This window comes from Myotis myotis, unplaced genomic scaffold (genome assembly GCF_014108235.1).
Source record: "Myotis myotis isolate mMyoMyo1 unplaced genomic scaffold, mMyoMyo1.p scaffold_m19_p_1, whole genome shotgun sequence".
In the NCBI taxonomy this organism is placed as follows: domain Eukaryota; kingdom Metazoa; phylum Chordata; class Mammalia; order Chiroptera; family Vespertilionidae; genus Myotis; species Myotis myotis.
The window spans coordinates 175910396-176032291 of NW_023416313.1; the positions used below are offsets into that span (position 1 = coordinate 175910396).

The 121896-nt window shown below is 44.2% G+C and overlaps 1 protein-coding gene across 6 annotated transcripts; it reads right to left on the bottom strand.

The window, feature by feature from the left end:
- Positions 1-57916: 57916 nt before the first annotated feature.
- ANXA2 (annexin A2) lies at positions 57917-103248 on the bottom strand. Of its 6 annotated transcripts, none has more exons than XM_036303400.1 (14): positions 103171-103248; positions 98988-99040; positions 89358-89416; positions 85596-85695; positions 72295-72389; positions 68974-69087; positions 65869-65959; positions 64921-65000; positions 63520-63579; positions 61850-61943; positions 61217-61312; positions 60628-60686; positions 59390-59512; positions 57917-58281 (listed from the first exon to the last, which is right to left on the bottom strand). In XM_036303400.1, the coding sequence occupies exons 3-14, from the start codon at positions 89403-89405 to the stop codon at positions 58222-58224; spliced, it is 1020 nt and encodes a 339-aa protein (XP_036159293.1). In that variant the 5' UTR covers positions 89406-89416; positions 98988-99040; positions 103171-103248; the 3' UTR covers positions 57917-58221. The 6 variants fall into 6 exon arrangements, with proteins under 6 accessions (XP_036159293.1, XP_036159324.1, XP_036159303.1 ...); XM_036303431.1 differs by lacking the exon at positions 103171-103248 and adding an exon at positions 101614-101715; XM_036303410.1 differs by lacking the exon at positions 103171-103248 and adding an exon at positions 99728-99787.
- Positions 103249-121896: the final 18648 nt, after the last annotated feature.

The window sequence follows — 121896 nt, forward strand, 5'->3', positions numbered from 1 at the left end:
CTAGTTCCTCAAACCTTCCTCCTCTCTGTAACGATTACGTGGGCTGACACCTGTAAGGCTCTCACAGAGTATAGGAAGTGATCATCATCATTAACTCCTTGTCTAAATTACAAGATCCTTAAAGACTGGGATGTATCTCACTCACATTTTAATGCCCCTACAGTGCCCTGCACATGGGATGTGTGTATGGTGGTAAACTTTTAACAGCCAGCTCCCCAGGCATGCAGAAAACTGATTTGTAGTGATTGTCAGTTTCCATGGTGTAAATATTCCCACCATGGCAAAGTTCAAGCCACCAAGATGACGTCACTGAAAGCAATGTTGGGAGAGATGCACATAATCAGTTCTTGGTGTAAAAGCCGCTTCAGCCCATCACTGGATGCACTCAGTACATAACCATGGAATTGCAAATGGGGCCAAACCTTAGGTCATTTCACACCATGGCCAGAGGACAACCATGTGCCTGAGCACTATGAGTAGCAGCATCCATTTGGTAAAATCTCCTGCACTGTCAGTAAAATGATCCTATCAGGTTTTTCTACCAGCTAACACTTTTACCTCCTCATCTTTCAGATTTCACTATTACTAAGGAATTCTAAGTATAGTTTCAGCAGAAAACTTTGCCATGACAAGCTACATATGAACTGTATGTACTAGTAAAAAAAAAAAACATTGAGTCATGGTATTTATTGTTACCAGTCAAAGTTATACTGTGAGTTAATAAGCCAGTAACACTAAGTAACTTGTAAGTGAAATGAATATGAATCACTCATAAGGAGAAACCACAAAGCATCAGAACACTTATCGGATTCTCAATTAATATAATCAGTTATCTCGAAGGTGTCTTCCTTTTATACAGGGTTTGGCCTTGCTGGCCTCGACTGGTCCAGCAGCTACTCCCTCTCAATCTTTCCTGCTTTAGGCCCCTCCCAAGGCAAGTCGCCTCAGCCACTTGGGGCTCCTGAGGGAGCAGGTCAGCCTGGGGTTCTGTCCCCTTCCCTCTGTCTCACTGAGCTCTTTCTAGCCCTTTCCGATGGTGTTCAGAAACAGAACTACCCCCCTAACTGCTTTCCAGCTTAGTAACATTAGTCTCTAAACCAACTGAAATCTTTGTTTTATTTTCCTTTTCTTTCAAAATCAGCCTCAGCTTAAGTTGCTTTCATCTGAGACAGCAGTTCTCAACCTGTTGGTCACCAACCTGTTGGTCGTGACCCCTTTGGGGGTTGAATGACCCTTTCACAGGGGTCACCTAAGACCATCGGAAAACACATATATAATTACATATTGTTTTTGTGATTAATCACTATGCTTTAATTATGTTCAATTTGTAACAATGAAAATACATCCTGCATATCAGATATTTACATTACGATTCATAACAGTAGCAAAATTACAGTTATGAAGTAGCAATGAAAATAATTTTATGGTTGGGGGTCACCACAACATGAGGAACTGTATTAAAGGGTCGCGGTATTAGGAAGATTGAGAGCCACTGATCTAAGAGGAGGCACTATAATTTTTTTCCTCATATCAGTTTGAAGCTGCTTGGTCTTTCCTGATCTCTCTCTCTCAGCCTCCACTCACTCAATCTGAGTGTGGGCATGTAAGTCTCCTTAATCCGATTGCCTCCTTTAGTATGAGCAATACTTACAACAAAAAGCTTCTCTCTCTTAATGCCCCATCAAGTAAATTCTTTCCTCCCTATACGAAAAGTCTAGGTACTCTGGGAAGAAACAGTTGTGCTCTGCCTACAGGCCAGGCATTTCTCATCGTTCTACTTATGACCTTTGGACACCTCTGGGAGAATGTCTTCCTTCTTAGTCCCATAATTCTCTTTTCCTTAAAGGAGCCATAGATTTTCTAGGTCTGATCAAAAGACAACCAAGATTGCAAAACATAAACTCACCGTTTAACCAAATACAATAAAATATTCATGTAACTGGGGTTCTGATCAGAGGCATTCCAAAAGGACTATATATTTTATTTCAGTGGGTTTACTGTTCACACCAGGTGACATTCATCAGTCTATCAGTCTACAGAGGATTAAATCTCATCAAGAAAGCTCTTGCTTTGCTGGGCAGAAATAAGTCCATTGTTTAATATATGTGGGACAAATGAAGTTTTCTCCCTCTAGTTAATTCCTGCCTATCATAACATATACCATGCAGAAGCTTTAAAAATAGCATCTTCTAGCCCTAGCCCATGTTGCTCAGTGGATTGAGTGTTAGCCTTCACACAAAAGGGTCATGGGTTCAATTCCCTGTTGAGGGCACATACCTGGGTTGCAGGTTCCATCCCCATTCCCAGAGTGGTGTGTATGTGGGAAACAACCAATCTATGCAAGACACATCTCTCTCTCTCTCTCTCTCTCTCTCTCTCTCTCTCTCTCTCTCTCTCTCTCTCTCTTTCCCCCCCCCCTTTCCCTCCCTCCCACTTCTCTGAAAATCAATGGAAAAAATATCCTGGCGTGAAAATCAACAACAACAAAAATAGAGTCCTCTTTTTAGCAGTCATTAAAAGCTTTTTTAAAATTGACAAATTCTGGAGTCTGCACCCAAGTAGGAGGAATAATGGAACAAACTTATGAAAAGGGCTTGACATGGAGAATTCAGGCTTTAAGGAACCCTGCAATTTGAAAGGCCCTGTTTAAGAAAATACAACCATCACAATACAAAATCACATACCAAAGAAAATATTTATTTAACAAGGATCTGTAGAAGTCAGGATTCCTGAAATCTAAGTTTCATAAGTTTGCTAGTGCTTCACCTCCCACCTAGAACATTTTCCTAAGAGCAGGCCCCTATGGGTGCTTTTTACATTCCATAGGGAAGAAGTCTACTTAATCATCTACCAGCCTTCTGAGAAAGGTACTATTTCCAGCGTCAGCGTATAATTGAGGAGACTAAGGGCAAGAAAGGTTGACCAACTTGCCCAAGGTCACATTGCCATGGAGGACAGAGCCAGGACTCAACTCCAGCACCCTGTGGTTGGCCAGTTCATAAGACAGCTCACCAAGACCAAAAGGATATTTACATGTCTTCCACCATTTCTCAACATTAATTTATTTTTGATCCATCCTAAATTTCCTAAGAAAAAGAAGCACAAAAGTAAGTGTTTATTTTAGAGTGAACACAAATTTGGACCTTGAAGTTGCATAGCAGACACTCCATCATTAGGACTTAAGTTTTCATCCCCAATTGCTCCAATTCAATCCTCCCAAACAAAATGAGCTCCTTCATCAGTCATGGCCACACAAGTTTCAAGTGGATGAACATTACAGCTGCTGGTTGTGGGGTTCTCCAAATCGCTAAGTTCAGATCATTTCGAATGTCAAACTGGCACTTAACAGGCAACAGCTGAGAATCTGACTTGATTTTATTTTGGAGTAAAATCCTCTTCACGCTAAGGTTTTATTCTATAATTCCTCACATTACCTACAAGTGTCATCAAATAGAAAATAAAGATATTTTTCACATCCTTAAGTAATTCAGAAACGTTGAGGATGATCCTGTTAATGTGGGAGGCTCAGGAATAAAGTTGTCCACTTTCAGTGGGGCATTAACTTCCTTAGGACCAGAGGTAATTTAACAAATGGACCCTAAGAGGCGGAAAGAGTCAATGTACCTAACGTACTCACCACCAAATGTCATTTAAAACTGCATTTAAAGCTACAAAGAACAGTCAGCTCAAGACTGGTCACCACGACATTCCTATTTTCAAAGCAACCTAATAACAACTTATTCGTTGAACAATTAAGATCCATTTGTTAAAAGTCAGTAATTGGGGAAAAAGAAACCTAGGGAGAAAAGCATCATCTTCCTAAGTTAGACTTAGAACATTTATCCAGATGAATTAAGTGCCCGATGGCCTTAGCTACTTCTTTTCTGTAACACACTTTGCCAGCTTTAGTCTAGAGATGTGCTCCATGGAACAGTGTGGGACACCAAGGAGACATTTGAAGGGACCGAGGAGGAAGGAACCCCAAGTCAGCCTCATGTAAGTTTGTTTGAACTGACTAGGCCCCAAATTCAATAGAATCTGTCACATCACTCTCCAAGGAACTGAAGTTAGTATGGAGTGCATACATTTTGAGCCTCATAAAAAGGTTTTGCTCCCCCCCCCCCCCAGAATCCAAAAGACCTCATTGGAGATCACTTAAAATCTCTGAGTATTACTGATTTTTTCCCTTCAAACATTTATTGAACACCTAGCATGTGCCAGGCACTGAGGTAGGAGTTCTAGGTAGACTGTCTCTAATCTATAATTGTCATGTTCATCCTTTTGACTCCAAGGTCGAATACAGTCCCTGGCAATATATAGTAGAGGTGGCTCAAAAACGGAAGTTATTGTTATCACCATCGTCACTCTTATTACTGGTACAAAGGACACAGGTGGCATAGAGGTCAACATTTTTCAGGGATGTGCTCCTATAATGCTCATGGAATCCATAAGTACTGTTCCTTATGGATTGTAAGCTGTCACCCACCAAAATGACAGGTTAAAGGGCAGCAGGGCACAGTAGATGACTTCATTAGGGCTTTCTCACTGTTCTCCACACAAATGACAAAAGCATTGTTACCGTGAGGCTAAAATGAGTTAACCTGTTAACAGAAAAATTCTTGTGTTCCTCATTGTAAATCTGCGGTGTGAATTTTTAAGAAAGGCCTGCATACTTCACACTAACTGCCTCTAAGTTAAATTACAAAAGGAGATTTAATTAAGAACATGATGGTTTCAACCATGACACCTCTGAATGGCTCCTTGAAGCCACACTCTGCTTTAGGCAATTTATATTCAACTCACTTAAATTTCATCACCTCCTCCTATGGTATTATTGGCTTCATGTCCCACTTTGCAGATGAAGAAACTAAGTCTGCATCTACCAGGAGGCCAGGGAAGACTAGGGAGACTTCTGCCAAGCCCAACAAGAAGTCCTCCATCAAGTAAGGCAGAGAGCTAGGGGAAGCCCTAAGAGGGGCAGCTGGAGGGAGGGAGGTGGTAGGGAATTGGCTGAGCTACAAATTTTAGGGCTCTTTAGCCTAAAAAGATGGGGAAAAGAGGGAGGGGTGACCAAAGGCTATGAAATCATGAACAAATCCAGCATAAACCTGGGTTTGTTCACAAAAATGACAGATGAGAGAAGGGAACTGTGAAGATAAGTATAAAGAGCTAATGTGTTAAATGCAATCACCTAAAAAAAAAACCATGAAAGAGAAAGAGATGAAGACCAAAGTCAAGCTTTAGAAGGACCCAGGGAAGGCACATGTTGACTAGACACATTTTTTTGTTGTTGAGAGTATTACAGATGTCGCTCCTTCTTTTTCTCCCTCTTGCCTCCCTCTACCCCCCACCCCTGACCTGGTACCAAACCCATCGAAGGCCTTCACCACCCAAATGTCTGTGTTTATGAGCAATGTATTTATGCACATAAGTTCTTTTGTTAATTTCTTCCTACCCCCCTCTTCCCTCTGAGATTTGTCAGTCTGTTCCATGTTTCCATGCCTCTGGTTCTATTTTATTCATCGGTTTATTGTGATCATTAGAACCCACATATAAGTGAGATCATGTGATATTTGTCTCTCAGACTGGGTTATTTCACTTAACATAATCATCTCCAGGTCCCTCTATGCTATCTCAAAGGGTAGTAGATCCTTTTTAACAGCTGCATAGTGTTCTATTGTGTAAATGTACCGGGTTTTTAATCCATTCATCTACTGATGGACACTTGGGCTATTTCTAGATCTTAGCTATCTATAATAATAAAAGCATAATATACTAATTAGATTGGAAGTCCTTCCAGATGACCTTCCGGATGAAGCCCTGGTGAGGGCTGAGTCTGAGGTGGCTGCCTCTGCGGCAGGGGCCAAGTCCCTTGCACAAATTTCATGCATCAGGCCTCTAGTTATAAATAATGCTTCTATGAACATAAGGGTGCATATATTATTTCTGATTGGTGTTTCAGGATTCTTAGGATATATTCCTAGAAGTGGGATCACTGGGTCGAAATGTAGTTCCATTTTTAATAGTTCCACTGTTTTCCATAGTGGCTACACCAGCCTGCATTCCCACCAGCAGTGTACTAGGGTTCTTTTTTCTCCACATCCTCGCCAGCACTTGTTGTTTGTTGACTTATGGACGGTAGCCATTCTGGCAGGTATGAGGTAGACACATTTTTACTGATTCCCTATTAGGTTTCTAGCTCTTTCAATATGATGTCATTTGATCCTAATCCAAAGCCCTTCCAGAGAGGGTGTTGAGTTTTTTCATAACTGCTCTAAATGCTTGGCCATTTAAATGCAGTACTTGTGACCGTATCCCACCAGAATAGCCAGGTTATTTTCAAGTGTTCATGATGTCTCCAAATTCATGCTCATGGTCAATTAATCCATTATGTTTACCTGTTTCTCTGTCCCCATTTCACTCTAATTGAATTTGGAATAACTCTGCCACTTTGAACAATTGTGCTCACCCAGACTCTTCTTCTTTCTAGTGAACCCTCCTCATCAATCTCCTCATCTGTTATGAACCAAATGTTTGTGTCCCAAAATTCCTATGTTGAAACTGCATGATGGTCTTAGCAGGCGGGGCCATTTGGGGGTAATCAGGATTGAATGAGGTCATGAGGGTGACTACTGCCCTGATAAGAATCAGGACAGTGATTGCCTCCCTTCTCTGCTCTCTGCCATTTGAAGATACAATGAAAAGTGGGCCTTCTGCAACCCGGAACAGGGCCTCACCAGAACCCAACCATGCTGGCACCTTGGTCTTGGACTTCCAGCCTCCAGAACTGTGAAAAAAAAATTGTTGTTTATAAGCCACCCAGCCTACAGTCTGTTCGTTATTGTAGCCCATGCTGAGACATCATCCTACAGAAATACAGGATTAGCCCTGCAAAAACAAACAAACAAAACCTCAAGCCACAAAACAAAGAAACAATTTCTGTGAGTCCAATAGCAAAGTGCAATGTAGATGGAGCCAAAAGAGGTCTTTGAGAGCTAGAATAATAAATAATGAGCTGCAGGTATTTAATAAGATGGTATTTAGCAATGATAAACATGTGTTTCCTTTAAAAAATGTCAATGTATAGGTTTATCCTGTTAAATCAGAGAAGCTTAGAAATTTGGTCTCAATTGATCCAATATGAATCACCCATGTAATGCAGCTGCCAGGAAAGACAACGTGACTTGGGCCTCATTAACAGCTGCTACACACTGTCCGAATCAGAACCTACTCCTACACGAATATTACTTCAAGTGACTACAGTTGTAAAGAAACTCAATCCCTGCCATGTGAGGAATGATTCAAGTTAATGGAAATATTTATCTTAAAATATTGGGAGGGGGGTTAGGGGTCAAGAAGAGACAATAGTTATTTTCAATTATGCAAAGGGCTCCCATGTGGAAGAATGAATTGATGCGTGTTATACAACTCTAAGGAGCAGAACAAGAACCAATAACAATAAGAATAAAAACAGTTACTGTGTTTGTTCTCTGTGCCAGACACTAAGCTAAGTATATTCTATTCATTACCCCATTTAAGTCACAATAATCTAGATATAAGTGAGGGGTAGTTACCAAGAAATAGATTTAAAGCCAACACACAGAAGAACATCCTAACAATTAAAGTCACCCAGAGGTGTCATAGGCCACATTGGAAGGTGTCGAGTGTCCTGTCCCTGGATCTCACCAATTGTGTGCTGGAACACCCTCTGTGAGAAGATGCTGAGAGAATTCAAGTATCAGATGGGTAGCTGAGTGAGAACCTACTTTAAGTCCCTTCTTGGGATCGCTAGAATAAAAAAGATATAAAAAAGGAAGGGCTTTTGAGCAGATGCTTTTGAATGAATACAACAGAAGGAGAAATTAAAATGTATTTCAAGGAAAATGAGATGGCATTAATAGGCAGATTTACTAGCAGAACACATTCTCTTCTATGGGATGATTTCTTTCAGGCCCCTTATAATGACAGTGGTGAGACGGCCAATGAGCCCTGTGACACATGCATTCTCCCAGTTTGGTGGGGAAGCTTCAGGTGAGGGGCTGACTTTTCTGGATCCTTTCAAGACTTGACAGCTCCAAGAGTCTAGAATCCAGCAGAAGAGAAGCCTCCAAACCTGGATGGTTTCTATTCACTTCGAGCTGCTATTCCTTTCTTAGCTGTAATGACTAAAAATGTGTGCACGTCAAAATGGCCTTGGTTACTTTACCAGGAGAGAGGCTCGTGGACTCTTAAAGGACTTGGATGGTCCAGAAACCTGCCAGCAGCAAAGAAAACTTTGGGAAACTCTTAAAAAGAATAGTGGGAGCACTCTGGAGATTTCAGATAAGACACATGATGCATTCAATTTTAGAAAACCATTTCCAATGCCCATCCTTGTGCTTCTTCCTACTTTCTGTGTGCTCTTTGGCCTAAAGCAGTGGTCGGCAAACTGCGGCTCAGCAAACCGTGGCTTGCGAGCCACATGCGGCTCTTTGGCCCCTTGAGTGTGGCTCTTCCACAAAATACCGGCTCTTCCACAAAATACCGACTTCTGCACACGGGCCACGAAGTTTCAATCGCATTGTACGCGCACGCCTTCACGTGGTATTTTGTGGAAGAGCCACACTCAAGGGGCCAAAGAGCCGCATGTAGCTCGTGAGCCACGGTATGCTGACCACAGGAGCCCTAAAGTAACAATTCGATATAATCTCTAAGAAGTGTTTCCAACAAGAAATGGGGAAAGAAGAAACATGAGGAAGTGGAGTGGAAGATGTAGGGAAAAGAGGAAGAAGGGAGAAGAGGAAAGAAAAATATATTCACAGATGCAAAGGGTGTGGGTTGTGCCCCCTTAAAGAAAATTAGGGGCTACTAGTATGATTATACATAGTAATAGGAATGTGGCAGCCAGTTCCACATACAGGAAGAAGCCCGGAAGACAAGTGGAGGACACAAATGTCAACAGTCACCAAACAGTGCTTCCTGGCTTGGACCTCAGACACAGTAGAAAGAGGAAGAGGAGTTAATATCAAAAGGCCTCTGAGACCAAATTTGTTCCAACTACTACTCCCGCACATCAGCTATCACCTCTTCCCCAGGAAACCAGCTGTCCTGGCCGGTAGCTTGGTCCTAGGAGGACAGCACACCCGTCTACTAAGCGATGTTTCCAGAAGGAACTCTTGTTCTTGAGCAGCAAGCGACGTGTGGAAATTCAACACAGGCAAGAATCCTTTCAAAGCGATTTTCCTGAGTTCCCTCACATAAAGCAGGTTTCCCCCTCCACTTAAACCACAACAATTTGTTTTACTTTGATAGGTCCTCCTAAATAATGGCTTCATCATTAAACATCTGGCTTCTTCCTAGCAGATTAGGCCTCCAATGAGGAAAGTGTGTTTATAATTCTAATTTGAAACACAGCACATTAATATGCTGATTCTCATAATGTTTGCCTTAACCTGTTTGGAGAAATTATGACTACAAATATCTTGTACACAACACCTCTAACTACCAGCTTGTACAAACAACATAAGAGCCGAGCGCCTCATCCAGACGATTGGAACCACTTCAGAGGCGATCATGATTAGTGCTTTGGCTGGAAGCCATATTTTACACATCAACTCAGCATCTGTCTGCGAGCTGCTGTCCCAGCCGAACAGACCCACCTCCACTGTTACTAATAAGCACATTGTCGCGAGCCAGATGGTCTGACGGGAAGCGCTCTGCCTCTTCCCGAGCTAGGCACACTGGAGGGAGGGAGCCCACACAGGCCCCAAGTCAGAGTTCCTCGGGCTCCAGGTTCCGGCAATGCTGTGTGCAAACAGGCACCACTAAAGAAGAATGTAAATGAGGGCACTATTCATTATTTAGGGCTGGCACGTCGCCATCCCCTCCTCCTCCTCTAGGCGAGGCCTGCTGTAGGAACAGGGAAAGCATCTGATGAGAGCAGGGCAACCCTGGAGGCGTGGATCCATGGCAAAGCAGATTCTTCCCTTCTGCTGAGGCTCCTGCAGGCTCAGCACTTCTTGGCCCACAGAACAGCTGAGCTTTTCACTTCCTTCCGAACAAAGCACTGGAGTTCTTCCTCTGTTTATACCAAGGGTTCTGATACACAATCTACAACCCCCCCCCCCCCCAAAAGCAGCCTTGCTGCTCTATTCTCAGGCATAGCCAAGGTCCTTTGCCTCAGGCCAAGTTCAAGGAAAGAGGCAGAAGAGGGGGGGTGGGAGAGAGGGGAATGATCAGTTTAGTAGGGCAGAGACTTACAAGCAAGTTCTAGACCACAGTGGCCAGAAGTTGCATCAAGAGAATGTCTCCTTTCTTTGGGGAGGGTGTCTGTAGATCTTATACTGTGATACTGAAATATTTCACAGCATAACATCTACAGAGTCTACATCATCTTTTGCTGACTGATTCTAAGTGACATGAGAGCATGGGCTGCACATTATACTTATTCGGAATTTCTCCAAATTGCCAACCTAACACAGTGTCCAAAAGGTCATTATTAAACTTGGTTTTTAACTCTTTAAGTAAACTTTTTTATTTCATATGAAATGAATAGCTTGGCACTGAATTGAATCAACTTTATCTCATCAAAACCAGCAGACACTAAGCATTCTTGTTGCAGAGGTTGACCCAGAGCGTCTCTGCCCATTGCCAAAACATTAGATTCCTTTTCAAACCCATCTGAGAGTCTTTTCCTGTCAATGACATAATCCCAATTGTTAAAAATGAAAAGTTAAACAGGGACTAATGAACATGACTGTATGCTCTCCGTTTTGAATCTGAAAAACTTTTCTTGCCTAATGATAAAAAATGTGCTGACTCTGGTATTAGCCTGGACCCATTGGCTGTAAGTGACAGACCTCCAGCCCTAAATAGTTGGACCAAAAAGATGTGTGTGTGTGGGGGGGGGGGGGGGGCAGATTTGTTGGCTTCTGCATTCAAACTATGTAAAAGGCAGGGATGGAGTTAGACGCAAGGTCAGCTGGATCCAGGGACTCAAAGGCCTTCCTTCTCTCCTCCCCCGAATTGTTGCTCTTCTCCCACCTCTCTCCCTCCTTCGGTTTCAGTGAACATGGCCAGTGATTCGTCAGGTTGATAGCATGTACCCCTCACATGATGTGATAAGCACGCTTTCATCCCTATGCTATTCGTCCCCCAAATCCATACCCCAGTCTAATCATGGGGAAACATCAGACAAACCCACACTGAGGGACATTCTTCAAAATACCTAACCCTAACCCTAACAGCACTCTTCAAAAGGGCAGGGGTCGTGAAGAACAAGGACAGCCTGAGAAACTACCACAGGTTGGAAGGGCTATGACGACTATATGCATTTGGCATCCTGGATTGGAGCCGAGAAAGAAACAGGACATTAGCTGAAAAATTGGTGACGTCAGAAAAAAAGTCTGTAATTTAGTTGCTGGTACTGCCCTAACATTATTTCCTTAGTTTTGACAAGTGGACCACGGTTATATGAGATGCTGTTAACATCCCCAGAAACTGAGTGAATGGTATACAGAACTCCCTGTGCTATGCCTGCAGTTCTTCTGTAAGTCTAAAATTATTTTAAAATAAAAAGATTCTTTTTAAAAGAATCAATTTATTAAATAAGGCTTGTATAAAAGAAGAGGTCCCAGAAATATTGCTTTATGGAGAGATATTTTTAGGAACGTGATTAAATTAATGCTTTATTCAAATATATGAGCTGCATTATAACAGGGCTGAGCAGTGTTTTTCTCCCCAGAAAGCCCATCTATGTCTTTCTCTGTAAAGTTGTGGTCTTTCATACCCATTCTAGAAGCATTAATCTCTCCTGTCAAAGATCTCTATATTCCAAGCCCCAGAAGATGCATTGAAGAAAGACCCACATTCCAAAGCATGTTAGTTCCCAAGCCCTAGCCCCTCAGCAATCTGTGATAAGACTATTCGTTTGAAAGCATAGTTCGGACCCATTTTCCTCTGAAGGTTCTGTCTACTACAGTCATTATAGCCACTGGGTCTCCTAAGAATCCTCTTTAAAGTGCTAGCAGACACAAATGGGCAGTGACAAAATAGTCACAGGGATGCAAAGTATAATATAGGAAATATACACAAGTAATCCTATATAATAAAGAGATGATATGCAAATTGACCATCATGACCTCACACAAGATGGCCACCCCCATGTGGTCACAAGACGGCTGCCACAAGATGGCCAGCAGGGCAGGGCAGTTGGGGGCAATCAGGCGAGCAGGGGAGCAGTTAGGCATCAATCAGGCTGGCAGGGGAGTGGTTAGGGGATGATCAGGCTGGCAGGCAGAAGCAGTTAGGGGCAATCAGGCAGGCAGGCAGGCAGGCAGGCGAGCGAGCAGTTGGGAGCCAGCAGTCCCAGATTGTGAGAGGGATGTCCGAGGGGCCCCAGATTGGAGAGGGTGCAGGCTGGGCTGAGGGACACCCCCCCCCCCAGTGCACAAATTTCATGCACTGGGACTCTAGTATTATAATAACTACGTATGTTGCCAGATGGTACTAGACTTATCGCAGGGGATCACCTCATAAGTTATATAAATGTCTAACCATTAGGCTCTACTCCTGAAACTAATATAATATTGAATGTCAACTGTGATTTAAAAATAACAAAAATTTAAAAAATATTTAAATAATAAGGTGGTATAAGACACTATAACTGCCTCATTTCTACTTCATTATTATTAAAATACACCATTCTGTCCTAAGCCAGCAGGTCCCCTCTGTTGGCTGATTTTCAGGGGGAAAGCTACTTGCTTTGGCTTTATTTCCCAGAGCTATTCTCAGACAAGGGCTGTGATTGAACACCTACCTACTTTATTGTTCTACTTTCACTCAGTCCATATGTATTGAGACTGTGGTTGGCCATTCATTGTCCTAGGTACTATGGATACCAAGATAAAAAAGATACAGTCCCTGATAAAACTACTTTGGCAAATGTTTAGTAATACCTGGTAAAGGTGAACCAATGCATATATAGTTTACCCAGATGCCCTGTTCCAGTTATATCTAGCCTACTGCCAGTCTTGCACATGTGCCAGAAACATGGGCAATAATATTATAGAAGCCTTGTACATAATTGCAAAATCTAGAAACAAGTCATCATCAATCGCTTCAGTAAATAAAATACAGTGGTATTCATGAAATGGAATTTATACAACCATGAAAAAAATGAATGAACCATGACAACACATATCAACAGAATAAATCTCATAACCATAAAGTGGGAGAAAGCAGCAAGGCATAAATGGATCCAACAGAACAATTCCAATTATGTGAAGTTCAAAAACAGACCCAATTAGACAATGTATTGCCTAGGGATACATACTTAGGTGGCATTTTTAAAACTATAAGTGAATGCATTGATAATTAACATTCTACAGTTCATAAAAATGTTTAAAATGGGTTTAAAATGTTCTATGATGACAAAATTTTTTTTAAATATTAGAATAATAATGGTGTGATCAGCTTCTTATCTCTACAGCATCTGTTAAAAACGAGGTGTACTGGGTGCCACCTGTACCCTGACATTTTTATATGAAGTCAAAAAGAGAGAGGAATCAAGTCTGCCTGAAAATCAAGGAAGACTTGAAAGAGAAAGTGACTCTTAAGCTGAGAATAGTCATTTAGACAGAGCACGGTAAAAGAAGCATGGGTAAAGCACTCACAAAAAGGCTCAGAAGGTTAAAGAAGTATACCGCATTTGGGGAAATTAAGTGATGAGTTCCAGTTGCTTTTGAGAGGCCAGCAGATGGAACTAGAGAGGAAGGCAAGAGAAGATTAGTAAAAATATGTTATTCCTTCTAAAAGTAGGAGTTTGGTCTCCATTCTGAGAAGCAATGAGTTCGGAGCAGGAGTGCCAGTCCAGGACAAGACTCGGGGTGGGGATTGGGGGGGGGGGGCAGGGGTGCCAGACAGGAAACCACAGCCAGCATGTGAGAGATGTGATAGCTTAAATGATGTCAGGGAAGGTGGGGATGAGGAAGGGAGGGAGTCTAGAGAAACTGGAGGTTCAATCACTATTTAATGAGTCATTGGGTGTTGAGATGAGGAAGAGGGAGCATCTTGGATGATCCTCAAAAATCTGGTTTGGATCAGGAATTCAGAAGGAAGGTAAGGAATTTGGAGGGAGAAGCAGAGTTACTGGTATAACGGGAGGAAAGGAAAAGAAGAGAGATGAGTCCAAGTTAGCATCTGATGACTCAGCCTTGAGGTTGCATTGAAGCAGCCAGCTGATGCTTGTCGGCCTAACCCAGAGTGGAGAGAAGGAACGTTAAAGGAGAAAGCATCGGCTGGTTTACCTCTTTCTGTACAACAAGGAAAGGGACAGAATCCCATAGCAGTGGAGAAGTTCCTAGATTGTCTCTAGTTTTAGTCCACGTTATCCTTGCTCACCTGGCTCAACCAGAGTGGGGCAGCAAATCCTAGCGGAGATGGCACAAGTCTCATCGATACCAAAAGAGAAGTGGGGTTCTCACTGGGTATCAGCAAAGGGGGATTTTCCATGAAGTTGTCATAGACCAAATTTTGGTCTTGATTTCACACATCTTTAATAATGCAAAAATCTAGAGAACTCCTTTGGCACTTGGAGTGAGTAAATCATTCAGTTAAGCTTAGTAATTGCAATGTAGCTATTGTGCATTCGCTCAACCCCATCTTCCCCCAAAATTGCTCTGTGAAAATCTAAAGCATCGCATCCCTATTACAAAGACTTTGAATAGTTGTCTAGGCCCATGGGTTGTGTTTTAGTGGGAGGATGGACAGAGCAGAAGGAGGGCTGAACTGGAGGCTATGGTACAGGACAGCCAACAGAGAAGCAAGCATATGCTGAAAGTCAAGAAAGCTCGAAGTACAAAGCCTCCATTTCCCCCATTACCAGACAACGCAGCTGGAATTAGTCTATCTTTGATGTCATATTTGATGTTTATGCTAACATTATAGCTGCATAAACATACTTGTGGGTGTAGAAAAACATATTGAGATATTGGTAAATAAACATTTACATTCATTCTAATTACTGATAGGAAAAACTGAGGATGAGAAGCAATCATGAGCACACCGAAATACAACCACAGAATCATTTCATCCAAAACACACTGCACAAAGATCGGGAGGCTTGCGGGGAGAGAGATTCTAATGGTGAAGTTCAGGAGTGCTCACACCCTTGCTTACACACATTCATTTCCTCACATTGTCAGAACACACGGCCACCTACAGGGGTAATTTTTTTAATGGTATTCTCCATCACCCACCAAAAAAGTCAGCTTCAAAACTTGTACTGCTTCTGCCAATTGTGGCAACATGTTTCCCTGCATGGTGTTTTGGTTTTGGTTTGAAATCTTGGATGGACTGTAGTGCAGATGCACCATGGGAAAAGGCAACATGCCAGCAGTCCCCTCTCAGGGGGAGGGAAGGGATGAAACAATCACTGGTGAACAAACCAAGTAAATTTGACCCACTGCCTAGTTGTGTCTAGGGCCAGACTTCAACACAGTAATGCTATTAGCAAAGCACTCGGTACAAATGTATAAATTGTGCCCTTTAATCATCACAGCAAACCTCTGTTACTGCATTAGTCCTCCTTTACAGACCAGGAACTGAGCTCAAGGATGTTTATGTCAAAAATTTGGCCAATACCTGTGGGTATTTATCTAAAAAAACAAAAACACTAATTCGAAAAGATATATGCACCCCCATGTTTATTGCAGCATTGTTTTCAATAGCCAAGACATAGAAACAGTCTAAAAGTCCATAGATGAATGGATAGAGAAACTGTGAGATATATATATAATATTGCTCAGCAATAAAAAAGACTGCAATCTTGTCATTTGTGACAACATGGATAGGCATTGATTGTGCTAAGTGAAATAAGTCAGAGAACATAAATCTCATGTAATCTCACTTATATGTGAAATCTAAAAAAAAGAGCTCATATATACAGAAACTAGATGGGTGGTTGCCCAGTGGGCATAGGGGGTGTGAAATGGGTGAGGTCATGGGATATAAGGTATGGCATGATAACAATAGTTAATATTGTGTTATCTATAATAATAAAAGTGTAACATGCTAATAAGACCAGACATCCTTCCGGACGACCTTCTGGACAAAGCCGGGGCTGCAAGGGAAGCCCGGGTCCCAGTGCCAGAGGAAAGCCGGTGCCAGCAGCTGGGGGAAGGAAGGCCTACTCTTTCATGAATTTCGTGTATCAGGCCTCTAGTCTATTTAAAAGTTGCTAAGAGAGTAAATCTTAAAAGTTCTCATCCCAAGAAAAAAGAATTTTATAAACTAAGTATAGTGACAGATGTTAACTAGCCTTATTATGGTGATCATCTTGCAATATAGGCAATCATCAAATTGTACATGTGAAACTAATATAATGCTATGTATCAATTATACCTCAAATTAAAAACAAACTTAGCCAAGATGACAGCAAATAGGAGGTAGAAGCAGGACTCAAACCTGGAGACCCCGTCCATGGACACCGGCCCTAATCACCATGCCTGCCTGGCTTGATACCCTGGGAGGTGGAGTTTCTCACCCATAGGAGAGTGAGCATCAGGCACACACAGAGAAATCAAGAGAGCTGAGGCAGAGGAGCATTCCAGTGTACTGAGGAATAAATGTTTTTATTCAGTCTAAACATTGGGTAGCACTGCAGAAAAGCATTGGGAGCTGGGGATTAACTCAGAGGAAGTATTCCCAGCCAACACTAGTAAAACTTAAGGAGCCAGACTCTCTCGGGAATAGGGTATATTTGAGGAGCTACTTGTTCTCAGAAATAAACAGCACACAGGGACAGAAATAGATCAGGAGTCAACTAGATTAACTGGATCAATTCTAAAGCTTCACAGCTTAAAAAAATATTGACCAACAGAATCAACAAACTTCCCAAAACTTGCTTTATTCAGTAGTGGGTAGTCGAAAGAACTTCCAAGTAGGATTTAGAAAACTGGGTTCAGATTCCTATTCAATGTCACTGGCTGTGTGTCTCCAAGTAAATAGCTAAATCTCTCTGAGAGGCAAATGTGATTACTGGAAAATAACTTTAAAAAAAAAAAGCACTGGATTTCAGAGAATTGGTCCAAACCACTGTGACCGAGTCACAGCTGAGCCGTGTGCACGAGGGATCATAATGCCCTCACAGAGCTGCTGTAAATGCAGCAACAGGTGCAGAGACATCAGGATAATTATAAAGGCTGCATAAAATGATAGCACTTGTCTCCACCCCCAAAAAGAGGGAGTCAACCAGAGGGTCCTTCAAAATTCTTTCTTGGACAATATTTACTCAATGGTCCCTTGGTGAAAGAAGCTATGAAATTGCTTGCTTCCCCCTGGCCAGTGGTGTTCAGTGGTTAGAGAGTTGGCCTGAGCACCAAAAGGTCTCAGGTTGGCTTCCCAGTCAAAGGCACGTACATGGATTGCAGGTTCCATCCATCGCCAGGTCTGGGAGCGTGTGGGAGGCAACCAATGGATATGTCTCTCTCACATTCATGTTTCTCCCTCTCCCCCTGTCTCCCTCCCTTTCACTCTCTTTAAAAATCAATGGAAAAAAATATCCTTGGGTAAGGATTCACAAAGGAAATGAAAGAAAGAAGGAAATTGCTTACTTCTGTTGTGCACAGACCTACCTCTGAGATATTGTGGGTCCCATTCCAGACCACTGCAATACAGTGCGTATCGGTGCAATAAAGTGAGTTGTGATCCTTTGCTGGTTAAAAAAAGTCTCGCCTTCAATTTGTAAAAAAAAAACACACCAAACAAACAAAAAAAAAACAACAAAAAAAAAAAAAACAAAAAAAAACCCACAACATCTGTGGAGCCCTGTTGTCACTGTCTTTGAATTCTTAAGTTTTGAAACGAGGAGTCCAAACTTCCATTTTGTACTGAGTCCTGCCAATTAGGTAGCAGGCCGGGTGCATGTGCTGGACTTAACAGCCAGGAGGCAGCAATAAAACAGGCCAGCAGCCTCCAGAAGGTCTGAGCAAGTATATTACTTTGGAAACAAATCTTACAAAACAAACAGGACACTTAAGGAAAGATACTAACTTACCTGTTTTCTGTCTCAGCCCAACCCTAGATTTCGGGCTCTAAAGATTAAAGCGATTACCTATCCTCAGATGAAAGTCCTGGCTTGCTTACCTGTGACGTACACACATCCCCATAGACTCACCTCCGTTTCTGAGATGAGATGTCTTCCTGGACTCCTACAGCTCCTGGAGGCACGTCCACGCCACCAGCCATGGACAAGCAAGCGCCTAAAGCTGTGGTTCTCAACGTGTGGACCCCACGCAGCCGCAGCCGCAGCCGCAGCCGCAGCCGCAGCAGCAGCACCTGGGAACTTGTTAGAGAGGCCAATTCTCAAGCCTCATCCCAGACCTGGTGAATCAGAAACTCTGGGCAGCACCCAGCAATCAGGGCCTTCACAAGCCCTTCAGGTGATTCTGATGCTTGGGCTAACGTCTGAGGACCACTGGCCTCGATAATCAACTTTAATTATTTTGAAATTTGTTTGATGTCTTCTCTTTTTTTTCTTTGTTTTGTTGGGGAGGTGTTGGGGGACTTAGCTGGGTTGACCTTCCCAGCACCCTCCCCACACCACAATCCCAAAGATCAAGTCTTTTTGTGTGTTTCCCGAAAAATTCAATTTAACTCACACATTGTTTTTGCCTATTCGTTCAAGACACAATGCAGCGCGGGGTCCCTTGTGAACAAACATCCCATTTGCACATGTCAAGTATCTGATTCACTGAGACTTATCCCAACTGCTTAATGTCTGCAACAGAAGCCCCCCTGATATTCTCGATCTAAACAGCTGAGTTAATGCCCTGGGACAAAGGGGGCCCGGTGTTTGGTGCGCTCCCATGGGCTCGACAGCCAAGAGAGGAGCTTGTTGAATGCACTGCACATAAAAGAGAAGAGATAGGAGGCAGAGACTGGTCTTTATGACCCTCCGACTATTCTGTCAGTTAGTTAAAGCATAAATCCACCCCCCGCCCTAACAAAATACTATTTTACTTCCCTTTGCTCCATATTTTATCTTTTATAGCCAATAAAACATAAAAACCTTACAAAGGTTATGTTCTCATCCATTTTTGCACTAAATGACAATAAATTAAGTGGAGGGTGCTGCAGCAACAATACAGACATCAGCTTGAAACTTTTTTGAAAGACAATCCTGCCCTCCTGTCATCCAAGTGAGAGAGCTGCTGGTCCAACACTTGTCCCTTAAAATTAAAGCCCAATGCTAATGCCACTGCTGTTCTGTTTCATTGAGATTGAGTCTAGCTTTTTCTTTTGTTTCTTAAAAAGCTGCTCTAGGGGCCAACAAATGACAAAGAATATGAAAACTGAAATATTTGTCAGATACGAAAAAGAAAAGCTATCCTTTGTCAAATCACTTCCAAGTTCAGTATCTTCCAGTTTTTGTTGTAACGGTCTCCCAGAACTCGATGACACTAAATATTTACCAGATGTATAAACTCAAAATTTATGCTTCATTTGCATAAAAGTCATTCAACCAAGATCTGTCAAAGTTCCGTTACATGGATTAGGATTAAGCACTCAGAACAATGTCTGGCCCACAGCAAGAGTTCAGCTAGTGTTTGTTACTCTTATCCATCATTATTGTTGTTACGTTATGTTATGTGCTATAATATCCTATTTTGTGCTAAGTATAGACAATGTCAAGCAAACAGAGATGACTCTCCTGCTCTCATGAAGCTCACAGGATAGTGAAATAGACAGATATCAATCAAATAATCACACAAATAAATGTAAGTTACAAACCGTTACAATTTAGATATAACCCAAAGGTGTAGGGGGACTAAGAAAGCTCAGAGTAGTTATGACTTAGAAACTTCTTGGGTATATAATGTGGACCAAATTATAACCCTTCCCCAGATGTCTTTCAAGATCCTTCTGTATTACTATGCAAATTCCAAATGTAAAGCAGCCAAAAATATTAATAAAAAAAACTAGAGGCCTGGTGCACAGATTCGTGCACCAGTGGGTCCCTTGGCCTGGTCTGCGGGATTGGGCTGAAACCAGCTCTCCGACATCCCCTGAGGGGTCCCAGATTGTGAGAGGATGCAGGCCAGGCCGAGGGACCCCACAGGTGCATGATTGGGGCTGGGGAGTGATGCAGGAGGTTGGCCATCCGGAGAGGGACTGCAGGAGGGCTCCAGGATGTGTCCAGCCCATCTGACTCAATCCTGATCAACCTGACCCTAGCAGCAAGCTAACCTACCAGTCAGAGCATCTGGCCCCTGGTGGTCAGTGCACATCAAAGCGACTGGTCGACTAGTCGACTGTCTGCCCCCTGGTGGTTAGTGCACATCATAGCGAGCGGTTGAGCAGCCTTAGCGTATCATTAGCATATTACGCTTTGATAGGTAGAACGGCTGACCGGATGACTGGACACTTAGCATATTAGGCTTTTGTTATATAGGTTATATTCCATTACCATATCACTAAACATTAGAAACATCTCCCCAATTCTATAGATTAGATCTTACCATGTTTTATGCTATTAACATTTCCAAATACAGAAACTGGAATATCCGAGAAACAAGCCTACATTCAGATACATTCAATGAATCTTCCATGAACTTTCTCAGAACTTTATAAAGTAAAATTAATTCATAATTAAATTATAGGCCAAATTAAAGCTAAGGCTTACCTTTAAGTAAAATATGCAAACACCTTTCTTGAACCTTATGACTATTTCTAAATCATATGAATTCCTTTATTAGAAATAGCTTTTATTCCCTTAACTTCCTTTTTATTTTTAAGCTATAAAACAGGTTTTCTGGTGACTTCACTTAGAGCCAAAAGCAAGGGGGGAAAAAAATAGTGACCACAAAATATGGAGGCTCATTTTTAAACAGAATCTATTTAACAAGGAGAACTGGAGAAATTTAGAAAGGCCCTGGAATGTCTCCAGGGGCAGTGCTGGTGCAGTATGCCAGAATTGGGGGGTTCCAGACCATCAGATCACCCCCAACATCTTTATAGCATGGCAGGAGGGCCAGGGCTCTGGGTCAAGGGCCCCCAAGTGGTTTCCTGCTCTACCTCTTGGTTTCTGAACTTGGGGCAAGTAGCTTAACTTTCTTTAGTTTAAGTTTCCTGCTCTTAACATGGGTACCTCTCTCAGAAGGAAGCAGTGAGCCTTAGGTGAGAGCAGGCTTGCAAATGCTTCTTACCATAATGCCAAAACAGAGGGAGCACTGGTCAGCAATAGTTCAAGCATCTCAGCTCTGTCTCCTATGGGGATAAGATCCAAAGTTACAACCACAACAAACAAACAGACTGGGACCCAGAAACCCAGTTTCCACTGCCCATGAACTTCCACTTGCGTCCTCACCTAGGATTCCCCTAGACCCACTGGGGAGCAGTGGGCCCCACAGGAGCAGAGGGTGGCTAGCTCCTGGTAAGCACATTTCCTTCTCTCTCTCTCTCTCTCTCTCTCTCTCTCTCAGCTCACTGGAATTGGCTGCTGTTGCATATAGGTAATGTGCTTGGTGAGATAACTATTGAGGGCCACGTGTGACTAGACCTATTGGTTTAGCTGCCATCTCTAGTCTGGTGATAAATTGTTCTGTGAGGTGGGGGCCAGGGCTGAACATGTCACAAAGTCAGACCATAGAGAAGGAAATCCAGCCCTAGCCGGTTTGGCTCAGAGGATAGAGCCTTGGCCTGTGGACTGAAGGGTCCGGGTTCGATTCCAGTCAAGGGCACATGCCTGGGTTGCGGGCTTGATCCCCAGTGGGGGGCATGCAGGAGGCAGCCAATCAATGATTCTTTGTCATCATTGATGTTTCTCTCTCTCTCTCTCCTTCTTGCTTCCTCTCTGAAATCAATATACACTGAGTGGACAGATTATTATGACCACCCCATCAGTACTTCTTTGACACTTCCAAAAATACTGAATATTGAAAACTTCCTAAGCAAATACTCTCAAGGTTTTATTATTATTACTAGAGGCCTGGTGCACAAATATCTGTGCACTGGTGGGGGAGGGGGGTGGGGGGGGGTGTCCCTCAGCCCCACTTGTGCCCTCTCACAGTCTTGGACCCCTCGAGAGATAACCACCTACTGGCTTAGGCCCGCTCCCTGGGTGGCAGATGGCAGGCCCGATCCGGGGGTTGGGGCACCACCCCGGGTTGCGCACACGGCAGGGCCGATCCGGGGGTTGGGGCGCTGCCCCAGGTGGGTCACACAGGGAATGCCCAGACGGCGGCCAGGCAGGCCAGAGGATCGCTACTGCCCCGCCCAGCCGCCCTGGGTCCGGTCGCATACAGCACGACCGGGCGGGCCGGCCAATCACTGCTGCCCTACCCAGCCGCCCCGGTTCGGGTCACACAGGGGATGCCCAGATGGAGGCCAGGCAGGCTGGCCAATCGCTGCTGCACCACCTGACCATCCTGGGTTGGGTTGCACATGTACGCCCACTGCCCCAGGTCACAGATAGCAGGCCTGGAATGGCGGCAGGGCAGGTGGGATGGCGCTGTCCCACCCCACCGCCCCGAGTTGCAAATAGCAGACCCAGATGGTGGCGGGGCAGGCAGGATGGCACTGTCCCGCCCTGCCTGCAGTATGCAAATTAGCCGCCATCTTTGTTGGCGGTTAATTTGCATGTTGTGCTGATTAGCCGATGGGGGGGCGTAGCGAAGGTACGGTCAATTACCATGTTTGTCTATTATTAGATAGGATTATTTGAATAATTAATTCACTTCATTGTAATAATGGGGTGGCCATAATAATCTGTCTGGTCATAATAATCTGGCCACTCAGTGTATATGCATACATATATACATATATCTATCTATCTATATCTATCTATAATTAAAAATGAAAAGGGCCCTAACCGGTTTGGCTCAGTGGATAGAGCGTCGGCCTGCAGACTGAAGGGTCCCAGGTTTGATTCCAGTCAAGGGCATGTACCTTATCTGTGGGCACATCCCCAGTGTGGGGTATGCAGGAGGCAGCTGATCGATGTTTCTCGCTCATCGATGTTTCTAACTCTCTATCCCTCTCCCTTCCTCTCTGTAAAAAATCAATAAAAATATATTTAAAAAAATAAAATAAAATAAAATAAAAATGAAAAGGAAGTTAAGGGAATAAAAACTATTTCTAATAAAGCAATTCATATGATTTAGAAATAGTCATATATATGCAAACATATATTGAATAGAAAAGTTGAATATCATGCAGTTGGTAAGTGAAAAAGTTATACACAAGATATTCAAGATGTAAAGAAAAAAATGCTCTTCCAAAATAATAGCTATGTTATCGTATTTAATTAGGTAATTAACACACTTCGGTTGTAAAAAAAGAATCCTAAAATGAAGATAAGCAATAAGCAAACTATAATCCTACTGTCTGAAATTACTACTGCTAACACTTAGCTGCATGGCCTTCTGGATTTTAAAATATGTTTCTAGCCTGGCCAGTGTGGCTCAGTGGTTGAGTGTTGACCCAGGAACCAGGAGGCCATGGTTCCTTTCCCATCAGGGCACATGTCCAGTTTGGGGCTCACTCAATCCCCAGTAGGGGGCATGCAGGAGGCAGCTGATCTATGATGTTTCCTCTCTTATCCCTCTATCCCTCTTCCTTCCTCTCTTTTTAAAAGCAAAAAAAAGTATTTAAAAATAAAATATGTTTCTATTTCTAAACAAGATAAGAGGTCATTTTATACAAAGCGTGGTAACCTGAATTTTTCACTCCTCAACAAACATATATAAACATTAGAGGCCTGGTGCACAAAATTCATGCACAGGTGGGGGGGTGTCCCTCAGCCCAGCCTGCACCTTTTCCAATCAGGGACCTAAACGGGCAGTCGGACATCCCTCTCACAATCCAGGACGCTGGCTCCCAACCGCTCGCTTGCCTGCCTGCCTGATTGACCCTAACCCAGTGGTTCTCAACTTCTGGCCCTTTAAATACAATTCCTCATGTTGTGACCCAACCATAAAATTATTTTCTTTGCTACTTCATAACTGTAATGTAATCATAATGTAAATATCTGATATGCAGGATGGTCTTAGGTGACCCCTGTGAAAGGATCGTTCGACCGCCAAAGGGGTCACGACCCACAGGTTGAGAACTGCTGTCCTAACCGCTTCTGCCTGCCAGCCTGATCACCCCCTAACCACTCCCCTGTCAGCCTGATTGACACCTAACTGACCTCTCTGCAGGCCTGGTGGCCCCTACTGTCCTCCCCTGCAGCCCTGGTCACCCCCCAACTGCCCTCCCCTACTGGGCCGGTCACCCCTAACTGTCCTCCCTTGCCAGCCTAGTCACCCCTAACTGCCCTCCTCTGCTGGCCTGGTCACCCCCAAGTGCTCTCCCCTGCTGGCCTGGTCGCCCCTAACTGCCCTCCCCTGTCAGCCTGATTGCTCCTAACTTCCCTCCCCTGCAGGCCTGGGTCCCCCCAACTGCCCTCCCCTGCTGGCCTGATCGTCCACAACTGCCCTCCCGTGCAGGCCATCTTGTGGTGGCCATCTTGTGTCCACATGGGGGCGGCCACCTTGTGTGTTGGCATGATGGTCAATTTGCATATTACTCTTTTATTGGATAGGCTATTTCTGGAGTACTAAGTGCTCCTCTAATTTATCACTTTAAGTGATTGCATAGTATCTATCCCATTATAGGTCCCATAATTCCTTTACCTTCTACTGTTGGATATAAACACTGTTCCTTTTTTTTTTTTTTTTTTTTTTTGGTTATCAAAAACATGATGACATTCTTATTCATATGTCTTTTCAATTGTTTTTCCAGAATAACTTTCTAGGAAGTGGAATTGTTGGGTCAAGGGGTATGTACATTTTTAAGACTAATACCTATTACCAAATTGCCCTCTAGAAAGGCTGTACCATTACATACCACCATTTCCCCACATCTTCACCCTCACTGTGTAGTAGCACTCTTTTTACTCTTTGCATTTAGTATTTTCAAATGTGAATGTACCCACCTTAGCTAGAAATGTGGGTTACAGCAACATCTTTTTTAGAAGTAGCTATGACACCTGCTGAAATTAGGCAGCTTTGAGTGGCCTAGTCATTCTCGTTTGGGTTCGGGACATCAGTGCTTCTCAAATTTATACATGGTTGTTGTTTTTCAGTAAATACCTGCACGGCTTTCCACCCAAGGTTGGGAGCCCACGGATGCAAAGGGCAGGCGTTAGGCATGGATCTGGGCCATTTTATAAAGGGACTGGAGAGCCCATGGACTTTGGTATCTGCAGGGGTCCTGGAGCCAGTCCCTCATGGATACCAAGGGTAAAGTTTTGGGTGCGTCAAAAGTTATATGCAGATCTTTTACTGTGGGAATCGGGATCAGCACCCCTAGCCCCTTACATGATTCAACTAGGCGCCTTCTAAATTCCCTCTCACTAGCACAGTTTTGAATATTGTCTTCCCTTCACCCCACAGGAGGGCACTCGGAAGTGAGGCTAACCCAGAAGCTGATGGTCAGGCAGCTGGTGACAGCTGCATCCCCACAAGAAAGCACCCTGAAGGGGGACACTGCTCCTGGTAATGCCAGGCCATCTTTTCTCTTCCCAAAAGGAACAGATTTACCAAGACCCTAAGGCTAATTCACCCATTAAAGGAACAAAGAGTGGGATAAGGGGAGGAGACTGACAGAAATGTTGCATCTGTAAATACCTGACCCAGAGCCTGCGGAAGGAAGCCAGCTCTCGGGGCAGGAGTCCCCACGTCCTGGACAGTATTTCCCTGGTAATGGCTACTTGCTACTGTTCTGTTTTCCCCTCTGGATTTTCTGCAACATGGAAAGGGGGCAGGCACAGAACATGATGCTTCGTGCCTGAGCTGACTGAAGTGGGTGTTGAAAATGAAGCAGCACCGACAGACATTTCCTTATTGATGGAAATAATGTGACAGCGGCCGCTCCTGTTCCGTAGGAACATGACACATGGCTATCCGCCCTGACAGAAGACGGACTTTAACGCTCCCAGGTCACAGTGTCTACCAAGACCACGGATGATTGATTCAGTTCCCTGTGGGTGAAAGACTGGGCCCTCGGTGGCAGAGGACACGATAGGTAAACTTTGTTGAATAAGAGGATAAATGAATAAACTCTTCCCTGATTTTTAAAAAGAAATAAAGAAAGACTGGACTAGAATGACTTGTAACTGCTCCCCTCCCCGCCGCCCCCCCCGGCAAAAAAAACACACAACAAAACCCAAAAAAAACCGTTTTTCTCCTGCTTCTTTCCATGTACTAGTAGAGTTTAATTTGTCCAAAAATTCTTGTACTCACTCTAATTTCCTGTAGCTTCCTGTAAACAAGTATTTTTTTACTCTTAAGTGGACTTTTTTTTTTTTTTAAATACCAAACTCCTTTGCTTTTCTCTGTTTCCAACAAATTCAGGAAGCTTTGGTTTCTTAAATGAGGCCTGAGATAGGTATATTGAGCAACTCCAATCAAGGACATCGGCCCACCTGCCAAATCTAATATCTAGTCCACATAAAAATTTTAAAAAAGCAGCTGGCATCTTCCACGTTTAACGTGTATGCTGCTGGGGGTTCCCCGGAGCCCCTGGCTTCTGGCTGTTCGCCGTCTCTCGCTCTCCCGTTTCGAGGTGCATTTCTCAGAGGAGCTGCTGCCCGAATTCCTCCTGCAGCTTGTCAGCCCGACCCAAGCAATAGACCCACAAGAAAACAAATCCCACCTACTGGGTCCTGTTTGATCTGAAACCCACACCATCCAAGATCACAGCTACATAAAGCTGGCTCCGCCGTTTTCTTGGGAAAATAAATTAGACAAGCACGCAGAAAAAAGAGAAAGTGGACATGCAAGAGCTAACATGTTCGAGAGCCTTCAGTGTGGTCAGCAAGCTAAGCAAAGGGCCATGGTTTCTTTGGCTTCTTCTCCTTTCTTCTTCAGTCTTTTACTCCCTGTTCTCCATTCACCCTGCAGCAAGACAAACGTTTTTCTCTGGATGAATACTGGTAAGGTGTTACTTTTCAATCAGGGATGGCTTTAGTTCATTGATATGTTGGGGTTTGGTTTCCCAGAAATTATAAGGTACACTAGAGATGGCAAACGCAAGGCCTGGGAGTCGCCTTGCTACAACCCATCAGCTGTGATGATATCGAGATTTATATACGGATTGTCAGGAGCCTGCATGTCGCATTTCATTTTTCCTGCTCCCTCCCTTAGAGAGGCTCCAGCAGGGACGGCGGCGTTATTATTCAAGCTTCCTGGACTCACTCCAAATGCAGATTGCAACTACAATTCAAAGGGAAACTTATACCAGGTGCTAGGAAAGAGACCTTCCAGAGAACATTTTTTAATAAAAATTAACCTTTTCAGAGTTTAATTCCATTCTCTATACCCATAAATAGACCAGCTTTCAGGAACTAAAAACTAATCCTACAGTAATAACACAAAGCTCAGTTTCTCATTCCCTGTGATCATTAATATTGCTTTAAAAATCACGAGAAATCTCTTCGACTTCTTAAGCTTTGTAATTCATTTCTGTACACCGATTCAAGAAACCTCATTAATTCAGGTGGCCTTTTTGCAGTACATCTGAGGCACCCAAATATTTGGAATTTTTACCTTAGGTCAGAGGTTAAGAAAAAATTAACTTCTCATTTTCAGAAAGGACTTAAGACTGTGGGGGAAAAAAATGCTTTTGACAGTAACCTGTGTATGTCATCTAATGTGCAAATAAAACAGGCTAACAGAATGGAAGAAGTAAAAATTACAAGGAAAGAAGAGAAAGGCTTTCTATACATGGTGCTGGTATTAAAGAAAAAAAATCTTGTCACTTCCTTAACATTTTTTCCCCTATAACCTAGTTTCAATATTCCAATCAAATGTCTGATGAAAGAACTTTGATTTGGGGGAGGAAAAAACCCCTTAGAACACTGATGGGCACGCGCTGGTGCGATTATTTTACTGGACTCGACTCCCCGCGCTCGGCTCTCCGCGGACCGAGCTGCCTGGCTTTCCACGGGGCTGGATGCACAATTATCCTCAAACAAGGGGACCTTCCAAGGCTGCTCAATAGGTATTTTCCGTTCTTCATTAGAACTCGTAAATGTATAACCTGCACATAAACAAGTCACTCTACCTAATTAAATGGAATCTCTTCGTCTCTATTAAAAATTTAGAAGTGCTGCCCGAGTATAAACATGCCATCGGAGCGGGGGAGGGAGACTCTGCCAACATCCGTGAGTGACCAGCCCCATCTCCTTTCGGCAAAGCCATGCTAATCATAGTGCACGTGCACATAAATTTTTCTAATTACTTTGTTATCAGTAAGGATTGTTTAAACGTAAAGGATGTTCATTGCTGGCAATGATGCCCTCAGGTGTTATCTGTGTGCGAGGGAAACGCAGCCTAGACTCTAATTTCCTTCAGAGGCCCCGCACGGCCTCCCCCCACTTTCTCTTTCCAATGCCCGCATCCCCGGGGAGGTAACACGGCGCTTTCTCTGAGAGTTCTATCCAGATTGGAGAGTGGGTTGGTTTGGGTGGGTGGTTGTTTTTAATCACATATTTAGACTTAAAAATCCTTACAAGCATAATCCATACAAGCTCTAGTTTGGAAATGGACACATTCCTAAAATGTTTTGATTTTGTCTTCTTTATTTGGTTTTTAAATATATATATATATATATATATATATATATATATATATATATATATATATATATATATATATTTTTTAATCCTCACCCGAGGATATTTTTCCAGTGATTTTTAGGGAGAGTGGAAGAGGGAGGGAAAGACAGGGAGAAACACTGATATGCGAGAAACACATGGATTGATTGCCTCCTGCGTAAACCCAACCAGGGCCCAGGCCAGGAAGGAGCTGCAACTAGGCATGTGCCCTTGACCAGCATCAAACCCAAGATCCTTCAGTCCGCAGGCCAATGCTCTATGCACTGAGCCAAACCAGCGAGGGCTATTTGGCCTTTTGTTAAAGAAAGTAAAGGTTTGTAAATTCTTCCCCTTTTTGGAAGTTGATGTAGGAATGATGTAGAACCATTATAATGGGTTCTTTCCCCAGCTAATCAAAGTAGTTTAACTTGTACTCAGGATTCACTTCCAAGGATACCAACATTCTTTTTAAGAATCTCGTTTCATGATGTTTAAAACAATATTTGTGACATTGAGCTTTATATCGTAAGACCAGCCAGAAATAGTAGCATGTAAATGTTTGAGAAGGATGTAGATTTATTTTTTTGAGCTGTGAGGTGTTTTGTTAGAGCGCCCTCCTGTGGTCATTTGTCATCAACACAATTTCTGTTCCACATTTTTTCTAAAAGGAACATTTGACAATCCTCAATAGCATAACTTTGGCAAAGCTAAGCTGCAATTCGTGGTCGAACTTTCTAGTACCTTCTTGAACTTTTGCTCCTCTCCTCTTCTCCAGGAAAACCTTAAATTGCATTCACTCAAGCAAACAGGAATGTATGAGAGTTCTTAAATGAGCGAGAGCTCTTAAAATATGTACTACACTAAAACACAGATGCAAAGTAGTGTTCCGTAGTGATTGGGGAACATAGAGAGTCTCCTTCGTGCAATAACACCCATCCTCGAAGGCCCTTCAGCTGCCCTTGGGAGGAAGCGCTTCTCTCCCCCGCATCAGCACCGCTGTCGGACAGCGACAGCCTGAGTCTGGTGTAGCAGCCGCAGGCTGGGAGGGTCGTGTCACCCATCACTGCCTGGGCGGTCTCAAAATGCTGATGCTGCCTGCACCCGTCGGCAAGGAGAACAAACATGCCCACTGGAGCAAGGGCCCAGCTGCTTCCGTCCAGTGGGAGTGATTCTTTTCTCTGGTACCCCCCTCCCATAGGGCGACAGGAATTCAAAGCGGGGATACAAATATTGAAGGGAGTAAGTACAGTGATGCATTTCTATAATTTGTTAACGATTAAATATAAACTATTTATATGGCTTCAGAATGCTCTACCTAGAAGCTTCACTGAAACTAAGAATCTCTGCCCTAGCCAGTTTGCCTCCGTGATTAAAGCGCCGGCCCACTCTAACCACCAAGGGGTTGCAGACTCGATGCCCAGCCCTGGTCCGGGCACATCCAGGAGGCAACCAATGGATGTGTCTCTCTCACATCGATGTTTCTCTCTCGTCATCTCTCCCCCTCCCTTCCACTCTGTCTAAAAATCAATGGGGACAATCTTGGAGACGGAAGATGGCGGCGGTATAGGCAGACGCGTCCCAGGTCGTGTCCCGGAGCAAATGGAGTGAGCAGCTGAAACTAGTAACATCCACCCCGAATTGGCGAAATTGCTCAGCTGGTGAGACGGTTTGCAGCCGGGAAGAGCAGAACTCCCCTGGAAAGGTAAAAAAAAAAACCAGGGATTTGGGCAGGAAAGTTTGCCAGACCTCTGAGCCCAGAGAGTCGTAGGGAGACCGCGTGGCAGACAGCCGCGTCCCCTGGGACAGGCACAGCCCCTGACGGGGGAAAGGAGAACCGCAGGATTCCTGGCGCCGCCGGGGGAGATGAGAGCTGGGTTCTGTGATCACGGAGGACTGAGCCTAAAGGCAGCAGCCTGAAGAGCTGACCAGACCATGCAGTCCGGGTAAGAGAAGAAGCTTACAGAAACCAAGCCTTCCCCGTTTCCTCGGCCGGCATTTGTTTGTTTGTTTTCACTGAATCCTGTTCATGGAACATTTCGGATACAGACACTCACCTGTGCTGAAGAGAGGAAGAGGGTGCGGAGGAGTGGAATCTGGGGAGAGACTGAGGAGAGAAGGGGGGCCGGGAGAGGTGGCAGCGAATTGAGTGCTGAGACACCCCTGAGCCCAGGACTGGGGCAGCCATTCTCTCCGGAGAGTGAGACTCCTCCCCCCAGCCCCCAGGCAAGGAGCACAGCCACACCCAGATTCCACCCTGTAGGAGATCAAGGATTAAAATAACCTGATCAGCCCCTGGGAGTTAACAGGGTCTGGCCTATAGAGGGATTTTCAATCCCAGCAACAACACAGCACTGGTAACTATTACGCAGCCAGCTCTGGGCAGTGAACTTCCACTGGACAGAGAGGCCCTATAGCCTCAGAGGCCAACCCCAGAGCACTGCCACCCAGAGGCTGACCCACAAACTGACTCTTTGCTAAACACAAAATAAGGCAGTCTGGGAAACAAATGCGGCTTGCTTTAAAATAAGGACTGTGGTTTACAACACAGAGGAACAGTGTATCGCAGGGAAACTCAACACTCTCCTGAATACCTGGCAGGTCTAAGGCGAGCCACACTGAAGAATAGAAGAACCGAAGGACCTTCACTACTGCAATATTTTTTTTTCTTTTTTCACCTTTTAACTAAGAAACCAATTTTTTTTCTTTTTTTTTCTTTTTTTTTCTTTTCTTCTTCTTTTTTTCTTCTTTTTTCCACCACCTGATTTTACCCTTTTAATTACTACCTTCTTATTTTTAACCAGTATTATTACTGCTACCATTTTACCATTTTTTTTTAAAGTGCCATTTTATTTTCTCTTTATTTTATTTTGGGATTAGTGTTCCCCATTCTATTTTCATCGTTATATTATTGGTTGTTTCTAGTTTGCATTCATCTCCAGGGAGCTGTTGCTGGAATTTGTTGGGATTAATGGCTGTTCTATAGGAGTATTCTCCTCATATAAAAAAGTCTCTTCCCCTCTTCCACTTCATTCTCTCTTTTCGCTCTTTTTTTTCTTTTCTTTTCTTTTCTCGCTTTTATTTTCCCCCCTCCTTTTTCCCAATTTCATTTTTGCACTCCTTTTTTTGGTCCCTACTTTTCTTTTCTTTTTTCTCTTTTCTCTTTTTCTCTTCCTTCTTCCTTATCCCCTAATTCTCTTAATTCAGGTGGTCACCTTTATTTGGGGTTATTAATATCGTGAATATATTTGTGTATAGTGCCTGGTACGTGGTGCCTTGTTGTGTTGTATTTTGTGCCTTTAAATCAACGCAGCAGATGCAAGCAACAGCAACCTCCTGAGCACCACACCCTCTGCTGAGGAACAGCAGCTGTACGTGAAACCTCGCCCCACCAGCCAGAAGAGCCACCACAGCTGTGAGCAGCACCCACCAGAGGAGCTGCTGCCAACTGAAGAGCAGCTGCTACCGCAACCGCCCGAAGAGCAACCACAGACCAAGGAGTCACTGCCACCAAGGGAGCAGCCACTGAATGACTCAACGTCTAGATATGTCAGTGAGATCAAACCTGGGTAGACAAAGAAACCCCCAAAGGAAAGAGAAGGAGGACTCTCCAGAAAAGCAGCTAAGTAATACAGAGGCATGCAACATGACAGAAAAAGAATTCAGAATAAGGGTCCTAGAGTGCATAAACCGGATGGAGGAAAAAATCGACAACCTCTGCAAGAAGCAAGACGAAACAGATGAAAAAATCGATAACATATGGAAGAAGCTAGAAGAAACAGATGAAAAAATCAACAACTTAAGTAAGACCCAAGAAGAAATGAAGAGTGATATAGCTGCAATGAAAAACTCCATTGAAAGTATCAACAGTAGACTAGGTGAAGCGGACGACCGAATTAGTGAATTAGAAGACAAGGAAGCAAAACACACCCAAAACGTACTGCAATTGGAGAAAAAAATGAAAAGACAGGAGGAGAGCCTAAGGGAGCTTTGGGACAACATGAAACGAAACAACATACGAATAATAGGGGTACCAGAACAACAGAAGGATGAACAAGGATTAGAAAACCTATTAGAAGAAATAATATCAGAAAACTTCCCTGAGGTGGGGAAGAAAAAAGTCACACAAGCCCAGAGAGTCCCAAACAAGGTGAACCCGAAAAGACCCACACCAAGACACATCATAATTACCATGGCAAATGTTCAGGACAAAGAGAGAATCTTACAGGCTGCAAGAGAGAGACGGAAAGTTACATACAAGGGATCTCCCATTAGATTGTCAAATGATTTCTCAACAGAAACACATCAGGCCAGAAAAGAATGGACGGAAATTTACAAAGTGATGCAAAGCAAAGGACTGAATCCAAGAATACTCTATCCAGCAAGGCTATCATTCAAACTTGAAGGGGAAATAAGAAGCTTCACAGACAAAAAAAGGCTAAGGGAGTTTATCACCACCAAACCAGCAATGCAAGGAATGCTAAAGGGACTGGTATAAAAATAAGAAATAAAAAGCTCAGAAAGAAAACAGCCACACAAAAACAGAAATGGCTACAAACAAGTACCTTTCAATAATAACTTTAAACGTAAACGGACTAAATGCTCCAAACAAAAGACATCGAGTGGCTGAATGGATAAAAAAACATGACCCATACATCTGCTGTCTACAAGAAACCCACCTCATTAGAAGGGACTCACACAGACTGAAAGTGAAAGGATGGAAAAATATCTTTCAGGCAAATGGAAAGGAAAAGAAAGCTGGGGTAGCAATACTTATATCGGACAAAATAGACCTCAAAGTGAAGGCCATAACAAGAGATAAGGAAGGCCACTTCATAATACTAAAGGGATCAATACAACAAGAAGATATAACCCTGGTAAACATATATGCACCCAATGCAGGAGCACCCAAATTCATAAAAAAACTCCTGGAAGATATCAAAGGAGAGATCGACAACAATACAATCATAGTAGGGGACTTTAATACACCACTGACAGCACTGGATAAGTCCGCTAGACAAACAATCAGCAAAGATACAGCAATCCTAAATGACTCACTAGATCAGATGGACTTAATAGACATCTTCAGAACACTTCACCCGAAAGCCAGGGAATATACATTCTACTCAAATGCTCATAAGACATATTCAAAAATAGACCATATATTGGGTCACAAGCAAAGTATCCCCAAATTCAAGAAAATTGAAATCATAAAAAGCGTCTTCGCAGACCACGATGGCATAATATTAGAAATAAACTACAATAAAAACAACCCAAAATACTCAAACACCTGGAAGCTGAATAGCATGCTATTAAATATTGATTGGGTTACCAATGAAATCAAAGAAGAAATTCGAAATATCCTGGAAACTAATGACAATGAAAACACAACAATCCAAAACCTATGGGACACAATGAAAGCAGTCCTGAGAGGGAAGTTTATAGCTCTACAGGCCTATCTCAACAAACAAGAAAAAATGGTAGTAAATCATCTAACTCTACAACTCAAAGAATTAGAAAGAGAGCAACAAGAAAACCCCAGAGTGAGCAGAAGGAAGGAGATAATAAAGATTAGAGCAGAAATAAATGACATAGAGACCAAAAAAACAATACAGAAAATCAATGAAACCAAGAGCTGGTTCTTTGAAAGGATAAACAAGATTGACAAACCTCTAGCCAGACTCACCAAGAAGCAAAGAGAGAGGACCCAAATAAACAAAATCAGAAACGATAGAGGCGAAATAACAACAGACCCCACAGAAATACAAATGATTGTTAAAAAATACTATGGACAGCTCTACTCCAACAAACTAGACAACCTGGAGGAAATGGACAAATTCCTAGAAAAATACAACATTCCAAAACTCAATCAGGAAGAATCTAAAAATCTCAACAGGCCAATAACTATGGAAGAAATTGAAGCAGTCATCAAAAAGCTTCCAGCAAACAAAAGCCCAGGACCAGACGGCTTCACAGGGGAGTTTTACCAAACATTCAAGGAAGAACTAAAACCTATCCTCCTCAGACTACTACAAAAAATTCAAGAGGAAGGAACACTTCCAAGCTCATTCTATGAAGCCAGCATCACCCTAATACCAAAACCAGGTAAAGACAACACAATGAAAGAGAATTACAGGCCAATATCCCTCATGAACATAGATGCCAAAATCCTCAACAAAATCTTAGCAAATCGGATCCAGCAGTACATCAGAAAGATCATACACCATGACCAAGTAGGATTTATCCCAGGGATGCAAGGATGGTACAATATCCGCAAATCAATAAACGTGATACATCACATAAACAAATTGAAAGAAAAAAACCACATGGTCATATCAATTGATGCAGAAAAAGCATTTGACAAAATTCAACACCCATTTTTGATAAAAGCTCTCAGCAAGGTGGGAGTAGAAGGATCATACCTCAACATAATAAAAGCCATATATGACAGGCCCACAGCCAACATCATACTCAATGGACAAAAACTAACACCATTTCCCCTAAGAACAGGAACAAGACAGGGATGCCCCCTCTCACCACTCCTGTTCAACATAGTACTGGAATTGTTAGCCATTGCAATTCGGCAAGAAGAAGGAATAAAAGGCATCCAAATTGGAAAAGAGGAAGTAAAACTGTCCTTATTTGCAGACGACATGATATTATACATACAAAACCCTAGAGACTCCATCAAAAAGCTACTGGACTTAATACATGAATTTGGCAATGTAGCAGGATACAAAATTAACCCCAAGAAATCCGAGGCATTTCTATACACCAATAGTGAACTTTCAGAAAGAGAGATTATAAAAACAATCCCGTTTACCATCGCACCAAAAAAATTAAGCTACCTAGGAATAAACTTAACTAAAGAGGTAAAAGACCTCTACTCAGAAAACTACAGGACGTTGAAAAAAGATATAGAGGAAGACATAAACAGATGGAAGAACATACCGTGTTCATGGATTGGTAGAATCAACATCATTAAAATGTCCATACTACCCAAAGCAATCTATAAATTCAACGTACTTCCCATTAAAATACCAACGGCATACTTCAGAGATCTAGAACGAACTCTCCAAAAATTCATCTGGAATAAAAAAAGACCCCGAATAGCTGCAGCAATCCTGAAAAAGACCAAAGTAGGTGGGATCTCAATACCAGATATCAAGTTGTATTACAAAGCCACTGTTCTCAAAACTGCCTGGTACTGGCACAAGAATAGGCATATAGATCAATGGAATAGAATAGAGAGCCCAGAAATCGGCCCGAACCAATATGCTCAATTAATATTTAACAAAGGAGGCAAGAACATACAATGGAGCCAAGATAGTCTCTTCAATAAATGGTGTTGGGAAAATTGGACAGATATATGCAATAAAATGAAACTAGACCACCAACTTACACCATACACAAAAATAAACTCAAAATGGATAAAGGACTTAAATGTACGACAGGAAACCATAAAAATTCTAGAAGAATCCAAAGGCAACAAAATCTCAGACATATGCCGAAGCAATTTCTTCACTGATACAGCTCCTAGGGCACTTGAAACTAAAGAGAAAATGAACAAATGGGACTACATCAAAATAAAAAGCCTCTGCACAGCAAAAGAAACCATCAACAAAACAACGAGAAAACCCACTGTGTGGGAAAACATATTTGCCAATGTCATATCTGATAAGGGCCTAATCTCCAAAATTTATAGGGAACTCATACAACTTAACAAAAGGAAGATAAACAATCCAATCAAAAAATGGGCAAAGGACCTAAATAGACACCTTTCAAAAGAGGACATTCAGAAAGCCAAGAGACATATGAAAACATGCTCAAAGTCACTAATCATCTGAGAGATGCAAATCAAAACAACAATGAGGTACCATCTCACACCTGTCAGACTGGCTATCATCAACAAATCAACAAACGACAAGTGCTGAGAGGATGTGGAGAAAAAGGAACACTTGTGCACTGCTGGTGGGAATGCAGACTGGTGCAGCCACTATGGAAGACAGTATGGAGTTTCCTTAAAAAACTGAAAATGGAACTCCCATTTGACCCTGTGATCCCACTTCTAGGAATATATCCCAAGAAACCAGAAACACCAATCAGAAAGGATATATGCACCCCTATGTTCATAGCAGCACAATTCACCATAGCTAAGATCTGGAAACAGCCTAAGTGCCCATCAGTAGATGAATGGATTAGAAAACTGTGGTACATCTACACGATGGAATACTATGCTGCTCTAAAAAGGAAGGAACTCTTACCATTTGCAACGTCATGGATGGAACTGGAGAGCATTATGCTAAGTGAAATAAGCCAGTCAATGAAGGAAAAATACCACATGATCTCACTCATTCATGGATAATAGAGACCATTATAAACTTTTGAACAATAATAGATACAGAGGCAGAGCTGCCTCAAACAGATTGTCAAACTGCAGCAGGAAGGCCGGGGAGGGTTGGGGGGCAGGAGGTAGGGGGGTAAGAGATCAACTAAAGGACTTGTATGCATGCATATAAGCATAACCAGTGGACATAAGACATTGGGGGATAGGGGAGGCTAGGGGATTGTCTAGGGCGGGGGGATAAAATGGACACATATGTAATACCCTTTGTAATACTTTAAGCAATAAAATAAATAAATAAATAAATAAATAAATAAATAAATAAATAAATCAATCACCAAAAAAAACCAAAAACAAAAAAATAAAAAATAAAAAATAAAAATCAATGGGGAAAATGTCCTCAAGTGAGGATTAACAACAACAACAACAAAGAATCTTTGTGATAAATCCTGCCTTTGGCCGGAAAACCTGAGTTAAAAAGGATTGAGAAATGAGGCTTTCTGCTTGATAAACAAATTTCAGGTCTTGAAGGGACCTTGGAAATTATACATTTCAAACCTGTCGTTTTACAGGCAAACAAACAAAAACAACGGAGTGGGGGGGGTTGCCCAAGGTCTCATGGTAAAAAACAAAAAACAAAAAAAACAAAAAAAACATTTAAAAAAAAAAAACAACAGCAACAACAGCAAACGTGGGCAGAGAAGGGAGTCTCTCAGCCATAACCAGCATGACCTCCTGGGCTCCATCTTGTCAAACTGCTCCCTGGCATCCAGCCCCCATCCTGGCCCTAGTCTCCAATCTCTCTCTACAGCCCCCGAACGGCTATTCAAACTTTTCTGCTACAGATTCTTGCCTCACAATGGTAAATACATGACAACTCTATTCTTTAAGTCACTAGCAACAACTGAAAACCACAACCAAACTCGATATACGCTAAATAGAAAACAACCTCCCTGGAAATTTCTGGAATTCCTATTACACATAAGCTCGTGTATTGTATGGCTTCTAAGCCAAAGTTCTTATGCAAAATGGAATTAGAGGACATAAGGGAACTGATATCTGCCTTTTTTAAAACTTATAAATGCCGATATTGGTACCCTCCATGACTGACTTTAAATGTTATTAGGAAGTTCCTTTTAGTCATTTATGAATATAATAGCCCATAGGCTGATCACTGAGGTAAAAGAACTAAAGCGAGGCCTGTGACCCGTTGCGTTCAGCTGATACATATGGATGTGTACATAGCAGAAAGATTCTCGGGGTTTGATGGACTTGCACCAGGATCTGATGTGGTTGTGACAGAAATAGAGATGCCCACAAGATGGCACTATTCTTTTTTTAATTTAATTTTTTTTTGTTTAGGAATGCATTTTTTTTCCTTTTTATTTCCTATTTTTACTTTTTATTGTTATTGGGGTGACATTGGTTAATGAAATTATATAGGTTTCAGGTGCACAATTCTACAATACATCATCTGTGTATTGTGTTGTCTGTTTATCACCCAAAGTCAAGTTTCCTTCCATCACCATTTATCTCCCCACAAAATACCCTCTTCTACTACCCCTATCCCTTTTCCTCAGGTGATCACCATACTGTTGTCTGTGTCTATGAGTTTTTTTATGTTTGTTTGTTTTTTCTTAATCCCTTCATCTTTTTCACTCAGCCCCATAACCTCCTCCCCTCTGACAGCTGTCAGACTGTTCTCTATGAGTCTGTTTCTACTGTTTATTAGTTTATTCTGTTCATTACATTCTACATATGAATGAAATCATATAGTAATTGTCTTTCTCCGACTGGCTTATTTCACTTAGCATAATGCTCTCTGGGTCCATCCATGCTGTCCCAAAGGGTAAGATTTCTTTCTTTTTTATGGCTGAGTAGCATTTTATGGTGTAAATGTACCATGGTTATTTATGCATTCATCTACCGATGGATACTTGGGCACTTCCAAATCTTCCTATTGTAGATAACACTGCAATGTACATAGAGTGCATGTATTCTTTCAAATCAGTGTTTTGGGGGATAAATTCCAAGAAGTGGAATCACTGGGTTATAAAGCAGTTCCATTTTTAATTTTTTGAAGTAACTCCATACTGCTTCCCACAGTGGCTGCACCAATCTGCATTCCCACCAGCAGTGCACAAGGGTTCCCTGTTCTCCATGTCTTCACCAACACTTGTTTGCTGAGTTATTGATGATAGCCATTCTGACAGATGTGAGGTGCTATCTCCTGGTGGCTTTAATTTGCATTTCTCTGAAGATTAGTGACATTGAGCATTTTTTCATATTTCTATTAGACATAGGTATGTCCTCTTTGAGAAGTGTCTATGCGGGTCCTTTGCCCATTTTTAAATTGTGTTTTTTATGTTGAGTTTTATAAGTCTTTATAAATTTTGGATATTAACACCTTATCAGATGTATCAGCAAATATATTCTCCCATTCAGTTGTCTTTTCATTTTGTTTATGGTTTCCTTTGCTGTGCAAAACATTTTTAGTTTATTTTTTGTTTGTTTGTTTGTTTCCCTTGCCCAAGGAGCTATATCAGAAAAAAAATATTGCTGTGAGAAATGTCTGAGATTTTACTGTCTATGTTTTCTCCTAGGAGTTTTATGGTTTCAAGCCTATCATTTAACTCTTTAATCCACTTTGAATTTATTCTTTTGTATGGTGTAAAAGGTAGTCTAGTTTCATTTTTTTGCATGTATCTGTCCTGTTTTCCCAACACCATGTACTGAATAGACTATCTTTACCCCATTGTATGTTCTTTCCTTCTTTGTTAAATATTACTTGACCATAAGGTATGGGTTTATTTATGGGCTCTCTATTCTGTTCCATTTATCTATATGTCTATTTCTATGCCAGTACCATACTGTTTTGGTTACTGTGACCTTGTAGTATAGTTTGATTTCAAGTAGTGTGATTTCTCCAACTTTGTTCTTCTCTCAAGATTACTGAGGCTATTTGGGATCTTTTGTGCTTCCATTTAAATTTCTGGAATATTTGTTCTAGTTCTGTAAAATACTCCATTGCTATCTTAATATGAATTGCATTGAGTCTATAGATTGCTTTGGGTAGTATGGACATTTTAATGATGTTAATTCTTCCTATACATGAACATGGTATATTCTTCCACTTATTTGTATCTTCTTCAATTTCTTTCTTCGGTGTCTTATAATTTTGTGAGTACAGGTCTTTTACATCATTGGTTAAATTTATTCCTAGGTGTTTTATTTTTTGATGCAACTGTAAGTGGGATTGTTGTCTTACTTTCCCTTTCTGATAGTTCATTATTGGTGCATAAAAATGCAACTGATTTCTGGATATTTATTTTGTATCCTGCTACTTTACTGAATTCATTTATCAGTTCTAGTAGGTTTTTTTGGTGGAATCTTCAGAGTTCTCTACATACAGTATCATGTCATCAGCAAATAATGGCAGTTTTACTTCTTCCTTTACAATTTGGATGCCTTTTATTTCTTCATGTTGTCCAATTGCTATGGCTAGGACTTCCAGTACTATGTTGAATAAGAGTGGTAAAAGCAGACATCCCTGTCTTATTTGCAATCTTAAGGGAAATAAATGCCTGTAGATTTTGCCAACCGAGTATAATATATGGCCTTTATTCCATTGAGGTATGTTCCCTGTAGTCCTACTTTGTTGAGAGTTTTTATCATAAACAGGTGCTGGATTTTATCAAATGCTTTTTCTGCATCTGTTGCTGTGGTCATGTGGTTTTTATCCTTCATTTTGTTTATGTGATGTATCACGTTTATTGGTTTGTGAATATTGTACCAACTTTGCATCCCTGGAATAAATCACACTTGGTCATGGTGTATGAGCTTTTTTAATATATTGGTGGATTTGGTTTGCTAATATTTTGTTGAGGATTCACATCTATGTTCATCAAGGATATTGGCCTATAATTTTCTTTCTTTGTATTTTCTTTACCTGGATTTGGAATTAGAATAATTCCGACCTCATAAAATGAGTTTGGGAGTCTTTCCTCCTCTTGAATTTTTTGGAATAGTATGAGAAGGATATATGTTATTTCATCTCTGAATGCTTGGTAAAACTCACCTGTGAAGCCAGCTCGCTAGCAGTTCTGTTTGTTGGCAGTTTTTAATTACTGCTTCAGTTTTACTAGCTGTAACCTGTCCAAATTCTATGATTCTTCCTGATTCAGTTTTGGAAGATTGGATGTTTCTAGGAACTTCACCCATTTGTCCAGATTGTCCAATTTGTTGGCATATAGTTATTTATAATATTTTTAAATAATCCTTTCTATTCCTTTGTTGTCAGTTGTTACTTCTCTTTCATTCCCGATTATAGTTATTTGGGTCCTCTCTCTCTCTCTCTCTCTCTCTCTCTCTCTCTCTCTCTCTTTGTTTGTTTGTTTGTTTTTCTTGATGAGTCTGGTTAAAGGTTTCTTGATTTTGTTAATCTTTTCAAAAAACCAGCTATTGGTTTCATTAATCTTTTTTAATTTTTAAAATTTTTTTATTGTTTAAAGTATTACAGATAGTAGCACATGTCTCCTTTTTTTGCCCCCCTCCCTTGACCTTTTTTTACTCTATTTTGTTTATTTCTGCACTGGTCTTTATTATTTTCTTTTTTCTATTTACTTTGGGCTTTGTTTGTTACTATGCTTTAATTTTAATTCATTGCAAGCAAACAAACCAACAAAAACAGTAGTGATTTTCACACAGTCCAGAATAAATGGAGTTGTGAAATATATAGCTGATTTAATATACTGTCATGTTTAATGTTGTAACATATGCCACAGTAATGAAAATTTGCCCCCTACCACCCCAAGGACTAGGCATATAACATGGAGAGCTCCTGCCTGACTCTCCCAGGCCTTGGGAGAAAGTGTGTGTGTGTGTGTGTGTGTGTGTGTGTGTGTGTGTGTGTGTACACTGCATGATTCTATGCTTTTCCTAAAAGGTGAATTCTGTCTAAAACATTTGCTCCTTAGTTTCTCTCCTGTCTTAAGAGTTTTCTATCTTCAAGGCCAAAGTCGACACTCTCTAACCAATGCCCCTTCCTCCATAAATTCCCTCCTGAAGGGACTTTACTGTCTTTGTCTTTTGTGGGTGTATGCGAGCACGCACACACACGCGCGCACACACGCACACACACGCGCGCACACACACACACACAGCAGTTCCTCTCCTGTGCTATAGACAAAACAAAATCTTTGTACTTCTCTTTAGTCAGCAGCTGATAACATCTGGTTACGCAGAAAGATGGGTAAAAACAATACATGGAGTTTATAAGAAGACCTCAGTGACTGGGGCCAGAGTTCTCAAAGCTTGCTTCCATAGCACTCCTGTTCCACAAACTGAACAGAAATATTGGGCTAATGAAAAAAATAAATGCTGACTTTTCAACATATGGTGCTGGAGCAATTGAATGTCCATATGTGGAAAAGATGAACCTAGACATAGACATTACACCTTAAACAAAACTTAGCTCGGAATGGATGGTAATCCTAAATGTAAAATGGAAAACAATAAAAAATTTCTTGAAGAAAACAGAAAATCTGTATGACCTTGGTTTTGTTGATGAGCTTTAAAATACAACACCAATAGCATCGTCTGTGAAAGAAAAAGTAAGTTGGTAAGTTGGACTTCATTAAAGTTAAAATATTTGCTCTGTGAAAGACACTGTTAAGAGAATGAAAAGACAAGGCACAGACTAAAAGAAAATACAGGATGGGGCAAAATTAGGTTTATAGTTGTTTGTATGAAAAATATTACAATAATTAATAAGTAATAATACAAAAATAAACTCTGCGTTTTGTCTTCTCACAACTGTAAACCTATGTTTACCCCACCCTGTATTTGCAGAACACAAATCTGATAAAGGGCTTACATATAAAATATGAGAGAACCCTTTAGTGGAGTGATCATGTTATAAGGTATATAAATCTCTAGTTGCTATGTTGTACATATTTTATGTCGATTGTAATTGAAAAATAAATTTATAATAAAGAACATACACAAAAAAGAACTATTAAAAGTCAACAATAAAAACACACAAACAGAATGCAAAGGGAGCAAAAGATCTGAACAGACAACTCAACAAATAAGATATACAGATGGCAAATAAGTATATGAAAAGCTGCTCAACATCATTTGTCATTAGAGAACTACAAATGAAAACAACAATGAGATACCAGTATACAACTGTTAGAATGACTATATCCAGAAAAACGACACCACCAAATGCTGGCATGGATGCAGAGTAGTGGGAGCATTCATTCATTGCTAATGGGAATGCAAAATGGTACAGCCACTTTGAAAGACAGTTTGGCAGTTTCTTACAAAACTAAACAGTCTTACCATATGACTCAGCAATTGTATTCCTCCGTATTTATCCAAATGAGCTGCAACTTATGTCCCCACAAAAATCTGCAGAGACTTGTATAACAGTTTTATTCGTAGTTGCCAAAACTAGGAGCAGCCAGCATGTCCTTTAATGGTGAATGGATAAACAAACTGGTTCATCCAGACAATGGAATACTACCCAGTGATAAAAAGAAACAAGCTATCAAGCCAGTGAAAGACATGGGTGAATCTTAAATGCATATTGTTAAATGAAAGATGCCATTCTGCAAAAGCTGCCTATTGTGTGGTTCCAATTATTAACATTCTGGAAAGGCAAAACTGTAAAGCTAACAAACAAATCAGTGGTTGCCAGTAGTTAGGGGGATGGGGTTGAATAGATGAAGTGCAATGGATTTGGGGATGGAGAAACTATTCTGTATGATACTGTAAATTATATATATCACACATGTCAGAATGGCTATCATCAATAAATATACATATATGTGTGTATAATATATATATTATATATTATAATATATAATATATAACATATATTATATATATTATAATCCTATCTAATAAAAGAGAAAGATGGTAATTGGCGTACGACCGCTATCCTTCCCATTGGCTAATCAGGGAGATATGCAAATTAACTGCCAGCCAAGATGGCTGCCGGCAGCCAGGCAGCTGATGCGAACAGGGAGGCTTGCTTGCTTCAGTGACGGAGGACTCCAATGTTCCCCGCCTGACTTGCTGGCCTCTCAGCTGCAACTCTAAGCAACTATGTTGCAAATATAGAAGCTAAAAAAAACCCCAGAAACCTGCTGTACTCAGCCTGGCTTCAGCCAGCCAGACCGCAACATTGTATCAAATACAGACAGTAAACAAAGGCCAGAAACCTGTTTTCAGCAGCCGAGGCCTCAGAGCTAAAGCTGGCCCAGAATAAAAAAAAAGAAAAAGAAAAAAAGGAGCAGTTGGGAGCTTCAGTCACCCGTCAGCCTGAAAACGGCCCTCAGCCCCTCAGCCACACTGGCCAGGCACCCCAGTGGGGACTCTCACACTGATCCAGGACACCCTTCAGGGCAAACCAGCCAGCCCCCACACGTGCACCAGGCCTCTTCTATATAGCAAAAGGGTAATATGCTTCCTGGCACCGGGATCAGCGTGACAGGGGGCAGCGCCCTAACCCCCTGATCGGCCCTGCTCTGTTCGTGACAGGGGAAGGCACCCCAACCCCCTGATCCACCCTGCTCTGTGCGTGACAGGGGGTGGCGCCGCAACTTCCCTATCGACCCTGCCTTGAGTGTGACAGGGGGCGGTGCCCCAACCTCCCAATCGGCCCTACCCTGAGCATGACTAGGGGTGGCATCGCAACCTCCAGATCTGCCCTGCTCTGTGCATGACAGGGGGTGGCGCCCCAACTCCCCAATCGGCCCTGCTCTGAGCCCGACCAGGGGCTGCGCCTAGGGATTGGGCCTGCCCTCTGCCACCCGGGAGCAGGCCTAAGCCAGCAGGGCGTTATCTCCCAAGGGGTCCCAGACTGCGGGAGGGCACAGGCTGGGCTGAGGGACCCCCTCTCCCCACCAAGTGCACAAATTTTTGTGCACCGGGCCTCTAGTATATATTATAATATATATTAATATATATTATAATATATGTATTATATATATATATATATGGAAAGGGGATCCCAGGATGGCATACAAAATATGACAACCCAACTGTATTACAAATAGTATATGGAAGGCAGTAGGTGAAAATGGTGCTGATCTAAGCATCACTGCAAATGAATAGAATCTCTCACACCAAAGGGAACATGAACTGCTTGTAGTGTTGAACTCGAGTTGATAAGGTTGCTTCCTTGGGGATACAGGTTAGCACGGGTATTGCTATACATGTGTACTGGAATTGAGCAAGTAAGCAATGGGTGGCAAATGGCAGGACCCAGGTTTCTCACTGTTGGAGTGGGAATTCACAGATAAACAGGGGAGGAGGCTAGAGTGATCCAATAATGGATAGAGTTGGAGATCTCAGTATGAACTCATGTTTAACCTAATATAGACATAGTTGGTTACATAGGGACAATTTTATAGATATGTGTACACACACAGGTTAGCACACACATACATATGTCCCTGTTCATCCAGCTGACAGGACCTAGAAGCAATGACATCCCAGCAGCAAGGAGCAGATTTTTAATGCTGTCCTCCAGGGAAAGGAATTAAGGCTTCTTGGAGAAATGTCAGGTTCAAAGACTGGGACAGGAGATATACAAGATGAACTTGGAGCATCTTGTAGCACCAGGAAGTATGGATGTACTAAAAATATATACATATAAGTTGATGCATCAAAGGGACACAGGATCCAACTGAAAGAGCTCCCAGTGGCTGGGACAAATTGTGTAACAAAATAAAATGGTGCAGGCATAAACACAGACATGTAGATCAATGAGACAGAATAGAGAGCCCAGAAATAAACTCACTGCTTTACAGTCAACATTTGACAAAGGAGGCAGAAACATACAATGGGCTAAAGATAGCCTATTCAATAGATGGTGTTGGGAAAATTGGACAGTTACATGCAAAAAAGAAAGAAAGAAATTAGACCATCTTTTTACACTGCACACAAGAATAAACTCAAAATGGTGTGAATGTTAGACTCAAAACCATAAAAATCCTAGAAGAAAACATAGGCAGTAAAATCTCAGTATTTTTTCTGATATATCTCTTTGGGCAAGAAAAACAAAATAAAAAAAAATAAACTAATGGGACTAGATCAAACTAAAAAGTTTTTGCACAGCAGAGGAAACTATCAACAAAGTGAAAAGACAACCCGCTGAATGGGAGAACATATTTGCCTATACATCTGATATGGGGTTAATATCCAAAATTTATAAAGAGCTCATAAAAGGCAACATAAAAAAAACAATCCAATTTATAAATGGACAAAAGACCTGAATAGACACTTCTCCAGAGGACATACAGATGGCCAATAGACATTAGAAAAGATTCTCAACATCACTAATCATCAGAGAAATGCAAATTGAAATCACAATGAGTTATCACCTCACACATGTCAGAATGCTATCATCAATAAATCAACAGATAACAAATGCTGGTGAGGGTGTGGAGAAAAGGGAGCCCTTGTACACTGTTGGTGGGAATGCAGATTGGTGCAGCCACTATGGAGTTACCTCAAAAAATTACAAATGGAACTGCCTTATGACCCAGTGATTCCACTTCTGGGAATATATTGCCAGAAACACTGATTTGAAAGGATATTTGCACCCCTATGTTCATTGCACTGTTATTTATAATTGCCAAGATTTGGAAGCAGCCCAAGTATCCATCAGTAGATGAGTGGATAAAAAAGCCATGGTAGAAAGCCCACTGCATGGGAGAACATATTTGCCAATGTTATCACTGATAAGGGTTTAATCTCCAACTTTTACAGGGAACGCATACAACTTAACAAAAGAAAGATAAACAACACAATCAAAAAATGGGCAATGGACCTAAATATATACTTTTCAAAAGAGGACATAAGAAAGGCCAAGAGACATATGAAAACATGCTCAAAGTCACTAATCATCCAAGAGATGCGAATCAAAATGACAATGCGGTGCCATCTCACACCTGTCAGAATGGCTATCATCAACAAATCAACAAATGACAAGTGCTGGCGAGGATGCAGAGAAAAAGGAACCCTCGTGCTCTGCTGGTGGGAATGCAGACTGGCGCAGCCACTATGGAAGGCAGTATGGAGTTTCCTCAAAAAGTTAAAAATGGAACTCCCATTTGACCCAGTGATCCCTCTTCTAGGAATATATCCCAAGAAACCAGAAACACCAATCAGAAAGGATATATGCATCCAGCACCATTCATACCAGCACAATTCACCATAGCTAAGATTTGGAAACAGCCTAAGTGTCCATCAGCAGATGAATGGATTAGAAAACTGTGGTGCATCTACACAATGGAATGCTATGCTGCTGTAAAAAAGAAGAAATTTTTACCACTTGCAACAGCATGGATGAAACTGGAAGCATTATGCTAAGTGAAATAAGCCAGTCAATGAAAGAAACATACCACATGATCTCACTCATTTATGGATAATAAAGACCATTATAAACTGATGAGCAAAAATAGATACAGAGGCAGAGCAGCATCAAACAGATTGTCAAACTACAGTGAGAAGGCTGGGGAGGGTTGATGGGTGAGGGGGTAAGAGATCAACCAAAGGACTTGTATGCATGCATATAAGCATAACCAATGGACACAAGACACTGGCGGGTAGGAGAGGCCGGGGAAAGGCCAAGGGGGGGGGGAAAAAGGAGACATATGTACTACTCTTTGTAATATTTTAAGCAATAAAACAAACAAAAAAAGGGGGACAACTGGGTGTGGGGAATATAGGAACTCTCTGTACCAAATTCACAATGATTTTGTAAATCTAAAAACTATTATAAAATTAAACTAAACTGTTTAAGGGATGTTGATAGTCTTTTACCAGTTCACATACACACAATTGGTGGACACATTTTTCTTCCATTTTTTTAAATTAAAATTCTGATGCTAAACCAGTAGAGTGAGCTGATTATCAACAAAGGTGTTGGAGTAAGAGATATGGGTTCTTCCCCTTACTAGCTGTGTGACTTTGGGAAGGTGCTTAACCTGGCTGAGCCTCAGTTCTCTCATCAGTCAAATGGGCTCATGATACCTACTTCCTAGGTATGCCTTCATAGGTAATACTTCATAGGAATTAAACATCATAATGTATGTCAGGCATTTAACACAGTGCCCATACTAGCTAGAATGTTATTTGATAGTTAGTACGGACTGATTGACAAAGCAAATGTCCTGGTAGTAAATAGATTTAAGAAGAAAAACTCAGAATCTATAGAATCTCTACCTTGAGTCCTTTATTGTAGATGAGAGAATGATAAAGTCTTAATCTTAACACATCAAGCACCAACATCAATTCCAGAAAAATATTCACACAGATATTTACTCCAGATTCAACCAATACATTATAACTAACAGAAAGCCTTTCTAGTTGGAGAAATTTGGGGTTTCTTCTCTAATCTGCTCAATCTGACTCCTGGGCTCAGCCCATACAAATGAGACTTTAGTCCCTGGCTCTGGGTGCACCCTGGAAAAGGTGCCCTCTCTCCCTTCTCCCCACCCTACCCCTGTGCTTCTTTCTCTCTGCCTTTTTTTTTTTTTTTTTTTTTTGCTCTTTCACTGACCCCTTCCCCAAACCCTGCATGCCTCTCCTTTATTATGCATGGAGTGGGCATTCTCTGCTAATCTCTGCTCTGTCTTCAACTCCTAAAAATGGAGAAGATGGAGAAGACTAAAAGACCGCCAAACCTTATGCCCAGAATAGGTTAACTCCCACCAGCAAACCCCCTTATGTTACTAGAGGCCCGGTGCACAAAATTTGTGCATTCAGGGGGGCCCCTCAGCCCTGCCTGCACCCTCTCACAGTCCGAGACCCCTCAGGGGATGTCTGACTGCTGTGGAGGTGGGAGAGGGTCCTGCCACCGTGGCTGTGCTCGCCAGCTGTGAGCTGGGCTTCTGGCTGAGCAGCGCTCCCCCTGTGGAGCGCACTGACCACCACGAGGCAGCTCCTGTGTTGAGCGTCTGCCCCCTGGTGGTCAGTATGCATTATAGTGACCAGTCATTCTGTTCGGTCGATTTGCATAATAGCCTTTTATTATATAGGATTAGGCTAACAGGGGAGTCTCACCCACTCAGCAAGGGCCAGTCTCCAGGAAAGGAGGTGAGGAGAGGTGCTAAAATGATCAGCACTATACATGTCATTTCCTAGACATATTTTTTGCATATGTTTTTGAGGCATGGAGGCTGTACTTGTTTGATTATAAAATTTGCCATCAATAAAACTGCTCCTGGCTTATACAGTAAATATAAAATGGATGATTATTCTGAGATGTCTCTTGCAGGGACTTGGCTATAGGACCAAGGTTGAGAAGCACTGCCTACTAGTAAGTCTCACCATGTTGGTTTAACATATCCAAAAGGTTTCCTGGCCTTTCCCATATTTTCTGATCCTGTGGGACCAAAACTCCTCTGAATCTAGGCAGCTTGGTATTTCCTACAGTTTTTACTACCATCATTTCATTGCAGTAATTGTCACACAGTTCCAGGAAGTGAGCCATTAACTCTTCTCCCTAAAGTAACTGGTCTCTGTTAGGTCATCAAATTAAACAATTGGCCTGGCTGGATGGCTCAGTTGGTTGGAGCATCGTCCCATATACCAAAAGGTCATGGGTTCAATTCCCAGCCAGGGCACATACCTAGGTTTCAGGTTTGATCCCTGATCCCTGGACTCGTGCAGAAGGCAACTGATCAATGTTTTTCTCTCACATCTCTCTCTCTCTCTCTCTCTCTCTCTCTCTCTCTCTCTCTCTCTCTTCCTCTCTCTCCCTCTCCCTCTAAAAATCAATAAAAACACATCCTCAATTGAGGATTAACAAAATGTAAACAATTTTCAAGAACAGGAGGGAATGCCATCCATCATGAAACATTATTTCCTATCCATAATAAAAATATCCTGTTTCACAGCCAAGAAGATGAATGACATCAGCTGTGAAATAAAATCAAGGACACCCACACTAAGAACCAAACCCTGTATGTTTCCCTCATGGGCCTACAAAGTCAGGTCCTGTGAGCCACTGACAGACAGGAAGGAGTGGGAGGCACCTCCCAGGTTATTGAGAACTAAGCCGAGAGAACCAAGGAGGCCAATTCCCAAATGGAAGCAGGCCATAGAACAAGCTACATGGGGCTCTTGAGACTACTGTCCACTACCCTCTGCAAATACCACACAGTGGGAACGGTGTCTCCTTGGTCCCTGAGGGCCAGCTTTCTAATGCTACTATACAATATTACATACTTACATATTATCTATCAGATTACATATGGAATATATTTATTTGATGTATCAAATGTTGCCACTATACACAGGACTGTGTTAGAGACATTACATGAATTATCTCTTTTAATCCTCACAACAATGTTATCCTATATAATAAAAGGCTAATATGCAAATCGACCAAATGGTGGAACGACCGGTCGCTATGATGCGTACTGACCACCAGGGGGCAGACGCTCAATGCAGGAGCTTCCCCTTGGTTGTAAGTGGGCTCCCCCAGGGGGACTGGGGCAGGGGGACTGGGGCCTAAGCCCTCAGTTAGACATTCCCCAATAGCTCCCTGACTAGGAGAGGGCACAGGCTGGGCTGAGGGACTCCCCCCCCCCCCCCCCAATGCACAAATCTCATGCACCAGGCCTCTAATAAGGTAAATAATCTTATTCCCAGGGCACACTGACTGGGGAGACTCCAGGCAAAAAATTCAACCTAAGTGGAACTTGCAGGCTCACAGTGGGGTTCAAGGGAAACACACCAGTGCTGGGGTGAGCCCATCATCCTCACTGTCCCATGGCCCTCTCACCTTGCAGCAGCACAGCTGGACCCCCACACAGGCAAACCCCTGGGCACCCTCAAATCTGTATTCTTTATTTGGGGGAGAATGGGGTATGACTGAGTGAGGTCACTCCTCTCTGAGCACTCCTGATACCGGCGCCAGAGTTCCATTAGAAAAGACATCAGAAGTACTGGCATAGGAGGGACCCATCTGACCTGGCTCCTCCTGACCCACGTGATCTTACCCTCAGTTTCCAGTTATGCTGCGCGTTTTTGTTAGCCTCACACCCCACTCAAACCTTCTGGCCCAGCTGCAGGGGCAACGAGCGTGCGGGGCGAGAAAGGGGGCTGGGTGTGCGGGCTCCACTGCGTCCTCCCTGGCCTTCAGGGTGGCGGCTGGGCTCCCTGAGGAGGGTGCGGAGGAGGCGCCAGCATCCCGCTTAGGTCACCGCCTGCCTGCCCCCCATCGGCCTCCTCAAACCAGGATATGAGCCCCTGCACTCGGAATCTCCTGAGCACTGCATGCCTGTAAGCCCCACTTCCCCGAAGAAGACAAACCCAGAGACCCCGCATCAGCCGGAGCGGGAAACCAGTGCTGCGCCTCAGCCAAGGCCCGCCTAACAGCTTAGCAGGAGGGTGGCGGAGCTGGAACCCTCCTTCCGGTCCTCCCCCCTCCCCCTCCGCCCCCCTCCCCCCAGAAGTGCCAAGCATGCGCGTCCAGGTGCGAGGTCCTACCACCTGCTCAGCTCGGCCCTGCCCACCTGCTCAGCTCGGCCCTGCTGGATGCTCCGGCGGCCCTCGGAGGCCTGCACCAGCCTCCTGCACCACACACGGGTCCCGGGAAGAAGCCGCACAGCTGACATGCGCTCCCACTTTAAAGAAGCAACGCATGTCACTGCCTGTGGCAGGAAACAGGAGGCAAGGTCCTGGTCTACTGCGAGCCGGGATCTCCCGCTTGCCAGCCGACCAGCTGCATGAAGACCGAGCAGTTCTGAGGGAGGCCTTGCCGCGGAGGAGCTGTGTGATCTCGCCGGGCTGTGGCTTCCCGGTCGGCCCCTGCAGTGTGAATTTCAGATCCTGCCTCCCACGCCCACCCCTGGGCTCCCTCCTGCCAGGAGGAGGCAGCCAGCTCTGCCTTCCCAGCCCCTCTCAGACACTGAACCCTGGTGCACAGGGTTCCTGCTGCACATTCCCGACCTGGGCGCTGGCACCGGTGCCCACCCACCCCAAGGTCTCAGAGCTCAGCAGGCAGAGCTCGCTGCTTCCCAGAGCAGTACAGAGCCCATCAGCGCCCAGGAGCAGTGGGAGACACGCTGGTTAAATATTCCATGCTCAGGCCAGCGTCAGTCTGAAACCAGGGCCAGGCCAGGCCAGGCCTGAATTTCCATGCAGGGATTTGGGGGCCTCAGCCAAGGGGAGAAACAAAGGATCCAGAGTTTAGGAATAAGACTGATGTATCTGTATACGTTGCTCTGTATCTGTTCATTTTAGAAGCCAGATGTTAACTCCAAGGAAACCTCGTATTAAAACAGAGCTAGCAGTTATCCCACTGGAGAGCTGGAAAGTTCTGATTCTGCCTCTTCCGTTTTGTCTATGTTCTGAAATCATTTTCTGTTTGTTATTTCTTTGTGTTGCCCGCAACTTGGAATACAATATCAGGAGGGCATCCTTCATTTTCCTCCTCTTGTTTTATGACTCTAAACCAGGGGTGGGCAAACTTTTTGACTCGAGGGCCACAATGGATTCTTAAACTGGACCGGAGGGCTGGAACAAAAGCCTGGGTGGAGTGTTTGTGTGAACTAATATAAATTCAAAGTAAACATCATTACATAAAAGGGTACGGTCTTTTTCTTTTTTTTTAGTTTTATTCATTTCAAACGGGCCGGATCCGGCCCGCGGGCCGTAGTTTGCCCACGGCTGCTCTAAACTGTTTTCCCTCCTGATACACAAAGTTTCGCTAACTTAGACTTCTTCAAAGCAGCGTTAGATCTAAAGCTCTGAGGTGTTCTGGAATACTTATTATTATGATGTATCTGGGATAGATCTTATATATCATAAAATGTCAAAAAGTAAAATAAATCAGTAGGCAAACATAAAAATATTTCCTCCTAGCAATTCATGGTGGGACGGGGGCTGTTCTGGTGATGGGGAAAGAAGTGGTATAGAATCAGGTCAGGGTTGGGAATTAGGTTTTAACATTGGCAACGCCTCATTCCCCATTCGCCACGCCCAGTCACCACGTTGTTCCCAGAGGCAGGTGACGCTGCTGTGGGCAGTTTTTTATCCCCTGCAAGCGCCCAGAGTCTCCCATCAAAGGACACTCAGGCACTTGTGGAGGCGGGGCACTGGCCCCATCACCTGGGCACTGCACACTCAGTCCCTGGAAACCCAGCTGTCCCACGGATAGGTGACCTGCTTCTACAGAGCCCTCCTTTTTGGCGCATGCATGCAGGAGGCCTTCTTCTTCTTGGACCAGACTTTGAAAAATCAAAAGCCACTTACCTCTTCTGTGGGCAGAGGAAGCCTGGCTTTCACCGCCTACCGTTCGGCCTGTCCTCTTGACGAGGGGGAGGGAAACCGCCTCTCGCTCCAAGGAAACAAGAGCTAATTCTCAATAAGGTCAACCTGCCAACGTGCTAACCGCGATTGGTTTTGGTTGGCGTTCCAGATGATTCAGATTTTCTTCTTTATACTTTACTGCATTTTTCTACCAATGATTATTATTCCTCTTGCACTTCAGAAAAAAATGCGACAAATAAAAATCTTGCTTTAAGTATTGCCTGTCCCAGAAACCTTCCAGATGCTTCACCTGGGTGAGAATCACCTACTCTGCACCCTGAAGCGCCTCACCTGTGCCTTCCTCAGTCTCAGCCCTTATCTTTCTTCAGTGTTGCCTTGTTCTTTGAATCCCCAGTAGTTCAGGGGCCAGCAGAGTAGGCCTGTCCACTCATAAATTAGTACATCAGTGAATGAATAAGAGAATGACTGAGGTGCTATATTACCTGCTCAACTCCAGATTTTAAAATTTTTCCTAGTCATACATGAGTTCATATCTCTTAGGACAAAGGTCATCCATTAAGACCAAGGTGCTTCCTCAAAGCTCAAGAATCCACAGTTAAATTTGAAATCTGGTACCATTCTTGACATAGAAACCTAAACCTTACTTGAAACATTTCTCTACTCCTGATTCAGTTAATTAACCTTTAGAAATGATAGTCTTGGGCTACAATGGATTATAGCTGGGGAAGTCGTGATTTGTTCTCACCTAGTGTTTAAAAATAGCAGCCCTAGACAGTTTGGCTCAGTGGATAGAGCATCAGCCTGCGGACTAAAGGGTCCCAGGTTCGACTCCAGCCAAGGGAACATGCCCAAGTTACAGGCTCAACTCCCAACCCCCCCTCAACTCCCCCGAGTAGGGGGCATGCAGGAGGCAGCCAATCAATGATTCTCTCTCATCATAGATGTTTCTATCTCCCTTACTCTCTGAAATCAATTAAAAAATATATTTAAAAAAATAACAGGCACTCCCACAGCCAGGTTCCATTGACATATGTCTTTTCTGGTTCATTGCCTAATAGAAATCTGATGGTTCAGCTATACAGAACAGCAAAGGGGAGGATGTGGGTAGGCTGGTGATGATCTTAAAAACTTAGCTCATTTCTTTATGGTGATTTCAGGGGTCCAAGAAAGACCTCTTGTGCCCCAACCATTCTCCATTTCCTCAGTCCCAATTTTGCTCAGAGCTCACCTAGCTTTCAGACCAAACACAGGCTATTTAAAGTTTGGAATTGCTGGGTTTGGATTTCCGTAAGGCCTGAATAAAGTGGCTTCTGATTCACTCTCCCCTTACCCTCCTCTGTGGAGAACAAGACTGAGCAGCCTGATTAGGGACGCAGAGCTGGGAACAGCACAAATTCAAAAGAGGACTTGCAAAGGGGGAAAGTGTGCTTTTCTGTTTTCGAAAACCTGCTGACATAGGGAATGCTTCTGTTTTTCTGCAGAAATGCTGCCTTCCATGGACAAAATTCAGCCACAATCAAGCTAATTGAATGCACAAATGTAATATTTTTTTTCCAGGGCACCTCCAATTTAATGCTTGATGAAATTGTGTCTTTCGCATATATTTACAAAAGCTTTTCTTCATCCAGAAATGTCTGTTAAAATTGCTTATAGATGCTGAGATAGCAAATCACTCTTCTAATGTAATGAGATAAGTCATCTCTATAAACTTTGCTTGCTCAAATGTACTCGCATAAAAGAAATCAGGCTACAGGCTTTCTTCAATAAATAGAATGAACAACTAAAACTTGATGGCTATAGCATGTTCTGCCTCATTGCTATGAGATGTTTAAAATTGCTCCCTCTCTCTCCCGTAGCAGAGTTTTCATTTTGGTAGCTGATGGAAAAAGGAGGTCAAATAAACGGATGTGGATAAGAAGCCAAAGCCGTTTGTCAAAACGTGGGGAGAGGCCTGGAGTCATTTAAACACTAAAAATTGATTTAAAAGATTTCTGTCCTCAAATCATTTTTCTTGCTAAATGTAGCCACTTTGTGAACCTGGCTTTCCCTGCCTTAGCTATCTTTACTAATAGCTTATACCACAGGAGCTCCCATTACTGGGTAGACTCCTACGCATAGTCATTTGTACACAGCCCCAAAAAATGGGCCCAAAGATCATGGAAAAGATGAGGCCTTGTGAGGTTTATCCATCTGTTCCCAAGTAAGACTTGTCTTCCAGCTTCAATCTAGAAGCCTACTCTGTGACAAAATGTCTAACAGGCCATCTCACACACGCACAGGGTCACCATACAGGCCCTCATGCATGGCTGCTCAGGTTGTGCACGGTCCAACTCCAGGGGAGACACCATTCCCAGAGACTACAGTGTGGAGGGGACCATTTGGAATTAGTGCAAGGTGACAGCCCTGCCCAGCACCACCACACAGATGGCAGGGGGCGGGGGTGGTGGTGGTGGGGGGGGGGTGTCCTCTTGTTTAGTCATGGTTCAGTAAACTTTCATGGCTCTACTGCATGCATTGAATACCTACTTCCTCAAAGAGTAAAATCAGTTTATTAGTGGACAAAATGTGTGTCCCGTTCCTTTCCTTTCCGAAGTAAAATTGTTTGGGAGAATACTCCAACCTCCAGATGGTTCTCCAAGAAAAGGTTTGGACAGCTTGACTGAGGAATCCTGGCTGGAATCCAGGAGAGTATGAGACCAAATTGCACGTGCACTTTCTGTCAGTTTTGGAAAACACCAAACAACCATTGCTCTGCAGGCGCGGTGGGGGCAGGGGGAGGGGGGGGACAGCAGGCAACATTAGGAACGGTTCTCCAGGAGCCTCTCTTAGGCCAGCCTGCCTTTTGGACTTTGCCTCATGCCTGCTGGAGGGTCCACATCGGCCAGACCAGAGGCCGGGCTGTGCTGGGCCGGCAGGAGCAGAAGCCTGCCCTCATGCTGGCTGCATAGCCCTGCCTTCTCCTCCACCACCTTTCCTCTGCCGCCTGAAGCACACTGCATGGTGGGAGGAAACAAAGCCTGGATCCTCCCTGATCTGAAACACTGCTCAGCCTCTGCCCAGCCCTAGCAAAGCGGAGTTCAATTCAACCATTCGGGTTAAACAAAGGTCTTGCTTTTTATGCAGTTCCTTGAACTCTGCCCCACGCACATGGAAAAGTACATTTTGGGATTTGAGGCACCGATTCTAAAATGTATAGGAGGGTACATTAGAAAAAAAATATCCTATTTTTGCATCATCTGCTTTTTAAAGACTTAGACACTATGGGCCACTAGGGGCTCAGGAGCCATGCTCCACCTGAGTTCCTATCTAGAGTTTGCCAAAGGATCAAAAGAGCAAATCAATCAGCCCACTTATGTTTGGTCAACACGGTATCGCTTTAATTGAATTTGAATGTTTGAAGTGGGGCAGGCATCTTCCATTTCTCCAGACTTCCTAGTTCTGTCCAACCAGCACATTTCACACATTTATTTGTATCACCTGCCCAGCCCTTGCCCTAGAATTTATTGGAATTTGCCAAGAAAGGTACAGGCGAACTGCTCAGGGTCTACTCTAGAGTCACTGATTCTCACCCAGGATCAGCCAGGTGTTAAGAATTAGTGGTTGATACAGCACCCTCTAATGAGGAGAAAATGCAGTGTAAGGGTGTGGGGCAGGCAACTCAACCAAACCCCCCTGCCTCCCCATAATCCCTGCACCCTCACCCAGCCGTACACCCTGCTCAGGGGAAGTACCTGTATAAGCAAGCTGTCTGCAGTACCTGTATAAGCACTGTCCTAGGCTGGCAAGCCTATGAACACCACCTTTACATAATGAACATAGATACGTAAGTAATACACACATGCTTGTTGTGCAGTCTATCCATGAAAGGACAATAAACCATGTGGCTAGGGAAGGCCCCTGACTGGTAGGAGAGCGTGGGAGACATAATTTTCACTGTATATAATCTTTGTGTCTTGAAATGCATACCAGTTGTATGACCTGCCTTTTCTCCATTATTAGAACACTAAGACTCTGTGCAGGGAGCTCCCTCTCAGCTATAAAACTTCACCGTACACTTCATGGCACAACTCAAATGTTTCCTTCCCCTCTGGGTCACCTTTCTTCCTAGCCAAAAGCAATCACGTTCTCTGTGGCCCTGATCCGGGAACTTCCATTAGACGTCCTTTACAAGAATGCTGTGGCCTGGCTCAGTGAAGGTGGCCTGGGAGGTTGGGGCAGGATGTTACTTATTTCTATAAATCTAAGGGCTTACAAAAATATTTGCTAAACAGAACCCACCGACCCCTCTCCTCTTCCTAGTTTGAGGCCACCACCGATGCTTATTTTCACCTCATTTCGCTGTCGAAAGATGAGCAGATGAGGGGTAACTCTGGGCTAGTCCCCCATAGGCAGCATCATCTCCTGGGCATGGAGAGCTGCCCAGTAGAACTTTCTATTATAATGGGCACGTTCTATCCCTCGCTGTGCAGCCACTAGCTGCTCACCACACGTGGTACTGAGCATCTGAAATGTGGATGGCATGACTGAGGACATGAATTTGTTTTCTTTCAGTACTAGAGGCTTCATCCTCTAGGGACAGGCTTACCAGCTGAACCACACGGCCCTCAGGGATGTTTGATTTTTAAACAATTTAATTAAAAGCAAGGTCAACAAAGTGATTGGTTCTAAAGTAAAAATTCAGTTTATTCATCTGTTTACGACACAGTACACAAGAGGCAAAGTGTTTCACATCATAGATTTCACTTCCAACTCTTGGAATGTTCATTTCTTTGGCTAAAAGGAGAGACCAAATGGGAAAGCCAGGCAATGCTTAGGCAACTGAGATAAGGTGAGGCAGAAGCAATGCTAACAGCATCCTCACAGGGACGGGCACAGGGATGGGCACTAGCCACAAGCAGATTTCCTAGAACTGTTAGCTAGAAGCATAGGAGCACCACTCCTTGATGCTTGGGCCACCGCAGGCTCAGTCATCCCCACCACACAGGTACAGCAGCGCTTTCTGGTAGTCACCCTTGGTGTCTTGCTGCAAATGGTCAAAGAGAAAAAGGAAATTGAGTATTAAAAAAAGATCCAAACTCCGCCATAATATACAGGCAGAGCCAGTGCACACAGAGCTTCTCCCAAATTAACAGAGAAGACTGAGGACCTGCCTAGTCACAAAGGCCCGGAAGGCCACACCCAAACCATCATCACCACCACGGCCACCATCATCATCATCATCACCACCACCACCACCACCACCACCACCACCACCACCACACCACCACCACCATCACCATCACCACCACCACCACCAGCACCATCATCATCACTGGAGGACCCTCAGGGAATGTGGCCTGGGGGAGACTTTCAAGTCACATTATTACCACAAGGGTGGAGCGAATGCGAGGTACTGGGGACTCATATGGTACATGACTGCTCTAACTGCCCTGACAACACCACCGCTTTCTCCCTGGTCCTCCCCCTTCCAGAGAAGGTGGCGTCCTTTCCTGCCTCACAGTGCTGTTTCCTAAATTCTTAAGGTCACACGGAAATAAGCTGGTGAGGTAAAGAAACAATGACTATGAGTCTAATTGGGACCTAAACTTTACACATATGCCCTAATACACCTGGGCACATCTACCCACTTCTAAATTCATCCTTGTAACCAGACATGCCTTCGGAAACGTCAGGATCTAAAAAGGGATCGCAATGCCTGTCTGTACTACACAGAGTGGGACCACTGTGAAAGCCATTACTGGTTACATATGAATTTTCCCTCTCTCCAAAACAGAGACTAAACTGGCGGGAGAGATGGGCGTTCTGGGTCAATGCCCCCAGGCCAATCACAGAGGATTTTCCAAGAAATGGAAATATAATAAATGTAAAATGTAATTGATCTAAATCTCTTGAGGATGTCAGCAGCTCTTACAGGGTCATCATCAGGAACACCAATTGCATTGTAGAATAACACATGTGGGAAACACAAAACATGTGCCTGTTCTATAGGATTCCAGGACAAATCGCACTTTCAAAATAAATCCCTGATATTTTGTGACTATCTCTTCCCCAGTGAATTAGAAAACACAGACCCTCCCCGGGGTCCCGGGCCCCCCAAGGGCAGTGCAGGCGACACGGCACCGTGGGCTCACCTGGATGTAATAGTACAGGGACTTGCCATACTTCCTCTTGAATTCAGACCTGATCTTCAACATGTCCACTTCACTGCGGGAGATCATGATTCTGATCAGAACCTTGTCGCGTGTCCCCTTGCCCTGAAAGTCAAGGCAACAGTCCAAGTTAATTCACTGAGAGCAATGTCAACCACAAACCGATCGAGCACGTTTTCTTGCCCCTGGAACTGATCTGGATTCCTGATGCTGCTCACTAACAGATCACAAATGGAACAGTGTGACTATTCCCTGAAGAGAAAATGAGCATGAAACACAGCAGGGTGACGTCAGCACGGACTCCCACATGTGCATTCACTGAACACGGGCTGAGCACTAAGCACTGCAAGGCTCGGTTCAACGAGTGTGCGAGTTTGCACATGTAACAAATAGGTCCCTGCTCTCCGGGGCTCAGAGAGGCCACACTGTCCCGTTTCCATTGTTGCCCTGTGCCAGCGTGCATGGCATGAGCAGAAAGACCACTGAGTTTACTGGCAGAGCCTCAGACCATGGGCACCAAGGTAAGGGTCATATTTTACATGAGCCTGAGGAGAGGTGGGGAGAGGCAGTGTGGACAAGGGGGTGACCCAGGAGGAAGTAGGTGGGCCTGGAAGATGGAAAGAACCGGGCACATGTGAGGCATGGACAATGGGATGGGACTGTGGGAAGAGATGCTTCATTCAAGGGACAGTGGCTGGGCTGGCTTTGGAGTCTGTAGACCCAAGTTCTAATCTGGCTATGGAACCTCACGCAAGCTGAAGCTTTCTGAGCTCCAGCCTCCTCACCTATAAAGAAAATAATAACAATAAAACAATAAGCCTCAGGCTCTTTGGTAATTATTTAAGTTCAAGTACGTTACACAATGTCTATTACATCGTGGCTGCTTAACAGTCTCTCCCTCCCTTGCTGGTTTTCTCTCAGAGGTGATAGGAGGGAATCACTGAGAAACCTGAGCAGGAGTCAGGCGCAACCATCCCCTGGCTCGCTCTCTCCCGGGCGCTTTGCTTTCTGCCTGTACACAAACACGTGTTCGAGTGGTTGGAGAGTGAGAAGATGGGTTGGTGGCTTCCTCTCCTGTCGAATGCAGCCACAGCTGGCTGGTGTGCTCTGCACCTAGACCTCGGGGCTCCTCCCTCCATCACTAGGCAGGGGACTTAGTTTGGGGACATGAAAGAGGAGCCTAGTGTAAAAACCTAGACCTCTCGGCCCTCTGCCCTTACCTTCATGGAGTCGTACAGTCGGTCAGCAAAATACAGGGGCTTGTTCTGGACACACTGGACTGTGGGGAGAAGCAAAGGGGTCAGTTACTCCTCTGTCCACTAGTGGGGATGAGGCTCTAACCTGGGCACACACCAGACGACCTGAATGGGCTGCAAAACGGGAGGGTCTGAGAATATCAGGGACCCTGTGCGGCATTCAGCCCCCTGAGGGAACACCGGGGACCCTGTGGGGCACTTAGCCCCCTGAGGGAACACCGGGGACCCTGTGGGGCACTTAGCCCCCTGAGGGAACACCAGGGACCCTGTGGGGCACTCAGCCCCCTGAGGGAACACCGGGGACCCTGTGGGGCACTCAGCCCCCTGAGGGAACATGGGGGACCCTGTGGGGCACTCAGCCCCCTGAGGGAACACCGGGGACCCTGTGGGGCACTCAGCTCCCTGAGGCTGTACACTGGGGACTCCGAGGCCACAGAAACCCAGGGACAATGAGAACATCTCCAACAGAGGCCTTTCTCTTGCTACTTTTGCGTCAGCAGTTTACTGAGAGCAGACGTCCACCGGGGATCGGGGACCAACCACACTTACTCACCCAGGTTCAGGAAAGCATTTTCCAGGTCTCCCTTGACCTCCTTCTTGATGCTCTCCAACATGTCATAAGGGCTGTAGCTCTTGTACCTGTCAAATACTAAGGAAAAGCAACAAGTAATTACTAAAATGGAGCCACCAGTCAAAGCTGTCAATGATCACCCACACGGTTATATACCACAATTGAAAAAAAAGAAAAAAGAAAAGAATAATCGCAGCATCTAAGGGCTAAGGGGTTGCCATGGTAACCAGAGCTGACACTGTACCAGTTGCCCTGGGACAACTGTCCCGTGCACGTGGCCTGAATGGCACAGCCTGGGCCATGTTTGAACATCTCCATCTCCCCTGAGTGGAACCCATTCTATCTGGAAGCCACAGGAAGTAATATGTAGCACCCAGCCAAGTCCATTACTTCAACACACGTAGCAGAACAGAAGGATCCTCAGACAAGAAGGGGCAGCAAGCTAAAGCACAGGACCATGGGAACTACTTAAGGGAAACACGGATCCACAATGGGAGAGAAGGGCAAATGGATCTGGGGAGGGAAACAGGGGTGCAATGTGGAGAGTGGACTTGGCTCTGGCAGAAGTGAGCCCCAACACCGACACCCGGGGCTCCCGGAGCACACAGCACCCACCTTTCTGGAGGTGGAACACGCTGCGCTCGGTCATGATGCTGATCCACTTGGGAACATCAGTTCCTTTCCTCTTCACTCCAGCGTCATAGAGATCCTACGAGCACAACCCACCAGGAAAGGTAACTAGAGGATCCACAGCTAGTCATCGAAACGTCATGTGAAAACACTAAAACCTACACATTCAAAACGCCAAGTGAGAAAGGGTGACTGCACTACAGACATGGGGAAAAGGATGAAAGGGGCGCAAGTTTTCATCAAAAGCAGGCTTCCCTAGACACCGACAGATCGTCGTGAGACTAGATTGTTCGTGAGGCCAGCACTGCCCAAATCTCCTTCCTTGAACACCGGAAGGACTGAGGGCTTCTATGCACATAGAGAAGGACACGCAAGCGTTCCTAGCACACCCAGCCCTCCTTCCCTATTGGCACCATAATAGCAAGTAAGCTAGTGGCCAAATACTAGGTCCGGTGCCCACACCTGAGCTTCTTAGAGACTCGGGAAATGACGGAGCTGAGAAAGGAGCCAGGCCAACCTTATTTTCAGCTTCTGGAAAATTTAAAGGCTATAAATAACACGAACAATGGTGGGGAGGGTGGGGGAGAGGCGTAAGCAAGGGTAGATACTCATTCCGTGACCATCCATTATCCGGAAATCGTAAAACCCACCTTCTATTACTTTATTTAAAAACCTTCTCCGCTACTTGCTAAAAGTACAGTGTAAAATATATTGAAATTTAAAACTAAAATGAATCTAAATAAATTTTGTTCTGCAGCTCTTCTGAATATTCTGAGATAGCTACTGACACCCAGGAAAGGCACATAGCTCAGAGCAATGTGAATCAGCTTCACAAGTCGTTCACGGGGAATATGCGACTAGAACCAGAAAGAGTTCTGCTGGGCTCTCCCTTCTGGCCCGGCTGTGCCTCCCCTATCTCCTTCGGCTTTCTCTATCATTTACTCTGCTGGCGTTCACTGTAGCAAATGCACACCAGTGTGCACAGCTCACCACACCCTGCAGAAACTGGCGCGCGCACACGCACACACACACACACACACACAGCCTAAAGGAGCATGTGAGTCAGGTATGGTTCCTGTAATTACCACCAGCGATGTAAGACGATGCCCGTTAATAACCAGTTCTCCCAGAAAGTGTAAATGAAGCCCACAAACTCTGACATTCCTCCCTTCCTGGCAGCAGCTACTTCCCTTCTCCTCCCTCAAACTGTGGACTGGACACAGTGACTCACTTCCAGTGAACAGAGCAGGACAGAGTGACTGTGTGACTCCTGAGATCAGACCACGGGGCACGTGGCTTCCTCCTCGCTCTCCCATGATCACTCAATCTGGGAAAGCTGGCTGCCATGTTGTGAGGACACTCAAGCAGCCATGCAGAGTCCATGTGGAGAGATGCCAAGGCCTCTGCCAACAGTCCTGTGGGTGGCCTTCAGGTGCCAGCAGCCCTGGTCACCATTATGTGTGGCCCTGAGCCAGAACCACCCAGCCAGGCCACTCCCTAATTCCTGACCCACAGAAACCGAGAGGTAATAAATGGTTACCGTTTTCAGCCACTCTGATTGGAGGTAATCTGTTACACAGCGTAGATAAGTACTATACAAACTCTCCAGAGGCTTCCCAGAAAACAGAAACCCACAACAACACCCTGGCACCTACCCGGGCATCTTGGTCAATCAGCTCATAATCGATGACAGATCCGTCCTCTGCTCTTCTACCCTACAGAGGAAAAGTTAACAACATCAAATATATTCCTTTGCACATTTTAATGCTAATTTTCTCTCCAAGTCATGTAAGCCATTATTTAATTCACTGAACAAATACCTACTTAAAATTTTTCTTCACTTTGAAGTCTACACCAGACCAAGGATGGATGAAATAGTTGAGGAAGTGGGGCGGGGGCTGTGCCTCACAGCATCACCTGCTTCTCGGTACCCAGTCCTGGGCCAAGCCCCTTACAGAACATCCCCACTCGAAAAAGAAAAAGAAGCTAATGATCCTGAGTTTCTCCCCTCAGAGCGTACAGTCCAGATGGAGAACAAGCATGGCCCAGGTGGAAAAGCACAGCCATCTCTGGCTCTAAGATGTGAAATGCAAGTGAGGGAGAATCTGTCAGGGAGTAGAGCCAGCAAGGTCTGCGGACAGTGGGGACGGGGAGGTGAGCCTGGGAGGATGTCAGCCGGGCCTGTGAAGGGCAGGGCACTGGAGGCTGAGACCCAGTGGCACCAGGGAGGGAGGTGATGCCGGCTGCAGCAGGTGAGAGGAGGGAATCCCAGGAAGATCAAGTAGGGAGAACCAGGGTGCAGGGGACTCCTGGATTTGCTGCCGCTGAAATGGTTTTTGATCAGGGGAATAAAATGGTGAAAATGAATTGCAAAAAAGACCAGTGGATGGTGGCAGGCAGGGCAGTGGAGGGGAGCAGAGCCAGGGAGGCAGCTCGGAGCTGCCCCAGGGATGGAGATGCGAGTGGGCAGGAGGCAGCATCCAATCGGCCACTTGTCCTCAGGTTCCTGGGGAAAAGAATTTCTCTTCCCTCCCTGGCACGTAGGCTTTAAACTGCATACTGGTCAGAACTCAGATTCAGAAAGGAAATGCCTTTCACCCTCATTAATGTGTTAATATTAGCAAACAAACAAAGGCCTCCCCACCCCTCTCCAGGCAAAAGACTACACAGGCCAATCCTCTCATCAGAAGTGAGAGCAGGTGAAAGAAACAACAGGGTTGCTTCTACTGGGTCCTAGGTGACCACAGAGAGAGGCAAAGCAACCTTCCTCAAGTCACGTGGCAAGAGCTGGCACATAAGTCCAGGCCAGGACGAGAGAGCCGCCCACCCCTCCTCTGGCCCACAAGTCCACCTGACCATGCCGTTTTGCTGGATAAGAAATCCCATCACAAAAAAATGACAACTCTGCAGGGACAGGGCAAACCCACTGTCGGAAATGCAGCTGCCGTTTCTGATGCAGGCCCAGAGGACAGAGTTTATTCACTCTCAAGTATAAAATGAGGTATGGGACTTGCCTTGGGAAGAAGCAAGAACAAAGAAATAAACCGGAAACCAACCTTTGCGAGGGCAACCATCAGCTTGCGGAAGTCGCCGGATGTGTCGGAAATAATGTCCTTCTCCAGATCAGTCTTGTACACTTGGAAAGCAACACACGTGGGTTACAATTCCTGTCTGTGCAGCTAGCCAGCCACTCCACCCACCCCTGCCCAAATGTAAGTGGATTTCCTAGAATGAACCGAACCCTCATCAACCCAGAGCCAGTGTTCTTTCTTATCAGTAACAAGGGGCAGACCGAGCTGGATCATAGATCAGATCATGCTCAAGCTCACCTTTGATCAGTGACCCCTTCTGTAACTAAAATATTGATTCCCACCCTGCTTGACTAGGAATACTCATTCTGAACATAAAAAAAATTGAAGGGCTACACACACACACACACACACACACACACACACTGGTGCTTTATTATCCACTGAGCAAGAAAATGCACAATGGCAGAAACTAGTAAGATTTAAGTAGTACTTGTGAGTTAATTTCCATTATTCAAAATAGCATCTATATTGAAACACAGAACACATACCCATGTAAGCTGCATCATTTATCCTACCCACAGCCTCCTATACTGCTCGGTGCACATAGGTCCCTCTGCCTCTCACAGCAATCTCTGGGTCCACAGGTGGGAACCCCCTGAGTGGAGGCTGGGTGGCACCCAATAAATGAAAACCATGTATACCTTCCTCTTCTCCCCATATCACCTTTTCAATAGGTTTTAATTTCTCTCCTGCCTGTCCTTTTGTAGAAGTTCTAGTAGAAGGTAATAGTCAAAACCCTGGCCATAAGCAGACGGAGGAGAGGGACCTGGACCACGGCAAACCCCTGGACAAAGGGTAGGCACTTCTGCATTCGTAACCAGGCCTCCTACACTGAACAATGGCCCAGAGAGCTATGATGGGGGCTAGAGAAGCTGGGCTGAGAGGATGTATCAGAGAAGCAGGGCTACTCACTTTCCTTGTAGACTCTGTTAATTTCCTGCAGCTCCTGGTTGGTCCTGGAGCAGATGATCTCAATGAGAGAGTCCTCATCCGTGCCCAGCCCCTGTGAACCAGGCAGGACAAATGTCAGCAGGCAAGTCCTCCTGGCCATTAGCTTTCTCTGATCTCAACCAGGTAAACTGCAGACATGGCCGAGTCGCATGCTCCCTTCTGCGTCCTACTGAGGGATCTGTACTGTATTCCTCAGCACAAGCTGATGCTATTTTCTATTCTTTTAAAAAATGCTTCACCTGAATACAAGACGGTATGACATATTTGAGTTCAACTATATGAAACATATTTTTTATAGCAAATAGGGAGGGACACCAAAATGTTAAAAGTTGTTGCCTTTTGGTGATGGGTTTATAAAATGGGTAACTGTTTCTTATTCCCATTTTTCTTTATTTTTTGATTTCTATAATCACCCACTATTTTAATAAATGGGAAAATAACTTTCTTTACTAAACAATTCTGGTCAGTAATTTAAAATAAAGGAATATAGAGATTTCATGTTATCATTTCCAGCCAACATCGTCAGATTTAAATTAAGTCTTTTTTTTTTTTTTTTTAACCAGAAATAGGTAGAGATAAGATGAAATTTCTAGCTTCGCCTCTTTGAAATGTAAAATTGGGTTAATGTTAAAAATTTCATTCTTATATTTCCATTTTTGCTTGATTACTATGCACTCTTCGGGCATTTTAGGGAAGCAAAAGGAAATAATGAAGTGCCAAATAAACCTAGACATCAACACTTTATTAAGGAATAAGAATTTGCTGGGTGATGTATTCAAATTTAATATATACACTTTTGAGCGAGCCAGACAGCTTGAAAGGACGCAATGAAACATGTATTTCAAAGCTAGCTTCATGATCAAAGTCAAGATTTAATAATCAGGACTCTCTAATACTTGTCTTTCTGAATATGGAAATATCACTTTGAACTAAGTGGAATTACAACTGTTTAAAATGTAAATCAATTATAAGGTGTTACTACAATAAGAAACTTCCTGATCCACATGAAAAGTATGTCAGCTATTAATTAAACTTATTAGAGTTTATATGCTCCTGAAAAGTGGTTTGTGTAATATAAACTAAGCCTCAGGTTAATGGTTAATTTTGAATTTTATTCTTAATCTAATCTGTGAGCCAATGCCTCTCCCTCCAGAGTTTTTCATCACAATTCATAGAGGTTCCAAGCAAAGTCAAAATTTATTTTCTTCTTAGCCAAGGGTCTACAAAGCATTCTATGAAAGTGCTACAGAATGACTACCAAACATCTTCAAACATTGCAGAGGGCAGTTTTTCCATCTAACAATAACTCATGCATTGGAGGAAATGCATGCAGACATGTAAAGCAGGTATGCAATGTGAGGTGTGTTTTCCTCCACCACTGAGATGCCAGCGCTAACATCTGGACATTCCAATAGTGGTTTTATCTTTATAGTCAAAGGTGACCTTGGCAACTGCTAAAACTGGGCCCAGCTTTCCCCAGACTGTCCACAATTCCTATCACAAGGGCAACTTCTCCTGTAACACATGGCAGTATCGCCACTGGTATCGCCAGAAGTCAAAACAAAATTTTTTTAAAAGCACAGTTCAGCTGACGTCACTTCAAGCTTTACGGATTTCAGAGGGGTACTCGGCTGTGAGGGCTAATGGAAGAGCTGGCATCAGGTCAAAGAGTTAGAAGTCAAAGCACCTTTCATTGGGCCCAATCACAAGGTTACCACGGTGACTGACAGCTCAAACAGGTCTGTCTCATGTCACTAATCCTGGTAATAGATACTAGTGAAACGGCCTGAGTCACAACTAATGAGTTCCTGATGAAAATAAGATACTCGGATGTGCAGTGATGATGGTCAGAAGACACCTCAGAGAGGCCAGCTCATCGATGGCTCCAAAGGTCCCTGGCTTGGTTTTCAGGGAGAGTTCTTTTTATCCAGCGGGATCATGACGTGTTGTTGACTTTTATCATTCTTAATCAGATCTTCCCTGCAATATAGCCGACTTAGGAAACTCAGGGCAAGGCTGCTCAGATAAACTAGAGGAGGAAGGAAGATCTCGCCACAAACCTTTCAGCAGCCTGGAGCGACCTATCAAGTTCGCGACCCTGGACATGCCTGGTGTGGGAAGCTGCCTCCCTCGAAAGGGGCTCTCTGGGGAAAGGGATGACAACCGAACTGTGACATCAGCTCTGGTGACAGGCTCGGCCTCTTCATAGTTCAGGGACAGTGGCACCGTAGAAAACGCGCTCCGACTTAGAATAAAAAATCCGAACTGCTTTCTCCCTAAGGGGAGGCTTTCCCCAGGTCTGTCAGCAGAGGGCAGTATCTGATTACTCAAAGTGTTGCAGCTGCACACTATGAAAGGGTCGTTTTGTGCTTTTCGGGAACATGCATTTATGTGTATGCATCTGTTACATCTGTATACTGCTTGATGTTTTAGGTGCACACAAAATTCAGGGTGTTTCCAAACTGGGATTCTGACGCTGTAACTTAAACTAAAATTCCATGTTCAAAAATAACTTTGAAAATTAAAACAAGAGGAAATATGTGCTACAATACTTTGAACGAAACACAGGTACCACTCACAATCTGAAATCACTCTTTGTATGCACTGTGATGTTCTGGTTTTGCCCGAATTTGAATTAAACAATAGGATTGATAAGGAGGTCAGGAAAAGAAGCACCCAAGAACATGGGCAGAATTTGCGAGCATCACTTAACAAAAGCTCTGAGTTTTACTTTTGCCTCAAATATCACAACAAATCTTTTCCAAGGAGGAAGTGTAATCAAGGAAGTAGTTTTTCCAAATGGTATTTCAATTGCCCAGGTGCCAAGCAGTAGCAGCTGGTAACTGACTTCTCAGCATCATGAAATTTCTTTACAGGCTTAAAAAAAAAAGTAATTGAAATATTTTTGGTACAAATCTTAGGACTTCAGTTCATTAAAAAAAAAAAAAAAGATGGTTCCAAATGAGAATTCAACAAAACCGAAAATCACCCACTTATACTCAGAAAGCTGTAATTCACAAATATTAACGGCAGACTCGGCCGAGATTGCACCCCACACGTGCCTACCTTCATGGAGGCCTTCAGCTCGGAAGCATCATACTGAGCAGGTGTTTTCAAGAGGCCCAGAATCACGGTCTCCAGGTGGCCGGACAAGGCTGACTTGAGTGCTGACGCAAGTTCCTTCAGGGGAAAAAGCATGGAAATCATGGTTGGTAACCAATATTCACTTCAAGCTTGAGGAAAACCAAAGAGGGATGTGTTTGGGAAGCAGGTTGTGATTCTGTGACTATTCAGGGTCTTGGATCAAACTATCCCTCAGCTGCAGGCCCTTCAACAGATGCCGGTATCAGAAACCAAAGGCTCAGACCTTCCCCTGACAAAACCCCTTCAAACGCAAGCTGATGTTGCCTCCTCGCCCAGGCATTGCAAGGAAACCAGAGCAGGATGCAATTCCTCAGGAAGCGACGAGTGGGAGGGCAGTGTCCAATACACCCGCACGTGGCCGGAGCCGGCGGAAGACGGGCACTTTCTGGTCAGGGCCTCTGCCAAGAAGCAGCTGGTGTGAGTGGAGAGCAGGGGCGTCGTGACCTGCGGATACTGTCCTGTGAAAGGTGTTGGTACAGCTGCGCCAAGGGTAGCTCCTGAACGTATCCAGAAGGGACCGTGGCTGGAAGGGGCTCATGAAGCCTTCCTGTGCAGAACACCTCACCCAAGACCGAGAAAATGCCGGTTTGTTCGTGCCACATGGGGATGGGTTGGTAGTGACGATGGAGACTAAAGCCCCGAGGACCTCTCTGATTTCCCCACTGCATGCTATTTCTCAAGGGTTCCACTGTCACATTAACACAGATTTTAAGTCATGAGTCAGTGGCACCCATGGATGCAGACAGATACCCCAAAATTCAATGCTGCTCTTAACGAGGCTTCCTCGGGATCACATTTCCTACAAATCATGAGCACTGGGTGGCAACGCACTCTGCTGTTTTAAATATTTTCTCTTCCTTTCCCTTTTCCCCTCCTCTTCTCTTCCTTCTTCCTTTCTCTCCTGCTTGCCAACTGCACCCCATGGCATCTACAGTGTCCAGACCCTAGAGGTGCTTGTGGGCGCTAAGAGGTGATGAGAGAATCTTCTCACGTCGTTCACAGAGGTTGAGAACTGAGATGGATCATCCTAGAAGTGATCTGGCCCAACCCTTCCAACACCGACCTTCTCGCGCTTCCCGCCGGCACGTAGGAGGGGACATTAAAAGCAACACCTTCCAATTATAGCACCAATTTTCCAACTTGGAACTTTGAGGTTAGGTAATTCCAAACTTAGCCTACCCTTGCCACTCCCCTCTCTCTACCTGTTCTCTGTTCAAACCTCAAATAGCATTTGTGGACCTACTGACGTCTTCCGCTTCTATTATAAACACCCATGAGCGCTCAGCTTCCTCTGCTCCTAATGTCTAGCACAAGGCTCTGCAATAACAGAAACTCCAGAAATGTCTGGTAAATAAAACATAATCTTTCCCTATACGGAGAAACCTGGCATCTGGATCTACTTGAGCGAGAAAGCAACACAAAACCAGCCCTCTCTCCCAGCTGCTGTTCACTCCTACCAGCTCCACCCATGTTGCTCAAATTTATCACCTCAGCAGCCTCAACCCCTAGCCCTAAAGTCATCTGCAAGACAGAGCTTTCTCCTTTCTTATGCAAACAACTCCCACAAAACCATGAGGTTCTGTGTCAAGAGTTTCCTTCAGAAACTACAAGCAGTTTATGCATCCTTCTGTAAAAGATGGGCATTCTTACCCTAACTAGTTTGGCTCAGTGGATAGAGCATCAGCATGCGGACTCAAGGGTCCCGGGTTCAATTCTGGCCAAGGGCATGTACCTTGGTTGCGGGCACATCCCCAATAGGGAGTGTGCAGGAGGCAGCTGATTGATGTTTCTAACTCTCTATCCCTCTCCCTTCCTCTCTGTAAAAAAAAAAATCAATAAAATATATATATATATATATATATATATATATTAAAATATATATATATATATTTTAAAAAGATGGCATTCTTCTTAGCCCAGGGCTGAGAAGCACCAAGAAGCAGCAGGACAGCGAGCTGTCCCCAGCACACAGCAAAGCTGGGGAGGCCAGTGAACCCATCATGATTCTGGTCATCTCTTCCCTCCAACAGGGCATGGAGAGCTTTGTCCTCCATCTAACTTAAAATCAAGACCCAGGCTTCTATATTTCCGTGCACCCCTATGTGTGTTCCAAGACCCCACCCTGTGGGTGACAGCTGAGAAGCAGTTATAGGCACACTGTCCAAAGAGGTGGGCCTTCTATGCCAACCAAAACTCATTCCAGCTCACAGATCCCATTGGGAAACTGGAGAAATGATACGCTCCCCTCGTGCCTCAGTGCAAAAGATCACTATAAGTCTATCGGGAGAAGAATTTTAAAGCACATGAGATGAAAGAAGCGATACCTTCCTGTGTATGTCTTTTCCAACTGGTTCAGGAGGTGGGGGTTGAAGCAGTAACTTGGCTTGACCTGCACCTCCCGGAACCCTGGTGGTCATGTCAACCCCGAGGGCACAAATGTCTCCCAGAATGCACCCGGCTCAGCTCCACTTGGCCGCGAGTGAAAGCCATAAGTCAAACAGGAGCCGCAGGAAGCCACGCTCACTGCACCATCCCAGAATAAATCAAAAGCTTTTAATAGCAAGAAGTTAAAAATAAAGCAGCCCATCCTTAAAAATAAAATCTCCTAACACTGTGACAAAATAAAGGATGAATAAGCCCGGGTTGTTCTTTAATCACTAGTGGGCAAGCAGGAGAGAACGCACACGAAGACCTTTACAGAGTGGGAACACGGCCTGCTGAAGATAGCCCGGGACACCGACTGAACCACGAAGCCCGTTCACTGCAAAGCTCTTGGAATGCAAGTGTTGTTGTTTTTAAAACACAAGAGGAACGGCTCGGGATCAATGCTTGGTGGAGGCTAGTGTCCAAAGATAAATTAAAAAACATCTTATCAAGAGCCCACAGAAGTCATAAAGATGAAACGAGTTGCTGCTATATGTGGAGAACGACATGCCTGGCACGACATAGGCATTCAGTAAGTGGCACCTGCTGTGGTTACTCCCAGTTGCTTTCTAACTTTCTATTCCCAGAGCGGCCCCCCTCCACACACCCTGGGTAAAGGCTCCACGCACTCCAGGGCCACGTGTATGCACGTTGTGACTCTTGCAAGGATGTAAGAGGGAAACCTCGGATCCCCAAGGGTTCCAGAAGGCTCTTGCTGGTACAAGCCAGAATTCACGAAAAGAAAAAGCAATGGCTGCAAACATGATTTTAAAAAGAAATTCAACAAGGAATGCCCTCCATCCCCCAAACTGTCCGTACCTTTTTGGTCCTTCTCTGGTAGGCGAAGGCAATATCCTGTCTCTGCTCATTGCTGCGGTTGGTCAAAATGTTGACGATGGTGACCTCATCCACCCCTATGGACATACAAGTTGTGAAGCGTTAACAACACACTCTAGTCCTCTGGGCTTATATAGGAGCTTTTAAATAGACTTTTTAAAATAAAAACTTACATCCTCTTTTCCAAACAAAAATGCCAGGACATCAAAATTTGTTCTCTCTCTTTTTGCCAGCACCCTCCACCCAATATGTATACCCCCTTTTCATTTTTTCCTGAATACTTCAAACCTCAAGCCTAAATGGACCATTTAAATATTTTTATTTTTTAAAAAACGGTTTAATTCATAAATAGGTTTCTGGAATCAACAGTAGGAGGTGCATTTGTGGGGTTTTGGCAGTCAGATGGAACACAAAGATGTAGGAGGATTTTAAATGAAGGTCCCCAAATTGCCATTTAAATGAGGATTTAATAGACAGTAACTGGGAACCAAATTAATAGAGACAATTATTTATATTTATTGCAGGAATATGACTATATAATCAGCTAGGTATAATTTCTATAATTATAGGAACTGTCATGACAAATGAGTCATATTTAATATGGCAGTTGTATTTTAATAGCATAATTGATTAATACAATCATACTTATTGAAGACTAAATTGTTTTGTAAGGAAAATAAATGTTCCACTGCTTTTCATCTTCAATAGGCAATTTTAATAATCAATTTTATAACTTTATTAAAAAGAATAAGTGTTTTAATCTAAATTAAATCTAAATTGGGAGTTCTGAAGTGCCACCAAAATATTTTAGCGCCTATTTTAATTGGAACATGTGTATTTACACAGATAAGCAATGCCTTCTGGTGTCTGAAAGTTTCCCATTCAATGTCAGAAATACTCCTAACAGGCCATTTACCTTCAGAAAGCACAATTTTAAGAATTCAGAGAGCGAAAGGTCTCTCTCTTAACTGAATATGAACTTTGTTTAATGGAGTCTTTGCCATAACTGCACAGGTACTTCTTGGGTGAGAGCAGAGCAGCTATGCCCACAAGGTCACATGTCAACTGAAAGCAGCCTGGCCTAGAGGTAGCCAGGAGTCCCAAAGCCACAGGAAGGTCAGAACTGGGATGCTCTGAGGCAGTCCATGAGCAGACTGACACAGGTCCCCTCAACTCTCAAGCATGTTAGAATGGTCAAAAAGCAGAAAGCTAGAATTTCTTGGAATAAAAATAAAAGTGAGCTAATACCAATAAGTGAGTCAGTATGTTAACTGCAGCATCTATTACATTAGCTCTGGTTTTTTGGAATATCCAGTGTCAACATAGAAACCCAACTGCTGTATGGGAGGTTCAGTTCCAAAGATGCTTACTTCAGCATTGTGTATAATATCAAAAAATCAAAGGAGGAAAAACCTATGTCCATTAAGAGACAGATTAAGTAAATGTTTTTTTGTTCATATAGTGGGATACTACATAGTCAATTAAAATGATGCCATAAAATATTAATTGAGCCCTAGCTGGTTTGGCTCAGTGGATAGAGCACCAGCCTGTGGACTAAAGGGTCCCAGGTTCAATTCCAGCCAAGAGCACAGGCGAGTGTTGCAGGCTCGATCCCCAGTGTGGGGTGTGCAGGAGGCAACCAATCAATGATTCTCTCTCATCATTGATGTTTCTATCTCTCTATCCCTCTCCCTTCCTCTCTGAAATCAATAAAAATATTTAAAAAATAAATAAATAAAATATTGACATGTGAAAATACAACATATTGTGAAGTATAAAATGAAAAAACAGGTTGTAAAACAGTATACCCAGTATACTGTTTTAGTAAGATACATATTGCATGTATAAGAAAATATCTAAAAGCTTTTACACCAAAATTTTAATAGTGTCATGTGAGTGATGGAATTATGGATAATTTAAAGTTCTCTTTCTTTTCATTATATATGTACTTCAAAGTTCACCGTAATGAGCATAAAAGGTTTTTTTTAATACACCATGAGTGACATGCATTCTAACACCAACTAGTGATTTCACTTCAACAGACTCCTGGAATGGTTCAAAATACATTAACTAATAAAACCTGATGTGCAAAATAATTAGGAGCCCGATCTATGTAATTCTCTCTGGTTTCTAAAACGTCCTAACAACTGTCTTATGTAATCACCCGGTGGGGAGAGCTATTTCTCTTCCTAGTCGATAGATGAATACAGTGAACTCAGAGATTGAGGCTCAGCTGTGCACATGTCACCTGTATGAACATCTGCCCTCCATGGGTCTCAGTTTCCACACCTGCACAGGTAAGGGGCTTGAACAATGACCTCCAGTTCTGTTTCCACGAAACACTGACAGAATTGAGCTTCCACATATTTAGTTTCAGTTAGGTATGGGCAGGGTAGAGTTATTCAAAGACTCGTTGAAGTCGGGGCCTACTTTAGCGATGTGTGTCTGGGCATGTGCACCTGCATGCATGCCTAACCACACACGGGTGCTCCCTGGCCAGCAGGCTCTGTCTCTATTCTGTGGTTCTAACTCTAAATTAGGAAAACCACTCATTATGTACATGTTTGTTTGTTTTTTGCTTTATACTTAACTTTCTTACCCAAGTCTGAAAATGCAGGAGAACAACAGCAAAATACAGTTGTATCCTCTAACCTCAATTCTAATAGCTCCTGAAATCAATTTGGGGCTGCTGACCTGAACACATACCAAGAACACAGATCCATAAAAAACAACCCTCCCTTGGGAACAAATGCGGTTAGGTTTGTGTCAGAATGTGGCCCGGCCCACCTGAATTAGGATCACCGGGAGCACTTACTAAAAACACAGTGCCCTGGGCCCCACCTGAGCTCTACTGATTAAAGCCTCTCTGGGACTCTGGACTCAGGAAGCAGCATTTCAGCCACCTCCCTGGGGATTATTTAAGAATCACCACCGGAGACGGCTGAGCATCGGGCGCAGACTGGAAGCTCTTTAGAAATCTGCCCATGTACAAGATCGCAAGTACACTTCCACCAACCGCTTCCGCCAGGTGCGGGGTCACCTACAATTTTAGGGAAAGAAATGTGTACCTCTGTCCCAACAACCCAAGGAAGAAATAACACCCGCAAAGAGTCTACCACACAGACCGCAGCGCAGTCATGCTCTTAAGTCAACCAGATTTTTGCTTTTCAGTTCATAGCACTGGCTCAGTGAGTCGGAACTCAATCCAATTACTGGAAATCCCCATGAAGAGCCTGGGTAGTTAACCTGAGTCTCACCTAGGAGGCAGCCGCTGCTGTGGTCTGAAGAAATCTAAATGCATTTTACCTAAATTATTTACCAAGCACACAGCCCTGCTGCGATGCAGCCTCTGACAAGCGGGGACGCCTTACCAGGGAACACTCCGACGCTTGACAAAAACGCTAATGCAGAGGAATTAAACAGAAGATATTTCTCCAAGTGGAAGCCCACTCCCCCTTCTGAGCACCTCACCTACGTCAGCTATTTCTGCCATACCACTGTCTGCACATTTCAAATTGAGCTGGAAGGATGAAAGAACCATGGAGCCCACGATCAATTGCCCATTCGAAGCCACTCCAGGCATGTCCTGGGTCAGGAACCAGAATACGCGTATCTGCTTGGGGAACTTAAGCATCTTATCTTCAGAGCACTGCTGCTTCCTCCTGACCTGCCATCATGATGGGTGAGGCAGTTTATTCCTGTGGAAAACAGTCCAGTCCAGGTGGAAGCTGCAAGGGTCATCCGGTTACTCACCATTCCTGCCCAGGATGCAGCTGAAGGATGAGGACTGAACACTCCGCTCCCTACATCAGCACAATCATCATCCACAATGGACAGGGTGCAGTCCACTGGGAAAGCTTTAACTAATGTAACCCAGGCGCAGATGCCCGGGGGATGAGGCTCAGCCTCTCTGCATTTGTACTTTTTATTTAGATGGATCACGTTCCAGGGTGTAGGGAAGTGTTAGAGGGGTGGAAGGGCCAGGATCTAAACAAAACTGTGTGGCTCGGGCAAAAACATAAGGGAAAAACAACAAAGCTGGGTAATGTTTCTTTCCTATCCCACTGTATTTGTGTTTGATGTGGACCATCACAAAGTACTCTAAGCAAAGGCGCACACTGGGAAACAGTGAGTTGGGGAGGGAGGGAGGATCCTACAGAACGTGGGTGAGAACACAGAAATCCTGTGATCCAGGCAGATTTTTAGAAATTTATTTTCAAAACTAATAGAAGTTAAGAGTTTCAAGATTGGTGAGGACCTAAGGCAAACCTTCTTGGCTCCTCATGGGAAATAGTACCATGAAGTCTGTAAGCATTTATCCCTTGAATGAAAATGGTCGGCTGTCCTATTCAGTTAACTAAACTGTTTCCAACCCTCTGAGCTGGACATCAGAAAGGCCAGTCACTGTTCCAAGGGCCAGTCAGCCTCAATCAAGTGAGGCCACAGGGAGGTGCTGCGGACGGCGGGGATCAAGCAGAGGAGTCTGGGGCGGTGGGTTCCTTAAACCACCGCTGTATTTTTAAAACATAAAGAACACTTGCAGTCTAAAATAATGGTTGAATCCCAAACCACAAAATCAGCCTCCCGGAGCTTCCTCCTCCTCTCTGCGGGTGGAACCCCAAGTCAGTTCGGCATCTGGCACCCATGGAAAATGTCTTTATTGTCCATGGGCAAGGAACCAAGAGGCCGTTCTGAACAGGATGCTGACTCACATCTGCCAAGACACACTGACTGCACAAAGAAAATGGATCTCGTTTGTTTGATGAAAGGCTCGGAGACTCTCGGGGGAGGACTGACTGATTAGGAACTGAGGGAAAACTGCCCAGACCCTCTCCTTATCTACATCCCGGCGAAAACTTGGCCTAGATGACTGGGCATATCGGTATCAAACCTCAGAAGAAATCATATTTACAACAGGTCGCAGGCAGGCCACCGAGAGAGGAGAGGGCCACATCTACATAGGTGTGGGCACATTTTATTTATTATCGTAGCAAACCATTCACTGAGTACCTACAACGTGCCAGGCATTTTGCTAGGTGCTTTACGTAATTCTGTCATGTGCTTTCACCACATCCAGGCGAGGTGGGCAATAATGTCAATCCCATTTTACCCAGGGGGCAAGCAACGCTCAGAGAAGGCAGGGGCTCCCCAAGGTCACACAGCACAGCTGGGATTCAAAGCTGGGTTAAAGACCCAGGCTCACTGAATTGGGCTATCTTGCCTCCTGTTACAGAAAATTATCCATACTTGGAAGTAAGGCAAAAGGAAGACAGCAAGTCCTCCCAGTGTGGCCAAGAGGCCCATTCAAGACTCCGCAGGTGCGTGCTCCCACTCACTTGCCCTGCAGGACGTGAACGGTCTTGTACCCAGCCCAGCAATCTTCCTCCAACATTCTGTACTCAACACCTATAAACACCCAGTCTCTCAGGTTCCCCGTGAACCAGCCTTATCTGAGTTAAATAAATATTTGACATGTGATCATCATCCTATATTTATGAATCCTGTTTGTACCTTCAAAAAAATTTTTTTTCATTGATTTTAGAGAAAGGGGAAAGGAGAGGGAGAAACATGGATTGGCTGCCTCCTGCATACCTCCTACTAGGGAATTGAGCCCACAACCTGGACATGTGCCCTAACTGGAATCGAACCGGTGACCTCCTGGTGCACAGGAAGATGCCCAACCAACTGAGACCCAGCCAGGGCATGTTTGTACCTCTTAAAAATTATACTGATACTTCTTTATACCACACTCCTCCCCAGCCCCCCACAGTTCCTAAAAATGATTTGGGATAGTAATGTGTCTATATATCTACAGAACTGAGCTTGTTTAGAACATAAAAATGAGCACATTTGATAATCAGTAGACGGTGATTTGCCCCACTAAGTAACCATGCACGCCACTGAAGAGACCACCCAGCTGGGTTGTGTGTGTTTTTCAACAAAGAGCTAGAAGACTTTCTTCTGAAGATAGTCATTAATAACTCAGTGGGAAAGAGGCAACAAATCACACACACACACATACACACACACACACACACACACACACACACACACACACACACACTGTTGCCCAAAAGTATCCTCCCGACCATCAGCCAGCTGTCTGGCCAGAATTCCTGCTCTCAAAGTCACCTCTCGGGATCACTCAGAAGTAGTGAGCATTCTCTCTCCAGAAAGGCTCACCAGGAGCCAGATGTCCAGGTGGGCAACAGATGAAAAGGGGTGGCATCTATGTACTTGGAGGCAGCAGATGCTGCGCTCTGGTAGCGAGGTGGGACTCAGAACTTATGGTCTCAGAACTCCCTATGCCTCAGTTTCTCACCCTGTAACACAGAGATCACGAGAAATTTTAATCCATGGGGACGCAGCAAGGACCCGCTGGATTAATGATTGGGAGCGTGTCTACTGCCTTCTCCACTCAGCTTCTTGACTGCAGGCTTGGCTCCTGCCTATATTCAGTTTTGGTCTATGAAAAACTAGGGCAGCGAGTCCAGTTTCATGATAACTCTGGCAGTTGCCTGAGAGATGGGACAGGAAACAAGCACTGAACAGGGTGGGAGGAGACCGGGAAGCTCGGCCCCTCTCCCAAGTCCGGCACAGCCAGGGGACCTGGTCCCACTCAGGGAAAGCGTCATTTAGCTAAGTCCCCAAGAAGGCTTAAAATCAGACTTCTATTTCCATTCTACTCTGGTCTCTCCTCATTTGAGTCTCTTAGAAAGATTTAAATACTTAGATTTGGTAATCCCACTGGATACTTAATCTAGACCCCTGTCTGCTTTCCATGCAAAATAGTATGTCTAAAATACGCTATAGCAAGCATGTCAAACTTGCGGCCCACAGGCCGCATGCCTCGTTTATTTGGTCGTGTTAGCCTTGGAGTTTGACATGCTTGCTCTATAGGACCAGGAGAAAAAGACAAAGCAGGCCAGCACTCAGGATTCAAATCAAATAGACTCGCAAATGAAGGGCTATACATACAGTGCCAGCACCATTCTGTGCCTGCTACTCTGCCAGCCTCTGGGGACAGAAAATTAAAAATCTGGACAGATGCAAGGGGGCCTAACATCTCTACCCTGAACTCACCCCACAGTGAACTGACTGTTTATTGACTTAGCACTGACACCAGGTAAGAATCTGGGGCCCCTGGGAGCTCAACCGTAAGCGGAACACTTCAACCCATTACACACTATCCTAGAAATATTGTCCAGACTCTACAGATTTGAACTAAACCCAAAAGTTAACATAGAAAAGCTCTCCTCCTAGGCTGATCGATCAGGCAAGCTCCCTGACTCTGTCCCTTCTTTCATTCTTTTCCCCATGTTCCAGATTATCAACCTTAAGAAGAAAAAGAAAGAAAAGGAAGAAAAGGAAGAAAAGGAAGGAAGGAAGGAAGGAAGGAAGGAAGGAAGGAAGGAAGGAAGGAAGGAAAGGAGGGAAGGAGGGAGGGAGGGAGGGAGGGAGGGAGGGATCTGGATCCTCCCATCATCCCTGGGTGACGTGGTATTTGGATTTCCTCAGGGAGAGGCAGGCAACAATCCTTGAGAACTACCACTTAGGAAGGGAGCACAGATCCTTCAGCCATGTTTACCAGAGTCTTAGCTCCGCTTGGGCCTCTGCACCCCACCCCCATCCTCTGTAGACAGAACTCAGAAAATCAGAAAACCTGTGCTCTAAGGTGGCTGTGACTCAGCACTGGCCCTCTTTGTTCCCAGTAGTGTTGTAAGAGCAGAACTCCATCGAAAGTAAATTCGTACAAGGCAAGGCCTCAGCTGCAAGAATGCTCCCTCCTGGAGCATGAGACACCCTGGGCAACGGGAGTCACAAGGCCTTTCTCACAAGGACACTCTCACTCTGACATAGGGGGTCTTGCTGGTCTGGGCCCTCACCTCCTACCCGCCTCTGAGGAGAGAAGCTACTTTTCAGGCCACTCAGCCTCCTGGCATCTTCTAGAGAGAGTACCGGCCCAATAGCTCTCTCAACTCAATGCATATGCCTCGGTGTGCTGGTGAGCCCGAGAGCACGTGCCCTGTCTTGCTCTCCATTGGCACGGGCTGCTGGTGCTTTGGCCACGCCGGAAATAAATCTTAAATGGTTCCACTTTTCAAACATAAGAAAAAATGTGCAAAAACTTGCTGCAGTTACGCTTCTATACTTATGCTTTTGAGAAGGGGGAAGAACATACCCGCTTTTGCATTCCTTCCGGAGAACACAAATACTGCTGAAATCAAAACTGGCAATAATAACAGGGCAACTCATTACCCCCCTTCCAGAGAGAGAGAGACCCAAGCTGTACCAGTTTATTGGCACTTACACTAACTCCGGGGTTGTGCTGCCTCTAATTACAATCTATTTGATGTAGTCTAGATTCATCCTTTTCTCATTTAGCTGACTTTCCTTTCTAGTTATTTGGACCCATATGGTAAACCATTCACAGCTGTGTTGTACACGCCACAGTATATATTTAACCCAAGGCCAATCTAGACCACGAGACTCCTACAGATTTAAGTCTCCGAAACCTCTTGTTAATTAAGCAATATTACTACTTATGCAGAGCTTTATTCAGTTTCTAACTAGACATTAAATTAAGGTAAGTAATTGTACAGTCTACCTCAAGCCAGAGCATAACACCAAGTAACCGTGCAATGGGTGTAGGTAACATACCCAAGAACTACTGAGACCCCGTCAAACTAGAAACAAAGCAGGTTTAGGAGAGTGAGCTAAATTCACTTTGTGAAAACAGATCAAAGCTCACTAGGGGACTGGTACCCTCGTCGGCTGCTGTCCGGATTCTGAAACTGTTCTTTGCTACCTTACCTGCCAGCCGTGTGTCCCACTCCCTGCACTCACTGTGTGCTCTGTGTCTGTGTGCACTAGACTATTCGGGTGAAATGTATACCTTCTCACACAGTCCCGAGGGCTGTGTAAATAAGATTAAATACAATTAGTGAAATAAAGTCCTTGCCCTCAAGGAGCTGACATTCTGGTGGGAGAGATAAATCCATATGTAAGTAATGACAACACAATGTGACAGGAGCTGTGTAAGAGCAGAGAAAATATTATGAGACAGACCAAGAAATGATGGATTCTGCCTCCTCCTCAAAGACAGCTTGGGAAAGAGGCTGTGTGTCGGCTGGGGCTGAGAGGTGAGGGGGAGCCAGCTGGATGTCAGGAGTGGGCTCATGCTCCCTCTAGAACAGTGGTTTTTAATTGGGGTGCCGAGGCACGCTGGTGCGCCACAAAGGATTTTTAAAACATGCAAAACCTGACTATTTAGTCAGGGACATTGACCTCTTTTCCCTTAGATGGCCAAATAAGAAAATGACAATAGCTGTCCAGTGTGAGTGAATCAAAATTATACTTTTAAAGTCAGATTCGCAAAAATGCATTTGTGGCGTGCTGCAGAGTTGTAGTCATTACTTCATGTGTGCCACGAGTTGAGTGAGAAAGGTTGACAATCGCTGCTCTAGAAGGGGGTGGCTCGCTCCTATTAGAGCAAAGGCTCTGTTTGGGGCACCGAGCAACCTAGAAATGAAGACAGGAGCAAACCTGAAACGGGTGAGGCAAGGAGGCCCATTAAAAGGGCAGACGCCACACCAGGCGCGGCGAGAGATGAGAAAGGTGGAGGGGGAGAGATGGGGAAGAGCTGCTTTGGGACCTTCTGACCAGTCCGGGCCGTGCCAGCCCACAGATCTCACCCAGGCCGACTCCTGCTGGTCATCCTCCCCACTCCAGGCCTGCTCAGGGTTTGCAGTCCTTGTGTTTAACAGCAACTGATTAACCCTCCGCCACAGGTGACTGCTCACACAACAAGGAAGTAGACTTTGTGTCAGGTGGAGCAGGCTCCTCCCAGCATGCTCTGCACTTGGCGCACACGTGTGCACACACACTTAGGGCACCCTTTCTAGGAGAGAAGGCCCTCATAGTCATCTTTCCTTTGCAAGGTCCTCTCGCTTTTGTTTGTATCAGCATTTGAGGTTTACCCTTCGTTTCATGTCAAGGAAACACCAATTACTTAGCATGCTGTCCTTTCCATAAAGCATTTGAGGAGGGAGAGGGGGCAAGGTGTGGCACAGCTTCTTAATTACACTGAAGGGAGAAGGCATTCTAAAAGGGAGGGTTAAGATCTTAATTAGTTCATTCGTTAAGTGATGTTAGTTATCTAAAAATATCAAAGGGAAGGAAAAGGAACAAAAGGGATTTTACCCTCCTGAAGAATAACTTCATTTTAGCTCGTAATTAAATGTATTGCCTTCCATTATGACGGTAAATATGTCATCATAGACAATTTTAAAAATACAGAATATATTGAAAGCACAAGGAAGGAAAAGGATCAATTACCCATAACTCCATATATCAGTTAATAATGCCTTTTTTCCTTTTTGACATAAAAAAGTAGTGGTGTAATCATACTGTACATACTCTCTTTTGTCCTTTTTTAATGCAACTGTCACAGTTATGGTGAATACATATTAAAATGAGTGTTGGAAAATTATGGTGATGACTGTACAAATCCATGAATACACGAAAAAATAGTGAATTGTACATTTCACATAGGCGAGTTGTATGGCATGTAAGCTACATCAAATAAAAATATTAAAAATTGTTCAGAAACTTTGTTTTCCGGTCTCTGTAATATTCTACAGACATTCTATGTCATGTAGCGTGAGTTACCACCATTTACTAAGTCACCCCCCAGCTAGAAGCTCGCTGGGTTTTTCACTATCATAACCAATACTGACACTCACATGATTGGTACACTGAGCTCTATATGCATATCATAGTCTTCCTTCTCAATAGTTGCCTAGACGGATTTAAGATTTTAAACATACTGACAATCCAGAAATTATTTTAAAGGACCAACTGACAACCCAAGAAAATTTAATTATGCTGTAAAATCATTAGGCACCAAAAAAAAAAAAAAAAAAAAAAAAAAATTAGTTCCTAAAAGAACTCATTAGGCTTTAAGTCTGAAAGAGAAGAATAGAGGAACCTAAAGCAGGACCACAAACATGACAGGAGTCTGATAACAACAGAATCCCGTGTTCTGTGGCTGACATTCCCTCAGCAAAGAAAAGAGTCCAGTCCTGGCAGGTTGGTGTTGCGTCGGGATGCTCAGGCACACAGCCTGGGGCTGGCCAGAACTCTGTTCAAACCCGTTTGAACCAAGGCCGAGAGACCTAGAGCATGTTAATCCTCAATGTCCCCCGTGGACTGGTAGGATGGCGCACTACATCAGAGAGTGAATCTGAAGTCCACCTAAGATGAGAGTTCCAAAAGTGCTTGGTGCAATGCGTGCCCATAAGGAGCATCAATAAACTCAATAAATAGCTGTAACTGGGATAATGATGATGTCAGTTGCTTGTGACCAAAGAGAAAGCAGGAATCCAAATCTCAGCCTTGCAGACATTTCTGCTTAGAAACTACAGTCTTTTTCTACTGACTTAGAAAGGGCCTGAAGGTATTTTTATTGCCATGGGAGTTTCAGCCGTTACCAGAGCTCCTTTGCGCAATCTTAACATTCCAGTGTGCTAAAAGCTTTCTCACGCAGGGATAAAAGCCGTCTTTGTCTCCAGCTGGTAAAAGACACCATCTTCGTCAGATGAGTTTAACTGTTGAACCTGGAGTGTGTTCCCACGATGGCATGATGGGAAGCCCCAGGAATGTAGACACACCCAAATACTAACGAGACAGGCTGAGCTTTAGGAAAGTGGAGTGTGTGTGTGTGTGTGTGTGTGTGTGTGTGTGTGTGTGTTAAGGGAAACTATTTTGAGCAATGTGAAAACGCCCGGCACTAAGCAAAGATGCTAAGTGGTACTTCACAATAGCCCTGTGAGGTGGGAGCTTTGATGAGTCCTACTTACTAGTAAAACAACTGAGGCTTAAGGAAGTTAAGTAATTTTCCAGTCACATAGCTAGTGAATTAGTGGCAGAGCCGAGATCTGAACCCATGATCACACACACTCTCATCCACTCCACTCCACTGAGTAGTACTGACTGTACTGAGATAAGCCCTGCAGATTTTAGTTTATTTTCTGATTAGTGACTTCCTGACTTCCCAACCTGGCCTTTGACAAGTACGGTCATTTACAAACACCAAAAAAAGAAGACTTTTAAAGGTCGAATCCGGACGCTTCCTTATTCTCCCTTCTGTGATCCAGGCAGCTATTCTGGGAAGTGCCCACAGCATCCCCCTGGAACACAAGGCTGCTCTGAGGCAAATGAAACAAAGCCCTAGGTCCTATTAACAGGGATGGGGAACCTTTTATCTGCCAAGAGCCATTTGGATATTTATAATGTCATTCTTGGGCCATAAAAAATTATTAACTTAAACATTAACCTGCTACAATTGGTCACACATTTAATCAATGCATTGGAAGGGCCAGACCAAATGATTTTGCAAGCCTTATATGAGCCTTGGGCTGGATGTTCCCCACCCTGTGTTAAAACCACGGCATGTAAAGAATCCTCACAGTGAAGAGGAAGTCCAGAAGGGGAAACGAGTGGTGAAATCACAGCATCACCACAATGATCACCATGGTTCCCGGGATTCCGGGGATGGGGAAACCCCAAAGATACGTGCTTCATTAACATGAGCCCCAAAGTCAGAACATTTACTCTCGTGGACACAGAAAACAGCGTGATGACTTGAACATGCTCTTGCTCAATTCTATCCAATCCAGGGCTTTATCTGCGGGAGCTAGATAGGGAGGCTTTTAGCCTCCTGGTCTTCTTACTCATCCTGAAACTCGAGGAAACATACTCATTCCAACAATTCTTCCAATTCCAGCTCCAGACCTAAGGAGTGGCTTGACTTGTGGAGTCACACACAAAAAAAAGTCTGAATTTTTCTCTCATTAGATCAATCTAAGAGCAAAGCAGTAAAATTTTCCCAGCATTTTGCCAACAAACATAATGAAATTCAAGGGGAATCGGGACAAAAAGAAAGGTCCTTAGGGATCACCAAGACCAACTTCTTCCTTGACAGGAGAGGCACTGCAGCCTCAGAGGGAAGGGCGGGGCTCCAAACACACACCCGGGGGACCAGGTCCTGGCTGCTCTCAGCCTGGGCCGATTTCCATGTTGCTATGCTATTTGTTTAAACTATGTTCTCATGTTTTAGATCTTCTCTCCAAATTGAGGAGGGAAGAGGCATAAAAGAAGGGAGGGATGAAAACAAGCAGGTGTGGGGTAAGGTAGGGTTGAATCTGCTCCATTAAGACAACTGCGAATGCCCAATGTATGGAGATTCGAGGCAGGATGAAGAGACAACTACAAATGCCTACCTTTGGTCTTGATGGCCGTTTCGATGTTCAAAGCATCCCGGTCAGCATCGAAGTTGGGGTAGGCTTTGACCGACCCATACGCACTTACGGGTGTGGAGTGCTAAGGGCAAAAGACAAACAGGCAACCACATCATGCACATTGAAGATCCTCTCGTTGAAACATCGATTTCTACAATAGATTTATTTTTCCTATTGTTTCTTTTAACAATTCCAATCTTTCTAAGATTAGAGAACCACTTAAGTATGAACAAGCCACCAAATATAAGATAAGGAACTGCACTGTTTCCTGTGAGAATTCTTCCTCAAAGGCCCAGTGAGTTTAGAAATGTGCTGTCTGTATGTCCACTTTTCTTATTTTAGTGCAGGGGTCCTCAAACTACAGCCCGCGGGCCACATGCAAATACAAATATTGTATTTGTTCCCCCCTTTTTTTTTTTACTTCTAAATAAGATATGTGCAGTCTGCATAGGAATTTGTTCATAGTTTTTTTTTAAACTATAGTCCGGCCCTCCAACGGTCTGAGGGGCAGTGAACTGGCCCCCTGTTTCAAAAGTTTGAGGACCCCTGCTTTAGTGCATGCTCAAAAGCAGGCAACACAAAGCTGGGCATTCGAAAGCACCTGTGGATTTGGGGAGGTTTGAAAGAGCATTCACACTAGGCTGGCAACAATTCAAAACAAATGGAGAATGTGAAAATGCCTGAATAGCAAGTGTGTTCTGCCAACTTTTTGTGACAGGCTCATGAATTTCCACTTGGGCCTGTTGGCTGAGCTCATGATGCGTTTAAAAGCAAATGCAAAATGCCAGCCTGCTTGCCTCTTAAAGTGAGGAAGCTCCCTCCACTTGGGCCACCACTGTGACACCAACCAAGGTGGTCAGGCCACGTGGCTACATCCTCCTTAATGTGGGCCCAGTTCCTCCTGCTCTTCCCTCTCCTCTCTGTCCCCTCCCTCTGCTGTATTATCACTTTATCACTATCTCCCCCTGCCTACCACTCTAACTAGTATTTTTTTTCCTTATTGCCTTTTTTTTTAAACAGCCATCTTTTTTTAAATTTTATTTTTATTGATTTCAGGGAGAGAGGAAAGGAAGGGGGGGGGAGAGAGAGAGAGAGAGAAACATCAATGATGAGAATCATTGATCAGCTGCCTCCTGCAAGACCCCTACTGGGGATCGAGCCCACAACCTGGACATGTGCCCTGACTAGGAATTGAACCGTGACCTCCTGGTTCATAGGTCAATGACAATCACTGAGCTAGTGGGGTAATGGACATTGAAAAACATTTCAAAGGAAGAGGGTATGGTTGCAATGTTTTTCAAAGCCCATCAGCCTTCCTGATGGGATGGACCAACCCCACCCCACCTGAGACCGAGGTGAGGGCAACAATGTGCTCCTTCCCACAGGGTCAGCTTGCCTCCCCTTGAAGCTCCTGCATCTCTCCTCCTCCCTGCTCCTTCCCCCAGCACAAAGGACAGACAAGAGGACGGACAATGTGGTTTTGGTTGGCTGATGGCCGGCACAGCCACCCACAACTATCCCACTTTCAGTGCAAGGGTTCCCCATCCTGAACCACCCCCGCCTCCCCAGTACATAAAACCCATCATAATATGTGACTCTGTGTTGGCTCGGTTCCTGGAAAGAGGCAGAGACTAAGGCGCCCCAACTGACCTCTCCACCCACAGACATTACGTTATGGGCACCAGCTCCGTCTCCCACCACATGATTGTGTTAGCAGGGAGCTTACACAGGGAAGCAACTAAGAGTCCATCCTCTTGAATGCGTGTCCCAGGACAAGCCAGAAATCTAGGTTCACAATTGGACAAAACGTCTCACAATGCGCTTGTCACTCTCCTGGCCGAGCAGGAAGTCCAGTTCATATGTATAACTCAGGAACACGATGAGCTACCCCGGTGTTTCCCACCTCATTTCACGCCTTAAACTTTCCAGTAAGATGAACTCAATGGGAACTGAGCACACACTCAGGGAAAGGCAAGAACAACGTGCTCTTTTGAAAAGCTATCTCTGCTGTGGTGGCTGCAAAGTGGTGGCTGGAAATCTAAGGAAAAACATCTCCCTGTGTAATGGCAGTGCCATCCATGATTTACAAAGCAGATGGTCTGGTCACTGAGCCACATCATGTGTGGCTTCTGTTACAAAGTGCTCTCTCATCCTACTCCCAAACACAAGGGCAACGTTTGGCATAATTTTATAGTATCCATGGAAACAAAATTAAATGGATAACTAAACCTGTTACCTGTAAATCCACTCATCTGAAAACCAAATTATTGAGGCAAAAGTGATCCTCCCTCAAAACGCTAGAGAAAACATGGCATTTTCTATTGCAGGCCCATCTCCCAGACGGAGAAACGCATCACACTGGAGTGCAGCGACCTCAGAGGCTGCTCAAAAGGCCCTGTCAGGAAGCCTGATTCTAAAGACGATATAATGATCGGGTCCATTAAAGAAAGGAATCACTCAGCTCCTGGACCTGCCTGGACCTCAACGCGCAGCTTGTACTGTTGCCAACAGCAGTGGGCACCAGTTGCAAAAGGGAAGGTTAGAAGTCCATATAGGCTCTCCACACCGTAACACCTGTGCTTGCATGGACACCGTCCACCTGAACATTTTGATGTCAAGCACCACAGACAATACAGGGTTCTGTACCCACATGCTCCAAGCTGCGGTCGACCCAGGGCGAGTGCTTCTTGGTACTTTAATTTAATTGAGAGCATATCGTGAAAATTCTCCCAAGACATGCCTACAACCGGTGTCACTCACCGCTGGGTTTTTGTAAAAGCCATTTCAGTCAAGATGACCTAAAAAATGTATGATGGCCCTAGCCGGTTTGGCTCAGTGGATAGAGCGTCGGCCTGTGGACTGAAGGGTCCCAGGATCGATTCCAGTCAAGGGCATGTACCTTGGTTGCAGGCACATACCCAGTAGGGAGTGTGCAGGAGGCAGTTGATCGATGTTTTTCTCTTATCTATGTTTCTAACTCTCTATCCCTCTCCCTTCCTCTCTGTAAAAAAAAATCAATAAAATATATTTTTTTAAAAAACGATGTATGTTCTAGATATGTTACATTTTCATAATTTATATTCTACTTGATCCTAAAAGTGTTTGCAATAATATAATCTCACATGTAGTGTAACAAATTTTAATATAAAACAGAGAAGCAAATGCACCAGAATTACAGGTTCACATATTTCCTGGGAAAGACAATTAAAAATAATTCTGAGCTCCGTGATAGCCAAAGCAAAAAAGGAAACATGATGAATCACAGTAGGTTCATTATTTATTTTTTTTTTTTTTAAAAGAACAAACATCCTAGCTTTTTAGGAGAAAAGCTTTCCCAGGTATTAAAATAATTTTTTTTAAAGGTGTAAGTTCTTGTGTGGAATTACTTTCTGGACACTTACAAGTCCCGAACCCTCAGGGTCTTTTTTGTTGTTGTTAATCCTCACCCGAGGATATTTTTTCCAGTGATTTTTAGAAAGAGGAAAAGGGATGGGGGCGGGGGGGAGGAGAAAGAGAGAGAGAGAGAGAGAGAGAGAGAGGCATTGACATGAGAGAGACACATCGATTGATTGCTTCCCTCACTGGGGAAGCAACCAATGGATTGGGAGAGAACAGAGAACCAGGAGGGGGAGTGATTGTCTAAATTTTGTCCCATTTTCTTAGATGCACAAGAAAAGGGAATAGTATTATCCAGAGAGATGTACAATTTGCAAAAATGACACCAAGTGAAAATGATATACTTACCTCACCCTCCAAGCTGAGCTTGCACAGAATTTCGTGAACAGTAGACATTTTGAAAGAAGCTGGAAAAAAAAATACAACGAGAAGTCTTTAGGAGAGAGACTTTCCTTTCCCCGAAGCACAGCGATTCATTACACTAATCTCCACTTCTCAGACCATTTCATCTGAGGATATTAGAGTAATTTTTACCAATATATGCAATTTCCATCTCATGATTGGGAAAATTAAAGCTTGGCGAAGGTTTGCTGAGGTTTGGGATGGGCTGCTGAGTTGGCCAGTCCCCCCCTTGCCCTGTGTGAACAGACCCTGGGAAGACGGATTTGTGAACACGAAACCAAAATGCCCCCCTAGGCTAATGCAACTTGTTCCAACAGGATAACACCGAGTCTTCCACTTCTCGCACAAAGTGATAAGCTTGTCAAACCAGCCACAACTTCTGTTATTTCTCACCAGTAATTTGACCTATTGAAAGGGACCTGAAAACTACGAGTGTGGACTGAAATCAGTAGCATTTCTAGGCTGACTCCTTCCTAAATAGAAGCCTTTACTACGATCCCTAATGACTTTCTTAGCTCACCGATGCTTAGGAGATAGCAAACTGTTAATGAGAAAGACAGTGGGTAGATTTTCTGGCATTATCTCATTCCATAAAAGACTGATCCTTGCATTTAACATTCAAAATGGCTGAAATGAAGTCATCTTCCAGTTAATACATTTAATGGGGCTATGCCACTATCGTCTGATGGACTGCTTTCCAGCTTTGCAATCACACAATTCTCGGAATCAATACGCCAACCCCTGCCAATAAAAAGTGCTTGGCAGGCATTAAATTTATCTCAACTGAGCCAAGGCAGCAGCATCCCCCAAATAAAGGAAATAGAGCAGAGCTGCATCCGAAATAGTGGGAATGACATTTGGATTGCAGCATCTCCTGCTTTGGTTTTTTTTTTTTCCTTCTTAATATTCTTTGACCAAGGAAATTGTGTCCATGCAAATTCAGCTTTCTATTCTCTTCCAACAGTTTGCTTAGTCTAAATATTTTCATAAAACTGGCTTGAGGGAGTACTGACATAGACACTTGCTAACTTATCAGAAGGCTTTGAACTAAGCCAATTCCAGGCTCCCTGTGGGGTGGAGACAAGGGAATGTAAGAGGAGGGGATTCTCCATTATTTGCAGTTATGGGTATATTTCTGCAAGGTTTTCTTTTTAAAAAAATATTTTTTAATTGATTCCAGAGAGGACAGAAGAGGGAGAAAGAGATAAAAACACCAATGATGAGAGGGAATCATTGATAAGCTACTTCCTACAGGCCCCACACTGGGGATCAAGCCCGAAACCCAGGCATATGCCCTGACCTGGAATCAAACCGTGACCTTCTGGTTCATAGGTGGACGCTCAACCACTGAGCCACACCGGCTGGGCTTCTGCAAGGTTTTCATCCCAATCTCGCTCCTAGACCACTCCTCTCTCTTCTGAATCTCACAGACAATTTTTAAGCACAGCAAAAAAAGAAAAGCACAGCTATTCTAATCCCTCCCACTCCCATAACTCTCAGACACCCACCCCCCAAATATCCCAGAGCTGGGGTATAATCCTGATTTGCAAAAAGTCTTCCTCTATAAATAAACTGTGGCACATGCAGACAATGAGTAATATTCAGGGCTGAAAAAAAATTAGCTATCAAGCTAGGAACAGGCATGGAGGAACCTTAAATGCACATTACTAAGCAAGAGAAACCAATCTGAAAAGGCTACATACGATATGATTCCAACTCTATGACATTTTGGAAAAAGCAACAGTATGGAGACAATAAAAGGATCAGCAGCAGTCAGGGATTAGAGGGGAAGGAAGGAGGGATGTATAGGCAGAGCAAAGAGGATTTTAGGGCCATACAACTATTGTGTGTGTCACGAGAATAGTGGGTACACATCATCATACTTCTGTCCACACCCATCGAATGTGTAGCACCAAGAATGAGCCCTCAGGTGAACTCTGGACTGTGACCGGTAGTGATGTGTCAGTGCAGGCTCATCAGCGGTAGCCAATGTACCCCTCAGGCGGGGCTGTTGGTAGTGGGGAGGTTGCGCATGTGTGAGGCTGGGAATATATGGGAGCTCTGACTTTCCACTCAGTTTTTCTGGGAACCTTACACTGCCCTGAAAAAGAAAGTCTCTGTTTTCTTCTTCTTCTCAAAAGGTCTTGCTCTGTAGGTGGACTTTCCAATCAGTAGCCACCAGCCACCTGTGGCTGCCAAGCACTTGGCAAGTGTCCAGTGCAAAGGGAGAGGTGCTGTGTCGAGGGCACACCAGCTTCGGGAGACGCGGTTCGAGAAAAAGAATGTAACAATCTCTCAATAATTTACGTTGATTAGATATTATAGTTATGAAGTGGTGGGTATACTGGGTTAAATAAAAAAAACGATTTAAATTCCATTTTACCTATTTCTTTTTTTAAATATATTTTTATGGATTTTAGAGAGGAAAAGAGAGGGAGAGAGCTAGAAACATCAAAGGCAGGAATCATTGATCAGCTGCCTCCTGCATGTCCCCTACTGGGGATTGAGCCCACAACCCGAGCGTGTGCCCTGGCCGGGAATGGAACAGTGACCTCCTCGTTCATAGGTCAACACTCAACCGCTGAGCGACAATTAGGCCATTTTACCTATTTCGTTTACTTTTTCTTTACCGTGTCTACCGGGAAATTTACACTAGCATATGCCCACATTCTATTCCTACTGGATATCACTGGTCTAGAGCAGTGGTCGGCAAACTGCGGCTCTCGAGCCACATGCGGCTCTTTGGTCCCTTGAGTGTGGCTCTTCCACAAAATACCACGTGCGGGCGCGCACATACAGTGTGACTGAAACACGTATAGTGCGATTGAAACTTCGTGGCCCGTGTGCAGAAGTCGGTATTTTGTGGAAGAGCCACACTCAAGGGGCCAAGGAGCCGCATGTGGCTCACGAGCTGCAGTTTGCCGAGCCGCAGTTTGCCGACCACTGGTCTAGAGGGTCCTGCAGTGCCCAAAAGCTTTGGAGTGGCTGGGTCAGTTAAAGACTAAGTTTGAGATTCCTCGTAAGACAAACGAGTTTGAGTCTGCTCCAGAAATCTCCAATTCCAACTTGGGCCAAGAAATGTTCCACAGGGTCTCATCAGTATCCTTCCGCCTGAGAATCACCAAAGCAGAGAGAAACCCCCAGGACACTGCAGCTCGTGGCCGGCCTTGGCTATCCTCCCTGGGGCTCCCCCAGAAGCGGACTAGGTCTACAGCGACGGGTCAGCTCCTGCCACCTGCCTTGCAGAAGTCCAGTCCCCACTGTATACACCTAAGAAATAAAAATGCCAAACACACAGGGAACCATTAAGTCAGAAATGCAAACAGAGCTGCTTCTGCTTACAGGGAAGTGGGGACTAAATCCCATTTATTCATTAAACCAGGCACCTCCCGTTGGCTCTACTGTTTAAGAAATCTCCACCACAGAGGCACAGTGTATTTTTACGGAGCCCTGGCTTTGCAGGCAGCTGCTTAGCCATGTTCTGCATGGGCCCCCCTCAGGACTGTACAAATCAAAGACAGGCTGGTATACACTCTCCACTCAGGTCCACTCTCCTCCCACAGCCACGACACACTGAGGAGAGACAGGAAACAGGGATGTTTAAAAGCCCCAGAAACTTCCTCCCTGTTTTACTGTGCACAAGCTGTGCTGCCCTTCCATCCCATCCCTACGTGCCACTACCCATTTAAGTCCTCTAGTTGATCGTGTTCAAAACCCATCCTTCAGTGGCAGCCTCTCACTCCGGCTCAGTGTAGCCCTCAAAGATTCATATGGGTCCCTTTTGCGGCCACTGTAGCAGTGCCAGCAGGAAGATTACATCTTCTCTTTCCAAAGAGCTGAGAAGTACAGTGTTCCATGCATGCCCATCCGAAAGGATGATGACGTTCAGGTTGTCCGAGGACATGACAAAGGGCAGCAAATTGGCAAAGTAGCGCAGGTTTACGGGAAGAAATACATCACTCACACTGAATGAGTGCAGTGGGAGGAAGCTAAGGGTGCAACTGCGCATGTGGGTGTTCGCCCCAGCGAGGTAGTCATCACCAGACTGAAGCTGGACAAAGACCACAAAAAGGTCTTTGGATATAAAACCAAATCTCACCAAGTAGGAAAGAAAAGGGCAAATACAAGGGGAAAAAAATTGAGAAGATGCAGGAATAAAGTAATAGTATATACAACTTTCATTAAAAACCTAAAATGAAAAAAAAAAAAAAAGATTGGCACGGGAACCCAGCCTCAGCGCCCTCTGTCCACTCCCCAGCAAAAGTGGACTTGCTTCTCAGCAGACACACTGTGCTCCTTTAATCCACGGCGCCTCGATGCCTGTTCCCCCCATCGCCTTACCCTCAGCTGCTCTAGTTTGAGAGCCTGCCCATTCCTCAGGCCGCCACTGCTCTGGCCTCCGCTCTGCTCTAACAGGGCAGCTGCAGCCCCCATTCCACAGTGCTCTCTCCCTCCTTTCAGTGCCAGGAGCGCTTACTGATGCCGCTAGGGTCATCCACTGACCACAAGTGTCCTGAGTTCCTGCCATGTACCAAGTATTCAAATGGCAAATGCTGAAGTCCAATTCAGTGCAGCAGGCAATATGCTTTACCTCATCTCCCCCAGAGTCTCAGTTTCCCCACACATTAGGTGCTAAATACACGTTTTGAAACAGTGAGCTGCTATTTTGCATAATTAATCATTTGCATGTATATTATTTATAACCATTCTGCAGAAAAAGCAAATATGTCAATAACCACAAATTAATGTCCATGAAACTGGCTATTACATGCATGTCTTTTGTATCTATGTAACTATTTCCTATTTCCTGCAAGCTTCATGGCAAACTTTATCTTCACCGTAGAAATAAACTATGGCCCCTGTTTCTTTATTGCATCCAATTCCCCTGGCAAAGCCAAGTCATTCCGTGGATGATTGATTGGTCGCTAGAAGAAAGAGTTAGCTTTCCCACTCGTGTTTGTTAAAACATTAGCTTAATATAGTACAGGTGATTAATGAGACCGTATCAGTGTGCTGCTACTCTTGAAAGCGGAAAAAGACAGTCTTGGCAGTGTTACTGTAGGTTACATACAAACACTGGTAACATTCAAATAATCTATGAACAGAGTCCTAACGAGTACACACTCGCCCGCACGGCATTAAGGCTGAGAGACACACAACCAACGATGAAATGCAGACCCCACCCTGAAAGGCCGTCTGCTCTCTTCCCTCCTCGCCCCAGTGAGACACCTGAGAGATTAGATTAGCCAGGTCACCTGGCTGATGAGCAGGGCGACAGGGCCGATCCCAGGCTCTCTCACTGTTAGGTCTTTGCCCTTTCAACTTCACCACAGCTGTTCTTCGTCCTAAGGCAGTGATGGCGAACCTTTTGAGCTCGGCGTGTCAGCATTTTGAAAAACCCTAACTCAACTCTGGTGCCGTGTCACATATAAAAATTTTTTGATATCTGCAACCATAGTAAAACAAAGACTTATATTTTTGATATTTATTTTATATATTTAAATGCCATTTAACAAAGAAAAATCAACCAAAAAAATGAGTTTGCGTGTCACCTCTGACGCACATGTCACAGGTTCGCCATCACTGTTCTAAGGGATGAAGACACCAAGAGGATGATAAAAGCAATAGGAGTGAGGTCACCCGAGAGCCTAAAGCAGTGGTTCTCAACCTTCTGGCCCTTTAAATACAGTTCCTCATGTTGTGACCCAACCATAAAATTATTTTCGTTGCTACTTCATAACTGTAATGTTGCTACTGTCATGAATCGTAAATATCTGATATGCAGGATGGTCTTAGGCGACCCCTGTGAAAGGGTTGTTCGACCGCCAAAGGGGTCGCGACCCACAGGTTGAGAACCTCTGGCCTAAAGGGTGAGGTCGTGAAAGATTCGAGATGGAAAAACGTGGGGAGAGCCTGGCAGATGGACGGGAATGTCCCTGGGTGTCAGAAGAACAAGAAGACAGGCTAAAACCAGCCATGGGTCCTCGTGGGGCCCTAAATACACATTTCTGAATGGTACACATGGAAGCCTGGGGATACTGGAGGGCCAGAAAGCCAACGTGATTCGTTCCCAATACGCATAGTCTCTGTTCACAGCACTTGCTCTGGAGGCTGAATTTTCTTACTGAAAACAATAGCTCTGCTTAGTGCACCAGTTGTTCTAAATGAGAATAAAATCAAGTCTATGCGCCAGGAGGCGATCCCATTCCCACCAACTCCTAGCACAGTAAAATTCACCAGCGCACTGACAGCAGAGCCCCGCCTGTCTGCACCACGCTCCACAGGCAGCCTGCAGCTCTCCTCCCGGCACTCCGCCGCACCCGCATCCCCAACTGGTTTCGACTTGCAAAAAAGAAAAAAAAATCAGCAAATCCAATCTGTTGGTGAGAATCTCTACATACCAGTACCTTCCATTCCCAGAGAAGGGCTGGGCTACCAGACAAGATCATTAGCACCTTTATCAGGGAAAGTTTTTCCTTTAAGAAAACAGACATACTGAAAAGCCACACCTGCTTCAAACTGGTTTGAAATAATTCGCCACTGGGGTAAGAACAGACTCACTCAACTCCACCCTAACGCAGGGAACAGAGCGGACTCCTCTACCTTGAAAATATTAATAAAGGAGACTGTTAACTGCCTGAGGAAAGTAGCTCTTACTGGAGTGAAAAGCTAGACATTAATGAAACACTGTCGAAAACCAAATGATTTCCAGTTAGCATGAGGTCTAGCTTAAAGATAATTAAAAGGGTCTGTCCTTTTTTAAAACCCGACAGATTGTTTTGTACATTATTGTTTCACTTCAAACAGTTAGAACAAAAAAACAGTTACAATGAAACGGCTTTACCTTCTCCCCACAAAAGAAAAGCAACAGTTTGCAAACAAGTGGAAACAAACAAAAAAGAGTAAACCTAAAAGTAACCACTTGAGATAGTAAAAACAAGTTATACGGAAATGAATTAAGAGTCAGCTCCAGAAGACCAAATATGAATTCCCACAAACAAACAAACAAATAAAAACATGTTGCAACAGGGCTAGTCTGCAGAGTGAACCTGACAACCATCCAACAGTTTCGCTGACACACCCACTTTATAGTTTCACAGTGGAGTGTTGATGCGTAACCACAAAACACAACCCTAGCAACCATGCTGAATCAATCAGGGCCTGGATGACACAAAAGAGGATTTCTAAACCAAAAAAATGTACGGGGGTGGGTGTGGGGGTGGGGAGTGTGTGTGTGTGTTGGGGGGGGGGGGGGGGAGGTTTGGGCTTCCCCACCAAAGCCCTTACTGTGCAAAATGCTGGGTCTAAAGGACCAGCCACAATTTCAAAGGAAGCTGGGGGGGGGGGGGGAGAACCCATTCGTGGGGGTGGGCAGGGAGTGCCCGCTGTACTCCACTCCCCACCCCACCCCCAAGCATTTTTATTTAACAGAAACTTCCTGAAAGCACACACTTTTCTCCTTGGTTTTATGGTCTTGATTAAGCCTGAGTCACAGGGCCAAGTCATTCTCCAGAAATCCTGGAATTCGGCCCTCCAGCCTTGATAGTACTGGGCGGGAAGGACAGGGCACCACTTGTGCCTGCTCGTCCCTTTCGTTGCTGGATCTGAGTCAATATTTGTTTGCTACCTACAGGCAGGTTGCAGCCTCCTGCTCTCAGAGCCTCTCCTGCTCAGCCTCCTGATAAGGGATGGAGTGGGTGGAGAGAGACCAGCAGGAAGAATGAGGTCAGTTGGCAGGAAGCACTCTCAGAGCTCAGAAATCAAGGCCTTCACAACGACAGCTCCATTTCAGTGTTTTATGGCCTGCATGTTGTATTTCCAATGGGGCCTGCTGCCAACAGAAAGAAAGTCTAAACTCAGCCTTCAAGATCTTCCGCACTCTGGACTTTCCGACTGATTCATAAATATCTCTTACACCCAAGCATACACGAGAGTGCATGCACACACACACACACATACGCAGACATGCACACACACCAGCATTGAAATCGAATGCCAATGGTATCGTTCTCCAAACACACTTAGCGCTGTCCTGCTAACTCTAGGCCAGTGGTTCTCAACTTTGGTTGCACATTAGAATCAGCTGGGAATCTTTTTAAAATCCTGATTTCTGGGCCTCATCCTCCGGAAATTCTGTTTCTTTGTTATGGGGTGAGGCCACAACATTAGTAACAAAGAAACAGAACTTCCGGAGGATGAGACCCAGAAGTCAGGATTTTAAAAAGATTCCCAGGTGATTCTAATGTACAGCCAAGATTGAGAACCACTGCTCTAGGCCCAGGTCCTCCAAGTTCCCTCCACTGTGCTCTCTCAATCATGATCCGCTAACATCCTCATAAGACCTCAGGACACAAAAAAAATACTGTTACCTTTTCTCCTGCACCTCTTCCTGCTCTGGGCTGTGGCTCTCCAGTGTGTCTGAAATTTCAGAGCCAAGTGTCTATAGGCGAGCTTCCATTCCATCCGCCCACAGGGTTTCTGTCTTACTCATGCATTTCCTCATGGGTCTGAGCACAGTGCCTAGCCCAGCACACACTAGGCGTTCAGCCACATTTTGGGAGGATTTACACACACCGGGTCTTTCCTTATTCTGTCTTTTTTTTTCTTCCCTCTTCTTTTCCAATGTACCCACCTTCCTCAATTTTCTTTGCCTCCCACAGACTATCTCCAATGGGTTTCCAGTTCCACTCATTCAGAGCTGGAGGCTTCAATTCCCAGCTTCCATGCAAATCTTTGCCAAAGCCTGGCAATTTCTTTCTCCTCATAAAATGCAGCCCATTCCCAGCCCAGCTCGGCACCCCACCTCTCCTAGCTCTGTCCACTGGTCCACGTGGACATGGAACCCACATCTCCTATGGCAGGAAAGGAAAGGAAGGAGGTGGAAAGGAGACAGGATCTGGAGAGGCCTCGGGCCTCTGATTTCCCGTGCATTGTGAGGGTGTAGACTGGGTGTGGCAAGGGGACAAAGGGCAGGGATCCCAGTCACCACCACTCCTGGAAGTCAGGACTTCCCACAGCAGCCTGGGATTCGGCTCTGTGGATGCTTATTGACCTCTGACAAGATGGAGCTCAGGTGGTTGAAAAGCTTCGGGTTGTACCCTGAAAAGGAGACCCGGAGGTAATCTTTGAAGCCTGGGTATCTGCTGTCTCCTCCTGCTGACCTGCTCCCCAACAAAGGAGATGGGGACTGCCTCTGGCAATAGGAGAAGGACAAATATACCAGACAGAGAATGGGCGGAAATAATTTTTTTTTAAGGACTGGAATTTCCTCTGAGTTAGCCTAAAACTAGAATAGGGTGTGGCACCAGGGAAAATGAGGGTGGATTCCCATATTTTTTAAAAAAGCATTCTATTTCAATCAGAACATTCCCATTCTATCAGATTCTCACAATCAAATCCAAGAGACAGGTTAAACCACAATAACTTTCAGAACAGTTTCCCTGAGGTTAAATGTGATGCTCAGATCTGTGGAGCAGCTGGAATAAAGGGGCAAGGAGCCCCAGTCAACTTGGAAACTAACTGATTTGGGGATACGGAACATTCAAAATCCAATTGCTGCCTGTACAATGCACTTACTTTGTCTATTTTTCTGTCTGTTTGGTTCACTGCTGTGTCTCCAATGCCTATAACTGTGAACAGAACAGAGCAGTGGTTAGTAAGTATTGTGGAACCAATGATGTTGAAAGCAGCCCCCCAGAGCCCGGGACTCCTTTGTGACACACCCACGCTCAATTAATGAAAAATGCCTCAGTAGGCCCAGAGCCTGCACAAGCCAAGAGGGAGAACAAAGGCCCAGGACAGGGTGTTAGTGCCCGAGCCTACTGCCAGTGGTGCAGGAAGAGCCTACAAACCTCAAAATCAATAGCAAGTACAGAAAGATGTCTATCTTGCCAGCAAAACTACTTAAATTAGAAATTAGTCAGGAAACTAATGGCCAGGACTACTGGCCTAAAGACAATCAATAAAGTAGTTTAATAGCTCAGACACAGGATCTTAAAGATTGAGACGCCAACCCAAGACCAAGCTTCTGATCAAAGCCAGTGAGTCAGCAATATTTCCTGGGCATGTACCCCAGGCAGGCCACTTGGCACTGCAGGAAATTACAAAATCCAAGCGGTCTCTAAATCATAACCCCCCAACTGAAAAAATGCATATTGATGGGCACACCCTTCCACTGCAGATGCGGTGGATCCTTCTGGAGAAACCCTTGAAGCTTTTAGAGAACAAAGGGACTTAGGAGAGGGGAGGAAATTGCTAAGCGGGAATGTCTTCGCACCACTGGCCACAGGGGGACACCTCTCCGAACTTGGCCTCACCTAAAATCCTTCTTCACAATGCCTGAATGTTATGCGGCTCCTTGATTCCATAGCCTCCACTTCTATGAATTACAGGTGTGTTTGGGCAACGAGGTTTTCCTGTGGGTTTGTAGTGGGTTTTTTTTTCATAACACAACTCCCCTGGGGTGTTGAAGATTAGGACCACCAACCACACCCAATACTGAATATTAATGAATATAAATGAATATTGATTCTATTTGCTAATCTCTAGCTGGGTGTTAAGGCCAATGGAATGGGAAGGAGGGGGGGATGCAGAAGTGGATAGGCCTGGATGACTTTGATCAGATGTCAATCAAGAAAGAGGGTCTCGAAGGAGGCGGGAGGAAGGCAGAGAAAAGTGGAGAGGGGGGGGGCAAAGACATATTTTTCAAATTAAGATAATCTGTGTCAACCTTAAAACTAATAAAAGTTCCAGAAAAAATATTTCCGTGGTTTATTCTTCCTACCCATATATCCTCCCTCACCTTTCCACCTTTCCGCTGCCCCTCCACCGCCCCCCCCCCCCACCGTACCCACAGCAGGCATGTACTATCAGTGCACTTAAGCAGGTGTTTCTGAGCTAGCCTGGGAACCAAGGTGCCTCCTCTAACATTGTGTTGTGTAAGTGGGAAGGTGCATCCAGTGTTTCAAACCTCCAAGTTGCAGGCAGGCACAGTAGCACACACTTCTGAACAGCATCTGTCTGAACACAGGGGCCCGATTCCTGGACTCCAGAACTTAAAGTGCTTGGTAAGGACCCAACGTGCACCCTTAAGGCCACTGCTCTTTTACACACCAATTCGGAATACCCATAGCTTCAAAATGACAAATCCTAACACAAAAATGGCGCTCTGGAATTGTATGGCACAATGTTTTCGGTATGCTTTACATATTTATTTTTGAATGAACTTTTTTTTTTTGGAATGTTCAGTAACCTCATGTGAGTGGAAGTAAAAATGGATATCCTTAAACCACATTCATAGATAAGAAAATTGATGTTCCTCTCCCAGGTTCTCAAAGCCAGGTGGTGGAATCCAGCCCCCCACACCAGGCGGGACCCACCCCACAGGGCTGCAGGAGAGGCCCAGGGGCCGCACCCTTTTCTGTACTCAGTCCCTGACTCACTGTGGCATCATGGTGACACCCCTCCCCACAGAACCCCGGGACACTTCCTCCCTGACTCAAAAGTGGTCAGCCAAGTGGGAAACTCTCCAGATCTACGGAAATCAGAAGCTGCCTCTCTTACAGGATAATCTAGACAAAGGAGAATGAGCTGAGGTTTTGTTTTTTTCATTTTGCTTTGTTTTATTGGGGAGAGGGGTTTGCTGCTAGAAATTCCCACCCCTCATCCTGCCCCCACGGCTTCCCTCCCGCTGGTCCGTTCTAGTTCCACAAATGCGCGTTTGTTTTAAGTAAAGTAACTTGGAACAGAGGGGGACTACTTTCTAGATGGCCGGAACGCTTCCATTAAACGCGGAGGTAAATGCCCCGCTGACGGCTCCGCTGAGACCTGCGGCTCCCCGGCGGCCACACCCTAACCCCCACCTTGCCCGGAACGCGGGGCCTCCCTCGCACCCCTCCCCTGCGCTGCCTCCCCGGGCTTCCTGAGAGGACTTCGGGAGTGAATGCACGACCCGGTCCCACTGCCCCGCACCCCCAACGCCAGGGCACAACCGGCCCCTCACTCCAGCCCGGACCCCCTGGCCACTGCGCCCCGCTCTCCGCAGAAACCCCGTGCGGACCGTCCCCCAGCCTCTCCGCCCGATGGCCTACAGGTCCCCGTCGCCCGAGCCTCTCTGCAAGGCCGTCTCTCCCCGGCCTCTCCGCGCCCCGCTAGTGCTGCGGGCCCCGGGCCATAGCGGACGGGCAGGGCGCGCCCCGCTTACCTGGGCCGGGCGCCGAGAGCTGTGAGTGTCCCCAGATGCCGAGCGCGGCCGCCTGGCCTGGGTGGGGCATTTATAGCCGCCACATCCTCACTCTGCAGGCGAGGCCCGCCCCGCCCGCCTGCCCCGCCCCGCCCCGCCTCCCCCTTCCCCGTCCGCTCCCACCCGGAGCCAGGCTGACTCACCCTCCCCGACGCGCCCGCCAGGAGGGCAGCCTCGCCCTGGAACGCTCCCCGCTCCACGCTGGAGCGCCCCCCGCCACGGCCCTGCCCTCCAGCAAGGCGCCCCGGAGGCTTCCTCGACGGCCATGGTCTTCCCCCCTTCCCCATTCCAGTTCTCGAGCGCTGCGCGGCGTCCTCGGCCCTGGTTTTGATTAATAAATTCACAAGACTTTAGTAGACTCTGAGCTTAGTTAAGCAACTTTTTTCTTTTTTGGCGTCAATGCAATGGAAGGAAAAATTGTTCCAAGAAACTTAAGTCGTGATTCCCCTGAGCTGGGGCCCTTGGCATCCAGCTCCCCGTTACCGTCTGCAAACATGTTAGCTTAACCTCTGGCCATCAGTTCCCGGGAGGACGGGGGAGGGCGAGCCTGCGGCTCCTGCCCTGCCAAGACTCAGAGCACGCGGGAGGCCAGAGCCGGGACGGGGGACGTGGGAGGGGGTGCAGAAGCCGGGAACCGAGATCCCAGCCCCTCCCGTCCCCGGGAGGCGCCTTTTCCCTGGGAGAGCTCTGCTTTGCTCTCCCAGCCTCTGGGGCCCCCGACTCAGCCCTCGCGCGCCAGGCAGCTCCGCGCGTGCTCCTGGCAGGCCTTCCCGGGCAGGGTGGGGCCGGGGCTTCGGACCTGGATTTCCAACAAAGGAGGTTCCTCCGCTCCTTTTTTCACAACTGTCTGTTTTTCACAGCCACTTAGGCAGCTCCCTGACTTGGTGCTGCGCAGTTTCTCTCACTTTTCTTCTCTGCGGCTTTGCTTCCACAGGCCACAGGGCAACACTAAGCAAACATGGTTTTGTGTGACTGCGCAATACTGGACTCAAACAGGCAGAAATGTTATGCTAAGAGTCCCTGCGCCTTTGGATTCCCTTCTTACACACTCACTTCATGCAGCTCTTTCTCCTAGTCTTGCTTTTGTGTTTTAATCTCCCACCTACCTTTAAAAAAAAATGTTTCTATTGGTATTAGAGAGAGAGGAAGGGAGAGGGAGAGATGGAAAAATCAATGATAAAGAATCATGGATTGGCTGCCTCCTGCAGGCCTCCTACTGGGGATAGAGCCCACAACCCAGCACACCCCCTGCCTGGGAATCAAACAGCGACCTCCTAGTTCAGAGGTCCTCAAACTTTTTAAACAGGGGGCCAGTTCACTGTCCCTCAGACCGTTGGAGGGCCGGACTATAGTTTAAAAAAAAACTATGAACAAATTCCTATGCACACTGCACATATCTTATTTTGAAGTAAAAAAACAAAACTTAAAAAAAAAGGCCCTACTAACTGCAAAATAAAAAAAAAATAGACCTCCTAACTTCAAAAATAAATAAATAAATAAATCCCAACTTGTTCTTACCTCAGTCCTCAGGCAGCAGCAGGCTCTGCACAGGCAAGCTCATGAGTCCTCTGATCACACCTGAGACTGAGAGGAGGAGTCGAGAGACAGAAGGAGGGGAGTGGGAGAATGGGGCGCACATTCCACACATGGCACTGCTGGCCAGCCCAGTCGGCTGCTAAGCAACAGGCAGCAGCGGCAAAAACACCCCGCGGGCCGGATAAATGTTTTCAGCGGGCCGCAGTTTGATGACCCCTGTCCTAGTTCATGGGTCAATGCCCAACCACTGAGCACACCAGCCAGGCTCTCTTTAACATTCATTTTTACTTTCCAGTTGGGCATCATTTCACTCCTGGGAATCAAAAGCGATAGCAAGGCCAAAAGACATTATTGCCATGCCACTTAGCTGCCAAGTCCAGACTGCACATGGGGTCTCAGTACACTCAGCCCAGAGCTCATAGCAACCCTGTTCTTTCACTTGGAATGGTCTATGATAAGCCCTATCAGGAGGACAAACAGAAAGTAATTTTGATACAATTTCTGATTTACATTTATAGCTCTTCAATTTAGGCCCAAAGCCTTCCAGGGCAGAAACTGACTACTTCTACTATAAACATTCTGGGACAGACAGTAATGGTTGGACAGGATTCTACCACCTTTCTCTACTCCTCTAGGCAGATTCCACAGGCTCTTACTCCAAATTGTGCCATGGGTGATAGGTCCTCTACAGAAGATAAGATCTGAGTCCAATCATGTGGAACACATGAAAGCCACCAAGTACACACACACATGTTTCTGTTTATCTTAGGCACCCAGCAAATCCAAACAGCTCTTTGCAGTAGCCAGACTTTGCTTCATGCTACAGAATATACACTGATGTTATTATAAAAATGAAGCAATTAAAAGTCATGGTTTAGAAATAACTGAGGTATGTGGGGCCAACTATGCTAATGTAAAAGAATTTGGCCTGTCCGGTATAGCTAAGCAGATAGAACACAGGCCCCTGGACTGAAGGGTCATGGGTCTGATTCCGGTCAAGGGCATGGTCAAAGGCACATACCTTGGTTGCAGGATCCATCCCCAGCCTGGGGTGCATGTGGGAGGTAATCAGTCCAGTGGAAGTGATGTGTCTCTCACATCCAGGTTTCTCTCTCTATCTCTCCCCCTCTCTTCCTCTCTCTCTAAAAATCAATGGAAAAAATATCCTTGGGTGAGGATTAACAACAACAACAACAAAAACCAACTTACAAATTTCTTAGTGCAAAGAGTCTCTTTTTTTTCTTTCTTTTCTCCTATAGTGTGGGAGAATGTTTACTACAACAGATCTCAGATTACATCTGCTGTTACACATACTGTCCTCAAAGGCCAGAGTTGTTTTGTTCATACTCTCATCTCCTGCACCTCAACACCTCTAATAGTGCCTCACTAGCAATGATAGACACTCACTAAAAGTTATAGGCTAGAATTACTCACCCAGTAACAGAATGTCACAGCAGAATGAAGCTTTAAGAGATTAATTTGCCCAATTCTAAATTTTTATAGATGAAGAAACTGGAGCCCAAATAAAGTTTCCTGCCCAGTCCAGAGATTAAATAATGCACCCAAGTTACTTGTTGCAATGTAACAAATTGCCACCAAAACTTAGTGGTTTAAACATAACCATATATTTGCTCTTGATTTTACAATTTGAACAGGACTCGGTGGGGATAGCTTGGCTCTGTGCCTCAAGATGCTGAGCAGGGCAGCTCAGCTGGGTCTGGAGGAGGGAAAGTGGCTTCGCTTCTTTTGGTGCCTCAGCTGGGGTTCTTAGAATGGCTGAGAGCCAGCTGGATCTTTTTCTTCCCTGACCTCTTATCCTCTAGGTCCTCCTCTCTCTCTGTACCAGGGTAGTTCGTAATGGCAGCTTGCTTTCCAGAAGCAAAAGCTATCACTGCTCTTCGCTTAGAGACCATACAAATATAACCAACAGGCTGGGTTGGCATTGTGGGCTCCAGTTTGCTGATCCTTGCTTTAATTCATTGTCTGATAAGATTTTGGCTTTGCCCTCTGGACTCTTGGCTCCACTCTCCGAGATAGTCTTACCTTTTCCTTACAACTGGCTTAGATTTGTAGCTGGGTAGCTCTCTGCTTCATGCCAGTAGAAACTCAAAGATTCAGAAACCATCTTAAATTTTGAACTTCTGTGTCCAAGATAACAATTCCTTAATTAATACAATTTTCTTTAAAATGATGTGGACTTTCTATAAATCTTATTAAGCTTCACTCCATGCTCTAAAATTCATATCCAATACAATTTTATTAAGCTTCACTCCATGCTCTAAAATTCATATCCAATACAATTTTATCAAAAATCGTGGATCTTCTGTAAATCTTATTGAGGTTTACTCCATGCTCAAAAGTCCACATTCATGAATCTTTCTGAAAACAGACCTCTCTCTCTACTTTGTATTAGGCTATAGTTGAACAATGCATGTAAGATTCATAGAAGCCCTGAAATCATCTTCAAAGTAATATCAAATCTTTCTGAAATCTCAAAAATAAAAAAAGTTTTGTGGCCACCCATGATCTGATCTTTACCCTGAGGCTATACTTACTTTGTAAATTTCCACGTATTTTGTAAATCTTCCACTGGGTAGAATTCTGCTTGAAAACCAAGCATTTCTTTCCTTAGTGCATTTCTTTCTTGTTGTATTTTATCATAAGCAGCTAAAAGAAGACCATTGACACTTTCAACATTCTGAAAATCCCCTTGGCTAGCAGTTCATTGGGCACATTTTCTATTATTCATGTTACCATAGGCAACAATATTGTTAAACATCTGCCAATACATAACCTAGGTTGCCTTTTATCCAACCTCCCATAGCAATTTCCTCATCACTCTTCCAACCTCCACCAACAGTCTTCTCTCTGTTATGACTGCCTGGCAGTAAAGTCAATGTCACATATTTTGGGGTTTTGTTACAGCAACACTCAACATACTAATTTCTATTTCAGTTACCTATTCCCAGAAACAAACCAGCTCCAAATCTTAAAGGCTTAGAACCACCATCAATTATTTGTTCACGACTTTACAAAGGGCAGAGTTCACTGGGTCAGCTCTTCTCTGGTCTAGTTAGCGTTGGCCAGGAAGACCCAGATGAGGCTGCAAGACCCAAAAGGGCCTCTCTCCAGCTGCCAGTTGCTGGTTTTCAAGAGTGAAAGTAGCAGCTGCAGACACAGAACTGGAACAGTGTCACTTCCACTGAAATTCATTGGTCAAAGCAAGTCATATAACCCAGGGAAGGGGAAACAGATGCCACCTCTTCATACAGGTAGTGACATGTGTGCATACTAGTAAATGGAAAGAATTGTTGGCAACCACCTTTGTAGACAATCTACCACATTCCTTAAACTAGTATAATAAGTGGTAGAGCTAAGGCTGGAGTACATTTTTCTGCCTTTCAGTACACTGCTTTTTCCATTACACCGTATTTCTCACATATCACCATTGCTTCAGTGAGACACAGTTGCCTCCAAACCTTCTACCTTCTGTGCTTTAGATTCTCACTAACCACCAAGCTGTTATTTCCTTGAACCGTGTTATATGCAATCAGTATATAATAATGTCTTGTACTTGAAGTTGTGGCCAGAAGAGGAACAAAAAAAATCTATCTGGATAATCCAACAGCCAAATAATAGGCATTCTAGGAAAAAAGAATAGGCAAAATGGAGGGGGAGAAAATCATCACAAAATAATTAAAGACAATTTCTAGAACTCAAGGCCATGAGTTTTTAGATTGAAAAAGCCACAATAAATGGAAAACAGTCCCAAGGCAGATTATCATGAAAGTTTAGAATACTGGGTGAGGACAGGGGCAAGGTCCTGAAAGATTCCAGAGAGATGAAAAAATGGTCATATATGCAGGGTAAGAAATAGGAATGATATTATACTCAATATTCAGATCCTGGTTTCTAAATACCATTCCCCAGTAAATGAGTCAGTTCTCCTTGGAGAAACAGCTGGCTTCAGAGATCAGACAGAGAAAAGATATGGTGAGCTTTGTGCTAAACAACTGATGGGAACATGTGGAAAAGTCAATTTGAAGGGGCTCTCACTGGTTAAAATTTGGAATAATTTAGCATCACATTGGATAATTATAGGAATTGATTATATCATACTGACTAGTCTAAACTGATGGTAAAAAAAAAAAATACACAAAAAGATGGGATAGGGAAAGCTCTTATTCACAAAATAATGCCAACTTATACCTGTATCTGAAAAGATAATCATTACTTTGCAAGTAGATTCCATACCAAGAAAACTATAAACCAAGAATGCATACATAATAAACACGTCTCAAAGATGCTGTTTATGCCAGGATGCCCTGTATTCATTTCCTGGAGTTGCCATAACAAATGACCAAAAACCAGGTGGTTAAAAACAACAGAATTCATTCTCTCAGAGTCTGGAGGCCAGAAGTCTGAAATCAAGGTATCAACAGTGCCACACGGCTCTGGGGGCTCTAAGGGAGATTCATGCCTGGTCTCTTCCCGCTTCTCGTGGCTGTTCCTTCACATCACTCCAGTCTCTGCCTCCATCTTCACAAGGCCTCTTCTCAGCTTCTGTGTCTTCCCACTTCTGTCTCTTATAAGAACACTTGTCACTGGATTTAGGAACAAACTAGATAATCAAGGATGCTCTCATCTTGAGACCCATCACTTCATTATATGTGCAAAGACCCTTTTTCCAGATACGGATATAGTCGCAGATTCTGAGGTTTAGGATGTGGTCACATATTTGGGGGCCACCATTCATTCTAGTACACACCTTTTCCAAGAAGTACTGGATCTAGAAAATGGGATTACTGCAAAAATAAATGAGTAGAGCCGGGCCGGTGTGGCTCAGTGATTGAGCATCAACCTATGAACCAGGAGGTCACAGTTTGATTCCCAATCAGGGCACATGTCCAGGTTGCAGGCTTGCTCCCCAGTAGGGGGCATGCAGGAAGCAGTCCAGTAATGATTCTCTCTCTCTCCCTTCCTTTCTGAAATCAATTACAGTATATTTTATAAAAACATAAATTAGAATTTCCAGAATGATGGCGAGGAGAGAACTTGGACCCACAGCTGTTCAGGAGGTACACAGAGTGACCAATTTAAATTGGAGAAGAGAACTGAGGCTCTAACAAGGATACCCAAAAAAGAGTAGGAGGAAGCAATTACTCAATGAGTTTGAAGGTACTGAGAAGAAAGAAACAGCTTTATTGGCTGATTTTGGAATAAATAAGTAAGAGTGACAAGAAAAGTACATATCATATGAAAAGCTCAAGGAAAACAAAAAATTATTGCAGAGTCCTCTACATTGAATGTGTGTGTCCTCCAAAAATTCACACATGGAAACCTAATCCTCCCTGGGAGGGTATTTGAAGGTGGGGCCTTTGGGAAGTGATTAGGCCTCCTGTGGGATTAGTACCCTTAGAAGAGGCCCCAGATCATGCCCATGTGAAGTTACAGGGAGAAAACGGCTGTCCATGGACCAGGAAGTGGGTCTTCACCAGACCTTGATCTTGAAATTTCCATTCTCCGGAACTGTGAGAAATAAATTTATGTTGCTTATAAACTATGCAATCTATGGTGGTTTATTGTAGCAGCCTGAACAGACTAAAACACAACGTATTACAGTCTCCAAAGATGACCATGGTAATATTTTCCATCTTGTATGCTCTTCTAGAATTTCTTCACTTCCCAGCAGGAGTGTATGCCCACTCCCCTTGAACTTCATGACCCGTTGTGAATTATTTGACCAACAGAATACAGCAGAAGTGATGCTGTGACTTCTGAGGCTAGATCATGGATGCATTTCTATCTTGTTTACTTGGGACATGTGCCTTGGAATCCAGCCACCATGCCATGAGGAAGCCCAAGCAGCCTGTGGAGAGGAACCAAAGTCCTCAGCTGACAGCCAGGACCATCTTGCCAGCTATGTGAGCCACCTTGAAAGTGGATTGTCCAGCCTCCTCCTGAGCCGCCCTAGCTGAGGCTGCATGGAGCAGAGAAAAGCATCTCCCACTAAGCTCTAGCCAAACTGCACACTAGGAAGCAAAACACATTCTTATTGTTATAAGAAACTAAATTCCAAGTCCGTTAGTTATGCAGCAATATACAACTGAAACAGTTACCATGAGAGGGAAATATAAACATAGTGCATTAAAAGGCTCAGGTTATGTTTCTATAATCAAAATTCTGCAAAAATATTTAGACAAAAATGATGCAACCATTTTTAGAGTATGTGGGTATGTATATAAAAAGATGTATTTTTCATAGTAGACAATAGATACTATTTAAAACTGAGAAATTAGAAAACACTGGCATGTTATTTAGAAATATATTGGTGAATCTCCATAAGAAATTAGCTGCAAGTGTTGAAAATGTTTGGCTTTGGAGAGCAGAAATTGTGGGTATTGTGGATCAAGGTAACTGCTATCTGGGAGTGTGTGAGTGTGAGTGAGTGTGTGAGTGTGTGTGTGTGTGTGTGTGTGTGTGTGTGTGTAAGCTATGAAAGAAAGTATAAGTTCCCCACTCAACATATATTTTTATTTTTTTCCTTAGCAACAAACACACTGTTGTTTTTTCCCCCAGTGGTTAGTTAGCATGTACTAAGCTAAAAGATTACAGTCTTCAACTTCTTTTGGAATTAAATGTGTTGATTTAACTAAATTCTGGCCAAGAAGAAGCCAATGAAATTTATAAGGTACAGTTTCAATAAAACCACTTTAAAGAGAAAACAGTTGACATAGCTTCCCCCCCGCCTTCCCTGCCCCTTATTTCCTCCTATTTCCTTTACCTACTACTTGATGTGATGGCTGGAGCTCTCTCCATTACCATGGACCTTGAGGAAAACTAGAAGATGGAAAGTAGGCACGAAGGATGAAAAACCAAAAACTTGAGGATAAAAACAAAAGCACAGGAGGAAAGGTAGAAGGAGACCGTTTCCCTGATGACTGAAATCATCAGTTCAACCCTGGACTGCTTTCCTTCAGATATCCTATATAATAAAAACGTAATATGCAAATCAACAGAACCACAGAACGCCTGGTCACTATGACACACACTGACCACCAGGGGGCAGACACTCAATGCAGGAGCGCTCAAAGCAGGTGCTCCCCACAGGGGGAGCACCGCTCAGCCAGAAGCCAGGCTCACGGCTAGCAAGTGCAGCAGTGGTGGTGGGAGCCTCTCCTGCCTCCGCTGCAGGCAGGTGTTAAGGAGCAAGGGTCCCAGACTGCGAGAGCCCTGGACTGTGTGAGGGATGTCTGACTGCTGGCTTAGGCAGACATCCCCCGAGGGGTCCCAGACTGCAAGAGGTCACAGGCTGGGCTGAGGGGACCCCTCCTTCACCCAGTGCACAAATCTTGTGCACCGGGCCTCTAGTGTTTTATATAAAAGAAAAACACATTTCTACCTTATTTAAATTACTTATTTCCAGTCTCTGTTACTAACAAATTTAACTCTAACTGATATACAACTATATAGACTTCTTATGTAAATATGTGTCTTTTAGAAATATTCACACGTATAACTTGGCTAAAGATAAAAATTAAAAGAGGAAGGAAAGAAAGAAGGAAAGGAGGGAGGGAGGGAGGGAGGGGGGAAAGATAATCAGAGAATGAGTGAACACACATGGGATTTGGACTGAGCTGGTCCCAGGTTCTCGTTCTGTTCCTGCTTCTTCCTGGCCAGATGGAGTTTTAAAAACCTGTTTTCTAATTTATGGAATGGCAGGACCATTGTAAAGATTAGACAAGGTATAAAAAGTGCCTGGTAGGTGTTGAAGAAGTAGCAGTTATTTCATTAGTTTTTGGGTGTTTTCAGCATCTAGCCCTGCTGAACTCATGGTAAACTTTTCAATAAACTATTGTTGAATTAAGATATCATGACCGAAATCCCACAAAGTGCTCTTGGTGTGGACAAACCACAATGTCTATTTTCAGGGAAACAAGTGCAGTGGCTCCAACCTCTCTTTCCCAGCTGTAACTGATACTTTTGTTTCAATTCTTGCTCTACAGGCATCCAGAATTACCTTTCTAAAAAAATAGTTCTGATTATATGACTCCTCCTAAAACCCTTTCTATGGGGTCTGACCTCCCTGGTGGTCTTATTTCTCACACCTTTCCCCCTCACTCCCATCATGCACCACTGCCAAGCACATTCACGCTCCATGCCTTTCTCCATGCTGTTCCCCTGCCTGGAATGCCTTTCCCGTTTTCCTCAATGGTGAACCTTGCCTCATCATCAGCCTTAGAGCAAATATTATTTTCTCATGAAGGAAAGCCTTTCCCAAGCCCTTCAGGCAGATGTGGCTCTAATCTGCTTCTCTTTGCAATTTTCATAAACCTCTCCTCTCTCAGTTGTCAACTTGCATCGTTGTAGTTTATTTATTGGTCTCTGTAACCAGGCAGGAGCTCCCTAAGGAGAGGCATTTGCTTGTTTCCTATTGTGCTGACATTGTCTTTCCAGTACCTGTTACTATTGGACTTCTCTCCACAAATGCACTACATTGCTCTCATTTCTCCTTATGCTCACCTGCCAAAAATTAAAAAGTTGATAGTATCCAGTGCCGTTGGAAATGGGTGAGTTGGGAATTCTCACATGCTATGGTGGGAAGGCAATGCAGTAGTATCTATCAATGTTTAAGATGTCCATGTCCTTGAAATCAGTGACTTTGCTTCTAGAAAGCTATCCTGAAGAGTGTCAGACATGACCACAACGGTGTGTGTATAAGGATGTTCACTGCAGCCTTTTAAAGTTTAAAGACCCTTAGTGCTCATGAGTGAGGCCAAATTAAAATTAATTATGGAAAAATGTGTACAGTCCGATGGCCTGAAGCTGCTGAAGAGAATGGAATAGATGAATATGATCCGACATGGATGTATTTAAAAAATACAGTGTTAAGTGGAAGGACAAGGAGAATGTGGGCTAGATTGTGTCTTGCCGGCATCGTGTGTGGCAAAGCTGATAAAAAAACATTACGAAAATAAATTTGGCTAAAGATGCCCACTGCATCGTGATCATTCTCATATGCACTCGCTGGGATGCTGGGATGCTTTCTGAGCCCTCAGCATCTGAGTTCTTAACTCAGCACATTGGACACATTTTTGTGGTTTGGCAAGGTGGGGGATGAACATTTCAAACTCTACCAGCATCTATTATGTCTTTAAGCAGCATTTCCACATAATGTCGCACAAAAAATGTGCAAATACTTAAGTGCTCAGTGTCTGCTATCAGTGGAAAAATTGGAATTCTGTAATAAAAGATACATCTCCTAGTTATAAGCATTTTCTCAAAAGAGGACAGTATTTTTCATAAAATAAAATATGTAGTGTGAGTATGAAAATGCCCACACAAAGGTAGCTACACTTTGAATGTTTTCATCTTTATTAAGTAACCACTAAATATATGTGGAGTGTTTTGGATATTTTAAAACTCTTATGTTGGCTGAGTTAATAAAAAATCAATTAGACTAATATGGCTATTTTGACTCTATTTATATTAATATTTATGTTATGTACATTTACATATGTGTGTTGGTGTATATATGTATATACACGTATATGTAAATATTTGGAAGGATATACACCAAACTGATATTGGTTACTTTGGGGAAAGAAGAAAATGATATATTTGTATAAAGGAGAATGTTCACCTTTTATTATATACACTTTAAAAAATATTATTTAAGCTTTGTTAGCAATGAATACATATTACATCTATAATTTTAAACCGTTGAAAAAAGATATATAGCTAGTATAAAAAAGGCTTCCTTCTTACAAATTAAAATTATGACAGTCCATGCCAGGCTTTAGGGAAAACTTTAATTTTCTGGATGACATTTTTCATATATATCCTATAATACACAGTTTAAAAACTTTAGGGGACAAGTTGTATGTCATAGCACCCTCTGCCAACAAAGAAAACACTAAATATAGTAAAATTTCATTTGGTTTTGATTCCTCTAATAATAATCTATGATAATGCAACCTAAGTGGGATCAAATCTTATATAGTTCACATAATGTTTGAAAGGAAAGGTTTGATAAGCAAATTAATATAATAAATATGATGAATTTTTGCATGAGGTGTAGGGGAAGGGTAGAAGGGGCTTCTTTGTTATTCATGAAACTTTGTCTTACCCGTAGTACATCCTTATCTCATGGCACTATGACTGTTACTGTCAGGCTGCACCCTCAGACTGGGAGCTTCTGTTCATCTTTGCAACCCCAGCTCCTCACTCAGTATGAAGCCATAACAGGCTCTGCATCTTCAGAGACCTGACTGTTGAGTTGTGCTCTATTCCTGAGTCCTGTGCTAATAAACACAGATCTCAGGAGGCAGGGCTTCTGGTCCTATCCTAATTGGGTGTGCTTGGACAAATCACCTAGGCCAACCATGTCAAACTCAAAGGCTAACATGGGCCAAATAAACAAGGTTTAAGTTTATGTGGGCTGCAAAAAATCAAAAGCTTCAATTTTCATAGAAACGTAGGTTTATTTCGATAGAGACATGCTGAATACAAAGGGCTCAAATAAATGAGTAATTGTTAACATAAAATAATAGAACATCTTAATAAAAATTAATATTTTTCTTGAACATTAACTTACCAGACACTGAATAACTGCACAAATTAATAAGCACAATGCAAATAAAGCTATTTTTCTTGTTCTCCGAAAGCGAAATAGTTCCTGTTGCTTACACCAAACAAGTCAGTCCAAGGCTAATGACATGGCCATCGGCTGCTAAAATATTCGCTGCTAATATTAGTGGGGAGAAATGGTGAGCCTGCACGCAAGGTGCGTAAGGGAAATGAATGCAACACGATTATTGTAATCAGTCACTAGCGAACGTTGTAGTTCGTTATTAATAATTATGCATAACAGTATATTGTAAAAGTTAAGTTATGAAATTTTTATTAAAATATTTCTTACATACCGTTATATTGGCTGGGCCACAAAAATATTCATTGTGGGCTGCATGCGGGCTGTGGGCCTTGAGTTTGACATGCTTGACCTAGGCTCTCTGGGTAGGTTTCTTACCTGGAAAATGAGGGTGATATATATATTTAATTGATTTTGGAGAGGAGGAGAGAGGGAGAGAGAGAGATGGAAACATCAATGATGAGAGAGAATCATTGATTGGTTGCCTCCTGCACACCCCCTAGTGGGGATTGAGCCCACAGCCGTGGCATATGCCCAGATCAGGAATGGAGCTGTGACCTCCTGGTTTATAGGTCGATGCTCAACCACTGAGCCATATGGGTGGGGAAAAAAATGAGAAAAATCTTCAAGTTCCCTTTTAGCTGTAATACTCAGTACTTAATATGCAAATGTAATAGATTTAGGTACATTAATTGTATACATGCACATGGATGTTACCAAACATAAACACGTTTTATCTATTCATTAAAAAAGGCCCAATAGGATTTCTAAATGGAATTACTTTGAATTACTAAATTACATCTCTTTACAAGTAGATCAAGAAATAATTTTTATCAAATATGATTGACCTTATGTCTCTGTGTTCCATTTTTTTTTTGTCCAAAATGGGATGAATATCCCTTGTAAAACCGAAAATATCCACATAAAATTGTTACTTTAATTTAGACTCTTTGGATCATGGGACCTTAGCATGGTTTTAGTCCCTACATTATTCAAATGTAGAGCTGCAATCAAGAAATATCACTTTAAAGTAAAATGAGGCTGTCCAGAATATTATACAAATAAACCACAGCAACTATTGAATATCTTTAATATTGCAAAGGAACCTAGACTTCTAATAATGTGAACCTGTGATAACACTCAGGTCACTAGATACGGGGATTACTCTGGGGACACAAGAATGTAGATGCTATCACTATCCATGCGGCACAAACATCCCTACTCACTGTAAGGGGGCACAGGCAAAAAGCAGGCAGCATGATGCCAGTTTGACAACCCGAGAGGCTAGAGTTGGGGCAGGGATGCTATGAAAGGACATCGGAAGCTGGGGTAGAGCTCAGCTAAGTACCAAGGGAGGAGCTAAGGACACTATGATTTGTTAAAAAGTCCAAAAGACAGGAGCAGAGTTTGAACAGGAGATGAAGACATGGTTCTGCAGCAGGAACAGCACAGAAGCAAGTCCGAGGGAAGCAAGGAAAATGGTGGAGGGGCTGCAAGTGGGGCTAACGTGTCCTTGTCTCTGTGGCTCAAGGATAAGTGATGCCTGGGGGTCAGACTTGATGGACACGAAGGGGATATGGATGCTAAATCAGCTTTGCTATTTCTTGAAAGAACAACATAATAGAGAACAAGGAGGAGGAGGATACAGTAAACCCTCCATTTTGTGTACCTCGATTTAATGGACTTCAGATTTAACAGACAAAATTTCCGGTCCATATGTCATATGTGAAAATTAACACCCTGTTAATTTTAAAATGCTTTCAATCAAGATTTGCTTACAATTAAATTAATACGTTATTTTTTGTTATTAATTCACTGTTATTTTTAACAAATTTTAGTGAACAGGCTATATTTTGGAAAAAATACTGCAGTAATTTTGCTGACATAAATAAATATTACATATCTACAACTATCTACACTAATAAAAGAGAAAAATGGTAATTGGCATACAGTGCTACCCTTTTCATTGGCTAATCAGGGCTATATGCAAATTAACTGCCAACTAAGATGGCAGTTAACTGCCAACAAGATGGCAGTTAATTTGCATATGTAGGCACAATGCAGGGAGGCAAAAGGGAAAGCAGGAAGAAGCCCCCTGCCACTGACAGTGATCGGAAACCCAGGGGGGAGCTAAGAAGTGGGGGGCAGGGCAAAGGCGGCCCGGGGGCCGCCTTTGCCCTGCCCCCCAGCCATGATTGGAGAATCAGGTGCCTTTGCCGCCCTGGCCAGTGATAGCAGGAAGTAGGGGTGGAGCCAGCAATGGGAGCTGGGCACGGTCGAAGCTGGCAGTCCCGGGAGCTAGGGGTCCCTTGCCTGGGCCTAAAGTGGAGCTCACGATCGCGGGGCCGCTGCAGCTGCGGGTCCCCGCTGCCCGAGCCAGACGCCTCAGCCAGAGGCATTAGGCCTGGGCAGGGGCGGAGCCTGCAACCGCGGGGAGCTGGGGGTCCCCTGCCCAGGCCTGACACCTCTGCCGGAGGCCTCAGGCCTGGTCAAGGGGCCGATCTGGTGATTGGTGATCGGAGGGTGATGAGGGTCAACTCCTCTGGCTGAGGCATCAGGCCTGGGTAGGGGGCGGAGCCGGGGATTGGAGGGATATGATGGTCCCCTTGCCCAGGCCTGAAGCCTGGGTCAGAGGCGTCAGGCTTGGGCGGGGGGTGGAGCAAGCGATCAGAGGGAGATGGGGGTCCCCTGCCCAGGCATGATTCCTGGGCCAGAGGCCTCAGGCCTGGGCAGGGGTCAGAGCCAGTGATCGGGGGGAGATGGGGGTCCCCTGTCCAAGCCTGACACCTCTGGCGGAGGCGTCAGGCCTGGGCAAGGGGCCGATCAGGCGATTGGAGGGTGATGGGGGGTCTACGCCTCTGGCCGAGGCATCAGGCCTGGGCTGGGGGCAGAACCAGTGATGGGGGGAAATGAGGGTCCCCTGCCCAGGCCTGACACCTCTGTCAGATTGGAGGGTGATGGGGGTCAACGCCTGAGGGCTCCCAGTATGTGAGAGGGGGCAGGCTGGGCTGAGGGACACTCCCCCCCCCCCCACACACACACCCAGTGCACGAATTTCGTGCACCGGGCCCCTAGTAGTCTACATATCTAAGAGTCGCCAGTCTTAAACGTTGGGCAAATGATTAGCTCGTGATCACACTGCATTGGACACAGTAACTGGTTCTGTTTTCATGTGGCGTGACTTTCTGCAGCAGTTTGAATGCCTGCAAGCAGATGTTCCCACATGTGCTAAGCCACACCCAGCCGTGTGCATTTGTTTACTCTCAGTGACTGGTGAATGTATGCATTTATTAGATCTATTCAGGATAAATTTAAAATTAAAGTAATGCATATAGAAAAATTTTCTGTGAAATTAAAGTTTTCATACATAATTTTAATTACACAAACATGTCTACACAAGTAAAAGCAGGTAAACTAACTAATTTGTCAATTTTTTTAACATATGCATTCAGAAGACCAACTCTATTATATAACGGACGTTCGCCGGAATTAGTCCGTTATATCAAAGTTTTACTGTACCGTGTGATTGTAGCAGAGAGAGGCGGATCGACAGGTACTCCTGGCCTAGGCACACCTATAATCTCTTGACATCTCTCTCTTACTTTCTGCATCTGCGAACAGGACAGTTTAGCCCAGGTCATCTGTAAAGTCCTTGCTAGCTCTTAAATGTGTAGTCTTCCTAAAACAGTCTCAGATTCTATAAGACTTGGTTAACACAACCACGGAAAGGTTCATAATCCAACTTCAGTACTCAGGGAGTAGACATTGAGCTCTACTCCTTTAACACTTTAGCATCTGGTTTTCCTGGGGCCCTTGATCAGAATTCCTGATTAATTCCAATAGGGTAGATCTCAGCGTTATGCTAGAAGCAAAAGACAAACAGATGGGTGAGGTGCTCTAATCAGCTCTGGCTGTAGTTTCTCTCTCTCTCTCTCTCTCTCTCTCTCTCTCTCTCTCTCTCTCTCTCTCTCTCTTTAAATGAGAGGTTAGTCTTCTCCAAATCCCATGATCCACTCCCTAATTAGGCGATGAGCCAGATGATTTCACTGGTCTTTCCCTTCTCTGGTTACTATGATTCATCAGCTATAGCAACTAGGGTGGGGTGGAAAAAACACACAACTCTAGTATGCAGGTTATGTTGGAGCTCAAAAGAAGAAAAACTGTTAAGTTTGTAAAAAAATGGAAAAATGTAACTCAGAATATGCCTAACTTGGAAATATTTTCTGAAAGGTCTCTCTATATCCAGCACCTCCTATTTTTTCTCTTCACAGTTATTAATTACATGAACTTCTGTATTTAGCAAGTGCTTTACAAATATTTTTCTATGAAATTGGTAAAATGCTTATTTTAGTACAGATGGAAGCCTAGGTGGTTTTGATCACTTGTGTTCCTGAGAAAGCTGCCAGTGTCTGACCATAAAAATCAAGGAATTCTCACGACAAATTCATTTGATTTAACAAACATTGAGCACCCACTATTCGCTAGGCCCCAGGGCAGGACTGTATAGCAGAAGCAAACTAGCAAGAAGCAAGGTAACTCCAACCTTATGGTCTAGTGGAGGTAACTAAGTAATCATAATTTGACAAATACATCAGAAATGAAATCAAAGGGCTAGAGGAGCCCAACCGATGAACGAAAAATCTGCCAGGAGCAGTTCCCCAATCGGTGAAAGGAAGTCACACATTCCATCTGGGCCAGTGCAGTCAGTTACTCATAGCTGTTAAAGTCATTGCGTAAGCATAAAAGAGGAAATGTCACATATACCAGTGTATTCAATATCCAAAGGGAGTGTCACTGCAGAGAGGTGTGGCTGTTAATTTTAAAAGGAACATTCCAGTATAGAAATAGGCAGAGAGGATTAGCCTCTAGAGAAGGCATATATTTACTTAATGCCACCATTGTGAAGTATTTTTGGAACTTCTCTACTAAAGTATTACCCTAGAGCCTAAGGCAAATTCTGGTCACTTGAGAGGAGTTTGGGGAAACATTTAAAGGTCATTCTTGAGCCGAGGCTCATGACTAAGAGGGCAAAGAATGATAGGAGGAAAGGATATTGCTCACTGGGGTTAAAAATACACGAAGCCATGATCAGACCCTTATATGATTACATTGCTCCATGGACTCAGCAGTATCTATCTATTCTCCAGTTTTAAGAAAGTTTGATCATTCTGATATAAGGTCTGAAGTGGCTATCCATCAGTCCAATAAAAATTTCACAGTTCCTGAGATACCAAATATTCAAAATCACGTAATACTGAAGAATCCATCTTATATAAAAACTGCTGTTTGAAATTTGAACCCTGCTATTTTGGCTTCTGTAAATGCTTGCTTGCTTAAATAATAGAAAAATAAGACTACTCCCATTCCAGAGAGGCCATAAACTATGCCCCAGACAGAGTTGTCAGTGCTGGCACAAGGCCAGACCTTGAGATATGGTCTCATGGCCCCTTCCCAGCATGCAGGCCTTCTTTCTCAGAAGGTCCAGAAGTCTCATTCCAAATTTGGAAGACAAAGAACCAGAAAAAGTATAAATAGGAAAGGCTTCCTCCATGTTGGGGGCCCAGAATTTGAAAGATACATTTTTCTCTGGGTCTACACATAATTATAATAAAATGTAACTCCCTTTCTCTAAGCGTTGCTTGTTTTTTTTCTCCGGTCTTCTGTAACAATACTATTTAAAAGTATTTGTTGCTGTTTTTGCGTGTGAAAATATCCAAAAATAGTGTGGGTTGAAATGAAATCTTCAGTAATAACATACCTCTGGGTGAGGTACTTACACACCAGAAAGAGTCTCAAAAGCCAACCCTCTCACGGCCAAGCTGGTTGAAGTTTCCAATGAATGACATCAGTCTCCTGTAGATTACCATCAAAATGGATTCAGTTACCACCATCAGCCCCTCCCTTTTCCCAAGCCAGTGGCATTCTTGTGGGCAGTCTAGAGAGCTGGAACACACTTAGACACGGCCCCAGACAGCTGCAGAGGAAAGGAGCTCAGAGTTAGTGGATGCAGAGTCGGCCAAAGACCCTGCCAGCCAGTCCCTTTCCTGGATATGCAGTGTTATTCTTCCTTCAGAATCTGAAATCATTCTCAGTTACTAACTACCATTGCTTCTATTAGTATTTTCAAAAATGTGTCTGCTACTACATTATGCACTTAATAAAAGGATCTGCCTTGTATTGTTAAAAAGAGCACATGAAGTGTTCAGACCTATGACACCAAACTGAAGAGCAATGGCTGAGACCCGCAGGGCTGGCAGGGCTGGCAGTGCTGGTCTCATATTACTATGTAGTCTCAACCAAGCCAATTTTCTCTTTCAAGGCTATAGTACTCATTTGAAACATTAACATATATATCACACCAATATCCAAGCATTCTTGGGAGGAGCTCATGGCATGACTTACTTTGACCCTCAAGCTGCTCCACGGAGGGGAACTTGGGTTTCAGTTTGGGCATCTGGGCTCAGCTGCTCAGCTCACTTCCTTTTTATTTTATACTCCAGAGTCCAAGTTTTAAAAGGTTAGGAGAGAGACCAACTAGGTAAAAGTCACTTTTAGAGTAACCTTTTTTAAAAATTGATTTTAGAGAGAGGAAGGGAAGTGGAGGGAGGGAGAGAGGAAAAGAGGCAAGGAAGGAGATAGAGAAACATCGATTTATTATTCCATTTATTTATGCATCCATTGATTTATTCTTGCATGTGTCCTGACCAGGGATCAAACTCATAATCTTGGAGTATCGGGATGATGCTTTAACCAATAGAGCTACCTGGCCAGGGCTAAAGTGGGTGAAGGAATTGTGAAATCACAGTGCATTAGGCTTGAATGTCTCTGTATATGTGTGCATGTTGGGAGCTAATAAAGTGGTAGGGTCAGTTCCTAATTCAGTTTGGCTTTTTATTTTATTTTGTTATTTTTAAAATATATTATTGTTTATTTCAGAGAGGAAGGAAGAAGGACAGAGCAATAGAAACATCAATGATGAGAGAGAATTATTGATCAGCTGTTTCCTGCACACCCCACACTGGGGATCGAGGCTGCAACCGGGAATGTGCCCTTGATCTGAATCGAACCCTCGACCTTTCAGTCTGCAGGTCAACGCTCCATCTACTGAGCCAAGCCAGCTAGGGCTCAGTTTGGCTTTTTTTTTTTTTAAAAAGTGACTTTCCTGGGAGGACACCAACCTTCCCCTACCCTGAGATTTAGAGTCCACTTCCAAATAATATAAATGGAGTTTAATCGCCCAAGGAATTATTTTTGCAAAGATAACCTTACCCTCTAGCTTTGGGCTGTAGAGGATGGAAAGGCATCTGACCCAACTGGTGTGAGAGTCTGCAGTACTTATCACCCTATATCTGATGTCCAACTCCAGTAGATTTAAGATCTCATGGTCTTGGCCACATTCTCACCAATATGGCAGCTATATTTGATAATGAAGAAACAAAGATGACAGATTGCCAAGTAAGATTGATCACTAGAGGCTTTTGTTTCGATTAAAAACTAGCATCCCCTGATGTTCCTGCCTTCAGACTTCCCTAGTTTCCCTTGTACCCCAAATCTATCCTACACAGTATAGCCATGCTTCCCATTATGGACGTTTGACCATGCTGTCTGCCTCTATTGCCACCCCCATTAAAAGCCTTTTGATCATCCCTATCTCAAGACAACACCCACAGTCTCTAATGAGGCACCCAGGGCTTCATATTGAGAAGTTCTTCCCAGAACGCTCCTAGCAGTTCCTTTTGGTCGCTTCACCATGGGCACCTGGCCAGGTCTGAGCCACCCTGGAAGACCTGCTATTCCAACATGCTATACATGTCTGTACCTCTGCAACATTGATCATACTTCGTCTCTCAGCTTGAAATTTCCCTTCCAGTCTGGCAAACTCCTTTCCAGTTTTAGCTCAAATGACATGGCTCATTGATTTAATTTGACAATACTTCACACTTAAACAGTGAGTTAGTTGCAGGTTAAAAAGAACTTTTATATCCATCATTTATTGAAGGCCACTAGTACCTGTAGGATATGCTGGGAAGGCATAAATATCTGGATTTTACGGATGA

What these genes read in the sequence shown, in the direction of transcription:
- ANXA2 (XM_036303390.1), bottom strand. Translation starts at nt 101,683, where the DNA reads ATGCCCCACCCAGGCCAGGCGGCCGCGCTCGGCATCTGGGGACACTCA. An exon ending in ACCAGAGAAGGACCAAAAAG is followed by an intron (nt 69,088 to 72,294) that starts GTACGGACAGTT and finishes TTTCCCCTGAAG; the next exon opens with GAACTTGCGTCAGCACTCAA. An exon ending in AGCTGAAGGCCTCCATGAAG is followed by an intron (nt 65,960 to 68,973) that starts GTAGGCACGTGT and finishes CCTGGTTCACAG; the next exon opens with GGGCTGGGCACGGATGAGGA.